The 144,179-nt window shown below is 41.1% G+C and overlaps 3 protein-coding genes across 11 annotated transcripts; all 3 read right to left on the bottom strand.

Annotated features, from left to right (window-relative positions):
• Nucleotides 1–43,277: 43,277 nt before the first annotated feature.
• Nucleotides 43,278–65,331, bottom strand: cylda (cylindromatosis (turban tumor syndrome), a). Of its 4 annotated transcripts, none has more exons than XM_041032859.1 (17): nucleotides 65,000–65,331; nucleotides 62,872–63,414; nucleotides 60,764–61,075; nucleotides 58,881–58,986; nucleotides 57,787–57,888; nucleotides 57,040–57,156; nucleotides 52,557–52,945; nucleotides 51,420–51,585; nucleotides 51,181–51,322; nucleotides 50,510–50,632; nucleotides 50,181–50,272; nucleotides 49,854–49,920; nucleotides 48,691–48,823; nucleotides 47,701–47,809; nucleotides 47,338–47,456; nucleotides 46,719–46,935; nucleotides 43,278–45,665 (listed from the first exon to the last, which is right to left on the bottom strand). In XM_041032859.1, exons 2-17 carry the CDS (start codon nucleotides 63,361–63,363, stop codon nucleotides 45,481–45,483), a joined length of 2,871 nt encoding a protein of 956 aa, XP_040888793.1. In that variant the 5' UTR covers nucleotides 63,364–63,414; nucleotides 65,000–65,331; the 3' UTR covers nucleotides 43,278–45,480. The 4 variants fall into 4 exon arrangements, with proteins under 4 accessions (XP_040888793.1, XP_040888794.1, XP_040888796.1 ...); XM_041032861.1 differs by lacking the exon at nucleotides 43,278–45,665 and adding an exon at nucleotides 45,673–46,375; XM_041032860.1 differs by lacking the exon at nucleotides 57,040–57,156.
• Nucleotides 65,332–73,609: 8,278 nt separating this feature from the next.
• nod2 (nucleotide-binding oligomerization domain containing 2) lies at nucleotides 73,610–79,056 on the bottom strand. 5 transcript variants are annotated; one of them, XM_041043948.1, is made up of 10 exons: nucleotides 78,174–79,027; nucleotides 77,511–77,637; nucleotides 75,422–77,201; nucleotides 75,180–75,263; nucleotides 75,004–75,087; nucleotides 74,803–74,886; nucleotides 74,641–74,724; nucleotides 74,309–74,392; nucleotides 74,082–74,165; nucleotides 73,610–73,784 (listed from the first exon to the last, which is right to left on the bottom strand). In XM_041043948.1, the coding sequence occupies exons 1-10, from the start codon at nucleotides 78,657–78,659 to the stop codon at nucleotides 73,712–73,714; spliced, it is 2,970 nt and encodes a 989-aa protein (XP_040899882.1). In that variant the 5' UTR covers nucleotides 78,660–79,027; the 3' UTR covers nucleotides 73,610–73,711. The 5 variants fall into 5 exon arrangements, 4 of the variants coding, with proteins under 4 accessions (XP_040899882.1, XP_040899865.1, XP_040899872.1 ...); XM_041043931.1 differs by lacking the exon at nucleotides 73,610–73,784 and having other exon boundaries at nucleotides 73,791–74,165; nucleotides 78,174–78,876; nucleotides 78,969–79,056; XM_041043938.1 differs by lacking the exon at nucleotides 73,610–73,784 and having other exon boundaries at nucleotides 73,791–74,165; nucleotides 78,174–78,770; nucleotides 78,969–79,049.
• Nucleotides 79,057–91,117: 12,061 nt separating this feature from the next.
• On the bottom strand, nucleotides 91,118–126,816 carry nkd1 (NKD inhibitor of WNT signaling pathway 1). Of its 2 annotated transcripts, XM_041042824.1 has the most exons (10): nucleotides 126,692–126,816; nucleotides 126,554–126,586; nucleotides 126,167–126,306; nucleotides 105,315–105,372; nucleotides 100,140–100,243; nucleotides 99,917–100,012; nucleotides 97,903–98,050; nucleotides 96,941–97,022; nucleotides 96,406–96,533; nucleotides 91,118–95,784 (listed from the first exon to the last, which is right to left on the bottom strand). In XM_041042824.1, the coding sequence occupies exons 1-10, from the start codon at nucleotides 126,714–126,716 to the stop codon at nucleotides 95,252–95,254; spliced, it is 1,347 nt and encodes a 448-aa protein (XP_040898758.1). In that variant the 5' UTR covers nucleotides 126,717–126,816; the 3' UTR covers nucleotides 91,118–95,251. The 2 variants fall into 2 exon arrangements, with proteins under 2 accessions (XP_040898758.1, XP_040898766.1); XM_041042832.1 differs by lacking the exons at nucleotides 126,167–126,306; nucleotides 126,554–126,586; nucleotides 126,692–126,816 and adding an exon at nucleotides 123,636–123,758.
• Nucleotides 126,817–144,179: the final 17,363 nt, after the last annotated feature.

Raw genomic sequence — 144,179 nt, 5'->3', positions numbered from 1 at the left:
AAAAGCAGTTTATCAGATAAATCACCCTTGACCAGTTAGCTATTAGAGCAGCCAGGAAGTGGAGCCCAGGCACGTATGGTGCTTATAATGACAGCATAGTTGCCTTTTATTAATGCGTGGACATGATGCATGCTCCTGTGTTGCAGTGGTTTAACATGGCTCAGCACTCTTTAACCCGATCGCACTTACTAACCTGCTGTATTATGAATTCAGATCAGGTACAAGGATAGATATACAGATTATTCCTGATAAAAAGACCACAGTGGCTTTCCATATAGAGGCCATGACTTTTAGACAGAGGTAGGACGTGTGTTATTGCAGTGTATACAATACATGTATTTCCTATTCAGTTTCTTTTTCTTTTTCTGTAATATAGTGTACTGTAAGCAGCACCCAGACAAGATAATATACACATTACGTCTTTAAATACTCATTGGTCAGGTCAGGTGTTTTATCCGTTGCTGTGAGATCCATTTAGGTGGTAACACTTGTGTAAAGGTGATGCCAGAACATTCATTAGCCTGGATGATGTTCACTGAGTAGCTACTGATCACTGCTGTCCCTGATATCTGACCCCTGCCCTAGTAAGAAGAGACTTAAGCCACACACACAGACACAGACACACACACACACACACATACAGATAGTGGGAGGTTTGTGGCTTGCCAATAAGGTGGTGATTAATCACAGAGCTGATGAGAGTGTGTAGGGTTTCCATCAGTGATGCTTAATGAATGTCATAATAATACGAGCATCTGATTGCTCAGGTCAGCAAGCGGTGTGTGTGTGTGTGTGTATGTGTGGGGAGGGTGCATTTGGGGGTGGGGGCGAAGGATGAGGGGGGTGGGTGGAGGGTTGTGCTTTAGCCCAGACCCCCACCACTGAGCAGTCTGCTAATGAGTCCACTAGAGACCCACCCAATACCTTTGATTGTGATGCCATGGAAGAGAGGGGAGCAGTGCAATCTTTAGCTGGATTAAGTATCTCTTAAGGAGATCTACTTTCAGCCACAATGTTATCAACCCTTGAGTGTGTATTAATTAGGCCTATTGCAGAGGCGAAGCGGACGAATTTGCGCTATTCCCTCTACTCTCCTGCAGACACACATGTGCACACGCAGAGAAAAACATGCGTCTAATGGCCTCTTGCAGACATTCACTCCCACACGAACACAAGCCTTCTGTTCCGTGTAACAGTGTAGTTTATTTTAAGGAGAAAAGGCAAACATGTTTGAAGTGAAGCCTACACCTCAGTCTACATGTTCCAGAATGCTGCACGCTTTAATTTGACACCCCATTACACCCCCATCTACATGTTACATCCACACATCTGTATGCATGTTTAGGTATTGTATACATCATCCTGTTCTCATTAGCAGGGCTTTTGATATGAAGTGATGCATTATCTACGCACTAGGCAACAGTTGATTGACTATGGGCCGGTAATACTGTTTAGCCCCCCACTCAGAGAAACCTGGCTTTGATGTAAGTACATATTTCCTGGTGAAGGGGTTGTTATAATTTCAAACATTCACGTACTCATCATATGGAGCCCTGACGTTGCGGTTCACTTGCTTTTTTTTATCTCTTACATGTGTTTTTCCCGGACGTGAAATCCACTATTTTCCTCTTCCCTGCAAGTCATCAAGTAAACCTCTGTTGGCCTGCAGGTATATTGTTTATCATTTTATCCTGTATGGCTAAAACCCTTCAGTATATGCTAGCAGAGGGTAGTGCACAAATCATTGATATTCAATCCAGTTGGCCTCACCCCCCTTCGTTCCCAACTCCATCATAACCCGGATGTTTAAGAAGCATGTCCGACTGGTATGTTTTGACTTGGTTTAAGTGGTGTTTAATGACAATGGACTGGCTGTTCTGTTCCGGAGCTGTGTTAAGAGTTTCTAATCAAACGTTCTGCTCCATCAATAATGCAGCGCCTTGGATCCCATGGAGGATTTAATTGTGGGTGTAGGGCTGATAGGGAGAGCCTTGGCTAGGGGTGTCTCGTTGCACTCTTTAATTAGAGACCCCCGTCATGTCAAGAGCAGGAGTCCTGGGTGTTTACTATGCAGCAATGTGCCCAACGCTACTTTGGCAAGAACCCTACTGTAACCCTGCCATCAGCTACCGCTCATAGCTGGCTCGGCCTGAAGGAGACATTGAGGTAGTTCAGGGGGAGAGAGTGCAAGAGAGGAGACAGAAGAAAGACAGGAAAGGAAGTAGGGACAGCAACCAAAATGATTTCCCAACAAGTTTTCACTTTGTATAACATACATTACCTCTTTTGCCAAAAATATAAGATGCTCTGTGCAGTGATTGTAGTTGAATAATTGAAACTCAAACTTTTCCATATTCTGAAATTAAAGTATTTTACAAAGGCAACACCAGAGACTCTATCTTGCCAGGGCTAGGTGTGTGATTAATTATTTATTGGTGAGACTATGGAGTTACAGACTCTATCTTGTAATACTGAAATGTAACACTACTATTTTAAAAAGTCAGTCATCCGTTAAAAGCATCTAAAGCACGGTTATAAAACGATTGTAAATACACAGTTTTAAAATATCAAAAATAGATTAGTACATTCAGTCAAATGAACAGTTTTGTTAATTTCATTATTAAGGCATCTACCTTATGTAATTATTGTTGTATGTAATTATTGTTGGTAACCCAGCTGGCTAGTAATAGTCCAACCAGTTTCATATTGTTTGGTAGCAAATGTGATACAGTTGATTCTGAATGCATAAATGCTTGAAACTATGGATAAATGAGGAAATGTAAAAAGAAACCAAAAACAGTTTCCCCCTAAATTCTGGATAGGTCCTTTCTCTAAAAGTGAAAACTGAAGTGGCTCTTCATGTTTGTTCAGTAGTTGTTGTTTTTTAACACAGCATTGATAAACCCAAGAACATTAAATGAGAAAATTGCAGAGGGGTGGAAAATATAAATGTGAGGTGAAGATAAAAATATTGAAGATAAAATGAAAGTGTTCAGATATCTCTCCCTCTGAAGGTGTCAGGCCCAGATGTGCATTTCTTTTTTTCTCGCCTGTCTGTCATGGTTATTAGAGCAATTATCGATAACAGGCAAACATCCCACTTCTGGAGTCTCAGCTTCATGTTTCTTATAAAATCAATATGCCCCCCCTGGCCCTTATCTTCCATTCAAAAGAAAAATGACAGAACAAATTTGGAGTATGATGGATGATGGTGCCTTTATGTGGCTCATGTAATGAAGCTGATGATAAGGAGTTGAGTGGACTTCCAATTAGGAAACCTCTCCTATGGTGCCCTGGCTTCATTGAATTGGCAATCTGACTACTGAGGAGAGTGACAGAGAAATTGGAAGCAAAATTAGGTCAATGGGAAGACATGCTGGTTACCGGGTCTGTCCTCAAATCAAAAGCCAACAAGTCCATCACTTTTAATATGTCCTGCACTGAACCTTGGCCTGATTGTACCTGACCCAGTGGTCTGGTGTAATGCAGAGACGTACACATTGCTTGGTGAGAAACATGAAGGAACAAATTACATAATTTGTGTGTTATTAATGCAACGCAGGTCCTCTCACATTTGACCCGGTGGCTTTAGACACTGTGATCCATCTTAATGTTCGCTAGCAGTAAAGTGGTCAAGATGGAGAGCTGCAGAAGAAGATATCATTCTGTGTCTAATCATTCTATCAAGCCATGACGTGCTTTGTGTTTGTGGGGTGTCAGAGGTGGAGGGAGACCCCGGCCAAACATCAGGTGTCACACTCGGCACCAATGAATGGACAATGGCTATCCATCAATCTTCCATGCCAGCTTGTCTCGCGGCCTGAAACCAACTACAATGTCCATCTCAAAGCAATTTGATCCCTTCAGCTGACTCATTCATCAGCCTGACCTCATTTGCAATCCTGGCAAATCCAGGAAAAGAGGAGAGCTGGATTCGAAGGAGAGGAAGGGTGCAAAATATTGAATTTGAGGGAACCAATGACCAGTAGTCCAAAATATTGCTTGAAGCTCAGTTGGTGAGCGATGGTCTTTATCCCAGCACCATGGTGGCTCATTTATTTAGTTGATGGATTGTTTATCAGTCAGCTCGAACAGACATGTATCTGAGTAGCTGGAGGGAAGTTTAGAGGGGTTTTATGCAGCGGCGCTGTAGCACAGCCATGTACATCCCCTTCAGCCAACTGACCTCGTCGGGTCATCAGGACTTAAGTAAGAGTGAAAGTCGCTTTAAATGGAGCGAGGCTCCCAGGGACCCAGTCTTGGCTGAGCAGCTGCTGCCGGCCGGCGACTATTACTTTTCCAGGGGCTGACTTTGATGTTTTAACAATCCATACATATTGATTCAGACTGATAATAAACAATTTGATTAGCCTCTTTCTATAGGCTGTCATTTCAATCACTTTCAGAGCTCCGATGGAGTGGAAGTGAGGGGCTGTGGAGGGAGGGAGGGATGAGGGACGGGCAACAGAGATGGAGCGACAGAGAGAGAGGCCAAAGCTGAAAGAGAGGGTGGAGGGCTAGAGCCCCCTCCTCAGACAGAAAAAGGAATCCAGCCCTGATTAGGCCTCTGCCTTTGGTGAATTGGACAAGACAGCTGAGCTGCCAGGTTATTAACTCCCTCAGAAAATTCTCAGGCCAGCCTGAATACTGCGATCTGGATCGATAAGCAATCTCCGGTGTGTACCAAATGCCTGCTGGATTCATTTGTCTCCCAGCACCCTCTCCCTCCACTGGACAATACACCTGCACAACCATACCCCCCACCCCCAACCCTACTCACTGTCTCTCCCCCTCCCTTCTTTCCCGAATGCCGTTCTCACTCTCTCTTCTCCCCCTCTTTCTTCTTCACCCACCCTCCCTCCTTCCTCACCTCTCTCACGTTCACTCACTGGAGTCTCTGTCACTTTTTAAATAATGACCCTGGGGCTGAAGGAACAACTGCCTACCTCTATTTCATCACAGTGAGTCCCTCTCCTGCAGGCCTGGGTGAGCAAGCTGTCTAGGGGAGAGAGCAGGGGAGAGACAGAGAAACTGAAAGAGAGCGAGAGAGAGAGAGAGAGAGAGAGAGAAAGAGAGAGAGGAACGGTAGAGGGGTGTTTGCCCACGGCGATGGGGAAGGTGGGGGCTGCAGCAGCATCATGACTGACAGAAGCACAGATGTCACCATCAGAGCTCAATCTAAGCATATAAATGACCAGCCCATAGCAACTTTCTAGTAAACATGAAAACATACAAAGTAGCCGTTGTTATGGTGGATTTCATACAGAGAGAATTAACATCTGAAGGCTTGCAAGGTGCTCGTTATATGATGCTGTGCGTTAAGAATCACCATATTTCCTGTCTATTTGTCCATATTATTAAGCTGTTTTGTGCCGTCAGTGTGGGAGAATATGCAGCTCCTCTGAGAAAACTCTCAGCGCTGTGCCGAGAACTGTGTTCTGAACCATATACTTTAATGTGCTGAGGTTCAGCAACCCAACCAGCGCTGTCCACTTCTATCACACATTTAGTTCTCAGAGAGAGCAGCTCACACTCTGTGCTCCTCTACACTCAAAGCGAGCCTGTCTTTGTGGAGGTGAAGTAAAGATGGATTTACATAGTGATTGTGTTTGCTGATTTGGCAGGGCTTCAGCTGATAACTTTTAGTGATTCGCTGCAGCATTGATCTCCCAAATGGATTTATTGACAGGGATGGACGGCTGAAGGTGGGGGGTTGAGTTGGTGGGAGAGGAGGTGAGGGGTGTTGGTGAGGTGATATGAGGAGAAAACAGTAGATAGCCACTCAGGCGAGGTGGACAGTGGATGAGCTTGATGTTACCTGCCTTTACTTGTTTGGGGAGTTTTCCCCCCAAAGGAGCTAAAAGCCATGCTGCTCCTCATAGCTCATTTCTGTGGTTTTTCTTTTCTGTTGTCTTTCTATTGTCTCTGTGTGGCTGCAGAGTTGTGACCCCAGAGGGAATTGTCTGTCAGCATACAATAAAGGCGAGGCCTGCGACCGAGGACTCCATTTCTCAGGGTTAATTTTCAGAGACAATGCACGCCATTGAAAACACAGTCTATGAAGGATAAACCTGGCGGATGTTTAGATTTTCTTATCACTGTAATCTCTCATGGAGCAAAATCAGGCTGGAGCTGCAAAGATGCTCATAAGTGGAGAGACTGTGGAAAAAAAAACGGTGAAGGAAATGCAGTTATTAAAAGGAGCTCTGTAAATATTTGAGAGGACTTAAATGAAGCGAACAGCAAAACACTCAACAGACAGGGTGCTGTTCTAAGGCAGGGATGTGAGACAGACCAAACAGGAAGTCCCTCAAAAATGTATGATGGAGTTTTTAATCAGTCAAAGATGGCTTACTCATCAGGGCTTGATTGCAATGGAACAGTTTTGGTTCATAATGTTTTTTCCTTTGTAAGATCACAGGCTGTGATATCATCAAAGAAAAATTGTAATAATGCAGTCATCTGATAACATGATACTGAGAACAGATCTTTTGATTGTTGTAATTGCAGTGCTGCATAATGACAACATGTGATGAGTCTGATTCCTAAGTAAGTAAGTATTTTGCCAAATAATGTTGTCTAACATACACCACAAAGTGCTGCTTTAAAAACATTGAACCTCACTCAGTTACTCTGAGTCAAACCAGGCCCTACCAATTCTCACTTTGTGCCTTTGTCAACTGTTTTAAACCATTTTAACCTCCTCTGTAACTCTATCCCAGCGAGCACTTTTTCACTAGCGTTTCTTTTTTTTTTTCGCTTTTCAAGGTCATTCGTAATGTGGAATCTATAAAATTCTCAATGAAGAAAGTTATTTGAATTCTTAGATTTTAATGGCCGAGCTTAAAAATTCCCATTTCAGACCTGCAGTTTGAAATGATCCTACAATGTGTATGTCAGCAGATGAAATTACTGAGGGTAATTGCTCTCACGCCATGCCTGCCTGCCTCTTTTTTTTTCACCTTTCTCACATTTAGCATGCACACACCTCACACTCTTTCTCTTCTCTATTTTTTGCATTTAGGTATATGAAGACATTCACATTTCTGCCCGAGGCACGACACAAAACATTACACACATAACACAGCTTTCATGTGAGACCAACCTTACAAACAAATATGGATAGAAAGGTCTAAACTACAATAATTTGACAGTAGCATATGGCTGAACAATATTTATTTCCAACAAACTTCTATCTCTGCTTTGCTCTCTTTATTTAAGGTTTGCTGTTTGACAGTTTCTTATTCAATACTTCAAAGAGGCTGTAAAAAGTTTTGATTTTTTCCAGTGTAAGATTTACATTACCAATAAAAATGGTGCATAACTCAACTCATAACTCAAAGTCATAAGGAAGTACGTGGATTTTAGCAAAATAAATTCTATACTTGGTCTATATCATCTCTTCAATACAAGTTATTCAGTTAATTTTTTTTCGGCTCCAGATGGGTAAACAGAGTGGCTAGTGCTGGGGCATGTGTTTTGTTTGTTTGTTTATTTGTTTTGACAACGTATGAGTTTGTCTCTCTTTACATGGTGACTATCAATACTATCACCCAGTTTGTATTTGTTAGCAGGATGGTCCTGGTATATGGCCCTAATTGTTGAAATGACTGATTCAGTCATTTCTCTTCAGATGACAGCCTCAGTGCTACAATGATCCAAGAGCATTCATGGCTATACCCTAAATCCATAACAGAGAGGAGCAAAATAAAATAGGAAAATGTTGGAGATATTTACATATTATTTGTTCAGTGTAAGAGAACTGCAGGTTTTGAGAGTCTTGCTCCTTGTGGTTACCTTGGATGAAGAAAACTCTCTTTCTCTCTCTATCTCTCCCTCATTGTCCCTTCCTGACAGTGACGGTAATGTGTGAGTAGGTGAGCCACCCTCAGGGCTCTGTACATCCACGTCCACCTCAATATAAATCAGCACTTGTCATCACAGACTCATATCACACGCTCTGATCCCATGTCCCCTCCACAAACGCGCAGATTTGTCCTTGTTCGATACCGTCCGAGGCGCCAGTGGCCAGAACATTAAACCTGTCCAGCTTCACCGGCAGTGTCTTCCTTTCTGTGTCCCTTTGTTTTCTCCCTCCTAGACCTGTAGGTGCTCCCGTGTGGTGAAGTTAAACAGATGTGACTGCATTAGATTCAGCCCAGACAGCAGCACACCTCTGCTGCCCTGAATGCATTCTATAATTATCCGCCACACCTTGTATCAGGAAGTCAGCTCATGTCAAAAGTGCAAGTGAAAGCTGGGGTCACTGTCAGGAAAATGAGTCTGATAGTGACAAAGGGCCAAAGCAGCTGCAGAGGAGTGAAATAAGATTTAGATAGGGTTGCTGGAAACATGCCATCTGACTAGAACAGTGGCTTGTTGGCTGTCATTTCAGCCAGTGAACGTAGAATTTTTACTATAAATGTATGTCTGGCACTATGTCTTTGCTTTGTATTGTTTGTGATGTCCTGCTGGCACTGTATCAAGACAGCTGCTGTCATTGTGTAGGTGATTCTGAGATGATCTGTGTTGCCCTCCAAAGATGAGAAGCCAACAGGCACTGACGTGATATTACAGAATAACAAAACTAAGAGTCTACAGCCATGCTAGCAGCTTCATAAGGCTGCACAGGGGGCACTAAATTAACTAAAGGTAACATCAGCATGCAAACAAGTTCACAACAACAATGCTAACGTGAATGTGAGACAGGTAGAATGTTTACCATAGTCATCATATACTGTGCTGGCATGTTTCATGGCAATTCATACAACAGTTGTTGAAACATTTCATTCACAACTACAAATCAAACTCATGGTGGCCTGATACAAATATTCAGGGGATCACCAAAGTCATTAGGATTCATCCTCTGGGTAACATGAATGGCAATCAATCAAGCAATAAACCAACACTGTCAACCTTAGAGCCTTATGTTAGCCTTGTCATATGTGTTGTGTTACATTACCAGTAAGTACAGTTACACTTCTGAAAAATCTGATCATGTTTTGAAACTTAGAGGAGGAAAACTGACCCACCATGAATGTATGAAGAAATTTTTTAAAGACCAAGGCCCGAGGCTCTCTAGTGAGAGACATGCATTTTGCACTTTTACTAGGCTGTATGGATTGCATTGACTTGAATACAGTTAATTTCAAAATAAAGGCCCAGTGCATTAAATAAATTCTAGTCTTTATTTTATGGGAGATAAGTGCTTCAAATATAAACATCATCAAGAATTAGAATTCATTTGACGCCTCAGAGATCATTTGATGGAGGAGGAGCAGCTGCCTTGGCCTGGATTTATCTAGCCACTCTGATTGTGACCACTGATTGATTTTTAAGTTAGGAAGAGGCAATCAGTAAATACCACCCAATCAGGGGCCAAGAACATAGAAAAGATTAGACAATTTGAGGTAATCAATGAAAATATTCTCTGATTTGTAGGCGTTCAATGACTGCTATAAATCAGGCATCATAGCACATGAGTTAGTTTGCAATAAAACAATGGCCAGCGACAGGCAAACTATAAGAGATGAATTAAAGGTCTGAGAGAGGAAGTGCCGACTGGCGTGGTAATGAGACAGAATTACAGGCCACAGATTCCGGCCTGCTTCCCTTGCAGAAGCTGTCAACAACTAATGGGCTGCAGCGAGTACTGCTATCTGTCATCCTGCTTCCTGTCCACATATTTACTCACTTATTTATAGTCTTGATGCAATATCATCATTTTAATGTTAAACACCCTCCACTCCCAGCAAACACAGACTGCTTCTTCAGAGGACAGGATATGGACGCGGACAGGATATTGTCCTGGCTAAGTCATAACTAACTTACATTTTACTGGAAGTGCATCCTGATAAACAAAAGTGATTCTGTGTGACTGTGTAATTTTATTTTTCAATAAGGTGAGAGGTTTTTTTTCACCATGATCATAAGTGGTATGGAGATATCAGAACTCAGAGCTGCCTTGTGGTTTAAGGGGTCATCTCATGACCAACAGGCCACAATATGTGTCTATCAGCTGCAGAATGGCCCATTAAAATGCTTGTAAGGAAAACACAGACTCCCAATCTGCTCCATGATTGTAAGGTGCTCTGTGTAAGACTTTGTTGTCTTCATGGAGGATGTTCCCGCTTAAGACAGTGGAGCTTCATGCTGTCTTGGCAGGGAGTCGAAGCAACGGTGCTCAGCCTTAATGGACTGACTAGACAGATGATCCTGACAGCGACCCGCACAAATGCTTTTGATTCTATCATCCGCCATGGGGTCGGGCTGCTTTATCAGAGGAATTACCTAAAGTGCCTCTTATTTCATCATCCAGAATGTCAACGAGATGGCATACTTTTAAGTTACACACACCCCAAACAATCACTACATCATACATCACACAACGGGTTCTGAAAAATCACTGTAAGGAGTCCAGGCCATGTGCAGAGTCATTAACCTATGCTGCAGTTGAGAGCAAGGTCATTATAGAACGTTTGTCTGAGGGCGGCTTTTGTTACTTGACCTCTCCTTCATAACACTATCTGCACAGACAGAAGCATGCATCAATAATCTCATTTCCCCTGGACAGGTACGAGTGATCGAGGAATGTATTTTTCAACTATAACCCACCCTACGTCAGTATGATACCTCTATGATAGTTAACCAAATTGACTTCCTCGAGATTTTTTTTTCCTGAAGTGCAGGTGCCTTCAAAGCTGTTTCCTCACTGTCTTCAAGAGTTCATTCTTCCTTAAGACGGTACAGTGTGAGACAGAAAATATATTACCTGCGAATAACGCTGTACCTATACAGACGGCATAACGTGAGCAACACGTTAACCGAGAAGCCGCAGTACCTCTGGTGCTCCGTGTGTTAACACAGGAGGCGTTCAGCCATGGTATTGTGTTGTAGGTCACCCAAGTTTTGGAAGTGCTGGTAGCACAATACATAGTCACTATAGTCATGTGTGTAAAATGCTTGAGGCATAAAAAATACACTTCAGGCCTCATTTATGAGAAAAGTAAAGCGCATGCCGTTGTGTGCCCTGTGTAGACACCTGGATTGATAGCACCATAGCAAACCATAGATTAAGTCTTTGTGCCTTCTGTAACCAACTTGGAATAGCAAGTAAGAGTTTGCAGCATCAGATCAGCTGAGACGGTATGTTTTCAATCATGTAAACATATACTATATTTAAATTAAAATTCGCTCCTATAATGATCTAAACTTGATATTATTCTGTTTTTTTCACGTATACATTCTAGGCATCTTTCTCACAGTTTGAACATTAGAACACTGTTAAAATGCTTTTTTAAAAAATGGTTCGTCACTAAATCCCTAAACTGAATAGTGACTGTCCAATCATAGCTAAGCAGCTGTAACTGGGAACATCAGACCTGTCAAGGTTTGGATTTCTCCACATGTCACATACAGGCTGTTGTATTAAGAGCACTACTCAGTATTGAAACAGTTTGGAGGATGGTGTCTTTTTTTAGCCTTTAAAAAAAACACACACACTTAACAGCAAAAACATAAAGCATCTACTGTAACGAAAGCCGCAAATGTTTGGATTAGTTTTACTTTCCCACAGAGTTGCATAGCAGCCAACAGTTGAAGACTGTGAATAAGTATATAAATCTAAAGAGAACTATGGCTTTAAAGAGCAATTATGCCCATGCCTTGAAAAAAAAAAGTTAGACTCAAATCAAATTCTGATTAGTTAATACATATGGAAACATTTGCACAGTGATCATCAAGAGACATTTAAACATATATTCTCACAGTACATACAAATTTCCTGTACAAGGAACAAAGACAGCAAGACCTCACATATAGTGCAGATGGACAGTGCGAGAAAACACCATGACATGTGTGTTAATCATGTGGGTAGAGGCATGTGCTGGTACAGTACTGACTCCTCTGACTTTGCTTACCCTTGGAAAGCTTTCTGCGCCCTATGATCCAACATCTGAAGAGCTGATAAAAACCCTTCAGTTGCCTCAAAGCAGCTGCGAGGCTTAACATTGTCAAAAAGGGGTTTTTATTTCCCTACCATTTCGACCTCCTGTGTATATTTTATTGAGCTGTTCTCATCCCACAGCGGTGCACGGCAGCCATAAGCTGCCGAAAATGTATTTCAAAGCTCATTAACACAGGACGTGCATGCTTGGAACATGTAGCATCTTTTTTTTCAGAGACACTTGTGAAAGAGTGCGAGGGCTATGGCGAGGAGCTCAGAAATCGTTGTTTTTGATATTCAGTGAGCTTTTCATCTTTTTTTCTGCTGCAACACCACATGAGAGGATTAGGGAAGTTAATGAATTATCCTCACAGGGGCCAAGACAGTGTGTGCAAGCTGCACTATCCCACGTCTCATAACATGGAGCTGTTTGAATTTATTGAACTGAGGGCTGAATTTTCCCACACTGATCTGACCTAGTTCAAGATCATACCCCGTCCCCTTTCTCTACAATCAAGATGACAATGTGAAAGTCTTCTTAATCTTGGTAAGTCAGAAAATTCAGTCAGTAAATTATTAAACTCAACCTAAAGTGAAAGTTGACTGCACAGTGTAATGTTCACACTAGGCTCACTACTACTCTACAAGTAGCTATCTACAACAGTTTCTGTGATCAAATCAAGGCCTTAAAGTGTGTGCGTGTGCATGTGCGTGTGTGTGTGTGTGTGTGTGAGTGTCGGTGGGGGCTGTGGATCCCCTGGGCAACTAATGTTGGAGATTGTATGCTGTTGAACTTCTGTTAAGTGAAAACAGTCCACAAAAGTGAAATATCGCTTTAAGATGTTGCCTCTCGCTACTGGCGTCTGTTTGCTCAACCCCCATAGGCAGCCCAGTATCAAATGCACCAGCACAAATGATAATAACACAGCAAGACCTTTCTATTTTTCCAAATTAGGTTGAGCCTCAGATCGGTACCCTTGAGGCCAGCACATAGCCTTTAATTCTTCCCCGAAGATTTTTTTCTTCAGTTTTCTATCATATAAAGCAAATATCAAAAATGTGATTTGAATCCTGGAAAAATTAACGCTGAAGGGCGCCAGAAGGTGGAACACTGTAGCGCGGCGGGTGACAACACACCACCTCACTCGCCTCTCTTTTACAGGCATCGATTGAGTCTGTTTAGCTCACTGTCAGCTGGCTAGAGCGTGAGGCAAACCCTGGAGAGCCTGTGCCCGGAGTCACTGAGAAGCAGACCAAACTGCCCCCGGGGTTAATTGAAGTCTCTCGAGTGACTCAAGCGCCCTCTCTTTAATGGGTCAACCCATAAAGTGCTGTATTTCTGAACAGCAATGGGAAAAAATGTATCCTCTCATGGGCCTTTTTTTTTTTTTCATCGTTCCTGTCCTTGAGAGGGGGACTCGGCCGTAGCTGGGCTTAAAAACACTTAACTTCCTGGACTTGAATAACAAAAGAAACATCTCTACTAGGCTTAGGCTGATAATAATTTGGCTGCCTCTTGTTTCCTGTGGGGTTTTTTTGGGGCGGAGGTGGGGGTGGGGGTTGCTATTACCACAAGTATCAAGTGGATGGTGCTCCTGGTTAGAGCAGAAGTTTGTGAGAAAAGCTAAATACCAGGGCAGCCTGGGAAGGTCAAACTTGACTAGGATTCTTTTTTCCCCTCTAAGGAATAGTTTAACCATTTAGGTATACGCTTAGAGTTAAATGGTAAATTAAATGGTAATGTGATTAGCCTAGCTTAGCATAAACACTGACAGTTAAATAACTGTTTTCAAAATTGCTAGTAATATTTGAGTATAGCCAATATTACATCTTTTACATCTGGTTTCACTTGGTAACAAAGTTATACAAATGCATATAACAACAAAAGCTCATTGAGACTATTAATCTGTAGGGACTGTGGGGCGAAGATGATCTTTGTGGCAAAGTAACCTACAGCATTAACTAGAGAGGTGCTCATGAGCAATGCATAGTGCTGCAGCTACAGTGTACAGTATAAGCCTATCTTGCATATCTTTGGGAGAAGACTGCATCCACTCTGCAGCTACAAGCTATAAGAGCACACATAAATATACAATATTAAAGTGAAGTGAGTTTTACCCGAAAACATGATGTGTGCACTTTGCTGGATAAATAAAGGTTAAAACCATACTATTACATAATGAAGCCTGGCTTTGCAGTGTCGACACATTTTACAGAGCTCCACCATCTATCAGTCTCAATCAACAGTGATTCCCCTTGCTACACTGAATCAGAGGTATCTGCAAATGAAATCTTTAAACATCTTAAATCTTTAAAAACTAATTTACTTAATGTCTTACCATTCCCGATTAAAAGCTCTGTCTGCAATTATATTAGGCCAGTGATTACCAAGTTCCATGATTTACTCTGCAGCTGTGTAGTCAGTGAGTCTGTGTGTTTATGTGTTTTTCGTATATGTCCATATTTATGTAAGTTATGTATTAAAGTGGCGAATCGTTGTGTGAGAATGCATTTGTGTGTGTGCACATGTGTGTTTGGTGGGTGTTCAAGAAAATCAAGATGGTGAGAGATGATGTTATTGGCCTGCGTTCAGAATGCCTTTCTTGCATCTGTCATTTGTTGGAAGATAATCTTGCCATCGATTCGTAAAAATGCCTGAAAATGAAATGAGTGTTTCTCATCCCACTTAATCAAGAGAGCGTATTGATCAGGTTTCTAATGAAGGATCATTTAGATAGGGTGGAAAAGAATAGGCCAGCGTATCATATCATGTCTGTGGAGTAATAGGATGTCTTTATCTGAAGATTCCCGGATATCAGTAAAAGCAAGCTTTCTATATCTTCATAATGGAAACCTGCATCACTGTCTCACTCATCTAATGTTCTCTGATATATATCCCAAATATAATAGACTGCAAAATTAGTTTCTGCATCATGTCCTTGCTATTTCCCATCTTTTCTGCAACATGGTGCTAAATAATAGCAAAATCCCCAAATCCAATTTTCTGTTTTAAGGTTTGGTTTGATCTTGAAATAACAAAATGATCAAGTTAGAAGACCCTAATCAGTGACTGAAATATTGCCTTTTTGGTTTTCGTGATTATCTCCAAAGAACGTTTTTGGATTGGTCACCAACTCTACACAGCCAGGAATGCCAAATGAACAAAGTTTTAATTTCTACAACCTTAATGGGGAACTTATATTTGTACTTGCTATGTTTTGACATAGTGATGCGTTGTCAAAACAGAAAGGAAACTACTCACGACAATTAACACAATCGCTTAACAAGCTTACTGTACCTGCAGTGCAAACCAGGACTGAAGACCAGGCTATGAGTCCTGCTCAGTCACAGATCTGTTCAGTGACCAAGCCTGGTGGTGGGCACTCGTTTAGGACACATTGAGAAAACACTTGATACATAAGTTTGAGATGTTTTTGCAGATGACTTTCTTTTGCTGTTAGCGATGGCTATCACATTTGGAATTTATACGTCAGGCTTTGCAGACAGTGACTTATTTTTAGGAGAAATTTTTACTATAACAAAGAATAACACGGTAGCTACAGTATATTACTTGTAGAAAGTTAGAATCAAAATCATATATTTATTTTATGTACCACGTTTCACAAAATTTTACATTCATTCTAACACCAGCATTAGCAATTAAATGTCGATATTCAGTATTCATGTGTTAAATAAGAATGCTATGTAAAGAACTCTGAGGTAAGGTAAACCAGATGGAGAGCGGGACTGGTAGTTCAGTGAGTGTATATTTTTGGCCCAGGTGATCACAGACAGACCTGTCAACTAGAAATTATATTGATATAAAACTAATTTGCGACAGAAGATACATTTTGAAGGAAACATAATTGATTATGTTTCTGTTATGGTCGTGAGGATGTGCTGCTAATTTACATATTTGGTAAGTTGAAAATATGTTCATACTCAACATTTCAGTAAAATCTTCACAGATAACATGTTTGTTTTCTGCCAAAATATCTGATCTTGCAGTACAAGATCTTTTAGGCACAGACAACAGCATTATTAAACTGTTTTATGGTTATGTTGAGGCACTCACAGCGCTTAGTTATGGTTGTGGGGAAGATTGCGATCTGGTTTAATACAGAAAAAGTTCAAGGTCACACAACGTGTTTAATTACACTAAACCAAAACCACAATCTTTCCCTAACCTTAGCCAAAGTGCTTTTGCTGCCTAAACCAAACCACAGACAGGACTGTGAATGTGAACTCAGGTCTCTGGTGTGACAAGCATGGAATTTGTACACCAACCATCCATCACAGCCATTTCCTAGCCAACTCTGCTGTCATTAATTAATGTAGCGCTTCATTCACTCTTAAAACATATACATATATACAAATTTAGCCTCTGAATGTAATCCATCAGCCAGTGATTACATTTGCGAAAACGGACAAACATGAACGTAATTGCATGATTCAGGTTTTTTTTTTCTTTTTAAAAAAAGGTTATTTATCTCTTACTGCCTTGTATACAACCCCTCAGCTGAGCTGTGGCCCCCCACAGCTCAGCTGAGGGGTTGTATACTCTGAGGCCCCCCACCCTAAAAGCCCACTTTCTTCAGCCAACTTGCAGAAGCATGTCGCATCCAGCGATGTTGGGCTTGTGAATACTGCCTTACCCTTTTACTGGATCTTATCCAGAATATGAGCGTGGACAGTATGAGCATCTGCAGCAATACAGATCACAGCAGGATATCTCTGTTTGGTAAATATTACACCCATTATCTGCTTATTGTGTTATCTGCTTGTGTGACGTAATGGTGGATTTAGTCTTTCAATCACATTCTGTATATACATTTTTTTCTAAATATGCCACTGTTTATAGGTGTACGTGTGGGAATTGTGCTAAAATGCTGACTTAAGTGGAAAATGTGTGCTGCCAGGAAATGTCAATGGTAACATTTCTGGCTAAATCTTATTCTGCTGTCACCAGATGACTGTATATTTAAATTGTACCGCTGATTATTTGTATGTTGGAGTACATTAAAAGCCTATAATACTGCTCAAGTAGACTACTTTGGGAGAACATGCTGTGCTTGGAACGGATGACCATGTAAAGAAATCCGTGATGAGCTGACGTCATGAAAGTAGAGAAAACGTTGGAAATCTAGGGTTGAGACGAGTCTGACACTTAAGCTTCTTTCACTTTCACGTTTCACTTTTTTTTTTTTTTTTTTTATTATCAAATCTTGGTCACAGTTAAAATTGATGTTGTAACATTATATATGTGACACAAAATAAGGACAAGTATAACAGGGCCTTTAAAACTAACCCAGGCTTATGTGCCTGTGTCATGCTCCACCCTCTGAACTACACTGAGAGCTGGACCCTCAACCTTGCGGTCAGCCAATTTTTCCTGCTGAGCTACTCAGAACCCGAACAGTCTAATGCTGTGCTGTGAGCATGACATGAAGTAGAGTTCTTGGCAGCGGAGAGATCATTACACTGAGTAAACTGAGTGACGTTCCTCTAACAAAAAGAGGGTTATGGACTCACCTCCTTTTCTGTTTGTTTCCAAGGACCTCTCAAATGCCCCTGTATCACACACAGTTAGCGCTCTCACACAAAGTTTAAATCCATAATGCACTTCCCATAAAGGCCAAAAGTGCCCAATCACACCTAATGGTGGTGTGTTAAAACACAGTTAGCACCTCCAGGGGTCTATATACTACCCAGAGTGCATTGGCCACTGTGACTGCGTCCACAAGGGCACTGTGTGGTGATCAAAAGACAGCAGCGAGGCTAGTGGGGATGGGAGACCAGAATCAGCTCTCATTATGGCTGTGAGACATCCATTTGAGCATTTTTAATATGTGTATCCTATTAGGCAGTTTAAGTGCTTTTTGATAATTGTGCTTTGTACTTTTACAGCACTTCAGTCTATTCCCAGTTCAATTTCCTCTTTTATCGGACGTTTGAAATATTGATCTCTGACAGATAAAAGCAAACACCATAATCTCACTCGGGTGAGCTGGTGAGTGAGTGAGCGCGCAGTGCAAGGGGAATACACTGGGGATCGGTCGCCCCTCCAACCCCTCTCTGTTTTATTACCTTTATTCGTCAACAGAATTTGCTTACTGCTCTGGGATGTTTATGTAGAGCACCTGCACACTGATGGGTGGTTGATATGACCATCTCTCCCAATGACCCCCCCCCCCACCCCCACCCCAGCTCGAATCTCTCTACCAGCCCACCCGTCTCCTCCCCTTCCATCAACCCCCCATGACATTTTGCAAAATGCAGCGCAGGGGCTCCCGAGGTGCTTCCGATGATTGCCGCTGCTTAAACTGCTGTCAGCGCTGTCAAGATAACAGTGATTTATCTCTATAGCACTTTATGGAAGTTAGTGTTTTCTGTTAACCTGAGCACTGAAATGCTGCTTGGTGCTGGCTTGCAGTCACATTAACCTGAATCAATCACGTCTTGATTTTTCCATAAAAGAAAAACCCTCTGTAAATAACACTCAAGCTATTGGTGCATTGAATACACTAAGCCCAATAGCAGCCCTGCTGAGCTCTTGTTGATGTGCAGATATCATTGTTACCTGTTTCCAATATCCTCGCATGCCAACGCAGGGATTTGATGCTTTACTTGCGCGTATAATTTCTTCAAAAGGGGCAACACTTAATACCAGTACTGTCAAGAGACGCGCACTGAACCTATGGTGTAAAGCAGAAAGCCACGAGTTTGAAATCACAATCGTGCAGAAGTGAAACAATAATGCACATTGATTGTGTATGAAACAGTTTATACTTTGGTCTGAGCTAAATCTGTTCAGTTTTAGATGGCAGGTTCCTCTTGAGATAATAGAAGGGCCTGTTTTGATGTTTAAAGCATTGCTAATCTCCTAAAGCCTTAGGCTACTCATCCCACTGCATATTTGCAGGCCTGTCAGTTTAAGTGGGGATGCAAGAGGATGGTCCTCTGAGCAAATGAATTTTTTTTTCTTGCCTGTTTTTCCTTTTTAGCTTTGCAGACACTATTCGAGATTTACTGCAAACATTTGACCACCGGCCTGGTGTATTGACTGCGTTTGACAAGCGTAATCCTTTTCTTCTTTCCAGTCACTTCCATTCTGCGATCAATCAGAGCATCAATGCCCTGTAGACTGCTATGAAGTGCAGACGTGGTGTTCGATCATGAGCCAGGCACCTTGTGGACTTTCACTATAATATTGTGATTGATTCATCTTCAAAGATATCTTAAGTGGTTGGCAGGGCACGGTATATAATGCCTTTTGTTGACTGCAGCCCTTTCCTTTTACCCAGCTTGCAATCCTTTAAAACAGCAACACAAGCACATACATCAAAACTTAACCCAAGACAAATACACTGCTTTTTGATGTGATTCATTCCCGCTCAACCCTTGAATTTCTCTTGTGGGACAGAACTTTGATTTGAAAAATGATAAAGTGTCAAGCAGTGTACAAACAGAAGATGCACTTTGAATCTCTTTGAATTTTACCATTACTTTGGTGTTTGAAAATTGCAAACTTGAACCCGGGTCGCAATTGAAAACTGCTCCAGATTAATCTGCCTGTAACCCTGTAGTTTAAGGGAAAGTTGCAGTAGACCTATATTTTGACCAAACACAGACTAAGGCCAAATAATAGACTTTAAAGTTTCAGTGGAGACCAGACCAAACCCATAGGTCTGCAATAGCTTTTATGTCCATTTGAGTTAGTGTGTATTCAGCTTTGGTTTATTTATTTCAGCTGTGATACTCTTGATCATCACTGTGACCTGCAGTTTAATGCCACTGTCATGTTACCCGAGACCAAAGAGCTGCTGTTATTATGTATCTTATTCGCCTATCGACAGTCAGCCGAGTGAGAAGTGAGGATAGGGAACATGTTTTGTGACAGGATCCAGAGGTTCAGGTAAAGGATCAACAACCTGCTTTTTATCATCAAATATCAATAAGATCAGCACATTGAAACTGTAGTGAGCACATGTTTTCTTACTGATATATTCATGTTTGTCTGGAATAGGTGTGTGTGTGTGTGTGTGTGTGTGTGTGTGTGTGCTGGGGTGGTTGGGAGGGTGATGGGGGTGGGAGAACAGTTTCATTTCAGAAGTATTAAAGGAAGTGTAGTAATTACAGCAGAGGCAGTGTCAGTGACCTCTAGATTGCACTATCTTGTCTCCTTTGTGCCTGCCTTTGCAGCCGGCCTCATTGAGTGAAATTGTATCTTTTCACTTTGGCTCTCTTAAAAATGTGCATGGTATTGGGAGCCAGTGAGGCGTGATTTTTCTTTTTTTTTTGTGCCTTTTCTCCGTTTCCCCTCCACCCCTCCCTCCAGCCTCCCCCAGCTGCCCCTCTCCTCCATCCCCACTGTCTTACTGGGAGGTATTTCATGAACAGCTGGGTCCCGGGAGAGGAGAGGTTAGTGAAAGAGGCGCACTGTGTATAATTCAATGATTATCAGGTGTGTGTATGTGTGCATGTGTTTATATATGTGTGTGTGAGTGTGAATGTGTGTGTGGCCCTCCCCCTCTATTGGCAGGTGTCAGGTGACGGGCAGGCCATGTCACTGGCTGTCAGCTGGCTTTCTATTGGAGCAGTCACACTGTTCACAACATTACCATAAGCTGATGAGGATCGCTCCAGCCCGTCTCTGCACACATACTCTGATCTGCAGCTCTGATGTCACACTGGAGACTCAGACCGTGTCAACTCTAAAGCACCTAAATCTGAAAACCCATCTTTTTTAAACTCTGTTTCTATACTCTGGGCTTCCTTTCACGCTATCCCAACATTTTCCAAAACATGAAATAAAACTCATCCAGAGTGGATGAATTTTGAAAACACTGGCTTCATGTTGTAGTGTGAAAACCTGAACTTTGCAAAGAGACTGACATTTAATTGTCAGCTTCTCATAGGTGAGAAATGCAGGTCTACTTCTTGTTGTTTCCGACACCCTGTAAACACTCGGCTTGTGCGTTAATGCAGTTGATAATATAATACTAGGTGCTGTCATTGCCACAGTTTTGTTTATCCTGTCAGACAACTACAGTGGTACAAAATACAGAACAGCTGCACAGGAATAACTAATTTGGCTCACTCAAATACCTGTTTTATACTTTTGTGGTTGACTGTCAGCAGAAACAGAAAGCTATGTCTAAACATTTAATGTATGTTTGGCTTTAACATGACACAAAACAAATTATCACAAATGGAATATGAGGCAAATGATCAAGCTGAACAACTAAAGCTGATTGATCAGGGCATCAATCGATTAGTTTAATAACAGAAAATCAAAGTATTTTGATTTCAAGCAAAAATAGATAGATAGATAGATAGATAATCATTTTTCTCACATTTTTAAAAGTGTGCTTTGAGGAAATTACCTCACAAAAAGATACTCCTAATAATTTGTTTTTCATTATAATGTTACAATGCACATGAATACCATTTATAATGCCAAAGATTAGGCATTTTGCAGTTCTGTATATTATCTTTTGTGTACTTAAGATGGTCTTCTTTGAGTAAATAAATGTAATTAATGTGGCTACTTAAAATGGTCCATGTCAGATGCCTCCTGACTGAGTCCCTGACCCTCAGTTTAACTCAAGTTAGCCTCCAAAATCTGCTCGCTAAACTCAATACGCTTGATCATCCTGTATAAACACTGAACCATTACTAAGGCTAGTAACTGGAAGATTGGTTCAGAGGGTGTTCAAAGATGGTCCCGCATTAGTGCTACCTTTAGCATGCTAATTGCTATTCTCCTCCTCAGTGGGGATCCTTTTTGAGATGGACAGGGACATGTGAACTCCGCTCGATCCCAAGCTGGGCCGTGTGGAGATCAGAGCTGACACCAACACTAGCCAGGACTCATTTCACCTCTTTTCTCAGAAAGGGCATGTATTCTAGCCGCTGTGTTGGTGTAAGACCAAGGTAATGCCACAAACATGCAATATTACACTTGGATAGAAACAGGAAGCCACTTATCTTTTATGGTAAGTTTGAATTTCATAAAGATCCAAATGTTGTACAGTAAATCGTAAATTAATGGATCATCTTTGCTTAGGACTCATTATTTAACTCCTCAGAAAACTGTCTATTTTCCAAAAACACACAAACCAGATGTGGCCCATCAAATCATGGTTTCAACTTCCACCATGATCTGTTTGTAACAGGCACGCAATCGCTCTCCAAGGGTGATTAAGGACATGAGACACTTTTGAAGTTAAACGACACAAAAAAAAAACTTGCTAAAGTTTTAAAGGGGGCATGGCTAGTGGCAGCTCTGATCGATAGCATTAGCTGTGACAAAATACATAAAAAGGGAATCAATGCTAATAAAGTGAGCTCAGCCTCACAAGAGCGCCTCCGCCTTCTCCATTCACCTCCACAGAGATAGACAGATAGATCTAGTACTTTATTAATGCCAAAGGGGAACTGCAGACAGGAGCCGCTGCATTGGCTTGCCACTAGAGCGGCGCCATCTTGAACCAGAGCATTTCCTAAAACTGTTGTTGTTCCATGAAAACAATGATAGTGTTTCCAGAACATCTATATGACAAAAATATGTTGCATGATTAACATTTTTCCAGAAACCTGGTTATTTAGTCAAATCCTTAGATAAAAAGCAGCAAAGTACAATATAATAGCCCAGTGTTTGGAGGAAAGCATACTGTCAAGTGGAAAATGCAAAATGATGAATATGTTCCATCTTGTCATGCGGTTTTTTTTTTCCAGTGCAAACCTCTGAGACCCCACTCTACATACCTGTGCTAACCTCCACACTGTAAGCATGTCTCCCTCTCTTAACTCTCAAGCACCTGTTAAACTCTGAGAACACTTGACTGCATGACTGTGTTCTCTAAAAAGTCTTGAAACAGCCTGGGAAAGCACAGTGCCTTTGTATGCAGAAAAACAGTTACCAGAAATTTTAATGTTGGTGATGTGAATCTGGAAATTAAAGCTTGTTCTGCTGTTACGTTCATTTAAAGTCAATGTGGATACATTTGATAATATATAGTGTCAAAGTAGCCGTAAAGTTGATAGCCTTTTCCATATTAATTAAAACATACAGGTCATATCATAATTCAGGTCCATCTTACATAGAATATATATTGGATGCCATTTTAGCAGTCACTGAAATATTAAAAGTCTTAAGTAACCTTTTGTATCTAGTTTACATGTGCATAGTACAGGCCTACCAGGATCTGCACATAAAGGTCAAGTTACACAAGGCTTGTTTGATTCAATCTACGTTCATGGAATAAATGTTCATGGAAATTGAATGAACTCTACTCATTTTCGTCATACTGAAACTTGTGACTTTGCTTAGCCAGAGATCAAATTCATGCTGTAATGGACAAACATTCATTAGCATGTGAACCTTAAACTTTGTTAAAACTTCAGTTTCATGGCAAATGAATATAGATTAGTTTTTCTGTGAATTTATTATATCCTAATATTTTATCACATATGAAGCAATATGGAGTTTACTGGAATTACTGAGAAATCTAAAGAAAAACTTCATTGTAAACATGCACTGAAATTGATCTCCAGTTTACCAGAAACCCTATCATATTGCTCCCCTTGTACATAGCACACTGTTATGTTTGGCATGTGGTCTGATCTATTAGTAAAGGCAAAAAAAAGGAAGAAAAAACACCACTAGTGTACGTAGTATGCTTTCAGTAAAGTTTTACCAAGAATAAGACGTATTCCAGCTCAGACTGGACGCACCATTTCCAAAGAACAGGTTCAGTTTTTGTTCACAGCCATGTCTCTGTGTGTGTATCTGTGTTTTTGTACATATGCAAGTACATTAAAAACACACAAACATGTTACTGCTGGATGTGTTTGTGGATCTGTCTGATGACAGTTTGTGATCTGGAGCACAGCGCCCCACAGTGGCCCAGCCTGGGATAGGTTTCCTCTCTCCCCCACCTTTCCCCAGCACCTTCGTCCTCCTTAACTGCATGTGCCTCTGTTCCAAGGTGGACAGCACATTTACATAAAGGTGCAACCACTTTGCGCCTGTGATCATCAGCACTGTTTATCATTTGATCAGCTATGATTGATGCTGTGTTAATACAAATTTAACTTAGCGTATTTTCCCTGCCAAGGGACCCATGAAGAGGTTCAATTACAGAGCAATCTCATTAATTCGAGAGCTTGTTACGGTGAGAGGACAGCAGGCTTTTTTTAAATTCTGGAATGCAGATGTGTAAGGGACATAATTAGTAGATAAGAGCCCTAATTGGATCCTGCTGTGTGGCTGCAGAGGGTGTAGCCCTCGCTATGTTTTACAAGTTCCACAGTGTGGAAGTACACTTTTTTATAACCTGCTCACACACGCACCATCCGTCACACACAAAGTGGGAGGGGAGTCCTCGCTCCCTGCTATTGTTAGCGAAAGATCATCACTGATGATATTACTGATACTTTGCAAACTTTGCATTTGGTTGTGTGATGGTTTTAAACTGAGTGAAGCAGATGTATTTATATTAATATTATTTGCATTGAGTGACTGTATAATTTGCTTAAGACTCTTGAACTCACATATCATGTCATACCAAATGACAGATTGTTCACTTTAGAGGTTAGTAAAGTTAAAGTTAAAGTTAAGTTAGATTGACATGTTTTTTTGGTTGACAAAGAATGCAGGGTGAAAACATCAAACAGTCCTTTGCGCCAGCTTCACAGCAGTGTTGTAATGTTTTTATGACACAGGTTCTTTTTCCCTGGCCTTGTCTCCCAGACCATGTAAAATGTCAGAGAGGTGGAGGGCTGAGCGGGCCCACAGGGCTGCTCCACAGAGGCATATCAAAAGGCCGACCACCCTCTGGTCCAGCACATACAGTCAGTTTCATTGCCCTCGTTAGATGGCCGTGTTATTTAAGCATGCCTGTCTCTTGGCCTCTGTGGGGGGACCTGCTATGTAGAAATGGGCAAGGCAATGCAACCGCCCTTCATTCTCTGTTCTCTGAGGGCAGATATGAGCCTGATGGTACCCATCACGGTGGTCCACCCATGTCTTGGAACTCCCACGCTCACCTCCCCTTCTGTTAGGAGTGAGTGCTGTGCAGCAGACTGAAGGCACAGCCCCAGCAGTGGTGCAGCAGGAGGCAGGAGCATGGAGGAGGAGGTGGCAGCTGGGGGAGGAGATGGCAGCTGGGTGTGTGTGTGTGAGAGGGGGTGTAACCCCAGCTCTGGGTGGTGGATATCCCCCAACTGTGCCCATCTGAGGGGAAAAGCGGCCCAGAGGAAGCTCCATTAGTTCCAGGGCGGCCCGGGCCCTGAGTGGCCGGTGGCAGCAGCATAGCAGAAACACACTTTTCCCTCGCTTCCAGCATCGGCAACCATCCACACTCAATTACTTTTGTGGGAAAGAGGTCTTTGGACAATGAATACAGCCTTTGGAGCACTGATTTATACTTACACAAGTTGCTCTCAGTGAAATAAGCTTTTGGAAAAAGTGCACGTGAACTTTACCTGTGTCTTGTTTCTCATGTGGTCAAAGCCCTGAGAGCCATTTACTACGTGTTTCCCTCTGATGTGGGCCGCTGTCTGTGAACAGTGTCAAGCTTGTGCTTTGTTCCAAGCACTGTATCACTGAAAAAGCAATCAGTCAGGGAAGTCTTCCCACATGTCATGTATACAGAAAATAGACAGAGTCACAGAATGGAAGCTGAACTTTAACTATCCGGTGACTTTGCCCTGTATTTTACAGTGTAACACCTGCATAATGAAGCTGGTTCAGTATCAGTATAAATGTATTAAGTGCAAAGCAGCTCTATAATACTATTTTGTCTGAGAATTTGAACTGCTGGAGAAGTTGTCCAGCACACTTTTATAGAAGAGGATTGTGTTCACATCAAAGTCAGACATGCTCTCAGGAGCTCCTCCCCACCCTGAGTGCTTCACCAGAGGTTGATTCATTCACATCAGGGTGTTTCTTTAGCCAAAATGAAACAGAAAAGTCTGTATTCTGAAAGATGAGACTCTCACTTCTCACTTTATCCCAGTTCAGAGCAACCAGGGAGGAAAAAGAACAACAGAAAGGGCCAACTGGCAAATGAGGCCTCAGGTGCCCACTGACCCATATCTCTGTTAATTACAAACTTAGTTTATGTCTCACATCTCCGACTCTTACAGTCTGGCCACTTCCCCCATAAAAATGGACAAGGACCCAGATTTGTCTCAGCTCTGTGGGCTCTCTGTTACACGAACAACTCTTATCTCACATCTATCTGTTCAAACCAGAGATGTTGTTGCAGTATTTTTACATGTGACACTGACACTTGAGAGCATGTTTTCTTCATGCTAAATATAATATTTTCACTGCATCTCTTTTAGCCTGATGCTGATGATTTATTTCTGTTTTGCTTTGAAGGAGGACGATCAAACAAGCTCAAAGTCTGTGTGTGTGTGAGCAGCGGAAATTTATTAATTGTTTCAGTACTTTACATGCAACCAACATTATTTCCTTATGATAAACATCTTGGTTTTCAAGGGTCAGGTTTTTTAACCTCTATCCTTGTGTTTCTTTGAAGGCAGAACACTTTAGCCATCTCCCCCGTCTTCTTGGTTTTATTTGTCTGTTGCTCCTTTCTTTTTTTTTCTTTTTTTTTTGTTGATGCCACCTAGTTTGGCTTTGTGTCTGTGTCTCCATGTTAACTCGGTTTGTGTGTGTTTGTTTATGTGTCTCGTAAGTCTTGGCCAAGCAATCTTGGCCTGGTTGCCTGCTGTGCTGCCTGTCATTCTTGCTTCCATTGACATTCAGACTGAGCAGCTGTGCCTCTTCATGTTTTTCAATTAGACATCACTTCAAACCACCCTGTTTGGAATTTAAAGGGCTCACTTTCCTTGTTTATACACCCTGGGAACACGGGAAATAAAAACCTGTAATGTTAGGATTTTTTTGTCCTGGAAAAATGTAAATATATGTGCATGTTTTTTTTTGTTTGTTTTTTTTAGAGTTTTTTTACTGTGACCTTGTACTTTACTCAGTATCTGTGATGTTTGCCTTCAGTCAAATATAAGAGTTAAAGAGATTATTAGGGCTTTTATTTTGAAAACAAAAAATGGAGAATAAAATATAAGTAGATGATCAGAGGAAGATCCAACTCATCTCAACAGGTGTTCCCTCTAAGCACTGCATTGGAAAAAAGACCGAGCGCCTAGTGGGACTAAATAACCCAAAAGGATTGCATTTTTCCAATCACAACAGAGGTGTCATTTACGTCCCCGTCACCAGGCATGACCTGGACCCAGACTGAGCCCTGAGGAGACACGCTATTGATCCGCACAGCCAAGAAAGCCAGCTGCCATTAAAGCCATGACAGTGGAACTGTATGGCATCGATCGGCCGTGCCGGGGCCTCACCATATTATTTATAGAGGAGCGCTCCATCCACTACTCTCTTATGTCTGATAATTGATGGCAAGTGGGGCCCTGCTTCCTACCCTGACCCCGACAAACTGAAAGTCAGATGGATTACATCTAACACAATTATGATTGATATTATCAGATTACACCATGCACGACAAGGCTTGCTGGGTGAGGTGAACTGAGTTATTCACTCTTTCAGGATGTCTCGCTTAATTCCTCCAGTGGGAAAAATGGTGGGTCTGTGGTGAACGGGCGAAGGTGCATGTGGCTGGCTGTGTTTTATGTGTGTTTGTGTGTGTGTGCAGTTAAGTAGTGAGTTGTAGAGGAGATCCCGATCAGCAAGATAAAGCTCAGAAAAGTAACCTTATTGACTTTAACAACATAAGAATGGTGGTCCTACACTATCCAATAACTTCTTATCCATGAAGCTAATGCAAAAGATCCATGTTTCTACTACTGCTGTATTCTCATGCACAGCAGAGTTTCCATCTGGTGTGAAGGCTGCATGGTGACAATTCTGACTCCATCCCAGAAGGTGTAAAAATATTCTAGCTGTTGACTTTGCTTGACTCCAGTAAATTAACAGGTTTGCTAAGATCTAAGTTGGCGCATTCCCTCACTGATTTACTTCCACCACATTTCTATGACTCCCCAAGTGTAATGATTGGACTGAGCGCTTCACATTTTCTTCCACCTCAATACGTTAACGTTGTTTTATGGTTTTGTGGTTCTCCTGTTTTTTGGAAAAAAGTACTTCCTCTGTCATGAGAGATGTATTTAAATAATGAGGTCAGGCTCTTTCATCTATAATATAATTTTCTAATACAAATTTCTCCACTTCACAGGAATAAATATGTCAGTAATTCTGAGATCCAAAATCCTATTAGCTTAAACTTGGGTCAGAGCCTGTGAAGGAAGAGAGTCTTTCACATGCAGAACCTGAGATCCTTCCTGGTGTATGTTTTTATTTACAATTAGTATGATTTATGTTTGCATGCGTGTGTGAGCAAGCTTGCCCTTGCTCATTCATTTGACTATGAAACCTCTATTGTAGACAAGGCAGGCTGAAAGTGGCACATTCAGAGAGCTACAGGGGCCGTGCAGCACAGACCCTTCCTGTCCCAGTGACCAGCAGACTGCTCTCAATCCATTTCTTTATATGTTATTATTATGTGGTTTACTTGCATTTTTCCCTCTAATCCAGTTACTCTAGATGACTATAATGCAATTTAGACATTGTTTATTATTCAATTACAGGACATATCTCTCCCTCTCAAACATGCAATGCTTGCCCTTAAAGCCCCTCTTTATGGTTCAGAAGTTTCTGCGTTCTGTGGAGATCATTGTGATCAGGAATTGAATTAACGTGACAGAAGGAGCAGCTCCTTATGAGACTTAAATTGTAACGACAAGCCCGTTAAAATTAATTTTCCTCTCTGATTAGATTTAGAGTTATCATCATCGCTTCACAGATATGTCTGTTCTTGGTTCATATTTGAGAGAAAAAAACATAAATCTCACAAATTGGTTCCTGTCTCTTCTTGTTAAGATGATGGAGATTTATGGCTCGGCTGTAGCACAAGGTCTCCACCGTTTTCCTGTTCTTGCCAACATCAGCTTCATAAATACACCAACAAAAATGTTTCATTCTCCAATAGACACAGCAATTGTACCAAATTAAATTAAATCTGCATCTGTCTCCCGTTAGATTTTTATGTCCAATTCATTAGAAAAACTAACATTCTTATTAGATACTGAGAGGGGATGATTTGCACAGTAGAGCGCTGACTAAATGTCTGCTGAGTGTTTTAGAATGAAACATGTTTAATACTGTAGTAAGCATTTTCAGTAGGTGTTGGCCTCCCACTGGATTCATTAGTTTTATGACAATGTTTACAGGAGGGTGAAGGCTAAGATTTGGCATGTAGTAGAGATGGTTCTGTAGCTATTGTTTTGTGACGTAATATGCTAAAGGCACCTGACATGCTGTCATATAGTAAAAGAAATGTGTGTGTGTCCATTTGTGCACGTGTGTGTAGGATTTGTGGTGGCAAATGTGTGAATATTAGTGTGTCTATGAGGCAGCTAGCAGACTTGGAGTTCCCTCTAACAGTGTGAAGGACTGGGGGAGGTGAGGAGGAGAGTCTGGCTGTCTGACTCCCCTGCTGGTCAGGCCTCCTGTCCAAGCCAAGTGCGTTTTAACACCTGGAGCCCCTCTACAAGCACCACACTACAATGACTTGTTAAGGAGCTCAATAGGAGCACTGCACCTGATGAAAAAGAGAGGGGGCAAAAACCAACTTGGGATATTGAGTGTCAGCCAAACACAAAAATGCCCCATTCATAGGATGGTGTGCGTTACACTCCAGTTAGCTTCTATCATCTTAATTTAATGGCCTCTCCTCATTTGTGATATTTGATTTCATTTTTCACTTCGGCACAGAGAGGAGGTCCTATATGTATGGTCAACATATGGCACATATTAGATTACTCATATATTGTGTTTTGTTTTGGCAGGATCATCTTTCTCATCCAATGGCTTCATGCAACATATGTTCTCTTCCATCCCTCATATCACAGAGGCCATTGAAGTCTAACTGGTATCTGATAGCAGCTATTATAGTACTTTATTTATGCAGAAAAGATCACTCAGCTCTGAGTAACCAGCAGTTTTTTTTTTTTTTTTGAGTTCCTAAGAAAAGAAAAAAGTTGACAGTGAACTTATGAACATAGGGACAACTTGCAAATGCATTCACCTAACTACCTTAACGTTTTGGAGCTATCAAGCACATTAACTGGGACCACTGGGGTTCAGTGCTTTGCTTAATGGCACTTAGTTGTTGAGGAAGATAATGTTCCTAACAGCCATTTAAACCAGTACATTTACTAGCCCAAGAGTCTACAGCCACGTTAGCAGCTCTGTGAGGCTGCACAAGACACAGTGGTGCTCTGAGCTAAATGCTAATGTCAGCACGGTAACATGCTCACAATAACAATGCAAACATGTACAGCTCAAACAATTAGACAAGCAATAGTTACTTAGTTCATGGGAAAATAATTGACAATAATTTTATTAATAATAATAAAATAATCATTAGTTGCTGTCTGCTTTAGAAGGTAATCAATGTTTGTTTTACTTTTATTAAGACTTTCAATTTTTCTTATTAGATTTATAACTATTTTAACTTTGTCTCAATCAAACTCAACCCATCTGACATTTATAAACCTTTGACCTTTGTGGCCATTGCATGAAACTCTCTGTTACAGTGCAGTGAAGCAACAGTAGAGACAAGAGAGTACTGGAAACACTGGCATAATACTTTGCTGAAGGGCGAAAAAATGACATCATTCTGGACACTACTGGACACCACAAGCTTCCTGTTTTTTTCCCCTCACTAAACATAATGGCAGTTTGTGTCTCTAGTGCTGTCATAGTCTTTGTATCTCTCCTCAGGAACAGGAAATCCATGTGAAGGCGAGCTGTGTCCCTCCAAAAGAAAGTGATGACTGCAGAAAATCCTTTTAACATAAAACCTGTCATAGCTGGTTGAGTTGAGCTCCTGTTGTGATTTTGCTTCAGTTCAAAATGTCTAATAACAAAGACATAAAACATGCTTTATTTAAATACGGGCAAATTCAGATCATTCTTGTTTTTATATGTAGTCTTGCTCAGATGAGATTTTATTTTCTGTTTCTTATGTTTCTTTATGTTTGATGTGTTGTCCTAAATGAAACATCAGTTTGTCTCGTGTCTCTGTCTTTATCTAAATTGTATTATGAAGTCAAAACACATTTTCAGCCCAGCTATTGCGGCAAGTCATTGACCATATCAGTTCACAGAAGCTAATAATACCTAGTTTTGTGATGTGGGAATTGTACGTTGACAAACGGATTGCATTTACTTCCTCCTGCCCTGCTTATTATCAGTAACTTGTAATATAAATATGCAAATCTGCTGCTTGAACTTTACAATCCTCCTCTGAGGTTATTCATCTCCTTTAAAGTGTTCATTTACATGTGGAGAGCCCCCATGCATCAAGCTGTGTCATTTTGAAAGCAAATATTAATCAATTTTGCACTGTGGATTGCCCTGGAGCAGTGTGTAATACATGTGGTGTCTTTGCCAGGATGGATGCATGCAGACGCCTCTCCGCTCAAACTTCGGATGATAACTGTGAAGACGCTGATTCAGTATCACTGAGCTTTATCATATTAGGTGCACACATGCGCTGCTATGACCCATCTTTGGTGACAGTCAGTCTCTCCAAGCTAACATTAGAGGGACACGTATTTTCCTTGCTTGCTTTGGAAATTCGCCAGGAAATAGTCCACAAGTTGTAGATTTGACCTTGCTAATGGATGACTACAGAGAACCTGGAGAGACAGCTGGCATGTTGGCTTACTGGCAGTGGCACATGTTAATTGACACTGAATCAACCATATCATCCAGTCAGGACCAATACTGCCTTGTGAGCTCATAATAGCTACTGACCAACCCATGATAATCTTTCAAAAACAGGCTGAAGTTAGTCTGAGTCATGCAAACTGGTCTGTTTCAGTTGCCATGGTCTGTTAATGTTAATACCAGTCAGAACTCATTAACCTCATTCCGCTGGGCCACAGCATGACTACTCAGTTTCACAGGAAGTTTCATCAGTTTCACTTGTGTGTGATGCATTGGAATAATAACATGATTTCCTGTGCTCAGGCTCATAGCCCGTGTAATTTGCTTTTCAGTATCATAACGTTGCACTAACGAGCTTCCAGTGTCGTGTCATGTTTTCATATGGCAGGCACGGTTAATATCCTCTGCTGGTGATGGTGAGAAAGTCTATTTGGCCTTGTTAGAGCATCACAAGCTGAACATTTGGGTCAGTTTTGGGCCAAGTTGAGAATTTGAAAATATAGTAATATCACTCACGTAAAAAATAAAAAATGATGATGGTCCAGGTGGAAGAGACTGTCTCTAAGGTCATTATGATTTTTAGCCATGCTAGCAGCGGTCTTTCTAGGGATGGCAAAGTTGGTCTGTCAGTCAGTGCATTATACCACTGAAGTCCAGACTAAAATATCTCAACAGACATTCATGGTTCCTAGACTTTTCCACTGGCACCACCATGAGGTTGACGTTTGTGGTTTTGAATGAAACATCTCAACAGCTATTTGATAGATTCCATGTATTCTGGCACATTGTCATGTCATATTCCCCAGAAGATTATTTATGATAATTAATTTTTTATCTAGTTCTATGATCAAGTAAAAAAATGTAGTCTGATTAGTATTTACCTCAAAGCGCCAACTAGCGTAACTGTAGTCTTAGTCTTGTTATACATCAAATGGAGACACATTTAGTATCCAAACTTTGTCCATCAAAACAGTAAATGGTGCAGTGAAAATACTATCCAATGGCTTAAATGAAATCTAGCAATCTCAAGATAATTCACTGTTTTACAGTATTGTAAATGTGCACAGCAGTGGAAATTATACACACAACTGCACAGCATATTTGACCAATCACAGTGCTGTATGATAATAATTTGTGATTGTGTGTAAATGCAGCCACAGTTCTAACCCTTCCAACCTTTAATTTAGAGCCACTGAGGCCTGGACGAGCTATCATATTGAGTAACACCACATGAAGCTAGGCTGTTGGTTTTTGTGAGCAGTATCACAAACCTTACCAAGCAATTTGACAGGCTGTAACAACAATACTGATAAAGCCAAGCCAGCAAAGTATAAAAGGAGTATACAGCAAATACAGCAGCCTGCCCCCATTTCCCTAAGGGCTCCCTCCTACTCAATAGCATCAGACACGGCAGACAAATGATGATAAAGTGATCCTCTCATGACTTTGACAGGCACGACAGACAGCAGCAGGGCTGGCCCACGCAATAACACCAGTCAAACAGGCTCTCACCCCAAGCACAGCACTGAGACACGCATTTCATCTGCAACAATGCAGTCAAACTAAACACCTACGCTCACATTCATGCCCCTAATTATTGCCATCAGCTTCTTAACAAATAAAAGCATGTTGCTGCTGTCAGATCAGTAACGCAGGTCATTCATTTAGTTTTTTAGAATTTCAAGTGAACAAACACATATGTTTGTAATGCTTCTACTTACTCTACATGAGAACTAAAAGAACTAAAAGAAATGAATGATGCTGATGTTGATATCCAATTTGGTATGAAAGTCTGCTTTCATCTATATTTCATCTATTATTATTATTATTATTATTTTGTTGCTTTGGTGTTACCCTTGTATCAAATGTGTTCTTGTGGGTCAGGGTCTGCTGATGTGACTATAAACTGTCTTAGTTAGAGCAATGACTTCACAACTTAAACCCTCAGTTTGCAACTTTAGGATCCTCCACAAAAAAACATAAAAATCTTGTAAATGTAACACATGCAGTTGAGCCTGGTACACATTAAAATCAAGAAAATGGAAAACGAACTGCAGTGTGAGAGCTTCTATAATTCCACGACAGGATCAGCAAAATCTGTTCAGAAACTAGGAAAAGGCTTTTGTGAGGAATTCAAGAAAGTGACAGGTTTATATGTATGTTTCACTGTAAATATTCCATTGCCTTAGTTTAGATACATACAATTCAGTATAAAATTATTGGTGTGGGACTTTTTTCTAAATTTGTCTTCCACCTTATTCGTCATGCTGTGGTGTTACGTTGAGTATCCAATCGCAACAAAAGTTTAGTACGTTTTTAGGTATGGCTCTAAGTGAAATACAAGAAAATGAAAATTCTGAATTCAGTTTGTTTCTCAATGGGTCCAATAACTGCCCTGCTTGGTCTGCCAGGTGATTTTAGAGCACCTGAAAGGCCAATATTTGATTCGAAGAAGCTCAGGAAATGCAGCAAGGCCAGCAGGAAAGTGGTAGAGCCAAAAGGTCAAGCATGTAATATCAAGGAGACAGCGCACTTGTCTCCAGTGCACAATAGCCTCTGGGAGCAGACAGCCTCTAGCCATTTCAACACAGGCCATCCTTTTCTCTCTTAATTATAGTCATATTGCTGTATTGAAGACCAGGGTTCCTTAACATATTCTTTGTTTTGAGTCCTTTTTGTCTCAGGTAATGGAATGTCAGCTCAGTATGATTCCTGTGTGTTGCAAAGTGTTGATCAAAGTGACCTCTGCACCCCTCTGCTCTTGCAAATCAATACACACAGTCAACAGGAGCTGACAGGGGCAGGCACAACATATAATAAATGACAATTCACCATCACAATGGCAAGAGCATATCTGACAACTACTGCTCATGGCAGTCATTTTCATGTGATGCCAAGCTGTTATGTTCAAAGTGGGATTCATTTGCCAGAACTGTCTCACACAGATGCTGATATTACAAGGCTGACTTGTAAGCACCTCATCCCCCAGTCATACGTTCCTGCTGAGGCTGTCCCAGCCAAGTGCTGACAGAGGCAACGGTATTACAGTTGTATCTTTTTATTGTTGTTGTCTCTCAAAGGGAGCTTATATTGAAAGCAATTTTCCTCTTAAGGGAGCAAATTGTTCACAGAAAATTGTAACTGCCATCGCTTGGAGATGATTGGCTGCATCTTTCGGTGTTGGCAGCCAAGAATGGAAGGATTTCATATGCAGGAGGAGAGAGGAAGAAAAAAGAAAGGAGCAGTGCATATTAAAAGATGTGTTGTGATAAATGAGTGTGAAATCTCACGTATGAAAACGGCTGCTGTTTTGCTAGGTGGAGGGGAAATAGAAATCTGATGTGGATGTGTATTTGTTGACATGTGAAGGGGAAGATGCAATGTGTTCAGGGGATGGGAAATGCAGGTTTTATTATAAACTACACTCAGAAAAAAAAACTGAGACTGGCCTTCATGATTTGCAGCTTTGTGAGGATCAAGAGGATTTGTTTCTGGCAGCTCGCTCATCACCTGAAACAGAAAAGCCAATTAAAGGAAAAGGACTTCTGGATTGTGCTGAGGCCAAGTCAACTGCAACTCATCTTAAATGTCTGACACTTAAGTAGAGTCAAAAACAATTAGAAAAATGTCACATGTATGACTCTGACGCTTGTTTAATACACTTAGCTTTTTTGTTGTTACCCAACTGCAAGTGAACATTTCGACCTGTCCAATAGGTTTGTAGATTTACTACGTGATGGCTTAGATACCATTATTATATTATATTATATTATATTATATTATATTATATTATATTATATTATATTATATTATAATAAAAACATAAAAATATGAACACTTCTCTTGTATGACAAACATGGGATGTAACATCACATATCCTGTATTAAATTCCACTAAGGCATCACAGAGTGGGCTTATTGTTTGTACAGTAAGTAAAATAGTTTTTGTAACTATAAAACAAAAAACTAAATTCAGTTTATTGCTGGTTTCACTGTAGTTGTTGTGTTGTGTTGTGTTGTGTTGTGTTGTGTTGTGTTGTGTTGTGTTGTGTTGTGTTGTGTTGTGTTGTGTTGTGTTGTGTTGTAAGCACCACCACCACCATCACCAACCAACAGGCCCCTGCAGCTGCAGCTAATTGCCCACCCAGATCCTGGCATGTCTCTTTCTATGGATATAATGAATTATGAAAGTGTCAGATCAAGCCCAACCTCCCTCTGGACACAAGCATATACACACCTTCAGACACCTACCAATAAACCTGTTTGTTTTGGACTAGCTTGCTCCATCCATTAGTTGTTATTGTTTTCTCTAAACATGACATTGATTCAATTTACCACCAATCAATTTCAAATGGTTCTGACATTCAGATATGACCTTAAAGCCAGGCAGACCAAGAACTATGATTAGGATTAAACTTTTGTTAATGAGGTGATTTCTCTTCACACAGGGGCTTGTGACACAACCCAACAGGAACGGTCAGTAAAAATTAGATCAATTATTGTGAACGAAACCGCTTTAACTTGATTACCCTTGCACCCGCTAATTTGTGTAATTAATAACCTCCTCTCAGCTGCAGAGAGCAGTTTATTAATAACAATCTATATCTGTGCTCCTTAATGAAATGGCAGGGGCCAGGCCATCCGTTCTGCAGGTAATGTCATAATCAATGGTGCCCAACACACATGTTAATTACCGTAGTTATTAATTGTTACAGTTGGACTTGAATGCTACATGCTGTCAGCTCCTTTGTCCTACTATGTATAGCAATCAGTGGATTGAAAATGGCAAATCTAATTAGCCATTCAGCAAGCAGGCTGGGAATCCAAATGAGACGGTATCAGCCCTGACAGCTGGCAGCCGAGGCGCCGTTCACACTGGGCCGTGAACAAAACCAGCATTATCCACTGCCCCGGGAACAACAGGAAAAGGCATGTATCGCAAACTAATAAATACATTCACAGCAGCGGCCTGCCATATCACACAATGGTCTAATGAAATGCCTGCTTGATGCCTTTGTTTGGGTACAAGGAGTGTTTATGCATTTATCTGTACAGGGTGCACGTCGGCCATCCAACAGGCAGAGAGTCATTTTTTAGATTCTGTACCAAGTGATGCTTCGGATAAAGATATTAAATGATAAAATAACATGGTCACATGGGAAATAGTAAATTGTTTCCATTGTTTTGATTAACTAATTTTTGAAGATTCCCCAGATATATATTAAGCCATGCATGTTTAACCATTGTATTCAGTGACAAATGATATACATTGAAGTTTATGACTTAATGAACATGGCTGACAAACTAAAAGTCTGTATATACTTAATGTCTTAATGTTCCACTTAATGTCTCTATAAACTGTGAAGGTACCCTGTTTTAGGATACCTCTTGAAGTAAACAAAACAAAAAAAGAGCTTCCTACTTTGAGAACAATAAGTGCCCTTATGGCTTGTCATTTAATTGCCCTTTGATCCTCACATGATTATTTGCTTCAGATAACTTCAAGTCCCTTTGAACATATCTGTCCAATCTGACCATTGTTGTTCAGTTTGTGAGAGGAAATTGTAGGACAGATTATAAAAGGTCATTGTCGAGGGAAGTAGGACATAGTTCACTTTAGCTAATCTAACCCTCAGAGTAATTTTGTACTTATTACAGTGGATGATAGTATGTAGATGACAAAAGAGCACCATATCAAGTGTCTGTCTAAGGACAGTCTCTGTATGTGTTGTCCTCATAATGGCACATACTGTATCTTGCAATGATTTTAAGTTGAATTAGTACTCCTGTGCAGCATTACTGTGGAAATAATGCGCAGTACATACTGAATGTTACATAATGGATCATAGGGTTAATAGCACTAAGGACATCAGACTAGTCACAGATCGACTTTCCAGTGCTCCCTGTGCAAGACTGCCCTCCTGTACCAAAAATGACCCTACAGGTTGTCTGTGCAAGCAGCTTATTACCGCCTAGAATTATGTTTTATTGTTAGGTGACCTCCAGCAGCCTCCAGCATATTAATTGATGGGAGCAAAAGCAAGAAGTTATGTGATGTAGTATAAAGATCCCTGCACAGGGAGGAAAGAGGGCTGGGGTGGAGAGATAGGTCGACAAAACACAGGCCTTTCACACAGGAGAACACTGTTTGTTCCCTGTGTGAAACCAATAAGCAACGCTGTTTCATTTATCCATGAATCCATGTTATTATTATTGAAGACGAAGGTCCGATGCGCCTGCTGCTGGTACGCGCCTATGGGTCATATCCAAGGGTAGGGACATGCGTGCTGTACAGTTGTTTGGGTGGGAGGACTTGTTGCCCTGTGCTGTTTAAACCTGCAGAGAGTACAGGGGAAACAGCAGACACACACATCACCATTTAAAAAAAAACAAAAAACAACTGATTTTCATGTTTTCAGCTTTGTGACCATGCACTTTTCATACAATCCGATTAGTCAATTTTAAATGATTTATAAGAACACGTGAGAATTCACTGATTACAGATTAACATTATCGTATTCATTTGGGTTCATAATTCTGGCCACCTGGCTGAGCAAACACCCAACATTCACTCTCTTTTAGCTCTGTTTTTGGTCTCCTCCTCAGCTGCTAAATACTCCGCTATGTTCTACTCGCTGAGTCTGTCTGCCATTTTGTGGCAAGCAGGTAGTGTACAGTTTTTTGAGCTTTTTCAGTGACACAAACCTGCTGTGACTAAAAACAACATGATGAGGCCAGTGAAAGTGAAACAATGCCCTGAAACTCACTATAAAGCTCCATAATGCCGAGGGGCATAGCTACTAGAAGTATGATTACCATAGCTGCCTCACTCAGGTTAAGCTAACTTAGTGACCATTATCATATCTCTGTGGTCTGATAGCATGCCAAAACACATCTCCATTTCCAGGAAATTGTCCTGAATAGCAACAACAAAAGGAGATTTATACATGGACTTGAAGAGTCACTTGCTTTATGTGAATAGCAATATTAAAACATAACAAGTGATCACAGAAACAGTAAAAGTTGTCAGACAGTTCTTAGCATTGCTGTTGGAGGCACATAAACCATGTTTGTAAAAAGAAGACAAACTGACAATTGCACATGGGAGCTTTCAAACAGTGCTTTTACCTGTTACCACTATACACTGCAAACTCAGCAGTTTCAAATTCATACACAAAACAGTTTTTTGCATCAGAAGGTTTCTGTGAGGATAAAAAGCCAATCTACATTAGAGTGGACTATTCCACACTTTGAGAAAAGTCACACACATACAGTGTACACACAAACATACATGTACTTATATCTTTGTGAGGACACTCCTTGACATAATGCATTCCCTTGCCCTTTCCCCTAACCTTAACCACCCGAACTGACCCTAAGCCTAACCAAAACCCAATTCTAACCTGAACCCTAAAACCAAACCTTAACCTTCAAACAGCCCTTTAAAGTTTTGAGGACCAACCAAAATGTCCTCATTCTGTAAGGTCTATGCTGAAATGGGTCTTCACAAAGGATTTACAAGTAGACACACACACACACACAAAGCAAAACATCCATATTTAACGCAGACAGCAGCTTGTGTCTCCATCCAGAGAGCACCTGTAAATAATGCAGTGTTAAAGGTGGCAGCCAGGAGGGAATTAGAGGGCAACCAGGTGGATGAACACCCCCACCCTCCTCTCTCCACCGATACTCCCACCCATGCACCGACCCCACCACGACACACTGTCATGCCAAGTCTCACTCCTCAGCGTCATCCGTAGTCTTAACACCACAGGTGCTGAGCTCCAGCTTGGCAGGCCCAGGGGGGCCGCCGGCCTTTCCTCTTGCCATACTCAAAGCAGTGATGGCCAATAAAAACACTTCACACCTTAAGTGAAAGATACGACTTTAAATATTTTACACACATTCTGCATATGCAATTTATCCACACCTGGCTCTTAGGAGCAACAACATCTGGTCGCTGTTGCTTTAGAGGCAATTAATTCTTCATCCAAGCAGCCTTTCTGAAAATGTGGGAGAAGGACTTACAGTATGTGTTACTTAGATGAGTACGAATGTTAAGATTGCAGTGAGGTTCAGTAGCTATCGAAACAATACAGAATGGAGAGCCAGTTGTGGCTGCATTGATATTCGTTTTACAGCATCCAAAGACACAAAAAAGTGTTAGAATTTGGAAATGAAATGCTACAAAAATCTATTTAAAATTGATTTCTCTACATTTTAGGATAAAATGAATGTCTTTATTTAAAATAAAATGGAATTTATTTAAGTGTTCTTTTAGAACTGATAAAACCTCTAGATTAAAAACCACTCACTCATTTGACAAAAACAAGAGACAACAGTGGGGAAAAAACAGAAATGCTAATGTCCTAAAAACATTTAAGCCAGAGGCACTTGTGTCCCTCTACTGATGACTTTAATAGATGGACATGCTAAATGAGTGCAATTTTAGGGGTATGTGTCCACAAAAAAAAAAAAAAAAATTCTGAGTAATGATGATAATGATGAAAAAGAACTGTCTGCTGAGGCCTGAAGAAAAAAAAACAAAAGCAAAGATTTTAATATAGCTTAAAGTGACTGAGTAACAGCTGAGTTAATACTTTTGGCCATAAACATTTAGGTTGATTACACTACTTTGACTTCATCAGAAACTGACCTTTGAAGACACTAAATAAAACTGGTTATCATGATGGAGTTAAAACAACACCTAAGTGGTATATTGAGTTAGGACTGATTGGCTTGAAACTGTTCGAGCTCGACTCTTTTTCATCTTTAGTGCCGGAAATCACTGCTTTCCTGTTTTCTGAATGGCCTTAAACCTTTACCTTCCTTATGCAGTGATAGGATTCCTTTGTTTATTGCTGTCTTTTCCCATGGGAATGAAAGCAGATTTGAAGTTCAATGCTAAGTGAGAACTGACCTGCATTCCCATGTGGTGTATAACAACAGGGGGACACCATATTACCTTATGAGATGGTGTTTACTATAACCATACTGCCACCAAGGCCTGTGTCCATGACATAGATGTGAGAACCACAGCAATGAAATCTTGGCAAGGTTATAAAAGAACAAAACAGCCCTCTGTCAGTGAGAAAGAGCAGGGACGTCAGATGTTTCTAAATCGGCACCAAAATAAGAGTTTCTGTTTTGAGAGAATTTTACAGTTTAAGGTCACCAGGGTACAAAAGAACTTGTTGTGGTGCATAGAAATTATTGAAACTCACAGGGTAGGTCATACACTGTGTGCACAATTCTTAGGCAAGTGAGTTTTCTGACCTTAAAATTATTTATAATGCACATATTAATTCCAACACCAAACCATATAAACTTAAATGCTAAAGTTATTAACACCTTAGAGAAATGCGTGCATGATTATTGGGCATTACCTCCAGTAAAATGGGCCAAAAAAGAGATTTAATCGACCGGACAATCAAAGGTTTTGTTGCGAACAGTCACCAGGGTTGCAAAAAAGTGGAGAGGAAAAAATTCAAATGAACTGCAAAAGACTTGAGAAGATTTAAATGTGAAGCTACCAGGAACCCATTATCCTCCAGTGTCACCATATTGCATAACTGCAACCCACCTGGATACAGGGCACCAGTTCAAATCAGGCTTCAGTATGGTCAAGGACAGGCCCTGGCATGGGCTCCAATAAGTAGGTTGAGCTAAGTATGAGCTAGTTGGACTTTTTCAGACTGAAGATGAACTGAAAATCAACTCCTCATCCTACTGTCAGTTTCTGGAAGATACTTTCTTCAAGCAATGGTCCAGGAAGAAGTCTGCAGGATTCAACAAGGCCATGATCTTTATGTAGATCAATGCTCCATCACATTCATCCAAGTGATTCTACTCCTTGGCAAGTCAGCAAACACCTCAGAGATGAGCAAATAACGACCCGGTCCCCTTCCTCTCCTGACTTAAATCCTGTTGAGAAACATGAGATGTACAGATGTACAGTGAGGGAAGACAATACAACAACAACAACAGCATTTGGGATGCTGTTCCCGCTGCTTGAGCAAAACTTGATCATGAACAGATTAAGAAGACTGCATGGATGGATGGTTCATGACAGAAGGGTGGGTGTATTGATAACTGAATATTTTTGGAGTGATTTAATTTTTATTTTGTGTTAGTTTCACTTGAGTTGCAAAAAAAATATTTTTGTAATTTAGGTCTGCACACTGATTTGTTCCCCTGAGAAAGACAAAACTCACTCTTATTCTCACTTATTCGACAACAGAAATTACTCCTGAGGTATATAATTGGCCTAATAACTGTGCATGCTGTGTGTTTGCGTTTGGCTGCTGTTTTGGTGAATGGAGAGTTGAAGCCCAGAGCAGGTGAAGTTAAACTACTGTAATCCTGTTACCAGTTAGTTTGTGTGGAGGGTGGGGTTAAGGTGTTAGATGGACAATGGTTGCACTGGCTGTTTATCATAAACACAGCCTAGCCCAGAGAGGTCCATCTGCTTTGATTTTATTTAGTGATTCCCCCCAGGGGCCCTGAGCTGGAGCAAGAATAACAATACTTGAGCCCATCTGTTCCTGTGGAACCAGCCCCAGCTAAATTACCACGCGCTACGAGCGGCTGGCATATGCTGTGGCATAAAGCTACAAGAGGGCATTGTGTGCCAGCTGTTCTGTTGACAAATACTTATCTGGCACTTCTGAAGTCAGCTTGCTAAGCTGGTTTCAAGTTTGACTAAAAACTAAAAGGGGTAAGGTGTGGAAAAGGGTTCCTGTGGGGGAGATGCATGTATAATACATGCTGATTTATCCCAGGGTATCGGTTTGTCAGAGGTTGTCTGGGGATCTGGGTCACTGGATGTTGACTTAATCTGAACATATAGGGCAGATAGAAGACTGAAGCCATCCAAGTGGTCAAAACAGTAGGATTAATCTCTCTCATCCTCCTGTAAATATTACAAGCCGTGATCATATTGTTGATATATATTTACAAGTGGGTGAATGATCACTGGATGATCAGAGGCTTAAATTGGGCTTGATCATAGTAATCCTATCAGTACAGATCGAGATCTTTCTAGAGGTGGAAAATGCATACTTCAAACACTGAAAAATACACCAAAACCTGGGTTTATTCTCTTTGGTAAAAACTACTGTAAACCTCTTCCTTCTGGTTACAACTCCCCACTTTTAGGCACACACAACACAAAAATCTTACACTAAAATAAATTCGAAAAATGTCCAACTGTTCCTCAACAAACCTAAGCAGGTTTATGTACAACCAGCTTTTTGTATAGTCTAACAGGTAGTTAGATCAACTCCAAACTCTCAAAGTTAACTGTTAAAGTCAAATAGTAAGTTAATATTGCAGTAAGTTATACATTGCATGTAGAAATTAAGCCTTCTCGAATTCCTATAAATTAGCTTTTCTTGTTATTACTCCACTAGAGCAATGTGTGTTTTATATCCATTTAGACCTCCCACTCACAGAACATGTCATGTGTAGTGTCACTTTCTGTGTAAGTGAAATAACTGATGAAAAAAGTCCTAAATTTACTTACAACGTGGCTGCGTACCCTTCAAAACGGGCTTTATTTTGTTAACATTTACAGGGACATCACTGACATTAATTTTCCACCCGTTACATATGTCTATACTGTACAGATGCAACAGAGAAAAAAAGAAAAAAAAAAACAAAAAAAAATCCCATCCTCTGTTCTGAGGCTCCTCTCACAGAAAACAAGGCTCCAGTCAGTGACAAGCTTCAGCAGTGCAGAAAAGGAAAGTCCTCTGTCAGAATCCCTGGGACAGTGGGAAGGAACACAGAGCAAAATGGAAGTTGTCATCTGGAACCTAATTTATAAAACACCCTTACACATTTTTTTTAATACTCACAACTAACTCTGTGATTAAGTTGTGACTTGGGAAAAATGTATGTAATGCTGATGCCAACATAGTAGTTAATTAAATTTTGCGGGATATATGGAAAAAAAAAACTACTACTTCATATCTTGATCCGTGGTATGATCTGTGTACATTAAGTATTCTGTAAAACTGGAATACAATGGAATCAAGGATCAAGCTTTTCATTTTTTTAATTAATTTTTTTTCTTTAAATACATATATAGTGCCCCAAGGTTACCAGCCTTGTGTCTCTTCATTTCTCATCTTTTGTTAACTCTACACTGTCCAATGTGTCACTATTAACATTCAGTAGTTGGTATGACACAGCGTAAACTACAAAAACTCACTTCAATATACAGTGAAAGAGGACAAGGAGTACCCAAACCTTACAGTATCATCAACCCTGTGTCATTTTCTGAAAAAAGGGACAACATGTGAGTTTGTAATATGATTAGAATATAATAAATAATAATATTTGATCACAATTCTTTAGTTATCTGGTGTGTGGCTGGAAACATGGTGTGTTGCATCTTCATGAAAGGCAGAGAGAGTCCATACTTGCTCCTCTTCACCCATAAGAAATCAGACCTCCCATAATGGGCAGAGAAAAGGCTTTGTAAACATAAAATATAATTTAGATTTAGTCATAAACACAATAAGTTGGAGACTTAAAACACAGCATGTGAAATTCTTCACATCACACACTCTTATTTTAAAAACAGCCAGACCCTTCCAGTATTTCACCTCATTGACCCTATGAATGCATGGAGTGCTCCACCGACCAGCTTTACAACAGGAGCCATTGTACAAGTCTCCCTTCAAGCATTTATCTGGCATCTACTCTGCATTAGCAATGCAGACCATTCTTTACAGCTACAGAGGAGAAGCAAATCTGTATTCTGTAACACAAAACTCTGATGTCTCCCAAACAACAAATTAGCACTCAGCGAGACTTCCAATGGGACAGAAAAAAAAATAAGAGCAAAACCTCAATGTTTCCTGATAAGTCCACTTGGGGATAGAACAAAAGTGCAGCATTGGTTGAGCAAATATGCAGTAAAACATGAGACTTTTACAATGGCTACATCTGTTTCTGCAAAACATATACTGTAAAGTGTACATTTACACAGCCTGATGGGGGAATATGCAAACCGGTTCACAAAGAGCAGAATACTCTGGTCTTAATGCAACTGCACAGTAGGTTGACATCTACACCGCTGATGTTACTACCCGGAGAAATCTATGCTACTTAGAGATTTTACATAAGTTATTTTTTTTAAAACAGTACACACAAGTTGGATGAGGATTTGCGCACTGAACTGCTTCCATAACGTGGCGTTATGGAAAGCTCCCGTCTTCTACAGTGATTAAGAATAGCAGGACTCCTCTTTTCTTAAGGTAAATGAGGTGGCCAAGGTTCTCCCACAAACTCATCCTGTTTTTGCTGCGTGTTTTGTCAGCCACGACGTTGCAAGCATGCCCTCCCACCCGACTTCTCCTTCCTCCTCCCAGAACAGGGAGGGAATCTTCATAAGGCCTACCTTTGCTTCATCATCAATCTCCAATGCTCAGCTGTGAAACACAGGGAAGCTACATTGGACTACATGGAGAACACAACACTTGAACTAATGCACAGTGCAAATAGGCTTCTCCCCCTTTCTTCCATCTCTCCGACCTCCAGAGATGGACAGGCATTGAGAAGAGATGGGGTGGAGAGGGTTAACTCCAGACAGCACCCCTGCTGGCAGGTAGCCTTTCTTCTTTTAGTTTATTTTTTATTTTTGGTCTTTCTGGGAATCTCCTGTCCTGTGGGAGGGGGAGTGGTGAGGCTAGGGGACAGGAATGTAGGGGCAGGGGACTGGGGGAAGGATTCTACTTGTACAGGCTCATGGTTGGGCTCTGGTACATGCACATGTAGGCGTCACACAGCAGGCGCCGGGCCTGGCCCTGGATGCTCTTGGGATCCAGAGCGTGCAGCTCCTCTGGGGTCATTTTCAGGTAGGCCTCCACCTCTGGACAGGGAGACACCTGGGGGATGTTGAAACCATTCTGCCCTCCTACAGAGCCACATGTACAGTTATTAGAAATAATAAATAAAATTTCATAATTAATATCATATTCACAATTAATTCTTGTTTTTCAGAAAACTAGATGACTAGGATTTAATACATCAAGTCAAATCCCAGTGTCCTAGAAGCTGCAAATGACAGACGTGTATGGTACATCATACTGATTTTCAAATACCTTTAAGTATTTTTCTTTCTGCTGCTCACTGTACCTTTACTCAACTGATCAATTAGTCGATCAACAAAAAAATAATCAGTGATTACTCTGATGATTGACAGTCATTTTATGCAAAAATGCCAAATACCAGTGACACCAGTTTCCAGCTGCTGTTTTTCTTTGCCTTACAGGACAGATTTTTGCTTATTTATTTATGTATTAATATCTGTTACAATTTCACTGATCAAACAATGATTCTATTAAGCTTAAAAAATAATTCCAGGATTAATTTATAATCAAAATATTCAATAGCTGGAGCACAACGCCCCAGTTATGTCGTGTCATCATCGGCCACTTATCTGGGTCCAGGCCCAGGTTGCAAGGGCGACTGCCACCCAGTCCACAATGCACCGAAGTCCTATGGGTGGTGGGTCCATGGGAGATGGTGCCGTCCGGAGTGGGGCTCAAACCCATGACCCCGAGAGATTGAATCTCATGCTCTTCCAACTGAGCTAACCAGGCGGTCACCCCAGTTATGTCAGAGCTAAAAGCAGTACAGCAGTGCCTATTAGAGCTACTGTGGCTGTTGAATCTCTTAGAAAAATTAATACTTACACTTAGTTTTACAACATAACAAACGCTAGGTTTGGTTCAAAATTTAAACTAACAATAATTTATAGTGCATGAATGTGTTCTGCATAGTGATTAATGACTCTAGTCTGTTCTTCTCTGGATTTCTGAGGAACCCAACAGTGTCACTCTGTACTGTGAAATTCCTTCACTCGTGCTGCAATTGCAATTTCCCATACATATCCAGGATAAAACTTAATTTCAAGGATCAGTTTGATGTCATAACAAACACAATATCAAAAGGCCTTGACACCCACCGTCACGGTCTGCCATGCTGTCAAAGAAGAGCCAGGCGGAATCTGCGCTGCCGTACTTGACAAAGGCCACGTAGTGACTGGTTTCGATACACAGCACGGCGAACAGCTCCATCCTCTGATGAGGAAAACTGCCCTGCCGCCCCATACCTTCTTGCAGCTCCTTGGGGACAGACAGTTTGCCGTGCCGATGGGCTTTCCTCCTCAGGTGGAGGTGAACCTAAATCATTGCAAGCAGTACCCACCATCACACACATACGCTCTTTGTTACTGTGGCTTATTGATGAAAAAAAAAAAAAAGCTGTTTACATATTTCATGTAACACACAGACTGAAAATGACAGAATATGAAAGCTTTGAAGTACACTTAAGGACTCAGTGCAAAACAGGCAAAGTAAATAAAAATCAAATACTATTTCTATTAATGCACTGACAATTGGGAAGTAAAGAAATAAACAGACCATGTGTTACAATCTACTGAAGCCACAGTTCTGCAACTTAACTTCTGCACTGAGACAGTACGATTCCTTTGGATTTGGCGCCACCAAAAGGATCACCCTGACACAGACTTCACAACTTGTTTTTGTTAAACCGGTGTTGCAATAATGCCCTCTGTTGTTTACCTGCGTATTGCACTTTTCACAGAATTGTTTGATCTTGCCAGGGGTAATATCGATGTCCTCATAACAGTCACGACACTCATAGAGAGCCAGGCCTCCACAGATTCGACATTCCCTTGGAGCTGCATGGTAAAGACACATGCCTTTATTATTACTGACATACTGCACACAAGTGTACTTCTTTAAAAAGTTAAGAACAGGTTTGAAAGCACAAAAAAAGGGTGTGTTCCTTCATCTCGGCTGAGTTTCAGTGACAGCTCAGCAAAATTTCATTACTAAATGCCACACAGCTCTGAATCACCACTGATCGGCAAGAACTCACCACACTTACACACTGTAAACAAAAATATATTAGCAGCAACTCACTGTCTTCAAGAAGGTCCGTGATGTCTAACTCTAGAGAGGGGAAAATCTTGTTGAACATTTTAAAGTCCTTGCCAAATCGGGGCATCTGGATAATAAGGCAGGAGGGAGCCTGAGAGGAGGGGTGGGGGGAGGGGGTCAGGGAAAAAGAGAAACGTTATGTAGTCATCAACAAAGCAGCATGAGTATATCAGTAAAGCTCAGTGCACATAGAAACTGAAACCTGAAAGCAAGGGGCCGCCGGAAAGAAAGCATAACTAAACAATTCAGTCTTTAAAAGTAAGTGAAAGATAACAGCCAGTCTTATTTATTTCTTATGCTTTATTGATCTAAAGTAAAGTAAGCCAATAAAATTCAGAATCTAAAGTGACGTGAAATTCAAACAGCCAAAAGACTGGCTCGTAGTTTAATTAACTTTAATTATGCAAAGGAACAATAATTATTACACCTTCCCATGCAACCTAACAAAACTACAAATGTAATTTTACAACTGTTATTTCAGTAATCAAGAATTAACACAAGGGGGAGCCAATCCCATGCAATACATTGAAGATGCTATAAGTACGCCATGTTGCACCCAGTAAATATGTATTTTCAAATTATTATAATAATTTTAATTATTTCAATTTTTTTCTTCTTTCCCCAAATTTTTTGAGGACTTAGACCCCAAAGCCATCCATAAGTGAACCATAAATTGCACACTACGCTTATTGTTTTCTATGTCTGATTCCTTACATCCTGCATTTGTTGCATTAAAAGGCGCAGTTCTGAATTGCAATTAATAACCCAAGCTTTCAAAACAACCTTTAACCACAACCTGGATATGAGATTACAGCAGCATTAGATATGAGATGTTGTGGGAATCTATGAGCTGAGAGTGACTGTGCCAAGCTACAATGAATCTCGGCCTGACAAATCAAGCCACAGCACCATCTTACCAAACCTTCAGCTTAACTCATGCTAACCTGGTAAATTAAACAAAATGAAATTCACCTCTGCAAACTTTAGGTCACTGTTGATGAAGGACCACTCGAGGAGCTGCTGGATAGTGGGAACTCCAACCTTGTCCTTCTTGTCCATAAAGATCTGGTAAAAGTAACAGTCTTGGACCTTCTGTCCTGCTGACCTGAAGAACAAAGATCATCATTTATATACTGTTCTCTCTATGTGTTTGCTCTTGCATGGACACAGATAAACAGTCAGATAAACTCCTTATTCAAGAGAAGAATAGGAAAACAGTAAATAAACATTTCAATGTAATTTTGAGTGTCTTTTAAACATATTAAACATATGAAACACATTCAGGGCAGAACAATTTACCTAAGTCTTATACACATCTTCCGTTCTGACAGGACAGAGAAAACAGAATATCAAGTGGATTCTGTACTACCTAGATGTGTTAGACTGCTTTGACAATCCATTTGGCTTATTAAATTAGGAAATTCATATTTTCAAATATACTGAACAAATGTTATGTAACAGCTGCATTCTGCCTTTGATAAACTGTAAAACCAGATCTGCTGCTGACAAATTTCATCATTGCCTTTCGATTTGAACCAAGGACCCAGGATAAACCTTTTGCTTTCTGTCAGTGTGAATGAGTCAGCATATGACAGGGTAAATGATGTGGCTTTACAGCTTTCTGAGTTTGTCAGTATTTGCCTTTGGTATGAAAGGGTGAACAGGGATTATGTTAAGTTTAAGCTAAAATTACTAAGGAAATGCTGCTGCACAATCCTTTGATACAGTAGGTAGGGACGATGACATCTCTGACAAGGCATAAATTGTGCTCATCTGAACTGCAGAGAGCCTTGCACAGGACTACTGAGGGCATTTTAATAACGTGGCCAAAAGAACTCCCACACTTAAACCACACTGTCCTCCCACACTGTCCACTATTCGATCTCCAATGTAAACACTGCAGACTGTGTAAATCTAAATATTACCGATTAAGACACAGTCTGATATACTTCTATGATTTAGCAGTGGTGTGTTTGGAGTCTGGTAAGCACTGACAATTAAAGACATGTTCATCACACTTTAACTACTTGTTTTGCTCTGTAAAAACCAGAAACTAAAACATCACTAGAAACAATTTAACAAATTGTTTCAGTAAAAACAATACATCATTTCAACTTTCCACGACTGATTCTTACCGTAGCTTGAGCAGCGGATCCACCCTCAGTATGTGATGGAAAAGGATATTGAGGAACTCCTCAGGATCTGCAGTACAAGATGTGCTTAAATGAGATTTGAGACACTTGGAAATCATATTTCAACTTCTTTTATTCAATCAGTATAGCAGGTTATTTGATAATAATCACATCGGAATTCACGTTCTTAAAGGACAAGAAAGAAATGCCATAACCCATAAGCTGAAATGATCATTAACATCAGTGCACAAGTCACAATATGGTCAAACTTATGATAATGAGCATAAACTATGAGAAACTGCTGTAAGACCATCTGTGTCATTTTCCCACCTTTTTCTTCAGAGGTAAAACCAGAGGCAGCTTCTACTTTCTCCAGGATCCTCCTTAGCTTCATCACTTTCGTGGCGCACACATACCCATGTCTAGAGGACAAAAACTGAGCAAGTTACAAGCTAGCTAAATGACCGAAAATAGTATAGTGACATTAGCTTTGTTAGTATAGACTGCATTACATGTGCATTCAGGATGACATAAATAATACCAAATATTTTTTGGCCTCTTTTGTTTTGTTTAACCTGTATGTGTACTTTACTGTACAGTATAAGTCAATGTGAAAAACCTGCGACAGAGTATGTATTCAATAAACCACTGCAACTTACATGCGCAAGGGGTTGACTATCTCTGTGCGTAACAGCTCTTGCGTCTCTCTGTAATACTCTACATCAGTCTTTGATCGTGGTCTCAGCAGAACTGTGTCCAGTACAGAACTGAAGGAGAAAAGACTGCAGAGCAGAATATACAACAGAGGGATTAAAATCTTATATATAGTCACTTATAGTAAAATCTTGATATTTTCAAAAAACATATAATTTTATAAACTTTCATGTGACGGCTGTTCAATTGCATTTGTATTTACTGTTTTTGTCTACTTCCTATGGGAAACCCTTAGACTGAATTTCCCTCTTTTACTGGAGTTGTAACATGTAAAGCTCGAATTCAAAACTCCACACTGGTCATATTCAAAGGGATCCCCCTGTGGTTTGGGAGAGTAGTTTGGGTTGACTGCTTCGTTGACTGCTGCCCTTTGGCAGTGTTGGCAGAAACATCACATGTTCCCCTATCATCCAGCCAGCTCACAGCTGGAATACACCTTCCTGTCAGAGCCGGTTGTCAGAATTAAAACAGTTTACTAATAAGGCTCTGCCTCTAGGCAAACACAGCACTGCTGGCTGAGGAAGCACCATGTAGTCAATCAATATGACTGAAGATGTCAATATAAACATACATTGTAGCTGATAAAGTATTTACTATTGACTAAAAGAGCACTGACCAGAAGAGAGTTGAATCCAGGTAGCAAGAGTTGTAGTGGCCCTGGATGCCTTTCTTTTTTCCCACCATGATATCCAAACCATCGTTCTCTGTGCGGGGAGGTGTGTTCTCATGTACCACCTCACTCAAGTAACCCCCAAATGCTGCATAAACACACAAAGTACATAATAAAAACAAAGCATTTGGAAGCAACAGTTAATTTAGTGGCATTCATAATTTGTATTCCTCCTACTGACTCACCGATGGAGTTGCACCTCTCTATGGGATTGGAGGGGTGGTGCAGGGACTGGAAGCGGGAGTCAGGCCGGCAGCACTTGAGCTTCACAAACAGGGCTTTTTTGGGTGGGCAGGTGAAGTACCGTGTGCCTTTGAAGGTGCCGTCAGTGCAACCAGGACACTCTTCTTCCTGGAGGAGAAAAGTCAATTTCAGGTCATCCAGCTACTGTAGGCATTGTATCATTGTATGTGTATACAATATGAAAGCATGGGTTCTAACTGTACTTAGGACAGCATGATCAGGTATCAGATATTTTGCAACTGACTTTGTTTTATCAGTTTTGTCAACAGGGATTGGCTGTGACAAAATGTGCTGGATTTTGCACTTCACTCAGACCTCCTACTAACAGCAGCAAAGAAGGTTTTAAAAAGAAAGTTTTTTGCTTGCAGGGCTTCAGCACTAAGCAACAAACATGTGGATCATCAAAATAAGCTTGTTCATCAAGGAATATTAGGTATAGAGATTAGATATTTTTGTCAGGAGTAAAGAAAGGAAAGGGTACACCAATGCCTCAGTACCACAACAGAATGTATTATGTGTGATACTATGTGATACTAGCGTAGTAGAAGCAGATTTAGAAAAACAAAAATTGCTTTGTTACATCTGCTCAACACTTAGGTTAGGAAAGTAAATAAGTAAAAAAAAAATACTATAAAATAATAAATACACAATAAGGGAAATGCAAATGTGCAAGGAGTAAAAAGAAACGTGCAAGGTATGTTCTGATCATGGATAAAAGAACAAAAATGGGAACCCTCAAAGAAGATAAACAGTGATTTAACAAGAAATTAACCATAACGTGCAAAGGTAAAGTGAATAATAAGTGTAATGTGCGTTAACAGCAAATTAACAATAGTTTAGCATCAGAGTCTTGATGGAGATGCATAAAGGGGAATGGGGGGTGGGGGTGTAATTGAACAACTGGATGGCCACAGGAAGGAAGGGAAGGGACTCATTTGGTCATTAGTCATTCTGAGTCGCGGGCTGAATGAGACTTTTTCCTAATGTGTGAATATAACATTTGTCCCACACTCTATCACTATTTAGTGATACTGAAATCCAGATATAACTTCTAAGTTCACATCGCTGTGTTGTCTCACCAGCTCCAGCCCAGCAAGCGGTTCCGGCAGGCCTGGAGGCAGACCCACCCAGCGAATGACACCGCACAGAGGGGGGTTCTCCTTCACCTCCACCAGAGAGCCCACCTCCAGGCCCGGCTGCCCACGGGGAGGAGTCGGAGGTCGTGGCGACGGAGGCGCAGCAGGTGACTGGGTCTCGGGCTGCTCTCCCATCACTGACTGGACGGAGAGGGAAAGAGGCCCATGACTTATGCTGTCGATGGGCCCAGTCTTCCGGTTCAGGCTGAAGGGCAGAGAGTGGAACTTGTTGTCACTGGACAACGAGGCAGAGGTCGGGGCTCTGGGGGGCGGGGAGGATTGGTTGAAGTCAGGGGGTGTGTCAGTAAGTGACTTGGCAGGGTCCTCCCCAACTGCAGGAGAGAAACCAGAAATCAAACTTAACGCACATTTCACATCACAAAACACATCATATAATGTAGGCTGCGTTTACCAATGCAGATTTGTTAGTCTTTAAAGACTAAGCTGAAAACCCCTGTTTAACTGACCTCTTCTGGTTGAAAGCATGGTGCAATATGAATACATCAAGCACGGAGGCCAGCAAAAACTAGATTTTAGATAGTGTGGAGTTACCCTTTAATAACACCATCTGAAGGAAGAAAGGAACCCGCACACTGGTAACTAACAATTGTTTTATATCTCAGAATCTGAGGGTATTTTCACACTTGGGTCAACCAGATATTTTCTTGTTCATATCAGGGCACATTCTCCTTCTCAATGAATGGCCTATCCTAAATGTCTTATATGTCATATTTGTCTACAGTGCAGAAAAACCTGATTCTTTTTTTTTCCAGATACCCTTCTCAAGTAGAACATTCTGGCTCCTGTTTGGCAGTAGAGCATATTCTCCTGAGATGTTACATCCAGTAACACCTGCTGAGAGACAGCAAAACCTACTACAAAAATAAGTCTTGGCATTATATATAAGTATAAAAAAAAAATATTAACCATTGCCATAGTCTGAGAGACTAGTCAGCAGTTCAGTTCAAATATCTACTTTATATTCAAGTGAGAAAAAAATACAACCAGGGTATCTGTGATAGAGCATACAGTTGAGTGTATAGTGCAGAATCACACACTGGTCTACTATAACTGATCCACAGCCCAGATTCCTAAGTGATAAACTATTGATGAAGGGAACAAGTTTTCACCTGGACTCCAGTGTCTGGCCTAAGTGTTTAAACACCCTTAACTGAGCCGTGATGTCTTGTGTGCAGACTCCTGCTTCCATCTGATGCTGTTCTGAAATATGCTTCATAATGCTTTTGAGCTGACACACCTAAGTTACCATGAGAACATCTTTCAGTTCATGTCCAGTATCAAATATTCCATTTAAAACCATAGCCGCATGTTTGTGGAAGGAGAGTGTCACCCTTTTAAAGAATTAATGTTTGCAAATGAGAACAGTTGAGTCAATACATACATGCATACGTACTTTGCAAAAAATTATAATTGGGGAATTTTGTGATGCCACTGGCATTGTGTATCTGGTACTTCTTTAAAGATAACATCTTTTTGACAAGGGTCTAAAAGCAAAAAATTGGAACTTCACACGTCACCCCTAGCAGAAGTGAGAGGTCACTGAAATTATGTCCCATTAGGCTTCACAGTATTAGCAGATTCTAGTCAGAGAACTGTTTCTGCATCTCCTCTACTGTTTAAATTCATGTGTGAAACTACTGACATAATATAAAAACCTGTGAGTTGCAGCTCAGTGGTTATCTGCAGACTTTATTGACACAGTCACCTCAGACACCTACACAACAACCTCATTAACATTACGTAATATTCAATATGTATGCATGCTCCCTCTGAATTCTGACTTTCAGAAAGAGTGATGCAAGATCACAAGTACTGACTAAACTGTCATAACAGACTAATAACATGAATTCTTGAATTGGGTGGCATTCACCTTTCAGCGTGTATACCCAAACAGACAGTTACTGACTGACTAAGATGAACTGTTTCTTTAATGAAAGAACTACAGAAGTCTGTGGTCACAACAGATATTAGAGCACCACAGCCACAAAGAAAAGTAACTCAAAATACAGACAGTGACCCTGGGGAACATGAAAGTTATTACACATTCAAGTGATGAGTAAGCAGTTGTGAAAACAGCACATCAGCCTTTTCTGACTGACCTCTGCTAATTTCTGCAATTCAAACAGTGTGTGAGATTACATGCATTAGTCGTGACATGCTGCAGGCACTCGAGTGTTCTGTTTTGCCTTGGCAGATGATAACACCACAATGCTTTTTACACAGTCAAATTTCATTATGATAAGTCCAAAATTTTCCATGATTTTCTAGATGTTTTGGGATGTCTTGAGCTTTCTGCAATGTGACCTTAAACAGCGAGATGAACATCCAAAGTGCTATGCACATGTAAAATACACTCAGTCATAATCTGCCTCTAAACTACAAGAGACATTTGGTTTTTTAAAAGTTCAACAAATTCTTCACAACTGATTGTACTGGCAATGACATGAGAAGTGGAATTTCATAAACAAACAATAAACAAATAACAAAATTGTGCCCCCTACACCAATGGAAATACAAAAACAACAACGCAGTGTGCTGACTCAATCAGAACGTAAAGGCTTTTACTAATGCTTTGGCCCGCAAATTGCATTACACAGAATTTTTTGCTTGTTTTTTTAAACTGCATCGGCAGCCAAAACAAGACAACAGCCAGTTAAGGAGTCATTTGCAGCACTGAGCATCATTGAAAGCCTTATGCAACACCAAATACTCCATGCAGGTGGGATATGACACTGAAATGGTGATGAAAGAGAGACTAGTGGAGGGGTCTTTACAGCAAGCTACTGCAACAAACTACTCACTGTTTTTTTTTCTCTGGAAACTATGTTTGGGGTATATGTTTACATAAAACTTGTTGTCATTTCTTGTTGCTACCAGAACCTTTTAACAGCTCGTTAAGTCATCCTCCTTATGCAGATTCTAGGGGGGCTTTTTTGTCCCAGAACACAGTGATTACAGTGTAACCTACTTATACTGTATATTTTGTAGGGAACTCCAATTCACCCACCTGTTTGGGAAAAAAAAAGAAAGAACATAACTTTTCCTAACTGTTTTTTATGACTTAAGGTTTCTTATAATTATAGAGGTATGAGCAGAATTGCATGATACTGCAGATAAACAACCCTGACACTATTTCCTGAAGTATTTTAGTTATCTATCTTACAGAAAAAAACAAGACAGCTCACTTTCTACAAATGTGTCACACCACAGCAACTCTGAGAGATGCCTCTCAATGTGCAGGTATGCCTTAGGTTTCTTATGCTCCAGGTCCATTTATTTGTCTATTTATTTTGTATTACACACCTTGAGAAGCAAATGGAAGCAAAAGCACACATATCTCCTATGTGCAGTATTTGTAAGCTTAATGTCAAATATGTCTACAGTATCTATCTACAGTAATTGTCCAAGATACTCAGCTTCACAGTGTCATATACAAAAATCCTTAATGGGAGAAAATAAAAAATAAATAAGATCAGTAACCCCTGTGTATTTCTTCTGTATTCTACTGAGAACTATTTCTGTTCACGGATCAGATGAGTTGTGTTGGTGGTATTTCTTATCTTAGCATGGTGAAGACGGCTGACTACCACTGTTTCAGCACCACAGCTCTGTTTAGTTGCTGCTGAAAGCATTTTAGGAAGCTCACTTACAAAGTCAACGACTGAACATATAATATTCAGTGGACTGGTTAGGGCAGACAATGTTTTCATAATTATAACATAATTTCTTATAAATAATTCCTCACTGCTTTAGTGTCTCAAATTATGAGACATTTCAGTGTCAAATTTTTGAAATGCTCTTCCTCATAATTATACCTTCTACTAGATTCGAAATACAATAAAGAACAAGTGGATCTTTGTTGCATGCCACAGACACACTCTTTCCCCATGACTCCCATCTGCCTCTTCACTATCAGCTGTCAAATAATAAAAGAAAAAACCCAAATATATACTTAAAATAAAATTAAAGTATAAATGTAAATGCTACACTTTTAAGAATAAGTTTCTCAGTTATTAAATATTATGAGAAAACCTTGTTACTGTGACTTTTTATTTCACAATTATGAGAAACCTTAAGTCAGTTTATGTGCCAGTGGGTTTTTAAGCAGGTGGGAGAAACAGGTTCCCTCAACTGTACCAATTACTAAAACTATCTACACTCTATTGTTTGCTACTTTTGGAGGACACTTTTATTTAGAACAGCCCACAGTACCGGAGTGTATGTGTCTTTAAGCACAGGGTTGGCCCAGTGGGATAAAAACCCCTGATCCTGCTAGTGTTAGTGTATTAAAAACTATACAGCACCAATAAAAGTGTGCCTGAGTGAAACCAATTAGTAGGTAGCTTGCTGTAAACAGGAGCTTGCCGGTAAGATGGTTGGTGTCCCATGAGTATCCATGTTTTACCTTCATCAATGTACCATGTGCTTTTGGATTTGGACTGGGCTGGGGGATCAACAGAGCTGCCATTTAAAGTATAGTAAAATTCAGACTTGCTTCTACTGCCACACTGATGACCTAATCCTGTAAATAACACAAGTACATGAAAAAAAACAGACAGATAAGGAAAATGTGTATGTGTCTGAAAGCGTGTGAATGTGTGTCTGGGTGTGTGCTTTGTGTGAGAAATAAAAAGGGTAGGAAACCAGAGGAAAAATGTCAATTAATCAGAAACTAAAGGCAGTTTTCTCAATAAAAGAGCCACAAGAAAAAAATCAGGGTAGAGACACATCAATCAACTCAACTCAACTCAACTCAAATCAAATCAAATCAAATCAAATCACAGCTGCAACAGGACTTTCTCATGTTTTGTGTAAAATGGAGTTAAGCATGCCCTCCATTACTATTATTATTATTATTATTACTATTATTATCTTTTTAAAGGGACTTTCCACTAAAAGTGCTTTATAGGTTGTTATTCTTTGCTGTGCTTGTCTAACATTGCAGTTAAAAGGCTTCTATCAGGAACTGATAATCAAACTGAAATCACATTTTGTGAAACACAAATAATTTCAGGGCACAAAGGAGTTTGATGGCTTTTTATTTATGCTGAATCACAACCAGACAATTTGATGGAAGGTCCCTTTAAGAGTTATCATCACACCAAGCTGTGGTTATGTCAGTTAGGGTTGTATCATAACAACAGTGCAGTACCTTTGGTCTTTGGTTTGCTTTGGCCAGAGGACGACTTGTCACTGTTGGTGCCTCTGGGGGCAAAACTGTGCTTTTGCAGCCTTTGGTCCTGCATGGAATATTCTGTACAGCCCAGAAATAACATCCACATTAGAGGCACAATAACCCCATTGGCCTACCTTAACCTACCATGCACCGAATGTCTTCCACAGCCCAGCTGCAAAATATGCAAATTTACACTGGCCCTCTACCATTTGCCTTTAAGGTTTTTTCAATTTGTCACTGCAACAGTGTCACAAAAAACTTAAACCCAAAAAAAGACAATGACCATATTTTGCAAAAGAAATGTATGTAAGTTTGATAAACATGTTTACATATCCAAAAAGTAGTCTCAAGACTTAACTATACTACTGCTAGTTACAGCTACTTTCCTAAGCTATAAAAAAAGATATTTTAATGTACAACACTGTCACTAAAGTAATCTGCTGTGTAGAAGGCCACTGAAGTAATAACCTGGCCTACAACATTTAGTCAGTAACAACAGACTGTGCATTGCCTGAGGAGGGATCCGGGCTGAAGTCAGTACACATTTACATATATAAAGTTTTGTGCCTTTCACTTTCCACACAGACCGACAAACTGTGTAGCATCATAAGCGTGGCAAATTAGGAACCAATGAATAACAAAATGTTTTAGGAGATACACTGTAAAGTAGCTCTACTTAGTGACAGTAAATACACAGTGTAGCCCATCTAGGAAGTGCAAAAAAACGTTTCAAAGTGAGATGAAAAATTAGCAAAATTAACAACCCCAATATTCAAGATTTCCCAAATTCAAGTCTGAATAGTTGGAGAAGCAGTAGTAGCACACATAAACAAATCAATATGCCAATGTGGCGAACAAAGAGCCTGAGTATCTCACTTGACTTTCAAAAACAAATGAGCAATCAACACAAAAGGCTCTCTGTTCCCACTGCGAGCAAAACACAAACTCAGAACGCTCAGGAGGAGCTCAGAGCTGGTCCGAGAGACGGACAGCTGAATGTTTTCAGCAAACACTGAGGTTTGACAACATACACTTGGTACAAAAACGGGAACAAATACTAGGTGACTCACCTGGCATCACGTCACAGATGGGGACAAGTCGAGTGTGCTCCAAACTGGCAAAATTACACAGCAGCTTCCCGTCAATTACACCATCCCAGTCCCCAATAGGATTGTCCTGAAAAAGTCGGAGACATGAGAACCTTATAACCCTCTCAGGCGCTCTTCATCTCTGTTAAACTGCTCAACTTGGTGCCACATGTGCTTCTTCCCCTAGTATCTCCTCCGTGATTAATAAGGTCCGTTGTCTTCTTGTTCTGTCTAGAAATAATGCTTAAGCTTGATCCTCTGTATTGTGATGATCCAACTGCTCATCTCATCATCTCCACCTAAACAACTGACCTTCCACTTCAAGTCCTACCAGCCAAAAGCTCTACTTTCTCTGCAAGCGCAGCCACAATTCTTCTTAGTTTCGAATCCAGGATTCTGCTCAAGTGGGATAATCTAAGATAAGCATGAGGCAAGTGCCACTTGCTAAAGAAGGCAGGGCGAGGCTGGACGCAGAGTGAGACAGAGCAGTGGGCTCTCCTCAGCTGCCTGCTGGCCCCTTGCCATGCTGTTGGGTCATACAGCACTAAGTCTTTACCTCACTCCCCGCGTGACTGCCTTGCCTTTGTGTGGGTGGCTCAGATGCACTGAGTGGGATGCTGCTGCTGCTGCTGCTGCCGCTGCTGCTGCTGCTGCTAACAATCAGTAGTCAAATGCCTCAGTTATGTGTTTCAATCTCTCTATGACTACAATACCACTCCCGCCTGACAACAGTAGTCATAGATACCAGCCACTGTGATCCCAGGCAACAAGACATGTTCCCTCGACATACAGAGAAACAATCACAGAAAAACAAAAACAAAAACACAGGCAAGTCATGACAGAAAACCTGGGATCCACAGTAACTCCAATAATTTGACTCTTGAGCATTAAAACTAGAATGTATGACTTTTTGCATGTTGCCGTCCTCTACTGAGATGAAAAGATCTTCAAACTAGAACAAAGATGGGAGAGCATGGTGAGTCGTGATGTCCTTTCACTTTACTAAAAACTGTTATGCAGCTAAATGTGAATGTAATAGTGATGGAATTAAATAACCTAAACTAAAGAAGCATAGAATGATGTAGATTTTACAGTATTGGAGCAAGTTTCCTTTCCTGTATGATAATTCAGGTTTGAAAATACTTTATTTGCACTGTCAGCCAGTGAACTGTGACCCGAAGCAATGACACTGACTAGAGCATTGTCCAACCACAGCAAATGTGCCCATCTGTACCATCCATATGATGTGAAGTTCCGACTTTCTAACCATTAGAAGTTACATATGTTAACTGAAGTGTGCAAAATGATGATTTGTTAAAAGATACAACTTCAATGTCAGGGACCAGGAGTTAACTGTATTTACAGGAAGGTTCAAAGTTTTGAGAAGTCAATATTTGCTTTACTGCTTCTTATAAAGCTCACTAATTAACATGTTGCATCTCATTTGTTTAATCCATATGATAAATTGGCTTGCCAAACTATTTCTTGGTTAGGAACAGTTGCCAGGCAACCAGTGGGGGCACCAAGAAGTTACTGATCCTCACCAAGAAAGCGAGGTACATAACCCCCTGTAAACTTGAATTTTTGGGGGTTTTTACACAGACTGAACAAACAACGTGCAACATGTTGATTAGTGAACTCAAGTTGTGCTGGTAGGCTAGCTGTTTCCCCCCTTTGCTGTCTCTGTGCTACACTAAACTAACTTCTTGATGGTAGCAGCTTTAGCGGATTTTGAATGTCTTTCTGTCAACTGACTGATTCACTAAATGTTTCAGCATTATGATTTACTACCTGCTCCTGCTATCTAGCTACACAAACGGCTGTGGGTACAATTAAACTACCAATGCAGAGAGAGTCTTACTTACCATGTCAACTCCCACATAGTAGCCCAGGCTCTCATTTCCTGGCAGCAGTCCACAAAAAATGATGGTGCCTCTTTCGGGTCCATCCCTGGTCTGCACCAGGACCCTGGAGTTAATCTCCAGCGGAGGGAAGTTCTGGTCCTCCTCTTCTAAATTGACGTGGTCCACCTCCAGCTCGCCCATGGCTTCTTCATCATCCTCCTCCCAAAGTTCAAGTTTGTCCAGGGCCACGAACACACCACATTCATCCTCACAGCGGAAAAGTTGGCGGCCCTGGTAAGAGCCGTCTGTGAAGCCTTGGCAGCGGCCCTCCTCCTGGGAGAAGGAGGCAGAGAAAAGATGATGAGACAAGTGTAGAGAGTGAGACAGAACAGGAGCAAGAGAGATGATCAACGTATTGTCATAGCAAGAAGGGAAAGTAGCAAGGCTGCTAGATCAGCATTCTCCAGTAAGGGGTAGTCTCATAGAGCTATGAGAGCAAATGATCGATTGCTGCAGCAGGAATATAACTTATATTAAATACTTTTAAAATTTTCTAGCACACTACAGGATGTTCTTACAACCCCTGATGTAACATACGGTGCTTCTTTTCTCTCATGCAGGCTTTAGATATTAAAAAGTGCCAAATCACTATAATTGCTGGCATCTATTAGCATAAAGAACACAGTGATCGTGATTTGGTAAGGAGGGATATAAAATTAGAATTTTGTCTGAAGCATATGTGCAAACTCTGAGCCCTTTATACTGAGCTACAGTTTGAATGCTTGAGCTCCATCAGCCCACTCAAGAAGACTACAGCTGGACTCAGTAGAATACAAACAACACTGTGCTGCAATAAGCAATCCTTTGTATTTTGTTACTTACTGTACATACAGTACAGAATGAATGGCATGACATTAAAGATTCAAAAATGGAAATGTTGTCACTATCTGTTTGAACTGGTGTCAGTCAAAACACTGCAGCTTTGTTTCAGCCTTCACTAAAATAACATTTGTAGCAAGTCCAGACCTTTATAGTTTGGGAAAGGGCAGGAACTGACCTCAGAAGACAGATTTGTGGAACGAAACCCAGGGAATTTGAAGCCAAACTACCATGTGTCAAAGTCCAACATGTACTTCATTTAAACCTGTATTTTCCACAAGTCAAAATGTATATGATGCACAAAGCACCAAGATGTGAGATTCTCATTGCAAAAGCAATATACATGTGAATATTCAGCTTTTTATTCTGCCTCAGTAGCACTGCTTTGTGCTCTGTACAAAAGATGAAAAGTCATCAAAACAGTTCTAAAATAATCAGCAAAAACTTTTGATTTGTTTCAGATGTGCAATGAGTTGTATTTACAACTTTCACACACAAGTATAAGCTGTCATGGACCTTTGTGTGTAGACCTGGATGAGCACATCTAGTGATACGTTCTCCCTCTGTAAGATGCATAGGTACAAAAGTCCACTGAGCTTAAAATAGCATTAGTCTCACACTCCAGCAAAATCACCTTCTTCTTTTTATCTTATTTTGTAGGAACAGAATTGCAAACACGTCACTGCCTTGTAATTGCCGTGAGCACTTTCACTAATGAAGGTCAGTGGTAAATGGAAATTGTCGTACTTCAGTTCCTAATCAATATAGACAGCAAGGAGTGTGTGTTTTTGCGAGGAACACCTCATTCATTTGTTGGAGTACGTGTCTGATGAAGTTTTAAGCAGTGGGAAATAATTTAGAAAATGTTGCTTTGATCATGCAAAATCACCTGGTTTCACAAAGCTCTTGAGACTTTCTGGCTGCTTCGGTTGTTTCATATAAGACTAAAAAGAATGTGCCGCGTGCAACACAGATGTAATCTGTGTTTTAACATGTTCATTTGGACCTCTAGTTTGCATTTATCGGACTCGTGCCATTAGTAACTGTCGCTTATAAAAATGGATTTACTGTACAGTTTACAGAAGCAATTTATCTTCTTTGTACTGTGAGACTTAAACAAATCTCTAACACTGAAATTAATATGTCTATTATAGTGGTGTTCTCATGCACAATGAACACAGAGGAGACAAAAAGTAAGCATCTACTATTAGGTCCTGACAAAAAGAGAGAAAAAACACACGAGTTCTCACCAGCAGCTCCACTCCAAACCAGACCCCAGATGGGGCCCTGTCAGGGAGCAGCGAGCCCTTGAAGCGGACCACACCAGGCAAAGGTTCATCCCCTGAGCGCAACTGGACACGCACCTTGGAACCACAGTCAATATCACAGATGCGTGATAGCCGGGACTTGTTGCAGAGCAGGGCATATCTCTCCTCACAGTTGGTAATGGGGAACAGCAACTCAGCCAGCTTCTCGTCCAGCTCCTGGACGTCCCGCTCATCCAGGCTCAGCACCACATTGGTCTGGTCTAGAATGCGGAGACTTTTCTTGCCTTTGCATGGGGGCAGTGTTCGCCCCAGGCTGTTGCGCTCCTGACAGGCCTGGCCAAGACTGCCACGGGGGATCCTCAGGGTCTTCTGGGGAGGCTTCTCCACCGTACACTCCTTCACAACCATGTAGAAGCGCCAGTCCTCCCTGAAGCCCCCAACGGGCTTCTCCTGGCTCCACAGGACAGAGCTCATGGCTGCATGCTAGGCAAGAGGTCCAACGTCAAGGCAAGCTTGACCTGTGGTCTGTGATAAAGAATAACACACATAACAGTTCCTAAAAAAATGTACTGAAGCCAGGTTATGCTAAAACATCAACAGACAGGTACAACTGAAATAATAAGAGCACGAGTGGTTAGCTCAGTATTTCCTACAGTAATATTATTTTCTCAATTAGAATACAGTCATTCTCAAAACATTATTTTGAATCTGTCTGTAAATTAAAATGGATTTCCATTATAGTTCTTAAGCATGTTAACAGACTAACCCACAAATATACTCAACAGCACACATACTATATATATTTGCACACAGAGTATGTAACCCTGTGTATGTTTTTGTTTAGACAGCTGCAGCATTCTGTGCTTTGAAAAACAAAATGTCTCCACACCACAACAGGTAAAACGGAAGTAAAAGTGCAATGAAGGATAAAACCATGCACCTGGCACAATCTAAATATAGGATTTCTGTAACTCTAAATGTAGTACAGTAGACAAATAGAATTTCTGTTAGTACCACTGCATATCCCATTGCTAAGAACAGACTGAAACCAAGTTACCAGCACAATATTTGTTTCTTTTGTCTAAAAGCAACCGGAAATAGTTTTGTTAATAAGTTGTAAATGGATGGCTGATGACCCATACTGAAAAAAAGATACTACTAACCATGACTGATCATTATGCATAACAGTTTTCACTGCATTAAGGCGCAGGATAATGAATATTGATAAATGGCGACTTTGGTTAATATGTAGAAAAACAGATTCAAATCTACAAGATAACTTTACATAGATGTTAGCCAATTACCACGTACAATTACTACTTAGCCAATTACTTTGTCCCAGAAATCTCTGATTCAGTTTGCTTGTAGTGGTTTGTTGTGTGAAGTGTAATAGATAAGACGGCCTAAGCTCCCTCTCTACTGCCCAGTCATTCCTGTGCAGTAACCCTGTTTTCAACAGGACCTCGTGTAACATTAGTCATATCTACTGATTTGAATATTCTAAAAATAGATGGTGAGCAGACAGTTGACTTATTCTGACACACACTGCAATACTAATACCAGAAGAATGGATTTCCCCTGATGACACCTCAGATGCGATGCTCAATCATCCGACACAATCAAGAACTCGCAATCATTTGTTTCAAGCATGACGGCAGAAGCTGGAATACGATGTATACTTGGTTGTTTTCAATGAATGATGAATCATCAGCGAAAAACCACATAAGCACTAAGACTATATTGTCTTACTGGCCGAACAGGTCTAAGAAACAAGCAGACAATTAGTAGAAAATTAGAAGTAACTGAAAGTAATTTCAACCTGACGCGAGCTAGCGCTTACCCGACTTGACATTTATTTAGCGTGGTCTTTGAGCTGACAAACACAGACCTGATTACGGTATTGTTTATTCCAGTGTCGCCGCCACTGACAGCAACATCATGACTCGTTTTAATGAACATTTTCCCTGACAACCAGAGCAGCCGTGTGTTATCACCAGGCAAGAGCTGTCAGTCACAGGCCCTTTAAGAGAGGGAAGTAGCTAACGTACCGTAGCCTTAAATTGCAAGAAACAAACACTATCGGTCAGTGCTTACGACATGGTGTCCTTACCTTTGATACGCGTCGCTTCGGTTAGAGGCTGCAGATGACTGTCATTTCAAGAGTCCATCCCAATTAGATACAGGCCTCTGACAACAAGCTGGATTCCTCTCGTAACGCCAGTTAACCTCTGATTAGCTAAATGGCTACCTAATGCTAGCGTCCTAGCCAGCTAAGTATCACGCTAAAGTTAGCCCAGCGAGCTGGTAAACAGCAGGCAGGCTGGCAGTGGACTGCCACCCTCTACAGTATGCTACCAGCATTTATATAAAGCTGGTCTCCGTGGGAAACAAGTGAAATAATACAGTGTGTCGCTACAGCTAAGAGATAAAATATTTACAGGAGACGACCTCACAAACCTAAATACATGACGTTGCTGCACTCGCCGACGGACATTGGTCGTGCGCTTCGTTCTCAGGCACTGATTGGCTGTTTACTGTGTCTATACAAATGTCCCACTCTGTGGGGTTTTCCCATGAACGGCAGAACACATAGTTAGGTTGAAATGTAGCGTCCAGGGCAAATGATGCTGTCAGTGGGTCTCTGGGGTATTTACTGTAGAATACTGACTAAAATAAAAGAAGCAACACTAAATTATAAAAGTATCCAAAATGATACTTAATTAAAACTAGAATAATATTATTACTAGACAATTCCCCTGCGGGAAATCGCGAGAGCGGTACGGTCTGCTGTGCAGTCCCATTCATTGTCTGTACTGTTACTGTAAAGCAGAAACCAAAATATATTCATGACCTTTGTAAATGAAAGAATCATAGAAGAGGGAGTGGAAGAAGAAGAAGAAGTGGGAGTGTAGGACGGATAGAAAAGGGTCCGATTCACAGAGGGAGAAAGGAAAGTGAGGAAAAGATGGATAAAATGAGTAGGAGACCTTAAGAGAAGTTAGGGAGGATAAAGGATGAAAGAATGTCAATAGTTAGCACAGCACCACTAATTAACAGGTGGAAATCGTCAGTCAGTCTTGCACATTTACATCGTTAACTTTTCATACAACCAGCTGTTCATGTAGCTCTGTAGTGTGGAAGTCCAATGGTCCTGGCTGAGCAGGAATGACATAAGGAAATACGTTTACTACATTTCATGAACAGTTCACAAGCAGCACTGGCAGACAGGAGGCTGTAGCTTGTATGTCCTTTCTAATTGACTCAAATATTGCAGTTCATTCACACGATTGAACCAGAAAAGAGTTAGAAGCGTGTTCTTATGTACAATACACAATGTATAGAAGAACATTTTTCATGTATTAGTTTAATAATGCAGGTAATGTGAGGGTTAAGTACAAAGCTGCCACTTAACAATGAACACTGAGTGTGGCCATAACAAACGTGCAAGTCTTGTCGAGCTTCCCCGGATCAGCAGCCTTCACCTGCACCTTAGCTTTGTTATTACAATTAAACAGGCAGTGGGTAAAGTGTTTCTACAAATACTCCTCCTCTGTTGCTCTTTAACAACTAAGCTAGTGAGATAACTAAAAGTTAGGAGTGCTTAATGGATGTGTTCATAAAGTGTTTCTGTCTGGAAATTGCCCATTTGTAGCTCCATGCAATCATTTAAACATATTTTACAATACTCTCATACTTAAAGACACTTAATAGGATTTTGTAAACTCTCCCACTTCCATCATTTCTGTTATCGTCTGAGAACGGCTTGGAAACGGACTGTGACCGCAGCATGATAGGAGAGGTTTCATGAGGTGACTGGGGAATGTGTCAAACATCATGTCAGTGGATATGAACCAGTAACCTTTGCTTCTCTATGTGCAAACATGGATCTAGTTTTAAAGCCACATTGTTATCAAACAGAATCCAGCACATTTCCACTGGCCTGTTGTGAAACATGACCCACATCTGATACTTCACAGTGCTTCCTCTCTCAGGTAAAGCTCCTCTTCCTCGTCCTGGATACCAGATGCCAGAAACTAATGGATAGCTCCTACTTATCTGGACTTCCTGTTCCTGAAGGGGAATGTGTCTTCTGACTGTTAAGGGCTAATGGACAAACCAAACACTGGCTCCACTGAGGGCCTTTTTCTTCTTTTACATTACCTGAAGGCCAAAGTAGGTTCTTCTATGTGTTTGGAAAAGGGAGGGGTGAGGGGAGGGGTATTCAGTTGGTTGCAATCTGCAACTTCACCGCTAGATGCCACTAAATCCTACACATTGGTCCTTTAACATGTTAATGGAATGAGAATACTTTCACAGGCCAAATTGCACAGTGTGGATAGAATCAACAAATGCCAAATATATGGAGAAATTATGGAACTAGACAACTCCCCTGTGGGAAACCGCGAGAGTGGTGCAGTGTGCTGTCCCATTCATTGTCTGTACTATTACTGTAAAGCGGAAACCAAAATATATTCATGACCTTTGTAAATAAAAGAATGATAGAAGAGGGGGTGGGAGAAGAAGAGAGGGAGCGTAGGCCAGAAAGAAAAGGGTCCGATTCACAGAGGGGAGAGGAATGATAAAAATGGGCTAGTATGGAAAAATCACTGTAGGAAAGAAAGAAGGAAGGGAGGGTAGAAGAATACAGAAAGGATGGATAGATGGGGGTGGGGGTACAGAGGGGTTAGGAAAGGGAGAAAAAGAAATTAGTAGGAGATCTTAAGAGGAGTTAGGGAGGATAAAGGATGGAAGAATGTCAATAGTAGTGTGTGTGTGTGTGTGTGATTTAAATAAAATAAAATAAAATAAAATATGAACAAATTACTTTGGGTCTCTAATTACATCACATTCAGTTATATCGTGAACATACTTATCGCAGTTCAACACAGACAGACCAGAAACTGGAAAAGACACAGAGCATCAGCTAACAATAAGGAGAGAGCACAATAACAGCTAATACCGAACAGTACAAACTGAGAATGGTAACCTTGGAAACAGCACAATATCCCATATTATAAGAACCTAAAGTCAAAACAATAATTTGCTATGGTTTCTTCTGTTAAACATACACTTAATTCAGATGCCAATACAGAATTGAAATTCACTCATAAAATCACACACTTGGTAAAAATACAGCTTTAAGACGGAGTCAGCAACAGTCTAAATGAACAATAACTACTTACAACAGCACTATGTCATATTAGTATCACATCTTAGGTCATATGAGTCAACTGTTTGACTTATTCACTATATAATAGAGAAGTTCTGGCTAATTGAATCCTGTTAATGACACCAAATTACTGCCAAAATGTGAGCACTAAATAAAAGACAACCCAAAGTATTAAACACTATAAAGTACAAGATTTTCTTCATCCAAGTGACAAAATTAAATGAGAAAAATACAAGGGACAAAAAAATCCTTTGACTTCAACCTGCATTTTTTTTTTTTTTTTTTTGGAAGATACCATTTCTTTTAAAAAACACAGATACCAGCACATTTTCAGACAGTTTCTCCAGGTCCAGGGCTTGGATTCAGGTGTTCAACTTCAAGTATGTCAATAGCACGTAGCTCAGAAGGAGCAAATTAATCATTATTGTTCAACCTGGTAAACATGACACATCTCACTGTGGTTCATCATCACCACTAGATGGAAAATGAAGCAAATATACCCAAACTGGGTGCATCTTTACAGTCACCTGAGCTATCTCAGTCATCTCTCTGTCAGGCCCTTACCCTGTCCACCACCAAAAAATAAATAAATAAATAAATAAATAAGAACCCACGTACACTTACACCTGACCCAAATAACCCCACGTTGCTTGATACTGCGCTGAATCTAGTCTGCGACTGACCGTGTATAGCGCTTTACAGGAGCGAGAAAAATTCCCCTGCCGGGAGGCCTCCCTATGCATTGACACCAAAAGACGTAAGAATCACAAAACTTTTCCTCACCACACCAACTTCAACCCAGAAAGGTCCTACTCCAGTCTCCCCTTGGAACAAAACTTGGCAGAGCGAGACGAGTCAGTGTTTGATCTCAAAGTCCAACTCATCCTCCCTGTACAATAAAGCTTCTATCAAAATTTGGGTGGTGATGATGGACAGCAATGCAACTATGCTCAGGACACAGGCTGAATACTATTAAACAACATCTCTTACTTTGGAGGATCCCCAATCTATCTACATCAGACCTGCCCATGTACCTCCACCATTTACTGATGGAAAACTTAGCAACTTAGTGACCTAACAATGATTTTACTCAATATCAAAAAAAAAGTGATCACAAATGTATCTCAGATGCCAATACAGATTTTAAATGCATTCATAAAACATGATCCATGGGCTGAAAAACTGCTTAAGAAAGCCAACATCAGAAACACATTTACAACCAATTCATCAGATCAGAACAGCAATGCTCTCTCAATAATTACATTTAAACCAATTATCAATAACCAGTCAAAATACATGCAAGTCATCGTCAAAGTCTTTGTCCTTATAATCAGTTATGATAATCTTAGAGAAGTTATCACCAGGGATTAACAAGGTTAACAGAATAAAAAAAATTTACAGGGAAACACGTGGAGACAGGAGGGAAGAAAAAAAAATATATATATATGTATGTTTATATATATATATATATATATATATATATATATATATATATATATATATATATATATATATATATACACACACACACACACATATACACACACACACACACAGGGGTCGGCAACCCACAGCTCCAGAGCATATGGCCCTTTCATCCTTCTGCTGTGGCTCCCTGTGACTTTGGAAAATAAATGAGTATTTGATTTAAATGTATTTTTTAGTTCATTTGTTTTTTTAAATGTAATTCTAAATTTGAGGATTACGGTGATCTTGTAACATTAAAATAAAGCGTTTTTAATTTTTTGTCGCTCAAAATATGCGTCACAAACGCCCGGTGGCAACATTTTCAGGTTGACAGCTGACTGCATGCTGCAGTAAACTTGATAAAGTGATGACAGAACACAGAAGCAGATGGCATTTTTGGTTCACTGCAGGTGGATAATTTAAGTTTGGATTTTTATTTCATAAATACAAGAAGGACTCAAATAGACAATGAGTATTTTATGAAAGTAAGCATTAGCCAAGCATCTTTTTTTCAGAGTTCAAAATGTTTTTATTACATGCAGAAATAAAATTTCATGTTCTCTGTAGCAGTTCACTGATTTCATAGCTGCATCACACTATAGTTTTTTTTATACAAAGCATACAGGTAAAAAAAAAAAAAAAAAAAGTAAATGCGATATATAAAAGATATATGTAGTGTTATCCTCATTTTAGATGTCAAAGGGTTTTGTGGCTCCGGGTGTTTTCTTTTCTGTGGGAGACGGTCCAAATGGCTCTTTGAGTATTCAAGGTTGCCGACCCCTGGGATAGACAGACGGGTGATTGGTCAGGCGGACAGTAATAATTATGGCACGGTGGCCATGTGTGAGACAGAAAGAAAAAGAGGGTGAGACAGATTGGCATAGTCGCCGTGTGTGTGTGTGTGTGTGTGCGCCTATGTGCATGCAGAAGACAGGTCAGCACAGCAGCCGACCAAACACACACCAGCAGCAGAATAAAAACTTCACTTACGACTTGTTGATTTCTTCTCATGCTGATCTGTTTGTGGACCTGAAAGAAGAAGCAGAAGAAGAACCAGCTCAGTCTGAGTCTGCAGGTCAGAGTTCATCTGTGAAGACTGGTGGTTGGACTGATCCTGTCCAACTCTTACACTCTGTGGACATCAGTTCACTGAATATAAATCCATCTGTGTGAAGCTTTATACACACAGACTGATCAGGGAATAATCATTTCTTGTCATAATTATTGATCGCATTGGAGACTGTGATGCAGCTGCAGTCAGAGCAAACCACAGCCTCAGGCTCACCTTCACCCAGGTCGCTGCTGCACCTGTGAGCCAAAGGAGCATGTGCGCTTGAGACTGCCACAGTCCGCGTGCACTGACCTGCAGCTCTGGACTCTAATATAACTAATAGGTTTATGTGGGTAAAAACTGTCTCTCTGTCCAACTGAGGACTTACAGGCCTGTCTCCACATACCCCTGATAACCTGAGCATGTGGGAGGTGAACTAAGGGTTTACTAACGTGAACTGAGGAGGCCGCTGAGGCCTAATTATCTCTGTGCGGCTGCGCTGTCCCGCGTGTCATATTCAGCCTTTATCTTTACCACATGAACCACATCACGGTCCAGAATTTAAATATGTCAAACCACAAAGACTGAAGGAATATTTACTACAGAACCAGGTGAGCTCCACCTTAAAACATAACCCCAGGTGGCACCAGCGCAACATGGCACCGTAAACTGTGACTGTTTCCGGAACCATGTCGTTGGCGCGCTCGTTGGGGCTCGTCTGAAATCGTGGATTTAAATGTTGCGTGTACTCACTTTTCGTATAAAGTCCAGAAAGCCGTTTCCAAACCGTCTGTCCAAGGTGAGCAGTGCCATGTAGACACGCGCACTGAGGCTGTGTGCGCGAGCGTGTGCGCGGTTGTGAGCACACGCGCTCTCCTATCCTCCAAGGCGGCGTGGTAATGGCGGACTCGGTGCAGCGCCTGGTGGTCGCAGTGGTACCGTGGTTTAGCTTAACTACGAGCTGAAACCAGCTCCAACACACGGCTCAGCGTCCGGTTTTATCAGGTTACACACTGACTCAAAGTCCCGGGTCTTCACCTGATGAATAACAGTATTTCACATATTTGAACGAACTCACGACCAAAGCGTCTCCCTGTCCAACTGTGTCTAGCGTCCTCGGCCTACACCTGCCCCTTTTAAGTCCCACGCCTCTAACAACCAGGTGGGTCGTCATCTCTGATTGGCTAATGATTGGCCAGTGATAATTGAGCCAGACCATAATGTCACAGGTCATGTATTAGGAACCATACCAATACAGCTTATCTACTTTAGTGTAGGGTGGAGCAATGCCTCATAATGTATGAAGTGAATGCAGTATGCAAACTTGAATGAAAATTGAAAATTAGAATTTTCATGATCATTGAATGATTTTATGATTTTCAATTTTCAATTAGTTGATTTTGATTATGATCATAATTAAACACAGGACAAAGATTTTAACAATATATATATACAATAACAATATAACAAAATAACAATATCAACACTATAAAAAAATAATTTGCTTGCATTACACAGTTTTTTGTGAAAAATAATATCAACAGGGCAAATTTTAAAAAAAGTGCAAATAACTAAACAAAAGCAAAAACTACTATTGGCTGTCATTCACCACCTTTGGCTGAGGTCCCCTCCTGGGTCCTGTCCCCATGTTCAGAGCCACAGATTTATAGGTTTTTGTTCATAAACAATAACACGTTTGCATTTTTCCCTTTTATTGCACTTGCTGCAATTGCAGTTGCTGACCACTGAATCTGCTACTGTTACTACTTTTATCTATTTTATATTTGACTTTTATTGCAGTTAGTATGACTACTGTTATCACTGCTAATCACAGTAATAATGTGTCTGATCCTATGAATGGATCCAATGTGCCTGCACCATGTCAGGACATTGGAATCCTCACAGGACTTTGTTTTCTCTTGTTTTCTTGTATGCTGATGTTTTGCCTTTGGGAAATTTTTGGAGCACCTCACAGCTGGGGTTCATTATCGGCCAATTCGGGCCTGTCAAACTACTGCTATTTATTCAAAAACCAAACATGATATCGCCAAACAAATTTCACCGTCAAAGCCACGAGACCCTAAAGAACACCAGTGATGTTTTTTTTTTTTTTGGGGGGGGGGATAATACGGCGAGTTTAAAAAAGAGTATTTTCTGCTATTCTCCAAAAATCCTCTTCTCGATTTACATTGGAGTCAATGGAGCAGTTGAGAGCAACTCATGTCGGTAAAAGGCAAACTATTCAAAAACCGCAAATCCTACCGGTAAAGTAAACACATTGTGAGCTGCCACTCTAGGATGGAACATTCCACAATACACACCCAATGTAAACTCTGAATTTTTCCAAAATCACTCATGATCATTAAAGGATCACTATTCAAAAACTATACAACTTAGGAAAAAAGCTGAACACACCTTGAATACACAGGACTTGTGTCTACATTTACTTTGTCTACAAAGTTTGAATGGTGTTTCTAGGTGAAAGTATGCCAGAGCAGTTGATGTTTGAAAAACACTGAAAAATTGTGACTTTTTTTTACCCCATCCCATTCATTCTCTATGGGAAATTTTTTTGCAGTTTTTCACAAGTTATGTTGTGAAACCTGAATATTCTGGAGAAAAAAAATCCAGGCACACCGAGTCTGATCGAGCCGCACATTTTGATGTATAATTTGTTGGTGTGCACTCAACAGTGTGGGACGAGTTACGAACTGAAATCCTAAGTGTAAAACGAGAATAACAATAGTATGTGTGTATATATATATATATATATATATATACACAGTTGTTGGTTGAGGTATAGCTTTTTTACCACTGGGAGAGTTAATATATAACAGTGTGGGATACTTTCTAAGATAATCACATGCTGTGGATGAATGTTATAATCTGAAACGAGAATAACAATAGTGTGCGGTGCTACACCCCGCCACCTCTAACTAGTAGTAGTGGTGGTATGTGATCCTATCACCACCTACACCTACACCACAAAAGAAACCAAGACACTGATGAAAATGTATTGTGAATTCAGATAACACCAGAAATGTTGCATTTAAATTTTAAGTTTAATTTTCTATAATAAATAGAACCAGTTCTTAAGGCAATACACAGCCCAATTTGGTCAATTTAATACAAAATCAGAAGATAAATCTTGATTCACGTTGTGTCATCTCCTCTACCTCCTCCAAACTGAGATCGTTGTTTCTCAACCTGCAGTGTAAAAGGAAAAAAAACAGAAACAAAAACAAAATATATCAATAACATTCAGCATCAACAGTCAGTTTGGAAATGAAGGGAGTCAGGGAGTGAAGACAAAAGTAATATTCTAGTTTACCCAGAATAGGATGCAGTGTCAACAGCTACAGTTTTTCTAGGCACTGAAACTAGCAGCACAGTCATGCATTGCGCCAAATGCAGGATGTAAACAACCATGAAGAATATGTACAAACCACAGAAAAAACACTGGCGTTGTATTTGTGAGTGTGTGGCTCAGTGTTCATCACATACCATACTGATTTCACATGAGTATTGTGCTCTAGGGCTTGAATCAAACATTCCACTCCTGTTCTGGTTATGCAGTTCTCTGTTAACCTTTTAGAGGAAATGAGAAGGTGGAGCAATTTAAATATTACTGTACTGTATAGTGATCTCACTCAAGTGTCAGATCAGCCATTTGGTTAATACAAATGTCATGTGCTTTGTCAATACAAGAACAAGTTGGTTCCAACTCTTACCAAAGCTCTTCCAGTGATGTGCTGTTCTTGATAATGTTGGCGAGGGCACATGCTCCTGCACTCCCTACACCATTACCCACCAGGCTGTCAATAAATAAAATGTTAAAGTTAAGTACCCTAAAGCTGAACAATGTATTGCCAATAAGCAAAATATGCAGAGATGTAAGTCTGGCAGCTCACAGAAACATATATACACATTAAATAAACATTTGTGATCATTAGGCAACCTCACACATAAGTATGGCATATTGTAATACTTTTACATTTGTAATACATTTTCCACACTGTCTTAAGTTAACCTAATATGTGCCAATATTTAAAACAAATGTTACCTGAGCCACAGTAGAGATTTGCTGTTCTCTAGTGCACCTGCCAGGGCTTCTGCACCTGCATCACCTATCTTATTGCCCCAAAGCCTGAGAATACAAAAATAGTTTAGTGAATGGAAATGCACCACCAGTAAGATACATGGGTTTTTGTAGGAAGATATTTACCCTAAATACTGCAATGAATGATTGAGTTTCAGTCCCTCTGCCAGCTGCTTTGCTCCTTCCGCTGTTATGTTATTGTTGCCTAACCTGAAAGAAAATAGAGAAGTTCATTTGCTATTGCTCTCACACAACAGACTTAGTTCTTAGTTTAGACCTATATTAGTGCCAAATGTGATGACTTCAGAAAATACTTTATGTGCTGACCTTAAAGAGAGGAAATCCTGCTTGATCTTCAGAAGATGAGAAAAGTGCCGTGTGCAGGCATCAGTTAGTTTGTTGTTGAAGAGCCTAGAGAGAAACAAAATGATCATGGAAGGTAACTGCTCAAATATCATTTGTAACTTCATGATGGTCTTATTAATCCTCTTGACAATACATACGCAATTTTCCGGAAGTTGTCACACTGGATACCTTTAGCAATCAGTTTGCGGATGCCCTCATCTGTAATGTTGTTATTTCTGAGGCTGATAAAGGAAAAATATAGGACACATAAGCATAATATTTATTTTTCTGCCTTACTGCCCTTAGTAAATGCTTTAATGAAGAATTTTTCACTGGAATGAGAAGATAAGTAAAATTTAAAGGAAAATAAACAACAATAGTTTAAACTTTTCATACTCACTACAGGGAATTACAAATGTGCAAGCAGGGAAGAAGCTGCTCCACTCCAACATCGCCCACAGAGTTGTTGTCCAGCTGGAGGCCTACAGGGTTCCTCAGATGCTGGAGCACATAGGCTAGTGCAGTGCACTCGACAGGACCAATGTTACAGTAAGTCAGTTTCAGGTGGTCCACTTCCAGCTTACTGATAGCATCTTTAGCAACTCTGCTCTCCTGCATCTCATAGATGCATTTGATAACCCAGACAAAGTCTGGCATTGCATGCATGCTCTTCTTCTCCCCTGCTACAGGTTGAGGTATAGACTTAAAATGCTTCTGCATGACTTTGGACAAGCATCTCGAAACCTGTTTGGCCTTCTTTTCCATCATAGCACTGGGGCAACAGTGGAGCCACAGGCTTCGATGGCGCTGAGAAAGAAGTCCAGACACAAAGGTGGCTGTGATTTGCAGATTTGGTGTTTCAGCTCCTGTAGCTTCCCTCCTTACAATCTTCTCTTGTTGGTCAGTGGAGGGCAAGCAGGCCCCGAAGCATTTGCTGCTCAGTCCCGTCTTTCTCATGTCCTGCGGCTCAAAGAGCTTAAGGATAGTCGAATATTCAATGTTACTCGACAAAACTATGTACAAAGCAGCGAAGAAACACTGCATAGTAACATGAAGGAATTCATAACGTTTACTGTGAGCAGAGGACATATCTTTGCTTTGAATGAGAAAGCCCATGCAGATATCCTTTTCAGTTACACCACATGTCTCCAGTTCTGTACACGAGAAGATGTAACAGGTGTTTCCTATCCCCTCAAAGGCAAGCTGTCCTAAATGCAAGACTGATTTTAGGTGCTCCTGAAGCCAACCTAACCCCATGGTGCTCTTCAGGGGACTTTGGTGCTGTAAAAAGTGCTGTAAGATCATTAGGTAAACGTCTGTGATTGTTTGTAGACTGCCCTCTCCACAGCCCAGCAGCTCCTTATGACACTGTGAGACAATCCAACAAAGGACTGGATTATGACACAGCCCAAGTAAAGCTGTGTTTGTCTGTAGGGACTCCAAAACCTTAGCAGCCACAGTGTGGTCACGGTGATGCTTCCTCACAAAGCAGCCAATCCCACTTGGGGAAAAACCATTCAAGAGTACCTCTTTGCGAAGGTGTTTCCTCAACAAAGGCCGCACTGCCTCTGGACGACTAGTTACCACTTTCCATACCCCCTTCATTAGGGAACCTTGGATTAAGTTGAACAATAGTATGTGAACAGGTGCACGCTGGGTGGGGCAGCACAGCCTGTCCTCATCTGAAAAGCTCTGCTTGAGCTCATCCAGGCCATCAAAAGTGAAGAGGATGAGATTTGGGTGGTCCAGGATGAACTGGAAAATCTCTTCCTGCTCCCTGTCCGGCCAGCAGCAGTGCTGAAACAACAACTCTTGGACAGACAGTTCTCTGTGCTCTGAGTTCAGCCTGCGACAGCTGAATGGGAACAGGAACATGAAGTCCTGGAGGGCTTCACCCCGAGCCCAAAGCAAGTGCAGCCTCTGGAGTAGGGTGCTCTTCCCACTGCCCGCCTCCCCAGATACAAGCACGGTGTCAGCCTCCTCGTTCACTGTACCCACTGTACCAATTATGTCCTCGAGGCCTAAAGGTCCATGGACATCAGCACAGTCGTGAGCTAGCTCCAGCTGGCCTTCAGTGTAGATGTCATCCAAGGACATGTGGCTGGTCCCTCCATAAGTACTGAGAAAGCAGGACTGGGCAGACACAGAACTGACCAGCTTCTTCTGATACTTTAAAAACTCTGTGACAGAAAGTGTACACACAAGATAAACTTCAAAAATTACATAGCACTGTAAAATGATACATACTGTAAATTTGTATATAAATACAGCATGCTGTAAACAGGTCTTTTCACATTTTTTAATTAGTCATTTCAAGTTTTGGAGCACCACAACTTTCACATTAAAAGGAAATGTATACATGTTTTACACAGTTTTACACAGAGCACCATGTGCATCTGTTGTAGGTTTTGCTTGCACATAGTCTGTGCTGGGTCCTATTACTGTTATCTTTACAGACACATTTCAGAATGATTGTGATAATGACATACCTTTTGGAAGAGTCCGTTTCTCTTGGTTCAATGAGGATCCAGATTCCTGCTTTTGCTGAATGTAATGCAGTACCACCTTTGCTGCTGACTCTCCTTTTGATCTGACATGGTCAAGCAGACGCCTCGCCTGATTGACATGTGAATGACAACAGATTCATCAAAGGAAGAGTTGAACATTCTGGGAGATGCAATTATTTGTTTTCCTGCCGAGAGTTAGAAAAAGATTGAAATTGACTATTAAGCTAGCTTAGTTTAAAGCAAAGACAGGAAGCATTAGTAAACCACAAGCCTGGCTCGGTCTGAAGGTTGCAAAGTCTGCCTACCAGCACCTCTAAAATTCTCTAACCTTGCCTTTGTATTGAGAATAATGCACAAATAATACAAAAAAAATGTTTCCTGTGTTTGTGTTAAGCTAAGCTAACAGGCTGCTGGTGGTAGCTTCATATTTACTGCACAGACATGAGTAGTGTTAATCTTATTTAGCTCATAACAGAAAGGTGAGTAAATGCATTATCCAAATATGCATTGTATATTAGTATCAAAATTGTTTTAAGCAAAAATTTTCATGATAATAAAGAATGCAAAAACCAGCTGAAGAACAATAACAGGAAGTTGTCAAGCCATCATTCAATAATGTGTATAAAAATAGGCTATTTACAGTACCTGCTGAGAGGGGGTGTATATAGGAAGCCGTACTTCATTGCAGTCCCCTGAAGTGAAGTGTCCTGACACAACCAGAGCCTCTAGAGCTCCGTCAATGCAGCCTTGTAGCTTGCTGACGAGGCTCGGTCTATCAGTCAGAAGAGCTTGAGTAGCTGTGTTCTGAGATTCTTCTTTTTTTTCTAGATTTGAACAGCATCCTGAGAAGGAGAGGCCAGCTCCCTGCTCTTCTGGCAGGACCAGTTTTAGAGCAGTAAGGAAGAGCTCACAAGTATCCACACCCTTTGTATAAACCAAGTCGAGCAACTGCCTGGCATTGGTGTACAGTGCCCTACCAGGCACTTGTATGTTCTGGTAGTCCTCCCATGTGAGTTCCCCTTGGGCCAGCAGTATATCCAGAACCCTTTCAAGATGTTCAGCTGACCCGCTGCTACACAGCGCATTCAGTATCTCTGTCCGTTGTTTCAGTACAAGTTCCTGGATAAACATGTTTTCTGACTGCCCGTTTCCATTTTCAGAGACATCCAAGTGTACATCTGCTGCTTCCAGTATCACAACCTGTCACATGTCACCGTGTTGCTACCAGCCCCTTTGTTGTTCCTTTACATCAAATACAGTGGAATCAGTATCCTTACTAACACCAGAGCTTTCTTTGTTGTTGATCCATACACACTGATCATTTTTGTGTATAGTCTCACACACACATCTAAGACATGTAGAAACACACAAATAAGTTAAGGGACTTCAACTGATAAGGCATCCAACACACGATAGCACCATTGTAAAATTATCACTCACGTTAGAGTCTCCACCTCACAGAGCTTTCTCCCCTCCATCTGTTCTTTGGGCAAAGAAACTGCACTTTAGACTTGCCTCTTCCTCATTCCACAACTGAAAGCGAAACTTGTTTTGCTGCCAAGTCCCTTCTGTAAAATGGAAACTGAGTCCTGTCAGCCAATGAATTTAATTTTCAACATCAACTGGACTGATTTGCCATACACTGTAACACATGTATGTGCATATCACAATACAACAGTTGATTCACTGTATTGTACTGCATTTAGGAATTCAGGAAAGTGGAATTATGCTTTTTAAAAAGCAGAAGCTTTTGGATTATTGAATTGAAATAGTTCATTTTTACATATTAACATGAAATACCAGCAGAAATATTCTGAAATGGTAAACCTTTAAGTCCGCGTTGGTAGTTGGTAGTTCCATACTTGCTGCAATTTGCTCATGCAACCACTTGATGGAACTATTGCATAAATGAACCTTCCTTGTTTGCTCAAGAGGCTGGGACTTCTTTTATTTTCTTCCCTCTTGATATGCATTATTGTTCCCCTTTTTGCAACATGTATTTCTTATTTCTGTACAGTTAATTGTGAGTGGTTTAACTTGAATGATTACAAGCTGTGTATCTGATGTAAACTTCTAAAACTGAATATTAAACACAACCCTAGAACCAGTTTCATACTGTGGTTTCTTCTTACTCGGACTCTTTGATGTCAAGATAAAATAAGTGCAAGGCTGACTATATGGACAGTCAGATGATTTATCATTATTGTTATTATAGCTCCCTCCTGAGTACCATGATTAGTTTATGTTTCTGTCATGATTTCTTTCTCAGCCCTGTTTATTGGCCTCCTGTCCTAAACTACCCGCCCACCAGATGGCCCCAGACTTTCTTCCCCTTTCCAGATCCACCTGCTCACCTGTTTTCCTTATCCAGTCACTGGAACTTCCCCACCTACCAACACACCTGTTCCTCATTTCCCTCACCTGCTCCCCAGTATTTACACCAGCCCTTTTCCCCCAGTCAGTTGCCAGATACTTTACTAATGTCTCTGTGTACCTGTATGCACTTACCTGCTGTTTGTACCTGCCTGCCTGTCCAACCATCTCTGTGAGCCTGGTCCACATCATGTAATCGATTAAAGTTCCTTCACTGCATCAGTCTGCCTGGGGGTCTGCACTTGGCTCCTCCCTGCCTGTGCTAACACCAGCCATGACAGTATAATCTCACCTACCATGGACCCAACAGACAAGCTCCTATTCAACATGCCATTTACCTGAAAGGACTTGGGAGTGTCTAAAGACTATTTTCTCAATGAAGAGCCAGACTTCCTGGAGTCACTGGCAATCCCTTGGAAGCAGGACCCTGAATTCACCCAAGAGGTAGCCTTCTACAGCAGGGAGTTCATCTTAAGCTCTGGATGCCCTGCCAGATTATCACACTGCCTGCCCGATGCTCCAGTTGCCAGCCTCCATTGCATCTGGTTCTCAGCTTCCCCTGTTGGCCTGTCCTGAACCCACTACTGCTCTTCCTCTGGAGGGGACATACCCATGCTAGGGGCCTCCTGCTCAACTTCACTGCCACCCAACAGAGAAGCCTGTTTGTTCACACTCCAGGTTGACTGCCCAAGGTCCTCAACTCTCAAGCTTTGTGGCCAATGGGTCGTCTGCCCAAACTTTCTTGCCTCGCTAAAGTTCCTTCACTGCACCAGCCTGCATGTGTGTCTGCTCTTGGGTCCTCCCTGCCTGTGCTCCTAGACGTGACAGTTTCTTCACTGTGCCCTGTGGGGCAAAATCCAGACATGAGTAATCAAAGACAGACAAGAATAATACTTTCTAAAGTGAGTTTCTTTGTTTCCTTCCTCTTCTTTTTCTTGTCTAAGAAACAGGCAACTTCACCAAGGGGAGTGTAATGCAGAGTACTCTGTCAGGCATCCTGCATGAAGCTCTAACGTGGAGTTCTGTCATCCAAATCACAGTAGGGGGTCCAAACAAGTTTGGATGGATAAGAAAGAATAAGATAAGAAACTGTCAATAAAAAGTATAGATATAATCCCAAAAGACTTCTGAGTATTTCTGTCCTCTCTTGCAACAACACAATTTTTAACACTTCGTGTCAAAGCATGGAAAATATGTGGCTCCAACTTCATGCATTTTGACTCCATCATTGCAAATAAAGAGATCTTTGGACATGTGTAGTAATAGTAGTATGGAAGGCCTTTTGTATGTCTTCCACTGGTTAACTAGTGAGGAAAACATCAGTGGCAGGACTTAACTAAAGACTCTTCTTGAACCTACATATAATTCACTAGTGAGCGAGTGTGTGTGTGTGTGTGTAGCTGGTAGGGTCAAAAAAAAGCTCACACTTATTGTAACTAGTGGTACATTTTGAGACTCACTGGTTCACTAGTAAGGTACAAATAGACTCTAACTAGTTAACTAGTCAGCCTGGACTAGTTAACATGTAAGCAGCAATGTGGAGCCACTATTTAAGTGGTTGCAGTTACTCAGGCCAAAATATTAACTAGTACACAGCATGCAAATGAAGCGAACAGGATAATGACAAAATCCTGAGTCCTGATTGGTTTGTATTTTTGTTTTAAACTTGAGAGCCAATAGGAAGTTTCAATGCACACTTCTTCTCCACCTCCTCATTAGCATTTGGTGCAACTAGTGTGACTGGTGAGCATTTTGACTTAGTTCAACTAGTAACCATTTTTAGCCCCACTAGTTCACTAGTAAGGTCAAAAGGACAAGACATCAAGGATAAAATGCCTTTCCAAATAATAATAGTAGCAGTGATAGCAGCAGCAGCAGTAGTAGTAGTAGTGATAGTAGTGATAGTGATAGGAGAAAGTGTTCATGTTTCCACCACAGACAGTCTGAAATAAACTTGGCCTGGAGGATCTCCTCTTCAGCTTGCAGTTTATTGGGCATGAAAGTTGTTGCTCCATATGGAGTGGGTTCAGCTCTATGTACTCCTCTAAAATTGGTGCCCAGCACTACATAACCTTGTCCACCAAGTCAGTTTAAACTGTACGTCAATGAATAACAGTGCCAGTTCGGTGCTGGATCCCTCTCGCTCTCATAGCAGAGACGGAATACTCTGGTTCCAGTCATTTCATTGCTGTGCATTCTTTCTGTGCAGATATCAAAAGCACATGTGGTGAGCTCAGTTTTAGGCCAGGTGCACTGATGTACTGTATGTGTACTGATTGGTTTGCCAGAGATTCAGAACTCCCAGAGGCAAATCAGCATGTCTCATCTTCTTTGTACTCTGAAGTAAATCCACAGGCAAGTTGTTATACATAGCCAACTAGCTTTCATGTTCAGAAATTATTTATTTTTTGATATTATGAATTTTAAAAGAATGCACAGCTGTACTTCACACAGAGAAGTACCATAATGGCATTGATATAATAAACAAAATAATAAAATTTAAGATTAGATCAGTAAGTCAACAAAACAAAATCTTTATTTTGTCCATGGAATATAAATTGCATGTGACAACAACACAAACAGTAACAGCACATGTACATTTAAATAGCCACCAAAACAAACCAATCTATTTGTGTTTATATCAATTAAATGATCATTCAATTTTAAGGGATATGTGCACATTTCTTAATACAATAGTCATATGCTCAGATGTGTATTGAAAAAGTTACTGGTTGCTGCCAATTCCCATTCATTCCAGTGTAAAAGATAGGGGACAAAGTCCACGGTCTTCACTCTGTGAATTTCTGCCAAGTGTTTGGCCCCCTTTGAACTAAAGAGGGAATTTTTTACTAAATAGACTGTAACTTTGGAAGAAACTCACTTCATTTGTCTAACTGAGACTCCTGAAGTCTTATTAATTTACAGTATGCAGGTACATAGGTTATGGTTTAGGACAGACTTAAAAAAAAAAAAAAAAAAAACATAAACCCTTCCTTTAAATAACCAAACCTTGTGAAATTAGGTATAAATGTGTTCCTTAATTAGAAGAAACATGGACATGCACTGTGTGAAAAATACCAAGGAATTTTAGATTCATTATTTAAACAATGCTTTCAGAGATCAGATCTCATATAGCCAGAATAAGACACAGTTAAGATTCTAGGAAACAGAAATGCACTTGGGTATCAGAAATGTATGTCAATGAGTAAGGACGGGGAGTGATACCATGCTTTCTGTTTTGTTACAAAGGCACAGACTTGCTATATTTTACATGTTCTAACTGGTTCTATGGTACATAGTAATATGTATTGGGTATAGTTACAACTTCATGATAATATTTTGATTAATCAACATTTATAGACAGCATACACAAACCAAGCCCCAGTCCCCTTACAAACTAATACTTGGTGTCAAGTAGAAAAGTTGTAAGTTATACATTAAAAGCCTGTAATCTCACATTCCTCTGAGACAGAGGGGATGACGAATAAAGGTGGATTACCTCATTTGATTAATGGAGACATTAATGGTAAGAGGATCACCATGTTGAGCAATACTGTAGCAATGCAGACAATCAAGCCTCAAATTGACTCATACATTGGAAGGATTAGTGCATAATTAGAAATGGTCTCTCCAAGCCAGAAAGAGAGGCATTCAACAGAAGAAGTAAATGGCATCTCTTTCAGAGGTAACTGGCTAAGGGGAGCACATGTGTGTGACCATGTGTGCATGGGTGTGTGTGTCAATCAGGATTTAATTGACAAGAAGATTAAAGCTCACATCTGAGAGCCCCTCCTTTTTTTTCAGGAGAGGCAAAGTTGATGGAGTCTGGTCTCCAGTGTCTGCCCGAGGTTTGGGGTGCTGCGCTCAAGGTTAGCGCAGGCACCCCGCTGAGTGTGCGCTGTCTGAGATGGGTCCTACTTGTTGGACATTCATTATCAAACTCTGTTTGCTCCTTTCATCTGCAGCTCTCTGCAGCACTCAACGTAAACTACAGAGGCACCTTGCAGCTTGACATCTCTCCATTCACTCTGTACCTTAAACAGCATGCTGCCACATCAAAGAGCTGCGGCTCCCTTTGATGTTGCAAAAAGAAAGAGCTCCAATGATCTACTAAAAACCAATGCAACTTTCTGGAGCCTTGTTTTATTCATTTGCTATCTCTAGAAGTCTGAAGTCAGTCTCTAGAAGTCCAGACTGCTGAATTTGGAAAAGTTGAACTGTGCACTTTGCAAAATTAAGTGACTGAACATCTCATGAAAAGAGAACAGTGTATACTACCTTTTTATATTTCTGCCTTGGTGGAGGTTGTGTTCTCAGCATATTCTGGGTGATATCTTGGTGCCCTTGACTATGGCAAGTCAGTGTTTATCTATTAACTGTTCTTACAAAAATGGAACAGCATTTCCCTTTGTACAGGATGAAAATGGAAAACATGACTGTGTCAGGCTCATTGTAAGTGGACAGTTCATCTCATAAATTAATCATTATTCATGCTGTTTTATTAAGAATTTAGTTCCTCTCAATAAAATGTCCACAATCACCTCACATCAAAACATTATAATTAAAAGTTTTAAGTGTAAGTTTAAAAGTTTATATAGCATCCAGTAATGTTACACACATGCTTGTCATTGAGAGTACTTAGCTGACACTTTGATAGTATTAATGTGCAAATGGCATCTCACTCAGCTACTTAGGTAGTGAAAGTATAAAGCTGAGTAATGTCCTAAAACAGCTGGACACTGTAGTTTTCAACTAATACAATGCAAACAGGAGTAAATGGAACATTTCCTGGGATCTATTTTCAGCCACAGATTAATTAGGGCTTTGGTATTTACAACAGAATGACATTGTACATGGGATCAACTCAAAATAAATTACAGTGCTCATGGTAATGAAGGAACTTGTCCCCCAGTGCAGCAGTGTGGCTCATTGATGTGTTGTTAATAGTTTTTGGACAACAATTGAGCTCAATGGCACAGAGGAATTAAGCATATCAGGCTTCGGATGTATACACAACACTCGTTTGTAGGATCAGTTCCTTGTTAGTTGTGGTTTTAGCACAGAATTTGTTTGCAATAAGCAAAATACTGAATGCCTTTTTGTGGTTTGGTTCTTTGTCATTATTCTCAGGGATCACAAAAATGGGGCAGTGCATCTTGAGTGTCTTTCATCGACCATGGAGGTGACCACTTGTTATCGCTTATTTCCTCTGCTTTGTTTACCGAGGGATTTCTTTTTGAGTGATCATTTAAAAATAATAAAATTATCTCCACATATCTGAAGGCCGTGATTTTTAATGACACACACAAGCACTGTGCAAGAACAGCTAAATACTGGACCAACAGACAAATAATATCCACCCCCAGGCCTCAGCCACCAAAATATCAGAGCTGAACAAAGCAATCTCTCCCTCTCTAGTGCCAGAATGGTGATTATAGGGTGAATTTAATCCTGCTAATTATAATTTCATCAGATATAACAAGGGAAATGTCGACAGTGAAAAGTGACATTTACTGCAAATGGATACTGGGTCAGGCACAATGAACTTTAGCACTTTGTCAGCTTGTTTCCTAATTGAATGAACTTGACAATAATTGAAGTGTTTTATTTTTGCCCTTCTTCCCACACATAAAAGACTGCCATGCCAATTAGCTTTAATTCTCCCTTTCCCTCTTGCTTTTCATGCTCTTGAGTAGGCTGGAACCGGCATATTCCGATCATTTGCATTATCCAAAGCGAATCTGCTTTGAAATTCTGAGATTCTGTAAGAAAAAGGATCCACTTATCCCACATGAAAAAAATGTTCAAAGCTCATAAATTCACAGGAACAGATGTACATTATCATTGAATTTGCTTTTTTTCCCCTCTTTGCTCCTGTATTGGTAATAGACTACCTCATGTCCTTCTCATCCTTTAGCGTTTAGCATCCTGCCTTTACAGAAGCTAGCACCCTGCTGTGCCAATCCACACTTCAAAGCTCTGTGCCTATCTGCTGGAAACAAAGCCACAGAACGTATTATGGCAGCCTCTCATTTCCCCATATTTAAGTCAATATCATTGCTTTTTTTTGCCAGTGGTTACATAGAGATAGGGATTATGTCTACCCAAAAAGACCATTCGCTGTAACCCATGTCTCCCAACAGCACAAATACAACAGCGTACACATGCACAGGAAAGGTTTATCCCATTATAGTCCCTGCTTATGTTGGATTTTTCCATGACAGTCGCCAAGCTGTTCATGGCTCTAAATATGGAAAAGCCAGAGATGTGGCTGTTATTCTCTGAAAAATTACATAAAACTAAATGTAAAAATAAGTGATTGATGTTTAAAATAGTCATTTAGTCTTTGATTTGCTAAAAAGAAGCCCTGTGCTTGGCAAAATCCTTCTGCATTAAACTACACATACCTTGATCAACTAGTTAGACACCTACAATTACACTACACAGTTTGTACTTACACGTTTATATTCTCTTGGGTATTGGCAGAGTTAAGGTAAATGAACGAATATTTTCAGATTGTAGCTGTAAATACCTCAGTACTGAGCAGAACTGAGAAATCATTGCTCCCCTCATTGCTGCTCTTTATTTTCATCAGGTCTCTGCAGGATGTGTCTTAGAGTAATTGCTCAATGTTATTGCTGTGTTTAGTGCTCATCTGTAAATGCATGTAAATATGTAAATGCTTTTGTACACTTTGCTCAGACCTCAGCTTCCCTGTCGCAAGCCACTGACTTCTGTTTGCCTTACTGCTGAGAATTAAGGAGTCCATCGGCACTCATAGATCCTTTGTCTTTGTTTATGTTGAGAGCTTTAGACTTTGCAGGACATTAGATTACTATTAGCTCTCCCCCTTTGCAGATAAATAAATAGGATATCGCAGACAGACTAAGTGAAATTTCACACTGCACAACTTTTGGTAAAGGCCGGCATATTTTTTGATGGACTGACGGTTTTGATCACAACTGTAGCACCAAATGAAAGTTTAGCTGAATGCAGTAAAACACCTTTCACTTGTCCTAAAATGTAATAAATCAGTTTGGGATTCCTTAGCATGTGCTAACTGCTGTAATTTACCTTCTTTGGTGGTTCATTTTCTTTTGCAGAGCTTTCCAAGTGTGAAAAACTATCATGTCAACATCTGGAAAGATATCCCATAAATCTTTGTATTTTGGAAGTAATTCCCTTGAAGAATGATTGAAATTTCACCAAGCAAACCCACAAACTTCAATAATGACTGCCTGTCAGCAGCAGTGGTGGAAGCAGTACTCAGATCCTTTACTGGAATGTGAGTTGCAATACCACAATGTAAAAGCACTTCATTAAAATTACAAGTATTACGAAGAAAATGTAATGAAAGTTCAAATACTCATTATGCAGAGTGAACCCTGTTGATTTTGGTGCAACTTACCCCCTCAGCATTCTCCTTAGCGCCAGCATAGCTCCACCCACCTAGAGATCTAATGAGTGACTGAAAACATATTTGTGCGTGAGCAGAGCCTTTAATTGACAAAATAACTATAGCTGTCAAATAAACGTGGAGTAGTGTAGTGTAAAATGCTATATTACACTTTGTAATGTAGTCGGTTAAAGGTTTAACCCTGTGAGCCCGTACGTATCATATATGATACCCACATTTCTGGGACTCATTGCATCACCATCAAGCATAAACTTTGCATTTAACCCTTTTAGATGAACTCTTATGCTCGTATACTGACTCCTGGTAGACACTCCTCACTTTTCTAAATGTTTTGACATGTGTGATACAAACAAAAAATATACTTAGAATTTTTTTTTTTTAATTTTTTTTTTTTACATTTTGTCAAAGGGACAAATAAAGAGTTCATATTTGAAAAATTAGAATTTTCTGACCATTCTTTCATAGTTTAGGTCTCACAGGGTTAAAGCAGCAATAAATATAAATATCCCTTTATCCCAAGTCCTTGAGTACACGTACATTGTTCCATTCAGTTATTGGTACTGTAAGGATTAAATACAGTGACTGCCGGACTGGGAAGTTAACTATCTCAGACATGGGTGCATTTTGTGTATGATTTCAAAGCAAATGGTTTGATCTAAATCCTGTGTGTTTGTGCTAAATGTTTATTTTCACATCATTCACTTAAGTCACATTCACTTAAATCCTGCCATGCATTTGTGACTACAGCACGATAAGCAAAGGTATTATGGTATGAACCAATATTTTGTGGACATAAGTTAACATACCGAGGAGATAAAGGTCTGCTGTGCCTCCAGCAAAAAGAAAGCACTGATATAAAGAAAACCGTGACGTTACAGTACTTTTTAATAGTACAATCATTAAGTCATTATGCAGCACTTGAAATTTAATGTAAATTTTTAATGTAAAGCAAGTGCAGATCATCTTTCTTCAAAACTCCGAAGCAAACTTTAGTTTGAACTTGTAAAACATGTTCTACACCCCTTACTTCTTTGCCTGACATACCTATAAAGAGTCCTGAACCAAAGAGATAGAGCAGCAGACACAGGCTTATAGATGAGAGGAAGGACACTGTCTCCAGTGCTGTCATTTCAAAAGGCGTGAATGCATTATCAAACCGTTACCCTGCACTGGAGAAGAAAATCTCCATGAACGCCAAGGCTATTACCAACATATGTGAAGAGTTGAAAGGAGAACAGATCAAAGTCAAAGTAAAAAAAAAAAAAATGAAGAAAATGTCAAAAAAAAAAAAGTAACCAGTCTACAGAGAAGAGAGGAGGATGCAGGAGGATACAGTAGGAAATGGCCCCTTCAGCTATACGGCATCTGAGACTTGCAATGAAGATGCCAGGAAAGTTTTTGAGTTTTTGTGCTCTTTTTTTATTACTTTTTCAAAGATCACTCAAAAGGACAAAAACAATCCTGGGTTCCTGCTGGATTGATTGCACAATCTGCATTTCATGCAACAACAAAACAATGTGTCACCAGTTCACTATGAACACGAGACGAGAGACAACATTTCAGTAAAGGCAACTATAACTCTACTATAGTTTAGGGTTAATCATTGTTTGCTGGTCTTGTGGTTTGAGAAGTTTTTTTTTTTTTACTCAAGTGCCTTCACATTAACAGGTTCAGCCTATATGGGGTCAGGACCCTGGTTCTAACGTGTGTTTTCGTTTTGCTGTCGTGCTCAGCCTTCATGGTTTTCATTAGTTATGGCAAACTTAGCAAAGCAGTTTTATGCAGAACAAGTATGGAATCTATCAGGTTTGCCAAGTGTTTATGAAACAGTACAGTTTCTTCTTGTACTGAGTGATGCTCACTTGTGCAGTCTTTAAATCACTTCAAATGCTGTTCTGTCTCTATCTAGGGATCTAATGCTGACAAAAAGTTTGGTTAACAAGCTGAAAGACAGAAAAATTCAGTGTGGGTTCAGTTTAGGCTTTTTTTCCCCAGTATAAAGCGTCATTCTTCAGGAGCTGCTTATGAAGCTTCATAAGCTTCATTGTTTGTAATTTGTACACGCCTAATGACACACCTCAGAGCAGAACTATACGTGATCTTATGTCTGAAGAATATCTAGGATAAGCACAAGAAAGCCTGTTCCATTATAGGAGGTGACTTTAAAAGTGAATCTGATGCCTATAAATAGATGGCCACGTGGAGATCTCTTAGAAATAATAGCTAACAGTTTAAAACCTGATGAAAAATATTACATTATCAATTAATTAAAATAGGAAGGAAAGAAAGGAAAATATTATTGTCCAATATTGGTTAGTTACATTTGTTCAATATTTTATTATAACCTTTAAAGAGTGTAAATGTGATGTGATTATATTTGTAACCACTTTCTTTACACCACTGATATAGATGACTAATTCTTCTAATAGCTGAGACTTGTGAAGCAGTGGTAATAATAACTTGGTAATCTGTGTTAGGATAAAAATCATTTGTAATGATGATACAAGTTCCACAGGTTACACTGCCTCGGTTACACAAATAGATGTGTTCGTGAGAGGAAGGCGTATCACATTGCCAAGAGGCGGACTCTCTGTGGTTGCCCCGACCAGAGATAAGCTGCTAAGCTGCAGATGAAAGTGTGTGTGCATGTAGAGAGCGTGGCGTGGTGAGCAGCTGTGGTCAGCCAGATTTGGGAGCCTTCTTTGACACCACAGTTAAGATACAGTGGAGAGGAGCTTTGCTTTACTACACACACACACACACACACACACACACACACACACACACACACACACACACACACACACACACACACACACACTTTCCCCTACCTTTCACACCAGTCCATCTTACTTTTTGGAAATTAAAGATAAAAATGTGTTTAAGAGGAAATGATACACCACAAAAACCAGTGACTGATCCCAAAGTCCTCATATAGCCATAAGTGTCACAACTTCTGAGTGAATAGCACTGTCACCTCACAGTTAGACTTTGGGGTCTTTTCTGTGTAGAGTGTATATGATGTGCTTGTGCAGCTCAGGTGAAAGGGGGGTTGATATAAATCGTGACAGTACTGCAGCTGTGTTCATCAAAACAGTTAAAACTTGTTAAACTTCTCACAGAGGACAGGTAAAGGTCACTTACTGACAGACTCCATGAGCCAATGACATTTCAACACACAGCCTTTTTAGAAGGAAGACACTGACAACGATGCAAGAGGTGGTTGCAGAACATCCATGTGTAATAATCTGATGTTTAATGGCCCCTGAATGAAGCCACATGACGAAGAAAATGATGTAATCGAGTATGGCATGATATTGGCTGCTTGACAGCAGTTTCTATTACCTTAAAGGAAAAGATGTACATTTATGTAAATTTGCTTTCTTGCCAGGAGTTAAATGAGAAGATTAACACTAATGTCATGTCTGTATGGTAAATTATTCAGCTAGCACTGGCAGCCGGCTAACTTAGCTTAGCATAAAGACTGAAAATATGGGGCTTCATTAAATATTCCGCCTACCAGCACCTTTAAAGTTTCCTAATTAGCATATTAGCTCTTGTTCTCTCTCAGCAAGAAAGCGAATACTCTATTTCCCAAAGTGAAAGATCCACGATATTTTTTTTGCATTGTTTTTTTGAATACAGTTCAGTGCAAATGTTATGTTTTAGCATTAAAAAAAATCTTATGGGGTAGAAGTCACATGTTCTTATCACACATACGCATGCAGAGTGCAAATGTACACACTAATATCCACCAGTGATAAACGAAATAAAATGACTCGAGAGGTCAGTCGGTTTATAAGGAACAGGTTCATACTTTAATAAAAGGGTATTTCCCTTGGCACAGATCTGCTATCAAATAAATAAAGCAATTAATCAAATACAATCTATATAAACTAAACAAAGTCATGAAAAAACATTAGAAGGGAGAGGGAAAAAAACAGCTAGTGCTAAACAGTTTTCTTTTACAACAAATACCAAGTTAAAGTGTGTCTGTGTGTGGAGAGAGAGAGAGAGAAACACAGTTTGTGGAAGAGGCAGAGAATTATTCCTCCCTGCTGAGCAAGATTGGCGTGGCAGATATTTTACTATTTAGGAGTACTAGCTGACAGTAGGCAAGCGAGATAGTCATTAATTATAAATAAGCCTTATTTTCTTTCTACATGATGCTGGTTTAACCTTTCTGCTTTCCACTATATACATCAGATTTTTAAAAAAAATAATGTTGATACGTGGATATTAGTGGAGCAATACATACTGTGTTAACATAAAGAAGTGGCTCTGAATACGGGATATCCTATACAACAGGACAGAAGATGATGGATCTGGAGCCGTTTATATGACATGATTTGACATTTTGGTTTTTTTTGTTTGTTTGTTTTTTTTTTGTTCCAAAGAGCGGCATTCATGGTTTGAAATATTAAAATTACACCAGCTCTCACATAATAATCTGGCAAACAAAATAATACAAACAAATCCTGGTAGATTTAAACTGATAGCCGACAACTTGACTGCAGATAAAATGACAGAGACACCTGCACATTTTTTTTCTCTGAAAATATAGATATATTGCAAGAGTATGACAAAAGACAAGAAAAGAGTAACAGTGGGAGGATTAAAGAATAAGGTTTTGAGATAATGTGTTTTTTCTTTTTTTTTTTAAAGGAGGCTTACTCCCTCTGAAGACTGTCTGAGGTCTGTGTGATAAAATAGAAAATAACTGGTTTCCCAACCCTTAACAAATGCTGCTGTGGTGCCCTTGAGCAAAGCAAATCATTCCAAATTGCTCCAGTGAACTGCTTTGTGGTCACAGGTTTGGAAGTACATTTGTATCTCCTAATTTGTAGCTGGTAGCTTCTAGTGTATCTTTAGGTAATGCTATGAAAGTGAACCAGAGTCATGTGTCTTCACTAAGACTCTGTCTGGGTGAAAGAAGTTTAAAAATTACAACCTGACTGTGGGTCTGACTGAGTCTTTCACCAAAATTCCTTCAGAAGCCCTCGCTCACCGTGTCGAATCAGACCACCCTGCTGGACGAACAGTCACCGGCTTGCTGTCCGTTAACTGCTTGCTGTCCACACAACTTACATATTTTATTTTATATATTTAGAGACTCATACACTGGTATTGACACTGTTTTGGTTGATATAAAAGCATTGACAAAGGAGTTACAGTGTTAGCAGGGGTCCAGTAGCAAGGACTTGTTGTCCAGGAAAAGCAGTGTGAGGTGAAGAAGCTGAGGTATGGAGAGCAGCTGTGATCCCCCTCGGGGAATGACGCCGTTTTCACCACTGGGTCCCGTGAGATGACCCGTCTGACTGGTGCCTCTTGCTAAAGAACAGCCTGCAGCTGTGAGAGGACATCGCAGGGCTGAGGGAAGGACTGGCATACACTGCATTCTTGCTCGTCACAAAAACACACAAGCTTACAACAATCTAACACAGTCAAACGTATAGTTTGGGTATGAAGTCTGCTAATGATAGCGGGGTCTGGTTCACTCAAACCAACTCGCCTCTGTATGAATGAGGCTACCTTAGAGCGAGGCACTTTAACTCTCATTGCTCTAAAGGTCAGGAGACCAGCTCCACCAGAAGGAAACAGGAAAGTGCTGCACAAGAACACATCCCAACCAAAAATATCAGCAGGAAAACAGTTAACAATCTTGGAGAACATGCAGCTCTCACCTCACTGCCTCTGTCGGACCAGATGTGACACAGGTAAAATACATTTTTCAACATTAGTGCCATCAACATCTGCATGTTTATGGTAGCGCCTATAGAGTATCATGGGAAAGGATGAGCAGACGGTCCCTGGTGCTGGCAGGAGAGCAGCAGTGGTGAGTTATGGGTCTAGTGGAGACTCCGGGCCGGGCCCAACATTATCCAGCACCAGAGGAATGAAACAGCTGAAAGAGGCCTCGCCCCGCCGCGCCACAAAGACCTGCTGACAGCTGGGGGACAGGAAGATGCCATGGAAACAGAGGGAGCAGCCATGTGACCCTGGCCCAGGCCCGAGGGGCTGGACAACAGCGCTGCTACGGAGAGCGCTGGCTTGAAAGTCAGAAAACCAAAGTCCAAAAAGGGAAACAATGCAATTCCCAGGTGTGAATATGAGTAACTCCTTGGATCTGAAGCAGGGCAGTAGTGAAAAATTACATGCATGCTCAGCAAAACAGTTTCCTGCATAAATAACTGTAAAGAAAAGGTCAAACTCCACACTGATAAATGAATACAGCAACCTCTATCCGGCTGAGCCAGAACTGCTGTACCCTACTGCTCTGATGTCACAGATCACACCATCTCTAGTTCTGTTGTGTAGTGTATCATGGGACTGAGGACATGTGATTCAACTGCTGACATTTTGGACGCCGAAAGAAAAAAAAAAGAGACCTTTTGATGCAAACATTGCCTGGATCCAGGAACTTCACAAGAGCCTTACTGTAGATGTATTTTAAAGGGTAAAAGGCTGATCATATTTCTAACTTATCTTTATGTAGAACCCAGATACTAAAGGTCTACATGAAGAGCACGAAGGCCATTAAATTAGAGCTAAGCTTACACGAACTAAACTCGAGCAATATGCTTTGATATGTATTCAAAAGAACAACTGTGTACCTTAAAATAATTCCTTGATTTTTTTTTGTTGTATACACACTCCTGATTGCTACTGAACAGCACTGTTGAGAGTTGGGATTTGACTCATTCAGCCATAATTACTAGGTCACAGTTACAGATCTAATCACAAGGTGAGAAAGATGAAACGGAGAGAGAAGGAGGAGTGTGTGAGACTGAGTGAGTAATACAGTTGTATTCTAGGCAAAATGGGGATCCTAGTGGTTTTATAAAATGCGTCTGTGTAGGCAACGAAACATAAAAGCTTCAGATAGTGAATACAAAGATATCACATTATCAATAAAGCTTATAAAATTGATAACAATATATACCTTATGTACAGTAAATGTTAGTAAATAAAAGTAAGGAGCTTCTCAACACTTCAATACTGCAGATTGTGACACAATTTCTCTTCTTTCAAAAAAGTTTTGAAGTAATTTGAAAATAACCTCTGAATGCTTAGTCAAAGTCACCATTACAACAATAATTAGGATAAAATTAGAGGTAGCAGCGGATTTGGGATCTTGGTTCTTTTTTTTCTTTTCTTTTTTTTAAACTTTTCAACATTTTCCTTCCCATTTTTGCTGACGGGGTATTGCGTGCTTAGATCAGAATCTTCATTTTCATCTTCAAAAACCTGCCTGACAGCCAGCTTTAAATACTCACGCACCCATGAGCGCACTTCAAGTGGTTTACAACAGACACCAGTGTCGTGACACTCACTCTCTTACACACACGCGCATGCGCGCACACACAAACACACACACACTCTTGTTTTGCCCACACACTGACACAATGCTTCACACACACACACACACACACACACACACACATATATATGCGCTATGCCCTGCTCTTCTATCGCCTATATTCCTTCATATATTTTCATCTTTTCAACCATAGTCTTTCTTCCTCTCATCCCTCCTGTTCCTTAAAAACCTTTTGGCTTAGTGGTCTCGAAGGGCTGTGGTGCTGGTTTGGAGCCGTGGCGTTCATCAGGTAGTGGGATACAAGGTCAGGGGGAGAGGAGCCGTTCGTTAAATCCGTCCCTCCATCCCTCCTCTCGAACCACAGCAGTGATACTCAGTCCTGCTGCATACACTTCTCTTCATAACACTGGTTAATAACATCTCAGCACTGGACTGCCCCTCATATGATCCTCCTCTCCTCCCCATGTCCTGCGTCCACTACAATGCCACTGGTGGGCTAACTGCTAACTGCACAGTGTCTGAGGAGGAGGCTCGCTGCAGTCAGTGTCTGAGTGTCTGGCTGGGTTTTGTGGGGCTGCAGTAATGCTGAGCTGCCCCAGGCAGGGTGGAAATTCAGGACTGATAAAAGTGGTGATAGTGGTGATGGTGTTCGTGGTGGTGGTGATGCTCATGCCGCTGCACCACTTGTGCCAGCCCCCCCTCGTAAAGCAGCACGCTGGGCAGGTCCCTCACCTGCTCCTTCTCCACCACCGGTCCTGAAGCTGCCAGAGGGCCCAAGGCGCGGTACCCCTGACTCTCCTTGGACCGCTGCTTGTGCTTGCGGTAGGGGGCTGTGGACTGATGAGGGGGGGTCTGGCTGGGTAGGGCTGGGGGAGGAGGCACACCTCGGCTTCTCATCACCCTGCCACTGATCTGTGCTGGAGGTGTGCGGCTGTGGGTCTTGGGAGAACGGAGGGCATGTTTCCCTGAGTCTTGGCCTCGCGGCCGGGCAGGGTGGAGGCTGTCTGGAGCAACAGTGTCCACAACAGTCTGCAAGCGGCGGTGGTGGGAATGGGAGTGGCTGTTTTCCAGTTCGTGGGAGCGAGAGCGAGTCTGGTTGGATGAGCGGGTCTGAGGCTCTGCCTTCGCCGGCTCTGTGACGGGAGCTGTGACACAGACACGGGTATTTATTTCAACTGAGAAAGCAGCATCGGTGACAAACTTTAAGGTTGCAGAGGAACAGTTCCATCACAGGACTGGTCAGTGTGAAAATTCATTCCATGAGCACTCAAAAGCCAACAAAAAAGGGAAGGAAAATAACCCATTATGTGCAAATTATTGTGCCAACAGCTCATGAATAAAGATCCACTAAAAAAGCTCCTCGATAATTCTGGCAGCTTCAGGTTCTGTCTTCCTGTGGACAACTCTGACACACTGTGACACAAAGCAGATCTCTGTTAGCACTTTCCTAACAGAACCAACATTAAAATAATCACATGTCATCACCGACCATCAGATCAAGGCTGCTGCTTATTAGACCTAATATTTCACTTCACAGCAGCCTGTTCTGTTGATGGGCTTTAGCCTCGAACACTTGATGTATTGTGCTTGCCTGAGCCCAGATGTTTGTACTGGCGAGGAGCTCAGTGGGCTGGTAGTTCCACCTAATGGCTCCAAGCAGGTGCCGCAGTAATGAAGGCCCCTGGATGCAGCTTCAAAGGGCCACAGTATGTGTCCCTCCCTCCCTCCCCTCTTCTCCTCTTTACCCCTGGCCCCGGTCCACTCACCGGCTCCGAAGCGGGATGTGTAGTTTTCAATGCCTGCCAGGTCCAAGTAGTGGTTCCTGCGTTCCAGGTTCTCATCCACACAGTGGCGCTGGCAGCCCGGCTGGGTGTGGTGGTCACTGTGGTGGCGCCTGTGGACACAAGCGGCACCTCTCATTAGGTAGCAGTTTGGGTCAGTGAGGTTCAGTATGGTAGTGTTTGGAGAAAGTAAAACAAGTGTTCCTTATGATCAGACTTTAGCAGAGTAATTGTTAGAGAAGTGAGATTGTGACTGGAAAATCACAGGTTCGAACCTCAACTGGAAGTATCTGAACGGAGGGCTGACTCTGTCCTCCACTCCCAACTCCTCCTTAGTACAACTGAGGTACATCTGGGCTAAACTAATTAAAGAGTAGAAGACTATTGCAGTGTGTGAACACCCACTGCCCCTTGCAACTTTTTATGAGAACATTTCACGTGTCTGTTTCAAAATGTCTGGATGTTCAAATCAGTGATCTATTGAAAATGATGATAGCAAACTTCAGGGAGGTGGGTTTACCTTAGAAGTGCTCGAGTCTTCTTGTCTGCAATCTTGGGGTCTTCTATACACTTGTCATTTTTCTCTCTGGGGTGGGACAAGTCTGTGTATGTGTAAAAGACAGGAGGCTATTATCAAAGAGAGCTACACAGAGCAGTCACATACACACATGCGCACACACACACACAAGCACACATGACAACAGTCACACAAGCCTCAGAAGAAAGCAACCTTTGTTTGGGGGGTTTTACTTTGAAGATCTATAGAAAAGGAAAAACAACAATGCTTCATTTATTCTATTTTCAACTCCCAGCCTCTTATAAGGCATGAAATGAAATAAAAAAACATGCAGACTTCAGAAATAGTTTATTAAGGCAGCGAGATCTGATGCAGTTTGAAATTAGCATGAAGGCAACCGGCGATATTTTCAAAGCTTGCTCTGTTTGAATCTCTTGATGGATATTTATAGCCGAGACAATAGGACGCAAACACACAGGAATATATACTTTTTGAGATATTTTTCCCTGACTACTTGTTTACCAAGTCATCAGTGAGAAAAGTTAAGTTGAACGTAGCTATATTTTCCCGGCAGCTCTGAGAAGGAGGGGGGAGGAAGAGAGGGGGAGAAGAGGGGAGGGAAAAAAAAGGAACTTTGGAGAAAAGAAAAATGGCTGTGGTTATCAAAAGGACTCGGCACATCTCTTAAGGTTTCTTTCAGAGTATTTGAAGGCGCTGAGGGAGGGGGCCCTCTCTTGGCTCTGTCACTCCCCCCCCAATCATTAAAAATGAACCCCATTGAGTGAGAGAGATGGAGCGACTCTAAGACTGCAAGGAACAAAGCTCTGACAGGCCTGAAGCAGCCGCCTTTCTGCATGACAACAAACACATCTCTGGCTGAGCTGACAGCAGGCAATACAAGGGGGACCCCAAAATGCCCCCTCTTCTCCTCCGCCCCCCGCCCACTGTGTTAATGCAAGCTTTACCTGCTGCACCCTGCGTACAACTCCTCCACCGCTGGCTGGAGTCGGGAGCCACCGAGAGCTTGACCCGCAATGTCTTGCTGCTGCCGGGAGAATGGTTGACGGAGGCATCCACAACCTCGTAGATGGTGTGGAGCAGGCTGGTGATATCCTGAGGGAAAGAGGTTATGGGAATGTGTTTAATCTGGGTAACATTAGTGCAGAAATAAAGAATTTAAGTTCAAATATCTGACAGAAAAAATAAACAATGAACATACTGTAGGAGACTATTCTTATTACTACACTGTTTGAATTCAATATTCTGTTGCTTTGTGCATGTATCATAAACTTCATGCTAGCTAGGAATTTAAAGAAGTGACAACAGTGAAGAGAGAAACACACACGTCAGTTGTTTTAGTTCAGCTTTCCAAGTGAAGCGATCAGACATGGTGTAGAGACAAGTTATAAATTCATAAAAAGAAACGTCTTGGCGGTAGCAGAGGAGGCTGACTGAGATGTCAGGCCCGATATGAGTCATGTTACAGCTGTGTGCGCTCTAGTCTTTCTCTGTTTAAATTCCTCAACGTCTCTTAAATTGACTGAAATCACATCTGCAAAGGGAGTAACATCTGTGCAGGTTTTCAAATCAACGCACAGCAGAGGACATGCAAAGCACCCCCGTCCACACATGTAGGAACACAGAGGCATGCAAACAGATATTTTCATGTAACTACACATCATTATAATGCTCTGCCTCAGGCCAAGGAAAGGGAAGGATCACAGAGAATTACAGGAACAAAGAAAAATAAAACAATTACCGACATCTATTCTTTTGAAAGTGATACCACGTTTACTTCAGAACGAGGTAACTGACCATATTTGGATTGCTTTCTTTGAATGTAAAATAACGCTGTCTCTTGTGGCTGTTTAGAAACCATATTTTGCACTGACGAGTGTTTTTGTGCACCATACTGAGCTAATGACTCCCTCTTGGGTGTTCGCAACTGCGCTGGATCTTACCATAGCAAACTCAATTCTAATTGTCCATTAAAATTCACCTGGTATGGACGTGAAATTAATTGACTCACACAGTATCTGAAACCTCATCGGTGTTTTACTTTACGCAGCTTCACCATAAGAGCTCGTCTGAGAATTGAGTCTGTGCCACACAGACTCCTCTAGCATGATTCTCACTCACGATACCACTGTGACTCACAACAAAAAGGACTATTATGAATTCTTCAGGGACCGGTTCCACATACTGGTTTCAGATATAGACGAACTGTTAAAAAAAAAGAAAGAAAGAAAGAAAATAAAAGCTTCCTGTATCATTTTTGGTTTCCTTCTCTTTTTTATTTGTATGAAGGGGTAAAAAAAAAAAAAAAAACGAGCTGGAGAAGAAAGCTTTTCTTTCCTCCTCCAAGCCACCGCCTGCCGTCTCATGAGCCGTGGAGCCACAGGCAATGCCAAAAAAACTGCACAGCCAACCACACAGAGGACAGCTCCAGTCTCTTTGCGCTGTTTCAAGTTGTTCTCAAAAAACACGGGCCTTTTTGGATGTTCTCTCAGATCTGTACCAGGCAGACGCAAGCCACAAGGTACCTCGCAGGAGCGGGAACACACAGACGGTGCTGGATTTGGTTCTTAGGAGGGAGATTGAGTTAGAGGCTTATTACTTCTATCCTCACTTTCTTTTTGGGTGTGGTAATAGCAGAAAAAATTAATAGGGAACTTAATGATTCATTTCCAGGCAAAGATGGGATGGTGTTTTGTATAAGCTAGCTGCTCACCAGTACATTTTTTTGTGGCAGGCACTTAAAATAGATGCATTCAACAGTGTGTCTTTCATAGTGTTTCATTTGCAGTAATGAAATTAAAATGTGCAGGAAAAAACAACAAAATGCAAACTAGATCTGCTCGATGTGACAAAGGCTGAATTACTTACTATTTAATAAAGTGACTAGTTGTTTTAATGGTCCGCTTTGTATTCATTTACTTGTTTGTTCATAAAAACCCTTCTGGAGCAGATTATTATTACCTCTCTGGTTACTTTGCCGTTGTTGTCAAAGTCGTAGAGGGTGAAGGTCCACTCCTGCCTGTTGTCCTCCTCCACAGACACAGCGCACTCCAGCTCCTGAAACAGCACAGTGCTGAACTATCACCATATATGTATGTGAGTGTGTATCTGTGTGTGTCCTGCCATTGCAATAGTTTCATCCAGAGGGGAAGTAATAAACGTCCTGTTCAGTGTTGACACTCACTTCAAACTGGAGCTGTTTCTGTGGCCCTGCGGGAGATTGGCTGTCCCTCTCCTGCATCTTCTCCTCCACACAGCAGCTGTCTGTCTTCTCCGGGGGTAAAGCCACTGCAGCGACACACACACACACCCAGACACACACACACAAAGATAAAAGAGAGAGCCTCAGGATGGAAACGTTGGGTGCAGTCATAACCTGAGGATATGTCGTCCCCTTCAAGTGTTCCTTGTAAGCTGCTACTTCCGAGCTTGGCAGCTGCAATTAAGTTGTGTCGCACGTTCAAGTGCTCTTTGTTAGAAAAAAATCTACACATCTCATTGAAATTGTATTTTTATTGAAATATTAATATATTTATTACTAATGTTATGTATTTGAATGCAGTACAGACGTTGTTGCTCTTTAAGAAAATCTGAATTCGGAATTCAGATGAATTATACTCATAGAGTGTATTTACAGCATTTGTTCAAATGTGGCAGAAAATCAAAGCACGGTTTGTCTCACAGTCAAAAAGTGCTCTTTGGATTATTATTATATGTATAAAACACCATGGGGAAGCAATCAGAGTTCACTGATGTGTGAACTTTTGAATGAGTAGCTTGTTTTGCAGTGTTTCGTGTCAAAGAACAAGTTAATTACTCCATCACTGCAGAGAAGAAGTGCCGTAGAATCAAAACATAAAGACTGGAACTGCAGTCCAAAATGTCAGTCCAATGGGACTGTGTGCCTCTGCCAACCAGTCAAGTTGCAGTTTACATCCATGTCTGTCAGGATTCATATTACCTGTAATGAAGACTTTGAAGGAATTTAATAAAAGGTATTTTCACAGTGTTCACAGTTCACAGTGACCTTGACCTTTGAGCACCAGATTCTAATTAGTTCAACCTTGAGCCCAAGTGGACGTTTGTGTTACATTTGAAGAAATTTCCTAAAGCCATTCCTGAGACACAGCGTTCATGAAAATGGGACGGAAACCTCAAAAACAAAACCATCTCCGGTCATGGCTATCACCAGTGCCGAGGCATGAAAATGTAGAAACTATGACAGCACTAATTCTCCAGTGACAAAAGCTCTTCCATTTGCCACACATATAGTAATAGTTTTTAAACTCTTAGCTGCAGAATATATATCCCAGAGGGTTCACACTGAGAGCGGATGTCAAACATGAAACTGAATGGTATAACATGTCTAAAACATGACAGAATATTAGGTTGCATGCGAATATGAATGGTGGAACTAAAACAGCATATGAACATCAAAGGCCTATAGGAGGCCCCTGAGTCCCCAGCTCAGAGCAGCACAGCTCATCATTTTATGGAATGACATTCATTACATTACCATTCACACATAGAGTACAGGGACCCAGTCCAGAGGGAGTACTAATCTGTCATATATACTTTACCAGTCAAACTGATGGCCAGACCTACCTGTGTAAAGCCTGACAACAGTTCCTAAGCCATAGAAGTCAATGTTCAGAAGTTTCACTGTACTGCTACTGAGGTAAGTTGTCACACCTTAAAGGTACAGTCAGCGCCTCTAATCCAATTCAGTTTTTGTTAAATTCAGCAATTCTCTCCTCACAATCTGTGAGCTGTGTGCTTCGGTAGAGTGCTGAAAAAAAATCTGCTGTTTGTACACAGCCCTGGCTCTGTAAATGGGAAACAAACAAAACTACAAAACACTATTCCAGTAAACTGGCAGCAGGACAGGCTGCTGGAACGTGTTGCTCTCCGACCTCCAACTCTTCCTCTGCTTCAGCCGGCTACTCTCTCTCTCTTCCAGGAACGCAGCTACACTGTGATAGTAACAAAACATACATAACATCAGAGATATTACCCTGCCTACTTAGTATAAAAATATTTTACATGCTACAGCACACCTCACACTAATTCCCAAGGAAATAAAAGTTTTTACCTGTGTAAAGTTACTTATCCGCCTACGTGCTCCTCTACTGAATCAACCATAGTAAGAGGAAAATCTAAATAGCATCATGGATATAATGCTGACATGTTATTTTCTACCTTGTTCATCTAGAATTATTTTAGAATAAACATTGTTGCTCCATGCGTCACTAATGTTAGTTAAATGTTGAGACTCCATTAGGGTTGAAAAAAAAGAATGCCTTAAAACGAATCCAACTAACGAACTATGCAATTAAGAAATTTGTGCCCTTTAATGATTAAAAGCTTTATAACTATGTAATGTGGGTGTTGATTCAACATTATGGTAATGTCTGAGGTCACAGTTAATGGTGGTGTATTTTTGGACCGCACTGCGTTGTAAGGTGGTCCTCCATGGTGGACAAAAATAACACGGCTGTCACTGTCTGGTTTCAGTGTTGGATGTTTGCCTAGATCTAATGCTAAAGGAAAATCCAGCATTTGTTTGACACATGAGACCACAGATACACACAACATGTAAGTGAGACTTGGGAGGTGTTCGTGTCGGCTCCTTTGCGAGCCTCTATGAGTTACAGTTATCCCGACGCGTCGTTGCTTCATCTTCATAGATGTTTCTGTGTAATTTCTCAGAAGCTTCACAGCCTCTGTATGTTTCACCTCTGGTCATTTTCTTTGCTTCAGCCCCCCTCCATCCCCCAACCAATCACAGTCCTGCAGGCCGCAAACACACCCATAAACCCACATAAGCCACGCCCCTCTCTCTCCACCCTCCCCTGCTCCTCTCTCCTCCCGCCACACTTTGAAGTTCCATTCTCAAACCTTTTGGAAGAGGATCAGACCGGCTGTAAAACAGAATCACTAATTAATTAAGCCAAGTCAAATCTGAAACACTGTTTGTTTGCTCGCCAACAGAGCAGACACAACAGCCCAATTTCTTTCCTCCTGATCCAAGGCAGATCAAAGCGGACCTGTCTCATCCCTGGGTGGGGGAAAATGCCAGAAATGAAAGGCATCATCCCAGGGAGCTTTCACCAACTTTTTGGAGAGGAGCAGCATTTGGGGTCCCGCTGTTTGATCATCTGAGGTGCTCAAAGGGAACATTGTGTGCAGGGGCAAATCTGTTCCGTAGCAGGCTCAATATGGTGGTGAGATACTTATCTCAGAGCTAATGAAATGCCGGGAGGAGTAACAGTAATCTGCTATCACCCTCCCCCCATGACCCAACACCCCCACCCACAGCCACCACCACAGACATAAGGCAGCTCTTTATGAGAGAAGCTGCCGCCAGGGGATTGGCTGCACATCAGATCTGAGGGGCAAGACGAGGGCAGCCGAGGTTGGCACCCTCCATGCCAAGCCTTTTTCCAGCAGCCCTGCTACACACACGTGCATGCGTACGCTTGTACACACACACACACAAACACAAGTTCTGGCAGGTTGGGAAAGCTGCCACCCACTGTGAGCAATCGCACCCAGCTTAGCTAGGCTACTGTATTACACGAAACTGAGCCTGTCCCCCCTCATGCATTCAGACAGCTCAGTGCTGGGTACCCAGGTGATTCTGGGATGGGCAGGATGAGATGGCCTTTGTGGTGAAAGTTACATTTTCTCCTTCTTCAGAAGCCACTGCTGATGTACTCAGCTACTCATTAACAGGGCACTTCATATTCCAGCTTTCTCATTTAGCTACTCATTTAGCTCATCTATCTCCCATGTGAACAGGTGTAATATAATCTGAAGCAAGGTGCTTTTGAACAAGAGTCTCATTAACAAACTCTTCACTTTTTAGCAAAAGGATGAAGAACTCAATAAAGCCCATCTAGGCTGCTTTCCCTTCATGCTTGCAGCACCAATGTTAAGTATCCTAAAGACGCTTTTATCGCTCAGCCCTTCTTCCCACCATTGAAATTTCTGCCAGCAGGTTTTTTTTTTAATCCCCACAAAACTTTGTTTGGAAGTGCTTCCTTAAACCCAGAGGAAAGAAGGCTTTTATGTACGTTGGTTGTCCTATCATCTCTGTTCTCTCTGTTTTCCCTCTCATTTCTACTTTACTCCACTTTGTTAGGACAATGGATCTGATCACTGCGCTAAATGCAGTTCATGCAGGGGAAATGTCTTGAATCTTCCACAGCTGTCTTTATTTGGGTGCCTGAGGAGGCACAGCATGGCTTGCTCTGAGGACAATTTATTCCAAACTAAAATAAAGAACTGCTGTACATTGTTTTTATAAGAGTACATTAACACAGAAGCCGCAAATAAAAAATTTAACGATTTCTCAGGCAGACAAAATGACTCGGATGTACCCACCTCTGGATCATGAAGTGAGTCAAAAACTCCATTTTCAAAACTCCATTTTCAAAAGTGTGACCCTTTAAAAAACCCCGATGGTATGAAACGAAACCTTGTTGATTACCTCAACTCCACCCAGCATAGCCTACAGTGCAAAGTGAGGTGGCAAAACTGTGTCCTATTCCACCTGACTGAGACCCCAGTCTACCCCACAAAAATTCTGGCATCTGCACCCACAAACATGACACAGTTGCCACTCCTTGCTTGCAGTAAGTGAGTGAGTTTAAAAAATATAAATTTATAAAAGTCTGTATTATGGAAATATTCACACACAAACTATAGAATCTTTTACTGAAGCCAATTATCAAAGTCTTTGCCTGTTAATCATGAACAGAGCAGTGTACTTTAATTTGCAACATCTGTCTTGAAGGGAGGACAAGCACGGACCACATTCAGGTTCAGCCCAATGACTAAACATCATTTCAAACTCCATTTATCTGTCATGTTATCACTTGTCTCTGTAGTATGTCTAATCCAGTGAAGCAGGACTGAAATGAAAGCCTCTGCCACGCTTCCAAATTCTGGGTTGGTCTCATTCAACTCTACATTTCAGCCTGCACCTCACGTCCAATCCTGTCTTTAAATGGGAGGGAGAGACTTTCTCCTCCCGGAGCTCTTAATCCAGGATCACATCACATCAGGGAAAAAACACAGAGGAATGGAGGCACTTTGCAAAGCACCACTGTGGGGAGGGGGTGGATGAGAGACAGAGGAGGTGAAGAGGTAAGGAGGGAAGGTAAAGGGGACCTCATCAGCACATTGTTGGAGCTTAGAGAATGGGTGTGGAGCAGAGGGGGAAGGAAGAACCACGCAAGTACCCGGAGGGCAGGTGCGAACAGTAGTTTTGTAGGTTTTCATTCAAATTAAACTAACGGGGAACAAAGGAGCGGGTGTAACCTTTGGTGATGAAGATGACGAGCAGGGGGCCTACCTTCTAAGCGATAGTGTTCATCACCAATCCCCTCAGCACATGCTTCATCCATGGAGTCCTGGAAAGAGAAAAAGAGAGAGAACAAGACACATATATCACTGTTTCAAGTCATTTAGAGGAGAGGTATAATATTTTTGTCACATAAAAACAAACATCTTTAACGGTGCAAATCCACAGCACGGCTTTCCAACACAGAGTGACATGCCCAAATCGAAATTATAGCATTTATATATCTATATATGAACAAAGTTTGACAGCTGTGAGTTGAGCTTAAGCAGCAGCGGAAAGTTTAAGAGGCTAGTAATTGCAGGACTGAAACAAACTGAGCATAAGACTGGCAGTCAGAATTGAAACTATGAAAGAAGAATCTAAATCACTGCTGCCGGCCCTGCAGGGAATTCTGAGAAAGAGGGCTGGTAGTAGGGCTATTTCGGTGGCGAGCTATCGTTGCAGCGATACGTTCAGAGGCTTGTTTTTGTCCCAGACCGTTTTCACCCAGGCCCCCTCTCCTGGCAGCTCTATCTGTTAGCGCATACCACAGAGACTGGAGGGACATGTGATCCCCCGGGCTTCACTGTGGAAAAGTCTGGCTCAGGTATCCATGTTGCATTACAGTCATCTGGCCAAAAAACCATTACTCATGGGCTGACAAACGCACATACTGCACATGCACACATTCATAAATTCATACACACACATTCAAAGACCCAGCCCTGGCTTCATTTCAAAGTGTTTCATGGTACAAAAAAAAAAGGTCTTCGGTCAGTCATCAGAAACAAGTTTAACTGCACAGACTGAGGCAGAACACATTAACAGCAGACTTAGCATAGGTGAAGATTAACCTTAATAATTAATAATTAACATCATAAAATACCTCCTTGAATCTAAGTGTAGGAGCATGTGTGTTTGTTGTGTACATGCTGGTATTTTCATAAATGTACACACATTTATGAAAATGTGTGTGTGTGTGTGTGTGTGTGTGTGTGTGTGTGTGTGTGTAAGAGGCGAAGCTGTGACAGCGTGAGAGGGGATTTCTGTGTAATCCAAAGAGGTAGAAGGTCAGATGGTGTGATCCTACCCTCCTCAGACTAGTGCCGGCCAGGCTGCAGCACTGTGGGTGGCCTCAGGAAAAGAATACAGCAAGCCACAGGACTCACTGACTGGCTGGCTGTAAGACTGTTAGCCCAAAGCAGGGATAAACCTGTGTTTGTTGTTGGTACGGGTAGGTCAACACACGTTACGGCCTAGCTTTCATGAACCTGCTCCTCAGCTGGTTTTAATGCAGTTCTGAAACTGCTCAGCTTTGGTATCATAAAAGGGTCACCAGTGGTTTATATGGTAACTGCAGGATCAAATAAGGGATACAACAGAACGCAAGAAAATGATACTAGAGCTATGAACTATGCTTGAACTAACCACTAGTGTAAACACAAACCCAACAGTGTTTTATTTCACCATGTTTTTTGTACACGGTCAACAGTGAACCTTCATGCTTCAAATGGGTTTTGCTGACAGATGGTCAGAGTAGAGCTTATGTATTATTTATATGATAACCAATTACACATTTGTCAGCTAAATTGATCAGTCCATTGCCAGTAAAGGCCTGTGAACACAAAATCACCACAGTCAGTTAGTTCAACATAGTCGTACTTAATATGGACAATTCATCCATGTTCAATAGAAGATGGCTACTCCTGCAGGTCTTGCATTTGTAGAGTTTGCAGTACTTGCCAGCTTTCTGTGTAGTGATGATAATACTTAATCAGAGGTTTGGCTTCCATCCTACATTATTCATGTAAACTGTGACTTACTGAAAGAAAAATGAGCTAAAACAATATTATTTTTTCTTTGGATTTACTGTAAAATTTTTAGTGAGTTACACTTAACTAAAGCAAAGAGTTCTCCAGTGAATTTGATGAAAATGTATTTACCATCATTTGCTTGGTTGACTTTCATTGTACAGTAATTAAAAATTTGCTGACAAAAATACAGTTGAAATATTCTCCTGTTTACTGGCAGATGTTCTAGTTTCTGATATTCAGAAAGCCTCAGTTCACTTTAAAAGAAAGCTTTCAACCTGCATTGATCACATTCGTTTGAGACTGCTGTTACAGGTTAATGACTGGTTGTTGGCTTTAGCAGACACTCTAGACTGCAATATAGTTCCACATATTTTAGTGCTACACTGTAGAATTATACAATTATATTACATAATTACTAGGTAAAGTTACTATAGGTTTCATTATGACTTCTCTCCTTCTGTCCATATACACAGTTGATTTCTCCAACTGGATTTCAAGCCAGATCTCTGCGTGTTGACCCATTCAGATAGGTCACAGGCATGGGTATGACCCACCTCACTGGGTATCTGCAAATTAGTCTGTGGTAACATTAACACTGGTCTCTGTTTCCATAATGCCCCAAAGAAAATTAAATCCGTCTACAAACAAAATTCCCTCAATTCCTCACGCACAAAAACACACGAGCATACGTGTACACAAATACAGCATCTTGAACGCATTTCAGTTTTTTGATGAATGATCCAAAATTATTGAGGGGTTAGCCAAGAACATGAGAAAAAGGGGGAAGAGGAATGTGCTAATTGGTCGTTGTCTGTGGTGATGGATGGGAGCTGTATTATTAGTATGCTGGGGTTACTCTGGGATTTGCTCTGGTCAGTGTTAAGAAAAAAAAATACCCCATGCTTTTTTTACTTTAGAGACACACACACACACACACACACACAGACACACACACACACACACACACACACACACACACACACACACACACGCACGCACGCACGTACTAACTCCTCCTCTCATGAAGTCTCTGACCACTAAATAGAAATGGATATACAGGGAAGCAGAACAAAAAAAAAAAAAGAATTTTCAAACTGGAGCAGAAAACCCATATTTCCTACCATTCCTTATAAGTGTATTTTTCTTTGCCCTGTGACATGTGAATTCTTAGAAAAAAGAAAAAAAAACACTTCTCCCTGTTAAGAAGCCTCCAACTTGTAACCATTTCAGGTGTACAATCTTTTATTAGATGACTTGAAATTTTGTTCTCATCTTCTATAGTGACACAGATTTGAACCAAAGACTGAATCCATTTTCCCAGACAATAGTCTTGGCCTGATGGCACTACCACTTTCGAGCTTAGCTCTCAAGTTTCTGGCTTTGGCAGTGATTGATCAGACCATCCTGGGTTAAAAAAATAACATGTAGGAGTTCTAAAAATAAGGTGTTTGCTTCTGAGTTTCCTGCTTTCCCGTCAGCCAACTGGGAACAATGAGGCCAATTTCTTGCCCAGCTCCAGAAAAGAAAGGTTTTAATGGCAGAAGCAACATTTCTGGTTGAACTATTCACCCTATTTGCTGCTGTAATAAACATCATCAGTTCAGTTTCTAAATCTTCCTGATACCTTCTGACTTCATCTCCTTTGTCTATGATTCACCTACACCACCAATGAAAAGTGAAACGAGAAAAAATTCATGTTAAAAAACAACAACACAATTTTGCAATATTATCTTCAATATATTAAACTGAAGGCAGCATAGAATGGTGTTGGAATTGGAAGACTATTAAAAAGACTGAATATCTTTTGTACAGCATAGGAGACATTTTAAACAGAAATATTACATATTAAAGAATCAATACATATTGAGGTGACAGTGAGTAAAAATGCTCGTCTTTGGTGAGAAAGTAATTCAGTCCAGTCCTTTTCACAGGAGGAAAAGGCTTAAACACACTCCCTTCAGTGTGACTTGAAATGGAAGCACTCAAAGTGGATTTTTCTCAAAACTGTGATGCTGGTCATCCCTCTCTAAAGTGATTTCTCCACTAATGAGTACAGACGAGGCTCAAGTGATGCAACATTTACAAACAGTTAGTCAATCCAAATGGTCAAGGCTATCAATGAGAAACTTGAATCTCATTAGTTTCTAGCACACATGGTATGCATGCACAGTGACCAGCTATATGTATGTAAAACGGTAACCAGAAAAGAGCCATCAGTCTCATTTGGTCCAGCAGTGAGCCACCAATGGGCTTGTCTCTGGACACTTACTAATTTGAGGATCAGAGGTCACTGTGGGAGAGCATTTCAGGCCAAAGGAGAATCTAACCGTCCCACAGTGGCTCAACTACAGTGCAAACGATGAAATGAGAGGTGCCAACCTTCTATTTAGTAAATATCAGCAGTGGCACTACAAACTCAACAGTACGTGACTCAGAAACATTCAGAACGCCCCTCAACTTCCAGTAACTCTTGGTTACCCCTGGCTAGTTACAGACAATCTCCACGTTGACTGGGCGACTGGAGTGATTTTAGACTGGAGTGAGCACTGTCATGCTGGTTGCCTGAGAAATGCTTTGTCTCTTGTCCCTAATTCTCCTTCTCCTTCCAAGTTCCCAGGCCTGTCTAAGGTGAATACAAATATGAAGGAGGTCTTCAACCGAGCCACATTCCTGCTTCCTCACTAAACCTATGACTCCAAAGCAGACCTCCTGCCTGGCACCTCTCCCCCCCAAGGGTTGATTGTCCTCCTTCTCGGCTACAGAGACGCAGGCCATGGAAAAAAACATCAGCGAGTCTCTGGCAACTGCCATCATTCATCCTTTTTCATCCTCAAAGGAGCAGGGCTCTTCTTAGTGAAGAACCTCTCTGCCTGCATTGATTATTGAGGACTCAACAACATCATAGAGAAACAGGTATCCCTCCCACTCAACTCATCTGCTTTTGAATTGCTCCAGGATGCCACTGTTTTCACCAAACCGGACCTTAGAAATTGGTCCATATTCTGAAGAGGGATGAATGAAAAACTGCATTTAACACCACCAGTGGTCACTATCAATACTTAGTTATGCCCTTCTGGCTGACTAATTACTCCACAGTGTTCCAAGCCCTAGTTAATAATGTCTTCAAGGACATATTAAGCAAGTTTGTCTTCTTCAATGATATTCTAGTCTTTTCCAGATCCCTACAGGAGCACATGAGACACATAAGGAAGGTCCTATAAAGACTCCTGGAGGAGCAAATCTTCATGAAAGCAGAAAAGTATGAGTTCTATGGCCCGGAAGTTTGGTTCTACTGTATTGAGGGGCTTAGTTCACCTCCTGTTTCTAGAAGGAATTTTGCAGGATGTTGGGGACTTCGGTCAGTGCTCCTGAGGTTATCAATCCCCACTCTTTCTGGAACAAGAAAGAGAGACCAGCGTCCCTTCCAGCACCTGGTTCATGGCCCACTCCACTCTTCTCCAGAACGTATCAAAGAGCAGGCAATCAGAGGCACCCCACAGCATCCCAGTACACCCCCGATCAGCGAGTCTGGCTTTCCACTCGGGACTTGCCTTTACATTTAGAGCCCCAAAAGATGGCTTCCCAACTCAATGGCCTTTTCCCCATCTCTAAAGTCATTAACCCTGCAGCGGAGCACCTGTGACCATCACTTCTCTTATGGATCCATCCCACCTTACAGGTCTCCCACATTAAACCAGGAGAAAGCCCTCTGTCACCTGGCTCAAGCCCACCTCCTGCCCGGCTCATTGATTGAGAGAAGGCATATACTGTCACGTGCCTGCTCAGGTCAAGAAATCGATGTACTAAATCTGCTGTCATTTCAGACCCTGCCGCTCCCACCTGCCACCTGACCTGCTCCTCCTCCCCACTCACCTGCTCACCTGTTCCACATTCCCTCATCAGCTCCCTAGCATATACACCAATTTTTGTGCCATGTGCCTTAGCTTTCCAACACTCTGTTCTTTGCCTGCCTGTTTATTCTTTGTTTACCTGCTTGGATGTTTGTATCCTTGTTTTGTTCTCAGTAAAGACTCTTTATTTGTACATCTGCCTCTTGGGTTGCACTCTTGGGTCTCTTTTCTGAAAACCATGACATCGGGTGCTGCATTGTTTGGGCATTTTACTCCTGCTTGTCTCTGTAGCTTAGAAAAGCTATGGCGAACGTGTCACTTTCCCACGTCTCTGCAGGATTCGGTCAGAGGTGCTGGCTTCAGGGCACAAACAAGCATCTTTCTGCTGCACTTGGGACCAGCTAAAACAATTTTCCAGACATGATGTTAAATGTTCTGTGGAAACCAGAGCATAAAGCATTTTGCTTTCAACAGCAGCCAGGTCCTTCAGAGCTTCTTCAGGGCCTTTAGGACAAGGGATTGTGTGGCCCCTGTGTGTTTTAAAGTTGTTCAAGCCCCTTTGCAGAAAGTGATTTATTACTAGACTATAACACAGAGCACAGTGTGCCTGCCCCATTACAACATCCCAACTACATACCTCACCAGCCTGAAAGCCTGTTTGGGTTGGCCATTGGAATTATTTGGCAAACCGCATCAATGGCACACTTTATGAATATGGATTTACATATACCAAGTACAGATAGGTATATTTAAGAATGATAATATTTATAGAACTAACATTATATGAAGTTATTTATTTAAGAATGGTGACCACTCTACACGCCTCAGTATGTTTCCGTATTAATGAAAACATCAAGTCTAAAACATCAAACTGAGGGATTCTCATTCAACACCAGTCCCTTAACCAATTATTACTTATTATAATAAACAAATAACTGATATATTTCAGTTAAACTCAATATGGAATGTAGACTCAGAGCTTCAACAGATTTGCACCTATATCATGATTTTTACTTACTTTCAAAACACACGGGAGCAAACTGTTCACGTCAACAGCACAGTATATGTTTGGATAGCTGTTAAATGTAAACAACTTAGCAACATAATTGACGCAGTTTACAGAAATATCTCTTTAACTGGTGTTCATATACAAATAGCCCTATGTGTCCATACACATAACCCAAAGATGTCTGTGGACGTTGTGATAGTAAATGCAAACATTCTGCCTTAGTTAAAAACCTACTCTAACTTCATTTCACCACTGAGGCTGGAACTCATTACATGCAGCGAGGACGTGAGAGCTGTAGCCTTGAATTTACATCCATAAAGTTAGTCTGAAGCCACATTCTTAAGGAAATTAAATGAAAATGCCACATTGCTGTTTACACTGGCCATTTTCATCTTGGCTCACAAGTCGAATATGTCAGCTCTGAAGAGGTAGCTAACCTCACAGAGATAAAAAAAAAAAAAAAAAAAGCTCCATCTTGTCAGCAGTTTAAATCATTAAACTTTCATCAAAATGGTGAGATAAAGTTAAATGACTCAACGGATCCCTTGGCCGGAAACCTTGATCAGCACTGACAGGAATGAAGAAGACTTCAATTCAGTACATCCTGAAGCACTGTACAGCAGGGTGTAGCTGGAAAGTGCACTATGCTCAAATAGCCTACCCTGGCTACAATTAAGCTTAAAAAGTTTGAGCTTAAGCCATTGACTTTTGCATTATAGGGTCAATAGAGAACAGTTAGACAGTAAGTGGATGCTGGCTCAGAACCAATTTGGTGAGTTAAGACAGAAAGTTGCCTCTAGCGTCATCCTTACTCTGGCAGTGCAGACATGGACCCACTGGGCCAATTTTTTTTTTTTTTTTTTTTTGAGTCTGTTTGAAAGCAAAAGGGTACATTAAAGTGCAAGTAATATGTACTTGTATGTGATTGTGGGAAAGTCCCACAAGGCCTCTTGGTCTCTGTGCTGTCTGCCTCCACGACCCACCACACAGGCTGACAATTTATGCGGCCGACGACAGCTCCCCCTGATCGCACGCCAGAGCTCACTGGAGGCAGGCCTCTAGAGCAATGGCAGCGCCACTGGCACTCCATCAAAACCCAGGAAAAATCTCATTAGGACTGCGGCTGGGTGCCTCCTGCTTCACTCTCCACCCAGCGCAAGAAAACACCTTCAGGACCGAGACGTTTGGAGCAATGGTGCCGACATGAGGTGGGGAACGACACAGACGAAAGGCCGTTTAGCCAAGTGTGAGGCGAGACAGGAAGAGTGACAGAGACAAGGGAGAATGTGGGAATAGCGACGATGCTTCTCCAAGTACATGTCAGCTTCCCCTGGGCCTTTCAAACAGGAGAGAGTTGAGGCTGCTGACACTCACATAAAAGCCACCCAACACTGGAGAGGGAGAGGGTGACAGAGCCTTTGCCACAAGTGAAAAGTGACATATTCTTCACAGACACAGCATGGCCAATATCTGTATGTATATGTAGACTGATACAGGCAGTATGATAAAATTCAAAGGGATAATCCAAGGCATGCAGTCCTTGGTATGTTCAGGTACCAGATATGTTAAGATACACTTAAAATGTCATCATATATTAGTACTTTGTCCCATAAATTTAGTTAAACTGGCAAATAAAATGATTCTGACTGATTCTGACAAACCTGGAAAGCAGCCTTTAACTAAAGGTTATGAATAACTAATGGAGAAAACAGCTGTATAGCATGGGGATTTTCAAAATCTCTAGTGTACACACAGCCTCAATGTTGAAAACCGAGAAATAAAAATAACAAAAAAATTCGTATTAGTTCAAGAGCTGCAAATTAGCTTATAGGTATAGCGTTACTCGCAGGGAGCCTCAAGAGAGGAAATACCCATCCCCCTCCATCATCCCAAAGAGTAAACTGAGATATACCGGAGGCAGTTTCAAAGGACCGAACAGCACAACTCCTGGAATCTGGAGCAGTGCCTATCCTGCACTATGTGGTAAGTGTGGTGGTGGTGCTGCTGCTGGAACGGACCACCAGTCATCACCAGACAGCAGTTTAAACCTGGCTCCAGTCTTTTGCAGTTCTTTACACTGGAGTGCCCCTCACCTTCCAGCAACATTAAACAGACTCATTCAAAGCACCACGCAGCAGTAAAACATGACGCCCAGAGATGGAGCCAAGATAGAGGGTGTTGATGTGAGGTAGTGAAGCGCTGCACTGCCTCTGAGAGAAGCTTCAAAGGGGATCAGTTTTCACACATGAAATAAAGATCTCAGATAATCATATAGCATAGCGAAGCTGACGCGAGACGGTTCCATTTACGGAGGAGGGGTGATCGGGCCAAATTTGAGACAACACCTACAGAGTGAAAGCCATGGCAAATTAACGTCTCTTCATTTCTCTCTAGCCAAACAAGATAAATCTGTTTTATTTTACAAAGAGACTATCAGATTCTTCATCACATGATGCACTGTGGTAGTTTCTTGACTTTGCTCCAGTAGAACAGATGTTTGCTCATCCAAAATGTCAGAGCTTCACAACAAAGAGAACAAATGCATAAAACTGATCTCATGAGCAGTCTGCAGTGCCAAGAGGAAGTCATATCTGCTGTGTTTTTTATGCCTTTGATAAGAAATTCAATGCCTTTCCAGAGGTCACAGATTGTAAACTCTTTGATGTTGAGCCCTTCACATGCACCATTAACATAACATACGCTACCTGGTGGATGCTTTTAATCTGAAGCTTTTTACAGTACATTTGGTGCACAGGTTTTATTTTAATTTTTATGAGCAACACACAACAACGACAACAAAAGAAAATCTCAATTTAGGGGATTAATTGGATGTGCAAATGTTATCAAGTGGTTGCAACACCAAACTTTGAAACCACACGTTGGCACCAAATAGCCACTAAAACTTTCACTTCTGGATCTCAACCAGTTTGTCTTCCTCAACTTTCTAACTTGAAGAAAGACCAACGATAAATAATTGGACAACCAATCCCCAAACTATGCTGACTAAAGAGGGCTAACGTATAATTTGACGTCTCAGAGGGAGAATCAAAGACGGACACCTTCCGTGCAGACTCTGCGGCCCCATGCCTGACACCCCTCAGTCACGGCACACCCACTTCTCTTCCTGCACCCCAGGAAGGAAATTATAGCCACGGGGTTGGGATCCATCACCAGGCAGGTTGGAGGAAGCTGCTCTATGATTAAAGTGTGCATGGTCAGCAACACCAAGACTGGAGGGGTTTGAGGAGGCTGCACATGCCAGAGGGCTTACTGTGTTAACTCTACTTCACAACACAGGTCATGCAGAGATTCTCTACTCTCACACACACACACACACACAAACAAACCAGAAACACTTGAGTGTAGTTGACGTAAAGCCCTACATGTGGAGAAGGTGCGGTTCAGCAGTTTTGCTCTGTGCACCGTATATTAAGTCAAATTATACCATGTGTCTGTGTAAATTAACTCTCTGACATTGCTGGATAAGAGATTGCAAAGACACATGACAAGACGTGGATGTGTGAATTTTTGCATGCGTGTTGTTTGTTCTCTGAATTCCATTTGTTTTTTCACAGGACCCACAAGTGCCGCGACCGGATCCCTTCTTTTTGTAGAGCGATAGCACACAGACACCAGTCATTTCTCCACGTCAGATTAACATTGCAAACACTGCTGGTCACATTACCTCACCCACATCAAAGGCTGCCTCCTGAAAGGCTCAGTGGAATATTAGCAGAGATTTACAGCCTTCATCTCTATGCTTCAGAAACATGCTGATCTGAAGTAATCTCCCTCCCCCTCTCCCTTTTTTGTGTTTTATGTGTGAAGTTGGCCAACACTTTAATGACCCATTTACAAAACTTTTACACCTGCAAAGATAAGCTTTTACAACTCAGCCAGCCCCTCGGGCACTAAACCCTACCTGTTACTCAAGGTAAAAGCCTTTATTAGCTTTTGAAAAATATGTAACCACAGCAATTAACATTTATCACACTGTTTATCAAAGCCCTATCTCGCTGGAGAGGAGGAGAGGGAAAGGATACAAGGTGTCAAGATCAAGAGTTGAACTGCATGATCACCCCTCCAGCAATTTAGAGAAACCAACTGCAAGAGAAACGCGGAAAACATTGGGCCACTTTCAGGAATTATTATTTTTAAGGCTGCCTAAAATTAGTTTTTTGTTTGTTTGTTTTAATTTTTAATACAACTTTATGTGTGATTCATAAAATGAATGTGTCAGCCATGAGCCATACTGAGACCAATATTACTTATTTTCCCACATTTTGTCATTTTTTGAACTTTTAGGTAACACTGCTCATAAACAGCAAGGCACACACATGCATTAAGGCAACAGCATGAGCAAAGCCACTTCTGTTTTTATCCTACAGTTTCCTTATGACTCAGAGGGTTAACAGGGAAACTGAGCTAGAGGTGAATCCTTAAAACACATTCTCCACCAGCCAATGAACTCCACTCTGAGACCTTGCATTCCCTAGAGGAAGCTACAGTTTGGAAGGGAATGGAGACAGCCTGTCGCTTGGCCTTGATTTACAGGTGCTCTCTGCCTGCCAAGAGTAACAAATCACAACATTATGGCCCTCTGAATTCAAAGTAAAGCTCAGTTCCAAAGAATGAGAAAAAGTGAGGAGAGAAAGAGAAGAGGGAGAGTCTTACTCAAAATGACACACCTCATCTCCGAAAGCTTGTGCGGTTTGTACGGCAACAGAATATCTCACCACTCATGAAGGAAATTAGTTCACTCTGGAACCTTTAACTTCCTTGGCAAAAATGGCAAAGCAGTCCAGCTTCATGGTGCATGGTGATATGGGCTTACAGAGTGGGTGCACGTGTGTCAGTCATTACTGCAAAAATAGGATGGATTATACATTCAAGACACATGGTTGACAGAAAGTCTGTTTCCATGCTTAAGTGTCTGAACGTTGTGTGCTACACTGTGTCTAAAGGGTCTTAGCAATTAGTCAAAGCCCCTCTTTGAGGAGAGACAGTCCTTCAGTCGTCTGGGTGGCTTCAGACGCCAGTCTCAAGTGCTGCAAAGTGTGGGAGGAACAGGGCTTTAGTCGGGAAGTCTACCTCGAGGGAAGCAAGAAAGTGACAGGCACTTCAACCTTTTGACACAGCCGAATGAGAAGAAACACCTCTGTAACTTGTCATGTCCCTAGCTACAGATTAAGGATCTCTTTCCAAAATAGTATATATTCATACGGGGACAGTCCTTGAGATTTTCCCCAAATATTCAGTTGTGTTTTAACATTTCAAAAGTTTACATTACCAAAAAACTTTTTTTCACTTCTAAGTTACCTTAGGGAGAAAATAATGGACTTAGACAAGCCCTCAAGTTTGTAATGTTTTTAATTGAAAGGGCATCTCAGTATAGAATCAAAGCCTTCTCTTTAATGTGGTTTTTATTATTTGATCCAGGCTGAACATGTTAGTTAGGCAGTTAGGAAAGCTGGCATGCACAAAACAGGTAATGGTTCCGATCTGATTTGCTGAACAAGTTTCATCAAGTGCTACGGCTACACTGTGGGTGCAGTGTGGATTCAATCAAGCCACTATACACATGGTGAAAGAAGCAAACTGTAGTTGAGGACATGTCATAAAATCTGATCTTTATATTCAGATCTCTCCAAATGACGCTGTCAGTAACATTTACTCAAAGCCAGTTACTGAACTTTGTCACTGCAATCGACAGCAGAGTCCCATGTGATAGGTGGCAGTTATGAAAACCTCTGATGTGTGTATGTTGGCCAGATGTAACTGACCTCAACACCAAGGTGGCCATTCTTCCTCTGTGCCTGCGCACACACATGTCCATACACTCTCGTACACACACAAGCACGCACAGCATGTTTAGAGCAGACATCCTGCCAGCCACAAGCCACTACCTCTAAACATCCCTCACATCTGACCTTTTAACTGTGGAACTAAAATCTCTATAATTACAGAGAGTGTTTCAACTTAGCAAGTAAACATAGCAGCAGAAATAGACACTTCAACTACTATATACAAGTACGCTGGTGCCAGAGGCACGTTTCTATTCATAGCTGACTGGAATTAGTGGCTTATGTCACTAGTCACTATAATGAACTTGCGCCAGAGTACATTACTCGGTTAAAAAATTGGAACCAAATTCTAATACCAATGTTCATTCAAATATAAACCTACATTGCACAGAGAACCATAAAAAGCAATAAAATAAACACAAACAAACCAAGAAACAATATTTATGAGAAAGCTAATTCATACATGTTCTGTCCATTTAATCTCATTCCACAAGTCAACAAGCGCATCACTTCTATTCTATTTACAACTCCATCTTATTGTGTCATGAATATGAATATGTAAAGTGAAACATCATCAACATACAGGAGGCAGAAATGACGTGTAACACCACTTATGGCTAAAGACAGTAAAAATTTTAAATTAAATTAACCAAAGTCAATAGCAACAGAGAGAGACGAATCACATTTAACATCCTGCGACTTGTGTGAGGCTCTGAATAAGACAAAAGCTCAGGAAACAAAAAGGTAACTATGTGAAGAGGACAGATCTTGTGCTAAAATACAGGGACACTTTAAATGCATGCCTATGTTTAACAGACTTGTTCTGTATTTTATATAAACTCAGATGTAAAACTAAACTCACTCAAATTTGAGAAGCCAACAACAGGATTGTGAGCTTAAGGAGGTGTAAGGCTACTTTGGAGTCCCCTCAAGACTTATAAAATCTGTCCAAGGAAGCTGTTTTTTTTTTTTTTTTTTTACTTGAGAAAGACATGGATTGGGGGAGCTGCGGGTTTGACGGACAGGGCAAATGGCCCTTTGGGGAGCACAGGCTTGGCCTGATTCATTGAGAGTCCACGGGGTGAGGTCCTCTTTGGGTTGCGGCACCTGTGGAGCATAAACACACCAGGGGAGGACAGCTTTCCTTTCAGCAGGACCGCTCCTCTGTTTAGCTTTCCTTCCACCAAAAACATCCCCTAACACACAATCCAGACCTCCTCCAGCCCTGGCGCCACAGGAAGAGCTGAAGAGCCCTGGAACCTCTGTCTTTAGGAGGCACAATGCTCTCCCAACTCTGTTTACCTAAATCCACTTCCTCCATTCCCTCTACCTCAGGTGGCCTTAGAGCCCTGGTCACCAAAGCTCTCAAACACAAGAAGGATAAATACAACAGCGGGGCTCACGGACGATGTAGAGACCATCACTGGCATTTCCCTACGTCTAGTCTGTAAGAAAAACAAGTGGAACGGAATCACGCTGGGACCTTGCGTCTGTTAGCAGTGATAAATGGATTCACATATTAGGGTAAACAAATGGGTAATGTGTGTATGTATATTTGTGAGAGCCCGTGTGCTTCATGGCACATGAGTGAAGAGCATGCACGCTCCTGTGCCTGTGCACATTCTCATGAGAGCTTGATAGCAGTTTTATGCAGATGTTGATCTCGTCCTACTTGAGAGCCACTTTGAGTGCTCAGTCAAATTATTCAGCACTTACTGCACGGGCCAGAGCGCAACCCACAGGGGAACCTGATAAACAAACAAGAGAGAATTATTCAGGGTTTAAACACTTAAACACCCACTTCAGCAGAGCCTTTTAAGTGGGTGATTAAAATGGGCACTGAGCTCCCACAGAAAGCTCAGAGGAGCTCAGCACCACCAGAGGAGCCCCAGTCACCTAGAGTTTCTCCCAGACCCTCCACCGCCCACCCCCCCCCCACCCACCCGAAAATGCATACAGCTCTGACAATCCCCTACCCTGCAACTGTCAGTTCTTATCTTCAGAACTATAATTTGAATTTTTAAAGGGTAAACAAGCCACCTAAAAAAGATTTTTTTAATGTATAATATGTCATAGCAGGTAAATCACAGATGGAATTAATAACATTCATTGCTCCATTCCTTTTCAGTGAGCTGCATCCTGGTCTTTTGCACGTGGGCTCAATGTCATGTCTTACTGGGGACACTTAATGGAACTGAGCCTTGTTAATGTTATTAGATACACCTGTGCTACAAGTCAAAAGCCTTTCTACAGCAGAGGTAGGTTTATTTTTTCACTGTGATAGCTGTGTATAAATAGAAAATGCTGCCCATGGAATTGAGCGGTTTTAAAAATGTTTACATTTAACAGGGCATGCGTGACGCACAACCTTCTCTTCAGTGTATAGATATTTTGGTTTCTGAGACCTTCCTATCTACCTGAGGAATAAAAAAATCTGCATTAATCCGTCAAAGGAATTCTATAACGTGCATCCTTATTTGGAAAAGCCTTTGATCAAATATACTGGCTACATGAAACTTGGCATTTTCTATCAACTAAAATATTTATCAATTAATTGCTCTCCTTCCGAACTTAATTTTCAAGTCAAAAATGGAAACACTTTCCTGATGCTTTTCACAAGGTGTTAGCGTGTCTCAGGCAAACGCAAACATCAAAAGGTTGAAGATATGCAAGCGTTATAGCAGAGGTGATGATGTCATTCAAATGAACACTATATTTAGATGGATTATCTGCTCAGGGTATCACACTATTTATGCTATTTACTAGGCACATGCTTATCACTTGCAAGCAATTTCAGTCGGAGTCCAGTTTCAAAACGAAGGCAAACTGACAGTGAGTACACATACATCCTCTATATCTAACTATCTAGTCGAATTTTGAAATAAATGCCATCCTAAAGCGTGGAACAAAACCCTGCAGCCTAAATGTAACTGTGAAAGCACTGGTGAGAGACACTTTGATCAACGCCTATAAAGTTGCTCCAAACTGAGCGTATATTTGGGGAAACAAAGCACAATCTCAGCTGCTAATCCCCTGAGATTCAGAGCACATTCCCGCAGAAGCCTTTCATCTCTGGAGTGCATCCGGACAGCTGACTGCAGACATACTGCACACTTACATGCACTTGCATAAACAGATTTGCACATACATGAGCACCCCTCCACTCCTCCTATAAAAAAAAGCCCAAAACCCTGTTTTATTTGTAATGACACCTACCTGTGGAGACAATTACTTTAAAAATCATTGCTTTTACAAACTTTAAACATGCTGTGGTATTTGTTGAAGAATTAAGAAACCTCTGCAACTGAACTAGATCAATTCAATATTGTATTTCTTAAGAAAATCACAAAATGGCCAGAGGTAAATATATAGAAAGATTTAGCAAAAAAAAAGAGAAAGGTGGATAAGCCTCATCAAATGTCGACATGCCACTAGAGCTTTACTTTACTCTAAACCACTATCATTCTTTCACAGAAATCCTTTCCAGAGGGCACCATTCACAGCAAATGAGAGTTATCCGCTCTGCTTTGTCACAGAGGAGAAACTCCTCCAGCTTTTAGTAATCTATGTGACATACGATGCCGGATGTGACATTAAAGCCACCTGCATGTCCTTGAACCTCCCAGTCCCCCAGCTACGCTGACATCAGCCCAAGACTTCCACCCCATCTTCTCATGGGAAAATTAGAAAAAAAAATCAGAGCCCCTCTATGGCCAGGTGCTACCCCTCCTCCCCAAAGGCTAAGGCTTTTCTTCTCTTTAGAGTGTGGCTCCAAACTTTTCTCCCAGCCTCTTCAAAGAGCAACAACAGGCCCTCGGTCCCTTGGGAGCACAGAGGGGGTAGAGCCCGGTGGGAGAGGGGCATACGTCACACAGCACGCACAAGAGGCCAGCCGGTGGGAAAAGAAAACGCACAGGGAGAAGACAGAAAGAAGGAGAGAAAGAGGAAGAGGAGTCTGCATTTGAAAGGTGCTTTCAGCTTCAAGACAAGGGCCCTCGCTTTGTGAAAGCGACAAGGGGAGAAAAAGCACAACAGCAGACGCAAAAAACGAAGGGGGCGCAAAATCTGCCATGTCTTTTATCAGGCTTGGAGGCTGAGGGAACGCGTTTAAAAGCTTTAGGCCTTCTTCCAAAAAAACCATTCTACTTTCAAAAAAAAATCAAAGCACTGGCAACCAACTGCGAGACAAGGGGGTTGGGGGCAGAAGTTCCACTGTGATTCACTTTTCAGTTGCATTCTGTCGTCAGATGTACCTTTGCTTTTTGTCTACGTTCCGTATAAGTTGATGGAAGTTGAAGGAAAAAAGTAAGGAGCTTTGGAATTGTAAGAGCAGCAGCTTGAGAAGACCGGAGGTGGAGGGGATGCTTTTACTACACAGAGCGCACAGAGCACACAGCTTCACAGCGGAGGAGGAGCCATCAGTGTCACTACAAACACCTCCCTGCGTGGCCCACTTCAAATGCAGTCTCAACCAACACACGGCCACAGGGTAAACGCAAGAAACAGATGGAGGCTAGGAGGGGAGAGAGGAGGAGAGGGGAGAACCAGAGGAGGGGGGAGGGGGATTTTAAGAACAGAAAGGGGTAACTTGGTGAGAAATAACTCCCAAAATTGATTATTTTTGAAGTTACTCTTGACATGCGAGGAACTTTTTCAGATGCCAAAAGAAGCAACCTAATAAAAGAAACCACCTGATATCTGAACTTCCAAGTCATAAGCTGTGAAAACCCATGGCCCTATCAGTATCTGTGTCAGCAACATAATTCTACAGAGTGCACATAACATATCAAATTAATGGGTAGGTGTAGACACCATGCTGTACACAGGGGAGAAAGTGTGCCCAGGCTCACATGACCTGGATCTCATGTGTTGAGACCCACAGATGCACCTGCCCACACCACTCACTCACTGTCTGTCTGTCTGTCTGCCACACTGCACTAACACTGCGTCTGATGGCAGATCTCATGAATGGGCACAGGGTCTGCATGGAAACATCATTAAGCCTTCAAGAGCATCTCTATGTCTCAGTCTGTCTCCGTATACTCAGCCACAATTTCAACATAAAGCCATTAATGAAGACAAGCTGCTAATGTGAGCGGCTCTGCAAAACAATGACTTCTGTAAAACATGCATCGTTGCTACGGGGAATAGGGTTTGGAAAAGATCGGATCAAAAGAATTCCAAGCGAGGACTCCCTACCGTTGACACCCGACCCACATTCTCCTGGACCCTGGTTCAGCTGGAAGGGGGGCTCAAAGAACAGCGGCTATAAATAACTGTCTCACCAGGTATTCTATACAATATAGACAGCTTTTAAAGCTAAGAGAGTCGACTCACATTCTCTCATCTAAGAGGTTGGCTTCTGTTTTTATCCAAATGCATCGAGGAGTCGAGCTTTTAAACTTCTCACTGAGCGTTAATACAGTTAAAGACTGTGATATGGTGAACATTTTCTTTACAGAAGGCTTTAAATTCATTTTGAGGAATGATACTTTAGATCTGAAATCATTTTGATCCTACAGTAATAATAATTTTAGACTATATTATTTTAAGTAAAATGACTTTAGCACATGGAATTTATTTTACATTCTGCTCTAATTTAAGCAAAGGCAGAAAAACAACAAATAAAACATTAGTGTGCAATGTTCAAAGACATATAAATGTTGGAATGATAACATTTAACATGGTGCTTTCACCACATAAATGTAAAAAGTACCAGCATAAAGCTACAGCTGTACAAGCCAACGCATTAAAGCACACATCTCATAAACGCTGATTGATGATCACATTCATGAGACCATTTATTTAAGGTGCGGTGAAAATTCATGGGGGAACAGAAACGTTCTAAGCCTCACCCCAGCAGTGTCGATGATCAGCACTTATCCTGCTGCAGAGATGAACATCCAACAAAATACATTTTTAAAATCAACCATTTCGGATTCCTGTGCCAGAACTGATACCGTTTTCTGATGACCTTATTTTACAACTCAACTCTGCCCTACAGTCGTGTTTCCACCTCGGTGAAAAGGAAAAATTAATAGCTAATGTAATCACAACGCTCACTCCATGTGTGAATAGGCTCAACGTGGAATTGTCCCATTGAAAAATCAGACTCCCAATGCCAAAGCCCAGAATATTTGACTGTTGCAATGTCAAAAGCTCCATGTGTACACAAGGATTTTTCTTCCCTCCAAGCATTGCTTGTACAAACCTCGACTTCATAAATGTTTACAAATATGTTCTGTGACGCTGAAATTCAGCAAGAAGCAAGCAAATAGTTTAAGCTTTAAAATTAAATATTAAAGATTTTGGATCCACTTTCTAATCACAAAACAAAAGCAAAAAGCCCCCAAATAAATATTTATGGTGGAAACACCTTTATTCTTTTATTCATTTTCCCTCTGAGCTATAAAAGCCATTAGGCACCCAGACTTGAATTATTTATACAACCTGAACTCCACTAACTCCAAATTGTTCAAAAACATCCAACCCTTTCAGGGGGCTCCTGTTCCATCCTGGGCCAAACCTTCACACACACCACTGTTGTTGTGAAAAGAAGCAAATGAATATTTCCAGGAACAAAGTAATGGATGTTTGTTTTTGTGGTAATAATATATGATAATTGCATGGAAATAATGTGGTTTTAAATGCTTAAATTGCCCAAAGCATATGAACCCCACTCAGCTCATAAGTGACCATGTAAATGGCACAGCTTTTCTGCTGCAGCAGCGCCAACATGCTCTAAAAGACAAACATACTTTCAGGTGTTTCTCATAGAGCCAATCCCCAAAAAAAGAAAACGTCCTGTAGACAAAGTGTCTGCTGTGAGTGAGATCCTGTTACTATGTGAAGTTTATTGCAGCTTTGGGCTTATGTCAGGATTAGCAACTTTGACACCATGTGGGTGCAACATGTAAAGCTGGTAACCCTCCCAGCACTCCCTGCACTTGACCGCTCGCACGTCAACTCAGACCAGGAGCTTCATAAAAGGACCGCTACCTCTCACTACGCAACACCATGGCTGCCCTTCAGGCAAAGCAAAGCTATCAAAAACACCTTGCAGCACTAGGGAAAAAAAAAAAAAACAATAGTGGACTTCAGACCTGACTGAGGCGGGAATCAGAAGATATTTCAGTTGCCAAAGACTTCCTCAAGTTTGATGTTTGCCTTCTCTTCACCAGCATGTCCATAAATCCACATACCAAAGCCTAATTTTCTCAAGAATGCTGACTAGCATGTGCAGCTTTGTCTTGCTTGCACAATAATCATTTTAAATGCATGATATAATATGACCTTAACATGAGAAGTGCTGCATGCATGTGAAAGCAAATGTTTTGTACTCATAAAAATCAAACGAGAGGGAAAAGAAAAGGAAAAGAACATAGTAATCAACTATATGTCACCGACTGTGGCATTCTGCTCAAAATGATGAGCAAATAAAAGGAGCCGTAAAGTATGTAAAAAGGATATCACAGAAGGTGCTCGTGTGTGTGTCCAAAACACAAGAGCTCCTGGATCATGGGCTGCATTCAATACATTGATGCATTTCAGCTCACAGTGTCTGGATTGTGGGTGGAGGAACTGATTTTCCTTTTTTACTTGATGGGCTCCAATTCCTCAAACACGCTGCCTTTGAGGAAGGCATCACTAACCAAAGAGGCTTAAGGCTCCTCTGAAGCAATTCCAAAGGATTTCCCCACTTGACAACAACAGCACAGCATTTACACCAATGCCAAAATACAAAACAAGCATGACCTCCAACATTTTTCCCCAGCCTTTACAATCCACACTTGTCACCAGACTGCCAGACGGCAATGCTTTCAGCTCAGGTTTGATCTATTGTTACCCGGAAAAAAAATCCCTCTGATCAGTGCATATAATAATACCAACATTTGTTCCCTGCATGAGTAGATGAGAGCTCTATCTGAGGGAGTGTTAAAATTCATCACCTCAGTTTGTCAACATGACAAAGGAAACAAACAGCAACGGACACAAAAACGGATGTGTTTGGGCGCTTGTGTTTTTTAAACTTTCAACTTCCATTACTGATGAGCAGAATGGTAAATATTTCACTGTGTGAAACCAGAAACATTTAATTCACCATGGGCAGCCATCGTGGGTAGATACCTACTATCGCAGCCACTGTTAAAAGTTGGTCCACGAGAAAGCTCTGATAGCGTTAGTCAGGACTTTGGAGAGTCCGGCTTCGGCTTAAGACCAGACAAACGCTGCAGCCTCGTGCAAAAACACCGATAAGGCGAAGAAATTATGTGAAATTATTCACCGCGAGGTGATTAGACAATACTCTGAGAATAATTTAACAAGCTTTACTAACACGCTACTTCACCATAAATAACGTGAACCTCGTGGACAGCCTCGTACTCACCCGTGCAGTCAAACCGCAGTTATTCTTGTGGTGACAGTCCTGCTGCTCGAGGCGAGAGCTCGTGCAGTAGTATTTCTGCTTCACGAGCCAGTCGTCGATTCCCTTCCTCGCCAAACAGGCATTGACTACAAAACTGTCGCCTGAAACAAAGAAGCGCGTTATTAGCGGCTACAAACTGTATGTGTGTGTTTTCTTTTTTTCTTTCTCCCGCTACACTCATGTTTTCCATAAGCGCTCCATCTTCAAAGAGCCGGACTTTGCGCTGTAACGCTGCTCTAATAGGGTAAGAGCTGAGTCTGAAAAGTGCTCTGCTGTTCACAAACTCCCCGAAATGTTCAGAGAATACGAAAGAGTATCATATACAAGAGGAAAAATAAGTGCGCTTACCTTCTGGACTCTCCCTCGGTTTACAAATAGCGGCTTGAGAAAGACACAAGACAATGAATAATGTTACTCGAAAGTATATCGCAGCACAAGATGAAGAACTATAGCTGTGATTTTTCTCTCAGGAATAGGAGACCTTACCATGTTTCGAGTGCAGTTTACCCATTTCTATGCATCGAGTTGGAGTTGAAAACCATCAGATGAATATAATCCAAAGAAAAGAAAAAGAAACAGGCTGCGATATCCAGACAGAGGAGCGTCCGTGGAGACCGAGAGCAGACTGCGCTCGGTTGGCTACAGGACCATACGACTGGAGAGCCAAACGCGCCTTTGATCCACTGACAACGCGCACACAGGGAAAAACGCGACTTCCTGTCAACGCTTTCAGTATAAAACCCTTGATTGATGAGACTCGTTGGTTTAACAAAAAACAATCAGCAAAATTAAAATACAGATGATCATGTGGCCAATTACTGAAAAAGGAAGGGAAAGTATTTTCATAGCATTTACGCTACGATAAATCTATGTCACACACTTAGATTTATGTAAGCCTATTCGCCTGCAGTTTTGAAAATTAACTATAAAAAGGCTAATTGTAGGTCATATGTTATTTAAACCACCGACTAAAACAAGTAAACCAACCGCCCAGAGACCTTCACACAGCAACCCGAGGGGTCAACCTCATGTTCATATTTTTATTATGAAAATTAAATATCACAACTTCCGGTTTTAGGTGACTTTTTCTAGCTGACTTGACGCAGCTCACTGAGCGTTCCACACTCTCGCGCCCCTTGGAAGCGCAGAAGAGGCTTAAAGAAAACCTTTATTTGAGCCACATTTACACCTCACCTCTGACTAGAAACAAGTGCATGTCAAACGCACTGAGAGTCGCTACATTATTGTCAGTGCCTCCCAACAATGAGGTCTGCGGGCCTCCACGGGTTCCTGCAGGGGTCCCAGGACCTTAGCATGCATGGTGCCAATCACATCAGCACAAAGTAGTCCAGATCAGATTTTGTACTTTGAAATGTTTTATCTGAAAACAAATGCAGCACAATGCCACAGAAAGTTACTTGGAAGGTGTAAAAAAAATAAAAAAAATTTAAAAAGTTACCTCAGTGGGAGTAGGACTGATTTCTCTGTGATGACTTAAATTAGCCTGCCTACATCACAAAGCACAAGCTACAAGATCTTATCCATAATTTAGAAAGAATTTAACGCCCTTGATGTAGCAGGATATCTTACAGTTGAATCATTTTTGTCTCCCCTCTTGACCTTTAAAGTTGTTCGCTTTAGTAATAAACCATATCGGCAATAGCTAAATCACATCATATGTGCTCTGTGGTCAGTGTGCATCTCTCTGTTTGGGGTCTCTGACATAAGAATAAGGTTTGGAAATCACAGTCTTATTGGAGAGAGGCAGCAGATGAAAGCGGGCTAAGATTCTTTTGAAGTCTTCAAATATATAATAAAAGACAGAAGCCACTGTGCCAAGCTGCCAGTTGCTCAGTGTGACAGTAATACATACACACTGTGGTGGGCATCTTCTTGTGAGAAAGCAATGGTAAATTGCTAGATCTTTTTTAAAGAGATACCACATGAATCTTCTAATCATTATCAGTGTTTGAAAAAATAACTAACATCAATCAAGTTTTAGATGCATGTGTTTTTACATGCATTTTTTTGTTTTTTGCTGTGAACGTTGAATGATCTCAGATTAGAAATGTTATTCTTTTCATCTGTGTTGGGAGGTAGCATATAAACAAATAATATTTCTGTACTCTAGACAGGATAAAACACTAATCTGTACAATATTTTATGTGGTCCTTGATTTATTGGTGCATCTTCAAAAACAATACACTTGAATACATTAGAAGGTAATGTTTTTTGTCTTATCAATCAAGTTACAAAAAAGGTGCCACATCTTTCAAATGTTTAATGTCTAATTTTAGAACAAAACTCTGTATTATGGTGTACTTTTCTTTTTAAGTATAAAAACAGCAGATTAAAATCTGAGGGGAGGCTTTGTTCAGTTTTAGGACACAATCTTAAAACTAAATGTCCACAAACATTTGTTGAAGTGCTGCTTAACTAGCATTTTAGTTGATGGCTTCCATACAGCTGCATGGCATTGGCCTCTAAATTATTACTGGCCTCTACAGTTCAGGATTCAAAGCTGTGTTGCAGTTTACAGGCCTGTTTTTTCCTACCTGTGCCCATAAGCCTCCAGAATACCAGGATGTCAAGAACATACTGTACATCAGCCAACTGTAATATCTAGTTTACCAGTGCAAATGAAAAAGGATAGAAGTCAAACAGAAGTGTTCCTCACATGGTGTGTCTGTGGCCGCAATAGCCCTGACATATAGTCACATTTTTGAGGAGGCACATCTGAGCTACAGTGTGGCCTAAGCCATAGATCAAGCCTACGCACACAGAGAAGATGGCACAGGCTACATAATCCCTTCATACACAACTGTAAATCCAACTTGAGCCTTCACAGAGAGCACGCCAGTGTAGGAGTTTAATTCCCAAACTACTTACGGATGAGGTCCTATAAATTCTGTAGTTAAGCCAATAGCCAAAGGTGACAAATGCAAATATAGCTGAGTTGGGTTGATTTCTGGGAAAGTTAAGATCAAAAAAGTAATCAGACCCCAATTTTCAGGGATAGATTTTCACATCTTCAGGGACATGGCTATACACTGGACACATGCCCCTGATGCAGCCCTCCAGTTGCATTTTTACTAAACAGTGGTTTCCGCATCCTGACCCTATCATCACATGTTGTACCAAGAGGAATCAGACTCCCCTTTGAACTAGTTTGCCACAGACACACAGATGAGCTTGTTATTATAGCAACTCGCCTGAATTTGCTGGGAAAGAAGGCCTGTCCCTCTGACACACTTCCTGTCCTTTGAAGAGGCCAACGGAGAGATGGCTTTGCGGGCCCTATTTCCAAGCTTTGCCTTTGATGCCTGAGAGAGAGGAGGTGGCGGGGGTTTAAAGCCAGAGTTCCATCTCATGGACATGAACCCCCAAACCCCCAATCTATCCCCATTATAGTTGTTTTAGCTTGACACATCATCAAATCAGGCAATAAATGAAGTTAATATTTGGCTTTTATTGAGGCATTTGTCAAATGTGGTGGAAATCTGTCTCCTGATTCCTGCTGTGCTTCTGTTTTTGAAGGGGGGTGTTGGGGGGGGGGGGGGGGTGTTGCTTTTTGTGGTGGAAAAGCGCCATAGCACAAAAGCTAAATTCTTTAGACACCTGCCTGATTGCTGCAGGTATGTCTTGACCTGGGGGAGCTCCTGCTTTGGTGGCCAGCTCCGGCTCATTCCACCATAAATCTCAGCATTCTCCCTGGAAACAGACATAATAGGGGGGCAGATTCAGGGGTATCTAATGGGCTGTCTGTGTTTATGTCCTTGTAACAATGTTAGGGGCCTGATGCCTGGAGAGCCCATCGGAGGGAATGCTGCCTGGTGGTGAGGAGGGGGATGTGAAGCATATAGAGGGAGAGAAGAGCAGCTGCTGGGCGCTTAAAGCTCAAACATGTGACTGCTGCCTTTATCTTGAGGAACAAAAGGGCATAAATGTTGTAAAGGGCAGAAGACAATCGTGACTGAAGTACAGTGTTGATTCCTGCAGCGGTGGTGACTCAACCCATTGTGGTGGCCCAGCGTGTGATGTGTCAGGCAAAGGGAAGTGGGGAGGGACAGACAGCCTGGCATGCGTTTGCCATTCTGCATCCTGGAAGCAATGGAAAGAACCTGGATTCAAAATATTCCTGGACACAGTGGTATGTTTTGAGCTTTTACAGCAACACACTTACTGTACATGAACACTTTCTGAGTTACGGACACCTTTGATGTATTTATGTCCAGCAACAACATAAAAACAGTCACTTTATATGGCATCACAGACAAGAGAAACAATACAAGCATAACAGGCAGGATGAGGTAAAAAAAAAAAAAAAAGAAAATGACATTTGAAATTATTATCAAAAGGTTTTTTGTAAAATTAATTTCATACTAAAGACACAAAGTCTTTGAAATGGTTGTGCATGTGAAAAACTGCTGTTTCAAATAAAACTGTATATACATATTCAAAATTCAAGCAAATATTCAAGAACTGCATTTGCAGTTCAAAGAATTACTGCAACGCTTTTAAGTTTTTCATAATTTGTTTTGTGATATTAGCACAAAAATTCATTAAACTGCATAAGATCTCAGTGAAGGCAGTGAGACTGAAATATATGCAAACCACAGAAATAAAAAATCTTCAGGACTGGAATTTCTAAGACTTATCTTAATAAGACTGCTGATCCCATGCTTTACATTATTGGTTTGTAGTGTAAAATATGGGAATCCTCACTGTTTCACTTAGATATTCCTTTTTATCTTAACAGCAGCATAAAAAACACTCATAACAGGGCTTTCAACCCACTGACATTTTATTTTTTTTACAAAAAGTGTCTACAGCAAAATGAACAGAGCAAAATGATGTGCTGTAAGTAAACACACACTTGTAGACTTTTAGGCGTGCAACTGAATGACTTGTAATTTTTCCAACGTCAAAAACTCTCCAAATTTAGGCCTGTATAATCAATACTTTCTGCTTCTGTACTTCTCTTTACTATCTGCACTCGGCACTGGCTGCTTTTTTGAAGCGATGGGGGTGTAGCCCCATCCAGAACGAGGACACAATTAGTGTATTCAGCCGAAAACAGTGGGGTTCCCCCTTTGATGTGGGGATCAAATGAAGGAGCTGTGTGTTTTTGTCCAAAATGACAGGCTTGCCAGGTTTACTAATGGGTAGCTAATAGAAAGAGAGGTTTATGATGCTCATTAATTACACAGTCTGTCATGTGTTGGAAGGGTAGAATAGAGGAGATAGGGGAAAAAGAGAAAGAGAGTGGGGTGCAGCAGAGGAAGCAGAGAAGAGAGTGGGGGTGGTAGTGAAAAGAGGACTGGGTGTACCCTGAAAGGGAAAAATTGGAAATGAGTGGAATGAAAGAGCAAGGGCAAGGAGAAGATCTCCTAAGAGATCTGCACAAAACCTGAGTTGATGGAAAGCCAGAGAGAAGAAGAGAAAAAAAAAAGAACAGGAGGAGATAAAATAATCCTTTCCTGAGATAAGAGCAGCCACCAAGACAGGAGCTTCAAAGAGCAGGAGACACTCTCATGGGAGCGTGCCATAAACCTTTTCCTCATCTTCAGAGGAAAATTCAGTCCCTGATCCAAACACGCCCAAGCTCTCAGCACCCACCACTCTGCAGGTGTCCGAGGCCCGGCGACTCCTGGGGTGGCGTGCACACTTCCAAGCAACGCTGCCTTTGAACTGCTTGGACTCATGTTGAGTGGCGATGATGATCTGCACATAAGGTCCAAATGTGAATAGTTAATGAAGAGAGAAGGGAAAAAAATCAGAGCCTGTCACTCCCACCACAGGGAAGACTAGTGATCTCTGCTATCAGCTTCAACCAGCACAACTCCTATGAACCCTCTGTAGACGCAGTTTGTCATTTCAAGCTGAGCCACTAACAATGCCCTTGCCAACAGTAGCCTATCCTTTGTGACAGAGTAGAGGTGTGACTTGTGGGATGTTGCTAGTGGATGTCACGGTGAGTTTAGGGTAAATGAGGCTGTCATTAACACTGAGCCCGTCCAGTGACCTGTGAGAGACCAGGCTGCTCTCGTCCCCATAGGGCCGGGCACCAGTGGGGCCACTCAGCCAGACAAGGTTTATTTAGCTAAGCTCTGAGTCTCCCACACATAGAGGCCCGCGCTGCCATGGAATTCATTATCCTGGGCCGTTAACGGGCCACTGGTGTTTTGAATAGTTTCTGCAGTCTTTGAAATTGCACTCTCTGCCTGGGTTCAATCACAGAGGCCACGATCAAATTGCACGGAGTGTTATATCATCTTCAGGGTATTCGGCTTGAGACGCGAGGCTGAGGTCCACACAGGAAAACAATGGCAGGCTAATACCCAAATATTTAGCAGCACTTTCCACAGCGAAGAGGTCTGTTTCAGAATAACACTGCTATGGTTTGGCGCTGCGAGCCTCTCGGCTCTTGTTGCAGAAAGGCTTCCTGTCCACAGACCTGTGACCTTTCACCTACAGATCCACAGGAATGCAGGACGGTTCTCTTCTTTTTGGGAGAATGGAAAATGAAAATATAGACTTCTGCTGATAGAAGCCAAAACAGATCGGAACAACAGCACTGTGACCTGATACGGCTTTTACAGTTTGACGCCGAGTATATCACAAGTTATCACAAGTTTATCCAGTATTGGGAAACATTAAACACAAGTCCTTAGTGTAAATGCAGATGTAGAAGCACATTGCCAACAGTAGCCTGTCCCACCACTATGTCCTCCTAAGTTGGTGTAATGGTGCACACATGAGCAGAATCACTGTAATGCAAACATCAAATTTATTCTTTGTCCTTCATCCATACTTAGAGTTTTCAAAGTCTGAGCAACATGGCAGCACTGGCGCAACCTACAAATGAGGGGCTTCTACAGTTACTGGAGCTGCAAAATACTAAAACGACTTTTAGACAACAGGCCAACAACATAAAGTGGGTGTGGGAAATCTAGTTCAAGTCCTGTTAAGAGTCTGGTTTTATCTATCTCGATGTAATCAAAAATATGAAGATAAGATAAACAGTACTCCATTGTATTTTTCAGTAATTAAAAAAGCTTTTCACACAAGGGAAGGAGAATCAGTAGCCAGGTAAGAATTTGATATTTGGTTTCTCCTGCATGTACGAACATAGCACATCCCGGAACACTGCACTTTGCCCACTCCCCACAGAGAACACAGACTAATGATGAGAAGTGATCAGGTACGTTGAAAGAGTCATGCACGCATTGATCTTGCTTAACAGAAGAACACATTATATGGAGCATTTTCTGAACAGAACTATTCCAAAGAGCATTTCACAACAGAGTGTTTTGACATTGTTCTTTTTATGTGTTTACTTTAAAAAAAAATCTTGTAAAGCATATCATTTAACCAGACAAAAGCTACAGAGAGCTGTCAGCAGAAACAGGCATGCCTCAAGCAGCATTGTAAAGCAAGTACTTAAAATAATTTTTCCACAACAATAAAACATTTCGGAGTTGGCTCATAGCCACCCCACAGAAATCTGCCTGTAGCTGCTTGGCGAGAAGGCAGCGAGGACATTTCAGAAGAAAAGCAATAAAAGCAACACTAATTCTTTACTGGCTGGTTTTTATATCTATAAAATGTTTCAACGACTGTACGTTACAACGAACAAATAAATAATAAAGCATATTGATTCCTTTTATAGCACTGTTTCTGGCACAAGCCAAACTCGTCTAAGTGCCAGCCTCAACACTTGAATAACGTCCGACTGTAATGACAGAACTAACTTAGATTTTAAGTTTTAATCTTTAAGCTTAAGCTTAATCTTTTTTTCTTTCAAAACAGCTTTCACTGTTTTGATCATTTCTGTGATGAGGAGAAGGAACAGCACAGCAATAACAAGTATGAGCTGTACTCCCATTACATCGTCTTTATGTATCCTGTGTTTGCACTGGACAGCTTCACAAGTCTGTGTAACACTTTGAATATGACGCTGTACAAGGTTGCACTTTGGAAGCAACAGGTAAACTCACCAGTTTGCTTCCAAGCTAAATCAAAAGTTTAACAAGACAAGTCTACAGCCACACTAGTGGCTCTGAAACACTACAGCACAGCTTTGAGCCAAATGCTTGTTTCAGCATTGCAACAAGCTCATTATGATGAACAATGAACAGGTAAAATGTTTACCATGTTCACCATCATAGCTGATGATCAGTTTTGTGGGCATTCGGTATAATAAGTAGTGGACAAAGCAAAATGTCGTATTCACTCATGGTATGAAAAGCGAAAGCTTAACACCAACCTGAAAATCTGAGGGCCTGCTTCGATTTAAAGTTTTCAAGTCTTCAAGTCCGTTTTCAAGTTAGCTCTACTGAACCTGCAGTCACACCCACCAGTGATGTCACGGTGTACTGACCACACCCTGGAGTGCACCTGTACATCACTGCAGCAAGGTGCGAGGTCTAACCACTGGAGGCCAGCAATAACAAGATTATTAATAGGAGGGGTTAGCTTAGATGATGAGTAAGATGCTCACCTTTCATCAGTAATTACTGCTGAGTATCCCTTGAGCCAAACACTGATGTATTCACTGATCCACTGGACATTATACATTAAGCTGAAGCAGGGTGTGGCAGCAAAAGAACTCATGTGCCTAGTCAGCTCTTCAACGGTAAATAAAAGTTGTTTTTTTTTAATCTTCAGTTTTTACTTTTGCACTACTATGACTAAGTGGACGCGCTAACCACTACCTGCGTTTCACTGTCCTGTCCTGTTGAGAGATGCATATATTCAGGGTCAGAGTACAGTTTACAGTGATATACGTGAACTGTGTCCTCCACAGGAGGAAACTGCTGCTTCCTCCAGGAGCTGATCAAACACTCCCCAAAAAGCCTGACGCTTTAAAACTGACCTCCCAGAGGTCTGCCTCCAAAGGTTTGCCTTTCTGCTGCCTAGTTTGCAAAAAGGACTGATTTTCCATACAGGGTTGATAAAGCTGGCTGGACCTGACAGTGCACATTCCTTGGGAAGAAATTGTCCCCTTTCCTACACAATGGTGACCAGGGTCAGCTGTTAGTCTTCAAACAGACCACCATCAAAGACATTAAATTTACCCTGTGCCAGTAAATGAAGCTCCACAAACTCCTTTCATCATGAGAGGGGGCTGCACCTTCAGGGTCACATTGAAGAGTGCAACCAAAATCAAATTCAGGAATTAAACAAGAACTGATTATTACTAACAAGTACTGAGATATTGCTCAAGTAGAAGTGCAACTGTAAGCAAAAGTACAAGGTGGGGAAAATAATCAAATAAGACAATTAACTGAAAGAAGTTCAAGCTTATTTTTAAAAGCATCAAGATTTTTTAGAAGATTAATGTTTTTTTAAGTTATTTTGACATAAAGAAAAAAAAACAGTTTACATTCCCTAAGTTTTGTACAAAGATGTGCACTGATGCTTGGTGTGGCTGTGAGAGAGCCCTCAGCTGAGAAGAGGAGGCAGCCACCCAGTGATGCGTTACGTGAGATGCTTTTCAAACAGTGGGTGAAATGACCCCTGAAGCCAGGTCACCGCATGATGCCCCAGTGTCCAGCAAGGCTCCACCCTCTCCTGCAAGAGGGGGCAGTTGGGTATTCACAATAAGACAATTCATCTCTGTAATGAAGTCGTGTTCCCAGAGAGAAAAAGGTTGGCCGGTTGGATGGCTGGCGGTCCAACGACTGACTCTGAAGGTGGGGGTGGGGTGGCGGTAAAAGGGAGAGGGGATGGAGGGTCCATAGAGGCCAGTGATGTCATTCTGTTGGAGGCTGTGTCTTTTGTTGCCTCCCGGTACAAGGAGAAAATTTGGAGTGGAGCGGGAACTGGAATATGTCAAAGTCGTTGCACAGACATTTTGAGAATATGAGTCAGCACATGCTGACACAGGGAACAAGAGCCTCACATATGCTACACAAGACCCACACAAAGAACCAACACTAACCAACCAACCAACCTCCAGGCCCCCAACATAATATAGATTTTGCCATTTTGGAATGCCGCCCCTTAAAGGTTACAGTGCTACACTGTGTAGTTTGGCAAAGATATGAGGTCTCAGTACTGTCTAGTTGTCAAATGTGTTGTATTGGTGGATGGAGCAGGGTCAAATCTGTCTCCCTTTGCATGTTGGGAAACATCTGGAAGGAGTGTGGGTCACAGCAAAATATCTCACTGCAAGATTCTCAGTGTCAGTGACCCTCACAGTCACTGGTGAAAACGTGTGTGTGTGTGTGTGTGTGAATGCACTGACATCGTGCACCCAAACTATTCAGACCTGTCTTCTTTCTAATGCAGTGTTATGTCAGTGTGAAATTCTTAATTAAACAAATTCATCTTTTTCAGTTCTGCAGACGGTTGCAACAGCTGTTCCTAAGTTCATACTTAGCCTAAGTATAATTTAAATCTTTATTATGTGGAGATCACTAAATAGCACAGAAACTAGTTCTTAAATAGAGACTGGGTGTTACTAAATAGCTGCTGGGTGTCACTGGGTAGAATTAGCAAAATGAGGTAGTGTTACTGTGCTAATACATAACCTGTCTATAGAACAAAAAAAGATGATGTGATAAAAATAATAATGGAATATGGTCAACATATCAAACCTGACATTTGAGTAAAATTATGTTTAATAAACTTGGAAGATTTTAAATTAAATGTAACAAAAACAGCTCTAGCAACACTCCTGGAATGACACTCGATGCCAAAATAAACACAACTTACAAAATATTGTGCAATGTCTAAATCCTGAAAAAAAAAAATCCAGGTTAGCACATTCATATATATCTCACTCACTGTACACACATTTCCTGTGTGCATAAATAAAACATTTACAAACAATATAGCACTTGCTCCCCTAAAACTGTAATTTTTGGCAGTCACATTACAGCTCATGATGTAGTGACCTACCAGCCAATTTACACATTAAAGTCTTTGCATGATAAGACATTTCTTACATTTTAATAATGCAAACTGACTTAATAAATTTGTAGTTTGAAATTAGCTAGTAGTTACAAACGTATCTGGTATAACACAGTTCTATAAACCAGCTAAGCATCGGATATTTTTTCTCGCTCAGTTATACGGAGTGAAGTTGTGACTACAGAAGTTTAAAAGAGGGCCTTCCATGGTGTCTGTGTTGTTTCTACTTTACTGTATCTGACTTTGATGCATGATGACTACTAGCGGACCTCTGACCTTAAAATGGTAGTGCAGCTTAATCCAAGATTAGGCATGTTTGGCTCAGCATAAATATGAGGGGATAAAAAGATGTTGACACTGAACCAAAAACTGCTACAAATACCAAAAAAAAGCCATTTGTGTCATTTCATTTTTGACCTTTTCGGATTTTATGGTCTCCTATGTACTTGGCACAGGACAGTCGGACTTTCCTGTTTGTTCTCACACAGATTCATTGGAAACTGGAGGTTAAACAACATCATACTCCTTTTCTTGCTGTGTCAGAGCATTTTACCATTTCCATTACTGCCTTTGATAATATCCTCTGAGTCCTAGAGATGACTTAATTTGAAAGCAAAGTGTCACTGGATAATCACACACACATCCACACCTTGCCTGACCCGCTGGTGGCGATCCTCGTCACCAGTTTGTTTTCTGGAGGTCTCAGCTTGTTTGAAGTCTTTTCCATGGAGGAGTTTGCGAGGCTGTAATTGGGAACAGATGAGGAGGCCCCTGCGTGCCTCCATGGTGATGTCAGCTCAGCCCTGGTGGAGGGAAAGGCATCGTGGGATGGGTGTGAAAGGTGGAGGGGGGGGGGGGGGGCATGTGGTGAGCCAGAACGTCTGAGAGGCGGCTGACTCTCTGCAGGTCTACAGGTGGGCAGACTGGCAGCAAATACACAGACAGCAAATGTGGAGAAACACTTTAAAATCTTTTAAAAATCCCTTGTAAAACATCTTAAGAGAAAAGTTAACAAGATGGATATTTTCTCACAAAACATTAAGGTGAAAATGGAAATCATAGCCTCGTTATCCGGCTGTGGAAACTGAAGAAAAGGCTTCTTTGTGATACAAGACATATTAATATGCTGTGCAATGTTTTCACCATCCATTATCTAATCAAAGAGAGACTCGTGAAGCCATTTTTCATTTTAAGCATTAGTGTGACTGCTTTTTGTTGTGCTCAGCTTGTTGAGATTCTGTGATCTAAAATGTAAATTCGTTAAGCACTTTGCTCTTATCCTGGCACACACAAACTGTGCCCACCTAGTGCTGCCCTGACCCATTTCACTGCATGCAGGACATTTGCATGAAAGGAATGAAACTCGATGCCAAAATAAACATCAATTAAAGCTGTCAAACACCACCAAAAACAGCTGCAGCTTTGAACAGCTCGACCAGCAGGCTTCAAAAGCGAGCCATCTTTAAAGGACTGCCTCACATGTACCAAAGGCCAGGCTGGAATTAGCACGGCCTAGGTTAAAACAGAAATTACCTCCACTAATGAACCGAGGCAAGATGATTTCAGTAAGTCCTCCATTAAAGTAAAAGATTTTCCCTCTGTCATTTACCATTGATTTAAAAAAAACTATATATATATATAAATGCGTAAAAGCACAAAAGTTAATGATACAAAACGAATTTTGTAATGATGCTGAATTCCACTGTGGATAAACATTTGTTGTTCATTTAAAGTGAAGAAAATAAAGAAGATAAGCTTCTTTTTCATGCAGACAAAGTGGAGTTTTGTCAAAACTGAAAGAAAACACTTCAGCTGTGGCAGAGCTGAAGGTGGTTTAAACAGGGCAGAAAGGTCCTCAGGAAGGAGTGGAAAGCAAACAGATATTTGTTCCCTCCTGGTGATTTTACTCAAAGCACAAGATGAGCTGCAGTGATTTGTCAATACAGGTTTTTGTCTGATTTTAATCCATTATGGCCGCTCTCCTCTTGTCCATTTGCTCATACAGAGCTCCCATTGAGTAACTGCCATGGCTCATTACTACCTCAATGCCAAACAATTTTTGCCTGGAGTAGGTTTAGCCTGAGATCTTGCCTCTCATCCACGAAAGCTCACACTGCGAGGCAAGGACTGCTCTTGACCTTTATAAAAAAGTAATGTGAGAAACAAAAAGCTTTAAATTAGTTTGAAATCATATCAAAGGTGCAATCAGTGGCACAAAAGAGCAAGAAAAGCAACAGGAAGGCAGTAATTTTGAGGGGAATATGAATGTCTGCACCAATTCCATCCTGTTGTTGTTTAGAGATTTCAATGAAAACCACAACTGTACAACAGGTGGAGTCAGGAGATCACCAACTTCATTAGGATCCATCCTCATGCATAAAGCCACACAGCAACTATAAAAGTTGCATTTCTCTCACAAACTTTAGTATACCAGCTCTTTAGTACACACTCCTGCCTTTTAAATAACGTCCTTCTACTGTAATTTCATTTATCAGTATCTCTTCGAAATGAAAGCAAACTGCGTGCACTCTGCAGTAATTTCTCTCAGAAGGGAACAATTAAACATTTCCAACTCTCAAAAGTTTACACCATCACATACTGAAGGTGGGATTGAACACATTCATATTCCTAATGACCAAAATAAACGTCAAATTATTTATCGTATTTCATACGGAAGGCAAAGCCAAGGACGCCCCCCCAAGACTTTTCTCCAAACACTGAAAAGGTAAACACATTTTTTTGCCTTACTACACTATGCGGAGTAAAGCGACAGCCAAATTACCAAATTAACACTGAGCCAGTGGAACGTCGGAAGAGAAGAAATAAAAGCTTCGCCCCGCTTTGATCTGACGTCTTTGGGAGGAATCTTCTCGGCAAAATGTTAATCTACCCTCTACATTGCAGATTGCCCCCCCCCCCTACTTCAAAATGTGACTGTTCTCAGATGGTCAAGGTAATTTTGACCCACTTAGGCTGCTTTGATCCAAAACCCCTTTTAACAGATCCTCCACACAAGAGTTCAAACTGATTTTGTCACTGCCGACCACAGCCCCTCTGCTAAGATTCAGAGTCGAAGCTAAAGCTCTTCCAAGCTGCCAGAGTTGCTGACAGCCAGCAGAGTTGAAAGCACTTTCTAATGCTGACGATCAGTGCGAGTGACTTGCTGCTAATGGGTTGCACTCCCTTTTTTTTTTTTTTTTTTTGAAGGAGGGGGGGGCGCTCTGTCTCCTACTTTAGGACAGGAACAGTTCTTTATTTTCTTTCAAGAAAATTATGAAGTGTGCAAATTATCTTGTTTTCTCTTGTACTTCACCGGCCTCGGCTGAGACAGAACGACAGCCTGTGTTGTGTGGCTCTCCTTTTAAAGTCTCTCTTACTGTGATTCTCGGTGCTCTGTTCTGAGGCAGTGAATCAGCTCCGCCACAGTAGCTGTGAGGTGACAGCAGCAAAGCACTGTCACAGCAGCATCACAAAGGAACAGAAATGTGATTAAAGAATCAGATAACGAGACAGAAACACACGAGAGTGTTGAGAGACGTGTTCACGGACTCTTCAGAAGTGATCTCAAAGCCTCTTTACTCGGAGACCTGTTCCCTGACAGCACTACTCGCTTCTCCAACTTTATTTCAGGAGTGTCTGAGCAGCACTCTGACTTTACTTAACTCAGAAACAAGCTTTTGCTCCGGAGGAGCTGAAGTGTCACACCTAAACTTCGTCCGCCAGATGCTGTTTCATCCCTCACTGTTAATGGATTGGTCACTTTTTCCCACTTAGCTGATATTGCTCAAGTACCTGTTTAAGCTTTTGGAGCCATTATAGCTGTAAATTGCTGCTTTGGCATTAGCCTCTAGTTAAATTCATCACACACAAGCACCCAGTGGAAGACTGTTGAGCTGGTCTAAAATATTCAAAGATCACATTGATTTTGCATCATTGTCTTTGTATAAATCCCTGCACAAACACACTCTGTCAACTGCTCAAAATGGCTTTGAGGCTTGGCTTGCTGAGCTTGTTACAGGGCATCAATACTTCACGATCAAACTGTCAGTTCAGCAGCAGGTAACACAACAGGCAGCAAAGTGCAAAACACATTGCAGGTAGTTTACTTTGCCAAGATCAGGTCTACAGTGGTCAGTAACAGGCAGGGAGGATCAGGAAAACAACTTAAGAACATAGGCAGGTAGACTTTTCCAACATGAAGTCAGAACAGGCTGAAAAATTCTTCATGTCGTTTGACCTTCACAGCACAGACGTCCAACATTCAACATTTTAAAAATTTAAGTGACAGGATGACTTCTAATTAAAATACTTACTTCTAATATGCAGCACATATGTAAATATATATTCTGCCTGACTCATTCTGTACTATTGACTATATTTATTTAAAGATTTTTAATATAGAACTAATAACATACAAGAACAGGTTTGTAGGTATGGCAAAACATGTTTGGTTGCATCGCCTAAATACATTTTATGGGAAACAGGCAGGTAAGTTAACAGGTGGTTGGGAAGCAGCAATATGACAGTCTAGCACACACACAAGGATCTCTGCCCTCTGTGAGTGTCCTCTGTACATAAATGCCACAGCTGCAAGCAAAAATATGACCTCAGATTACAGACTGTAAAGTCAAGTGGAATTTTATAGCACATGTGGGGTACAAATAAAAGTTTTTAGAAAATGTATTTGACTGAAAATAACTTGACTGGCAGTAATTTATGAGTCAACTGGTTGCCACTAATTACATGGAAATATTTTATTACGTGTACAGCACCTTTCTGTCCAGTTTTATTTCTACCACAATATGCAGGTTAGATGTAAAATGATGGTTTTTCGCAAGAGACTGACATAAAAAACTTACTAAAAACAGACAAAGAAGTGTAAGATTTCTTTCCCCCAGTCTATAAATACACTCCAGTAAAGGTTGAGAGGTTTGGAGGGGAGGGAAAGTGACAGAGCAGGATGTGCAGCCCATAATCTAAGGTACAGTCGTTCATGTCAGACGGTTTATAATTGACCGTTGAGTGTCTCCCGGTTGCATGCAGTGCTTTGATAATGTTTTAAATTACAGGCAGATAGCTGCGCAGTAATGACTGGAAATAGCTGAGCATAAAACTAGTTGTACCATTTCAACGACTGGAAATTACTCAGTCGCATGAACTTAAAAATATGTTTTGATGTGTTTTTTTTTTTTTTTTTTTTACCAGTCGGTGGGATTACCGCACCGACTGGTAAAAACTTGAACTTGACATTTTTTTGTTGCAACATTTTAATGTAAAAAAAAGTTGTGTTCTGCTAACATTTCCATAATGTAATGTTATAATTATTATGTATTACATTTTACAAATATATATAATATAAATTAATATTATGTTGCTTTCCATAATAATGAAAAAAACAGATGAATTACTGTATTATAATGCACTAACCCAATGATCAACTATTTTTGATACTGTTGTAATATAGAAAATATAATACATATGAAAACTTCAAACTACCATTTCCAATTCAACAGTGAACCTTTAAACAACAATTCTCAAATCTTTTATTTCTAAACTTTATCTCTGATTGAGGATCCATTTTAGAATTTGAGAGACCCCGAATAGTGTCTACAGCCCACAAGACGTAGACAACTTACACCAAGAAGAACAGCTTGTATGATGCCTGGCATAAAAAAATGATATGAACAATCTGATTAACGCAGACTTTCTCCCATTTGGATTCTGGAGGTTGAACAGTAGGAGGACACTATTCAGTGATGATTGAACCAAGCACCTTTGGTTGGTTGCCAGTCGTGAATAAGTGAACAAAAGAATGATTTTGGACACAAACATTCAGTCAGACAGAATTTTCTTTTTTCCTTAAAGTAAAAATGTAGGTAAGTTAAACAAAATTAGATACATTCTCTATTTTCTTTCCCATTCAAATATATGCAAACTGGTGCGCACCCAATGTTTGTGTTCCAGCTAAGCACTCCAAACATTATAAGTTAGCATCGTAACAGAAAAAGCACTGTAATTAATAACTCTATTGTTGTGTTCAGGTGTGTCACTTTCTCATCAGAACAACTGTCTTTATTTATTTATTTTTTATCCACTTTACAGTCCACTTTTTTGCCAAGTTGACTAAATAACATATGTCACTTCAAAGGATTGGTTAATGAAGCTGTTTATCATAATTTAAATAATCCACACAAAGTAATAGAAGTTATACTGCAGATTTATTTGCTCCCATTATTCTCAGTTCTGAAAAACAAGAACCCAATACAACAACAGCTTGAGTTTCCCACAGCACTCCCTTGAGTGGGATCTTCACAGTTTTTTCCTGGGGATGGAATGTGTCCCAGCTCTCCATGTGGAGAAAGAACGAAGCTTTTAACTTCCACTCGAAAAATGCAAGAAATCCGCTAAGAATTTATGTTTCTCCTCTGGGTCACATTTGCACATTTGTGGCGAATGAAAAACCATTTGCTGTGTGTTTCACTGTGCTTTGGAATGAAGCCCTAATGGTAATTAATTGATTCCTAGCTCTCTGTGGCAATTACTACAGGGAGAAGTGGGAGAAATGAAAGAGCCTGCCAACATGTTCTGCATTAATGGCATAGCATAACCTTCATTTGGGCACAAAGCAGAATTTGCTGCTAATTGCTAATTTGCAAAAAAATTTAAATAAATAAATAAATAAAATAAAAATATATATAATGCTTCTGTCAAGACAAAACAAAGCGCAGGTTCCTTTTCACTGGGGTTGCTCAATACTGAAACTCCAAAGACAGATGTAAATAAGTGTCCATTTAACATTACTCTTTCTTTCAAAAAGAAAAAGAAAAAAAAAACTTTAAAAGCTGTTTTATGCTAATGTCAAGCTTAATTGGCATTAGAAAAATTGCTCTGGCATACTGAGGGGCTCCAAGATTAGCCAGAAGAGAAAGAACAAGATAAAGCCTTCAAAAGGCCTATTTCAGAGGAATTATAGTGTCCTTTGAACATCATCCAAGTTTTAAATACATTAAAAGCCTGTTGGCATACATGTAAATTAAGCGGTACCAAAGTGTTC

This window comes from Toxotes jaculatrix, chromosome 1, assembly GCF_017976425.1.
Source record: "Toxotes jaculatrix isolate fToxJac2 chromosome 1, fToxJac2.pri, whole genome shotgun sequence".
NCBI classification, from domain to species: domain Eukaryota; kingdom Metazoa; phylum Chordata; class Actinopteri; family Toxotidae; genus Toxotes; species Toxotes jaculatrix.
The sequence above is the reverse complement of the archived record's forward strand: the minus strand, read 5'-3'. Positions and strand labels throughout refer to the sequence as shown.

Excerpts from the sequence above, each read along its gene's own strand:
- cylda (XM_041032859.1), bottom strand. The coding sequence starts at position 63,363 with ATGAGCTCTGTCCTGTGGAGCCAGGAGAAGCCCGTTGGGGGCTTCAGG. Across the intron at positions 50,633-51,180 it reads CTGGATTCAACTCTCTTCTG|TCTTTTCTCCTTCAGTTCTG; the intron begins GTCAGTGCTCTT and ends TCTGCTCTGCAG. Across the intron at positions 50,273-50,509 it reads ATAGTCAACCCCTTGCGCAT|ACATGGGTATGTGTGCGCCA; the intron begins GTAAGTTGCAGT and ends TTTGTCCTCTAG.
- nod2 (XM_041043931.1), bottom strand. The coding sequence starts at position 78,659 with ATGTTTATCCAGGAACTTGTACTGAAACAACGGACAGAGATACTGAAT. Across the intron at positions 75,088-75,179 it reads GACAACTTCCGGAAAATTGC|GCTCTTCAACAACAAACTAA; the intron begins GTATGTATTGTC and ends GTTTCTCTCTAG. Across the intron at positions 74,393-74,640 it reads AAATCTCTACTGTGGCTCAG|CCTGGTGGGTAATGGTGTAG; the intron begins GTAACATTTGTT and ends ATTTATTGACAG.
- nkd1 (XM_041042824.1), bottom strand. The coding sequence starts at position 126,716 with ATGGGTAAACTGCACTCGAAACATG. Across the intron at positions 97,023-97,902 it reads TTGTACGCAGGGTGCAGCAG|ACTTGTCCCACCCCAGAGAG; the intron begins GTAAAGCTTGCA and ends ACACATACACAG. Across the intron at positions 96,534-96,940 it reads AAGACTCGAGCACTTCTAAG|GCGCCACCACAGTGACCACC; the intron begins GTAAACCCACCT and ends TTGTGTCCACAG.